Below are 144,179 nucleotides of genomic sequence, written 5' to 3' on the forward strand. Positions count from 1 at the left end.
GGTGAACGTGATGGTGGTGAACGTGATGATGGTGAACGTGATGGTGGTGAACGTGATGGTGAACATGATGATGGTGAACATGATGGTGAACGTGATGGTGGTGAACGTGATGGTGGTGAACGTGATGGTGGTGAACGTGATGGTGGTGAACGTGATGGTGGTGAACGTGATGGTGGTGAACGTGATGGTGGTGAACGTGATGATGGTGAACGTGATGATGGTGAACGTGATGGTGGTGAACGTGATGGTGGTGATGATGGTGAACGTGATGGTGGTGAACGTGATGATGGTGAACGTGATGGTGGTGAACGTGATGGTGGTGAACGTGATGATGGTGAACGTGATGGTGGTGAACGTGATGGTGGTGAACGTGATGGTGGTGAACGTGATGGTGGTGAACATGATGGTGGTGAACGTGATGGTGGTGAACGTGATGGTGGTGAACGTGATGATGGTGAACGTGATGGTGGTGAACGTGATGGTGGTGAACGTGATGATGGTGAACATGATGGTGGTGAACATGATGATGGTGAACGTGATGGTGGTGAACGTGATGGTGGTGAACGTGATGATGGTGAACGTGATGGTGGTGATGGTGGTGAACGTGATGGTGGTGAACGTGATGATGGTGAACGTGATGGTGGTGAACGTGATGGTGGTGAACGTGATGATGGTGAACGTGATGGTGGTGAACGTGATGATGGTGAACGTGATGGTGGTGAACGTGATGGTGGTGAACGTGATGGTGGTGAACGTGATGATGGTGAACGTGATGGTGGTGAACGTGATGGTGGTGAACGTGATGATGGCGAACGTGATGATGGCGAACGTGATGATGGCGAACGTGATGATGGCGAACGTGATGGTGGCGAACGTGATGATGGTGAACGTGATGGTGAACGTGATGGTGGTGAACGTGATGGTGGTGAACGTGATGGTGGTGAACGTGATGATGGTGAACGTGATGATGGTGAACATGATGGTGGTGAACGTGATGGTGAACGTGATGGTGAACATGATGGTGAACGTGATGGTGGTGAACATGATGGTGAACATGATGGTGAACGTGATGGTGGTGAACGTGATGATGGTGAACGTGATGGTGGTGAACGTGATGGTGGTGAACGTGATGGTGGTGAACGTGATGGTGGTGAACGTGATGGTGGTGAACATGATGGTGGTGAACGTGATGGTGGTGAACGTGATGATGGTGAACGTGATGATGGTGAACGTGATGGTGGTGAACGTGATGATGGTGAACGTGATGATGGTGAACGTGATGGTGGTGAACGTGATGATGGTGAACATGATGGTGAACGTGATGATGGTGAACGTGATGATGGTGAACATGATGGTGGTGAACGTGATGGTGGTGAACATGATGGTGAACGTGATGGTGGTGAACGTGATGATGGTGAACGTGATGATGGTGAACATGATGGTGGTGAACGTGATGGTGGTGAACGTGATGGTGGTGAACGTGATGATGGTGAACGTGATGGTGGTGAACGTGATGGTGGTGAACGTGATGGTGGTGAACGTGATGGTGGTGAACATGATGGTGGTGAACGTGATGGTGAACATGATGATGGACGTGATGGTGAACGTGATGGTGGTGAACGTGATGGTGGTGAACGTGATGGTGGTGAACGTGATGGTGGTGAACGTGATGGTGAACGTGATGGTGGTGAACGTGATGGTGGTGAACGTGATGGTGAACATGATGGTGGTGAACATGATGGTGAACATGATGGTGGTGAACGTGATGGTGGTGAACATGATGGTGGTGAACATGATGGTGAACGTGATGGTGGTGAACGTGATGGTGGTGAACGTGATGATGGTGAACGTGATGGTGGTGAACGTGATGGTGGTGAACGTGATGGTGGTGAACGTGATGGTGGTGAACGTGATGGTGAACGTGATGATGGTGAACGTGATGGTGGTGAACGTGATGGTGGTGAACGTGATGGTGGTGAACGTGATGGTGGTGAACGTGATGGTGGTGAACGTGATGGTGGTGAACGTGATGGTGGTGAACATGATGATGGTGAACGTGATGGTGAACGTGATGGTGGTGAACATGATGGTGGTGAACATGATGGTGGTGAACATGATGGTGGTGAACGTGATGATGGTGAACGTGATGGTGGTGAACATGATGGTGGTGAACGTGATGGTGGTGAACATGATGGTGAACGTGGTGGTGAACGTGATGGTGGTGAACGTGATGGTGAACGTGATGGTGGTGAACATGATGGTGAACATGATGGTGGTGAACGTGATGATGGTGAACGTGATGATGGTGAACGTGATGGTGGTGAACATGATGGTGAACGTGATGGTGGTGAACGTGATGATGGTGAACATGATGGTGAACGTGATGGTGGTGAACGTGATGGTGGTGAACGTGATGGTGAACGTGATGGTGGTGAACGTGATGGTGGTGAACGTGATGGTGGTGAACATGATGGTGGTGAACGTGATGGTGAACGTGATGATGGTGAACGTGATGGTGGTGAACGTGATGGTGGTGAACGTGATGATGGTGAACGTGATGATGGTGAACGTGATGATGGTGAACGTGATGATGGTGAACGTGATGGTGGTGAACGTGATGGTGGTGAACGTGATGATGGTGAACATGATGATGGTGAACGTGATGGTGGTGAACGTGATGGTGGTGAACGTGATGGTGGTGAACGTGATGGTGGTGAACGTGATGGTGGTGAACGTGATGGTGGTGAACGTGATGGTGGTGAACGTGATGATGATGGTGAACGTGATGGTGGTGAACGTGATGGTGGTGAACGATGATGGTGAACATGATGGTGGTGAACGTGATGATGGTGAACATGATGGTGGTGAACGTGATGGTGGTGAACATGATGGTGGTGAACATGATGGTGAACGTGATGGTGGTGAACGTGATGGTGGTGAACGTGATGGTGGTGAACGTGATGGTGGTGAACGTGATGGTGGTGAACGTGATGGTGAACGGATGGTGGTGAACGGATGGTGGTGAACGTGATGATGGTGAACGTGATGGTGGTGAACGTGATGGTGGTGAACGGATGGTGAACGGATGGTGGTGAACGTGATGGTGGTGAACATGATGGTGGTGAACATGATGGTGGTGAACATGATGGTGAACGTGATGGTGGTGAACGTGATGGTGGTGAACGTGATGGTGAACGTGATGATGGTGAACATGATGGTGAACGTGATGGTGGTGAACGTGATGATGGTGAACGTGATGGTGGTGAACGTGATGATGGTGAACATGATGGTGGTGAACGTGATGGTGGTGAACGTGATGGTGGTGAACGTGATGGTGGTGAACATGATGGTGGTGAACGTGATGGTGGTGAACGTGATGATGGTGAACATGATGGTGGTGAACATGATGGTGGTGAACGTGATGGTGGTGAACGTGATGATGGTGAACGTGATGATGGTGAACGTGATGGTGGTGAACGTGATGATGGTGAACGTGATGGTGGTGAACGTGATGGTGGTGAACGGATGGTGGTGAACGATGGTGGTGAACGTGATGGTGGCGAACATGATGATGGCGAACATGATGATGGTGAACATGATGATGGTGAACATGATGGTGGTGAACGTGATGGTGAACATGATGATGGTGAACATGATGGTGGTGAACGTGATGATGGTGAACATGATGGTGGTGAACGTGATGGTGGTGAACATGATGATGGTGAACATGATGGTGGTGAACGTGATGGTGAACGTGATGGTGGTGAACGTGATGGTGAACATGATGATGGTGAACGTGATGGTGGTGAACGTGATGGTGAACGTGATGATGGTGAACGTGATGGTGGTGAACGTGATGGTGGTGAACGTGATGGTGGTGAACGTGATGGTGGTGAACGTGATGGTGGTGAACGTGATGGTGGTGAACGTGATGATGGTGAACGTGATGGTGGTGAACGTGATGGTGAACGTGATGGTGGTGAACATGATGGTGGTGAACGTGATGGTGGTGAACGTGATGGTGGTGAACGTGATGGTGGTGAACGTGATGATGGTGAACGTGATGGTGGTGAACGTGATGGTGGTGAACGTGATGGTGGTGAACGTGATGGTGGTGAACGTGATGGTGGTGAACGTGATGGTGGTGAACGTGATGGTGGTGAACGTGATGATGGTGAACATGATGGTGGTGAACGTGATGATGGTGAACATGATGGTGGTGAACGTGATGGTGAACGTGATGGTGGTGAACATGATGATGGTGAACATGATGGTGGTGAACATGGTGGTGAACGTGATGATGGTGAACGTGATGATGGTGAACGTGATGGTGGTGAACGTGATGGTGGTGAACGTGATGATGGTGAACGTGATGATGGTGAACATGATGGTGAACGTGATGGTGGTGAACATGATGGTGGTGAACATGATGGTGGTGAACATGATGATGGTGAACGTGATGGTGGTGAACGTGATGATGGTGAACATGATGATGGTGAACATGATGGTGAACGTGATGGTGGTGAACGTGATGATGGTGAACATGATGGTGGTGAACGTGATGGTGGTGAACGTGATGATGGTGAACGTGATGATGGTGAACGTGATGGTGGTGAACGTGATGATGGTGAACGTGATGGTGGTGAACGTGATGGTGGTGAACGTGATGGTGGTGAACGTGATGGTGGTGAACGTGATGATGGTGAACGTGATGATGGTGAACGTGATGGTGGTGAACGTGATGGTGGTGAACGTGATGGTGGTGAACGTGATGGTGAACATGATGGTGAACATGATGGTGGTGAACATGGTGGTGAACGTGATGATGGTGAACGTGATGGTGGTGAACGGATGGTGGTGAACGGATGGTGGTGAACGTGATGGTGAACGTGATGGTGGTGAACGTGATGGTGGTGAACGTGATGGTGGTGAACGTGATGATGGTGAACGTGATGGTGGTGAACATGATGGTGGTGAACGTGATGGTGGTGAACGTGATGGTGAACGTGATGATGGTGAACGTGATGGTGGTGAACGTGATGATGGTGAACGTGATGGTGGTGAACGTGATGGTGGTGAACGTGATGGTGGTGAACGTGATGGTGGTGAACGTGATGATGGTGAACATGATGGTGAACATGATGGTGGTGAACGTGATGGTGGTGAACGTGATGGTGGTGAACGTGATGGTGGTGAACGTGATGGTGGTGAACGTGATGGTGGTGAACGTGATGATGGTGAACGTGATGATGGTGAACGTGATGGTGGTGAACGTGATGGTGGTGAACGTGATGGTGAACATGATGGTGGTGAACGTGATGGTGGTGAACGTGATGATGGTGAACGTGATGGTGGTGAACGTGATGGTGAACGTGATGATGGTGAACGTGATGGTGGTGAACGTGATGGTGGTGAACGTGATGGTGGTGAACGTGATGGTGGTGAACGTGATGGTGGTGAACGTGATGATGGTGAACGTGGTGGTGAACGTGATGGTGGTGAACGTGATGGTGGTGAATGATGATGGTGAACGTGATGGTGGTGAACGTGATGGTGGTGAACGTGATGGTGGTGAACGTGATGGTGGTGAACGTGATGATGGTGAACGTGATGGTGGTGAACGTGATGATGGTGAACGTGATGGTGGTGAACGTGATGGTGGTGAACGTGATGGTGGTGATGGTGTGATGGTGGTGAACGTGATGGTGGTGAACATGATGGTGAACGTGATGGTGGTGAACGTGATGATGGTGAACGTGATGATGGTGAACGTGATGGTGGTGAACGTGATGGTGGTGAACGTGATGATGGTGAACGTGATGGTGGTGAACGTGATGGTGGTGAACGTGATGATGGTGAACGTGATGGTGGTGAACGTGATGGTGAACGTGATGGTGGTGAACGTGATGGTGAACATGATGGTGGTGAACGTGATGGTGGTGAACATGATGGTGAACATGATGGTGGTGAACGTGATGGTGGTGAACGTGATGGTGGTGAACGTGATGATGGTGAACATGATGATGGTGAACGTGATGGTGAACATGATGATGGTGAACATGATGGTGGTGAACATGATGGTGGTGAACGTGATGATGGTGAACGGATGGTGAACGGATGGTGGTGAACGGATGATGGTGAACGTGATGGTGGTGAACGTGATGATGGTGAACGTGATGGTGGTGAACGTGATGGTGGTGAACGTGATGGTGGTGAACGTGATGATGGTGAACGTGATGATGGTGAACGTGATGGTGGTGAACGTGATGATGGTGAACGTGATGATGGTGAACGTGATGGTGGTGAACGTGATGGTGGTGAACGTGATGGTGGTGAACGTGATGATGGTGAACGTGATGGTGGTGAACGTGATGATGGTGAACGTGATGATGGTGAACGTGATGATGGTGAACGTGATGGTGGTGAACGTGATGGTGAACGTGATGATGGTGAACATGATGGTGGTGAACGTGATGGTGAACGTGATGGTGAACGTGATGATGGTGAACATGATGGTGGTGAACGTGATGGTGAACGTGATGATGGTGAACATGATGGTGGTGAACATGATGGTGGTGAACGTGATGGTGAACATGATGGTGGTGAACATGATGATGGTGAACATGATGATGGTGAACATGATGGTGGTGAACGTGATGGTGGTGAACGTGATGGTGGTGAACGTGATGATGGTGAACGTGATGGTGGTGAACGTGATGGTGGTGAACATGATGGTGAACGTGATGGTGGTGAACGTGATGGTGGTGAACGTGATGGTGAACGTGATGGTGGTGAACGTGATGGTGGTGAACGTGATGGTGGTGAACATGATGATGGTGAACGTGATGGTGGTGAACGTGATGGTGAACGTGATGGTGGTGAACGTGATGATGGTGAACGTGACGGTGGAGACCGTGATGGTGGTGAACGTGATGGTGGTGAACGTGATGATGGTGAACGTGATGGTGGTGAACGTGATGGTGGTGAACGTGATGATGGTGAACGTGATGGTGGTGAACGTGATGATGGTGAACGTGATGGTGAACATGATGATGGTGAACATGATGATGGTGAACATGATGGTGGTGAACATGATGGTGGTGAACGTGATGATGGTGAACGTGATGGTGGTGAACGTGATGGTGAACATGATGGTGGTGAACATGATGATGGTGAACATGATGGTGAACGTGATGGTGGTGAACGTGATGGTGAACGTGATGATGGTGAACGTGATGGTGGTGAACATGATGATGGTGAACATGATGATGGTGAACATGATGGTGGTGAACATGATGGTGGTGAACATGATGATGGTGAACGTGATGGTGAACGTGATGATGGTGAACATGATGATGGTGAACGTGATGGTGGTGAACGTGATGGTGGTGAACGTGATGGTGAACGTGATGGTGGTGAACATGATGGTGAACGTGATGGTGGTGAACGTGATGATGGTGAACATGATGGTGGTGAACATGATGGTGGTGAACGTGATGATGGTGAACATGATGGTGGTGAACGTGATGGTGAACGTGATGGTGGTGAACATGATGATGGTGGTGAACATGATGGTGGTGAACGTGATGGTGGTGAACGTGATGGTGGTGAACGTGATGGTGGTGAACGTGATGATGGTGAACGTGATGGTGGTGAACGGATGGTGGTGAACGTGATGGTGGTGAACGTGATGATGGTGAACGTGATGGTGGTGAACGTGATGGTGGTGAACGTGATGGTGGTGAACGTGATGATGGTGAACATGATGGTGGTGAACATGATGATGGTGAACATGATGGTGGTGAACGTGATGGTGAACGTGATGGTGAACGTGATGGTGGTGAACGTGATGGTGAACGTGATGATGGTGAACATGATGGTGGTGAACATGATGGTGAACATGATGGTGGTGAACGTGATGATGGTGAACATGATGGTGGTGAACGTGATGGTGAACGTGATGGTGGTGAACGTGATGGTGAACGTGATGATGGTGAACATGATGGTGGTGAACATGATGATGGTGAACATGATGATGGTGAACGTGATGATGGTGAACGTGATGATGGTGGTGAACGTGATGGTGAACGTGATGGTGGTGAACATGATGGTGGTGAACGTGATGGTGGTGAACGTGATGGTGGTGAACGTGATGATGGTGAACATGATGATGGTGAACGTGATGGTGAACGTGATGGTGGTGAACGTGATGGTGGTGAACGTGATGGTGGTGAACGTGATGGTGAACGTGATGGTGGTGAACATGGTGGTGAACATGATGGTGAACGTGATGATGGTGAACGTGATGGTGAACGTGATGGTGGTGAACATGATGGTGAACATGATGGTGGTGAACGTGATGGTGAACATGATGGTGAACGTGATGGTGGTGAACGTGATGATGGTGAACGTGATGGTGGTGAACGTGATGATGGTGAACGTGATGGTGGTGAACGTGATGGTGGTGAACGTGATGATGGTGAACGTGATGGTGGTGAACGTGATGATGGTGAACATGATGATGGTGAACGTGATGATGGTGAACGTGATGATGGTGAACGTGATGATGGTGAACGTGATGATGGTGAACGTGATGGTGGTGAACGTGATGATGGTGAACGTGATGATGGTGAACGTGATGGTGGTGAACGTGATGGTGAACGTGATGGTGAACGTGATGGTGAACGTGATGATGGTGAACGTGATGATGGTGAACGTGATGGTGGTGAACGTGATGGTGGTGAACGTGATGGTGGTGAACATGATGGTGGTGAACGTGATGGTGGTGAACGTGATGGTGGTGAACGTGATGGTGGTGAACGTGATGGTGGTGAACATGATGGTGGTGAACATGATGGTGAACGTGATGATGGTGAACGTGATGGTGAACGTGATGGTGAACGTGATGGTGAACGTGATGATGGTGAACGTGATGATGGTGAACGTGATGGTGGTGAACGTGATGGTGGTGAACGTGATGGTGGTGAACGTGATGGTGAACGTGAACGTGATGGTGGTGAACGTGATGGTGGTGAACGTGATGGTGGTGAACGTGATGGTGAACGTGATGGTGAACGTGATGATGGTGAACGTGATGATGGTGAACATGATGGTGGTGAACGTGATGATGGTGAACATGATGGTGGTGAACGTGATGATGGTGAACATGATGATGGTGAACATGATGGTGAACGTGATGATGGTGAACATGATGATGGTGAACATGATGGTGGTGAACATGATGATGGTGAACATGATGATGGTGAACATGATGATGGTGAACATGATGGTGAACGTGATGATGGTGAACATGATGATGGTGAACATGATGGTGAACGTGATGATGGTGAACGTGATGATGGTGAACATGATGGTGGTGAACGTGATGGTGGTGAACGTGGTGGTGAACGTGATGGTGAACGTGATGGTGGTGAACGTGATGGTGAACGTGATGGTGGTGAACATGATGGTGAACGTGGTGGTGAACGTGGTGGTGAACGTGATGGTGGTGAACGTGATGGTGGTGAACGTGATGGTGGTGAACGTGATGGTGAACGTGATGGTGGTGAACGTGATGGTGAACATGATGATGGTGAACATGATGATGGTGAACATGATGGTGAACGTGGTGGTGAACGTGATGGTGGTGAACGTGATGATGGTGAACATGATGGTGGTGAACATGATGGTGGTGAACGTGATGATGGTGAACATGATGGTGGTGAACGTGATGATGGTGAACGTGATGATGGTGAACATGATGATGGTGAACGTGATGGTGGTGAACGTGATGGTGACGGTGGTGATGGTGGTGAACGTGATGGTGGTGAACGTGATGATGGTGAACGTGATGGTGAACGTGATGATGGTGAACATGATGATGGTGAACGTGATGGTGGTGAACGTGATGATGGTGAACGTGATGGTGGTGAACGTGATGGTGGTGAACGTGATGGTGAACGGATGGATGGTGAACGATGATGGTGAACGTGATGGTGGTGAACGTGATGATGGTGAACGTGATGATGGTGAACGTGATGATGGTGAACATGATGGTGAACGTGATGGTGGTGAACGTGATGATGGTGAACGTGATGGTGAACGTGATGATGGTGAACGTGATGGTGAACGTGATGATGGTGAACGTGATGGTGGTGAACGTGATGGTGAACGTGATGGTGGTGAACGTGATGGTGGTGAACGTGATGGTGGTGAACGTGATGATGGTGAACGTGATGGTGGTGAACATGATGGTGAACGTGATGGTGAACATGATGATGGTGAACATGATGGTGGTGAACATGATGATGGTGAACGTGATGGTGAACGTGATGGTGAACGTGATGGTGGTGAACATGATGGTGGTGAACGTGATGGTGAACGTGATGATGGTGAACATGATGGTGGTGAACGTGATGGTGGTGAACGTGATGGTGGTGAACGTGATGGTGGTGAACGTGATGGTGAACGTGATGGTGAACGTGATGGTGAACGTGATGGTGAACGTGATGATGGTGAACATGATGGTGGTGAACGTGATGGTGAACGTGGTGGTGAACGTGATGGTGAACGTGATGGTGGTGAACGTGATGGTGGTGAACGTGATGGTGGTGAACGTGATGATGGTGAACGTGATGATGGTGAACATGATGATGGTGAACGTGATGATGGTGAACATGATGGTGAACGTGATGGTGAACATGATGGTGAACATGATGGTGAACATGATGATGGTGAACGTGATGGTGGTGAACATGATGGTGGTGAACGTGATGGTGAACGTGATGATGAACATGATGATGGTGAACATGATGGTGGTGAACGTGATGATGGTGAACGTGATGGTGGTGAACGTGATGGTGAACGTGATGGTGAACGTGATGGTGGCGAACATGATGATGGTGAACATGATGATGGTGAACATGATGGTGAACGTGATGGTGAACATGATGATGGTGAACATGATGGTGGTGAACGTGATGGTGGTGAACGTGATGATGGTGAACATGATGGTGGTGAACATGATGATGGTGAACATGATGGTGAACGTGATGGTGAACGTGATGGTGAACGTGATGGTGGCGAACATGATGGGATGATGGCGAACATGATGATGGTGAACATGATGGTGGTGAACATGATGGTGAACATGATGGTGGTGAACGTGATGGTGGTGAACGTGATGGTGGTGAACGTGATGGTGGTGAACGTGATGGTGGTGAACGTGATGGTGAACGTGATGGTGGTGAACGTGATGGTGGTGAACGGATGGTGGTGAACGTGATGGTGAACGATGGTGGTGAACGTGATGGTGGTGAACGTGATGGTGGTGAACGTGATGGTGGTGAACGTGATGGTGGTGAACGTGATGATGGTGAACGTGATGGTGAACGTGAACATGATGGTGAACGGATGATGGTGAACGGATGGTGGTGAACGTGATGATGGTGAACATGATGATGGTGAACGTGATGATGGTGAACGTGATGGTGGTGAACGTGATGATGGTGAACGTGATGGTGGTGAACGTGATGGTGAACGTGATGGTGGTGAACATGATGGTGGTGAGATGATGGTGAACATGATGATGGTGAACGTGATGATGGTGAACGTGATGGTGGTGAACATGATGGTGGTGAACGTGATGATGGTGAACGTGATGATGGTGAACATGATGGTGGTGAACATGATGGTGGTGAACGTGATGGTGAACGTGATGGTGAACATGATGGTGAACGTGATGGTGGTGAACATGATGATGGTGAACGTGATGGTGAACATGATTATGGTGAACGTGATTATGGTGAACATGATGATGGCGAACGTGATGGTGAACGTGATGGTGAACGTGATGGTGGCGAACATGATGATGGTGAACATGATGGTGGTGAACATGATGGTGAACATGATGGTGGTGAACATGATGATGGTGAACATGATGATGGTGAACGTGATGGTGAACGTGATGGTGAACGTGATGGTGAACGTGATGATGGTGAACATGATGATGGTGAACATGATGATGGTGAACGTGATGATGGTGAACGTGATGATGGTGAACGTGATGATGGTGAACGTGATGATGGTGAGGATGATGGTGAACGATGATGGTGAACGGATGATGGTGAACGTGATGATGGTGAACGTGATGGTGAACGTGATGATGGTGAACGTGATGATGGTGAACGTGATGATGGTGAACGTGATGGTGGTGAACGTGATGGTGGTGAACGTGATGGTGGTGAACGTGATGATGGTGAACGTGATGATGGTGAACGTGATGATGGTGAACGTGATGATGGTGAACGTGATGGTGATGGTGAACGTGATGGTGGTGAACGATGATGGTGAACGTGATGATGAACGTGATGGTGGTGAACGTGATGGTGGTGAACGGATGGTGGTGAACGGATGATGGTGAACGTGATGATGGTGAACGTGATGATGGTGAACGGATGGTGAACGTGATGATGGTGAACGGATGATGGTGAACATGATGGTGAACGTGATGGTGGTGAACGTGATGGTGGTGAACGTGATGATGGTGAACATGATGATGGTGAACATGATGGTGGTGAACGTGATGGTGGTGAACGTGATGGTGGTGAACATGATGATGGTGAACGTGATGGTGGTGAACGTGATGGTGGTGAACGTGATGGTGAACGTGATGATGGTGAACGTGATGGTGGTGAACATGATTATGGTGAACGTGATGGTGAACGTGATGGTGAACGTGATGGTGAACGTGATGGTGGTGAACGTGATGGTGAACATGATGGTGAACATGATGGTGGTGAACGTGATGATGGTGAACGTGATGATGGTGAACGTGATGGTGGTGAACGTGATGATGGTGAACGTGATGGTGAACGTGATGGTGAACGTGATGGTGGTGAACGTGATGGTGAACGTGATGGTGAACGTGATGATGGTGAACGTGATGATGGTGAACGTGATGATGGTGAACGTGATGATGGTGAACGTGATGATGGTGAACGTGATGATGGTGAACGTGATGGTGGTGAACGTGATGGTGGTGAACGTGATGATGGTGAACGTGATGATGGTGAACGTGATGATGGTGAACATGATGATGGTGAACGTGATGATGGTGAACGTGATGGTGGTGAACATGATGGTGGTGAACGTGATGATGGTGAACGTGATGGTGGTGAACGTGATGATGGTGAACGTGATGATGGTGAACGTGATGGTGGTGAACATGATGGTGAACGTGATGGTGGTGAACGTGATGGTGGTGAACATGATGGTGAACGTGATGGTGGTGAACGTGATGGTGGTGAACGTGATGGTGGTGAACGTGATGGTGGTGAACGTGATGGTGGTGAACGTGATGGTGGTGAACGTGATGATGGTGAACGTGATGGTGGTGAACGTGATGGTGGTGAACGTGATGATGGTGAACATGATGGTGAACATGAACGTGATGGTGGTGAACGTGATGGTGGTGAACGTGATGGTGGTGAACGTGATGGTGGTGAACGTGATGGTGGTGAACGTGATGATGGTGAACGTGATGATGGTGAACGTGATGATGGTGAACGTGATGGTGGTGAACGTGATGGTGAACGTGATGATGGTGAACGTGATGGTGGTGAACGTGATGGTGGTGAACATGATGATGGTGAACGTGATGATGGTGAACGTGATGATGGTGAACGTGATGGTGGTGAACGTGATGATGGTGAACGTGATGGTGGTGAACGTGATGGTGAACGTGATGGTGGTGAACGTGATGGTGGTGAACGTGATGATGGTGAACGTGATGGTGGTGAACATGATGGTGAACGTGATGGTGAACGTGATGATGGTGAACGTGATGATGGTGAACGTGATGATGGCGAACATGATGGCGACTCTTCAGCGCTGCAGAATAAACAAATGTGTTGTTGTTGTTGTTTGTGTCCAGACGACGAGCCCATCGTGGTCCCAAAGAGCGGCCGGTCCACCCGGGTCCCGATCTCCAGCGTTCTGATCTGATCCGGTTCTCCGGACCTCGCCGAACTCTTTCAGGACTTGTTGGGTTTCACGTTCTTGAGACTTTTTTATGATCCAACTTTACGGCGACTTGAGGGACGTTTTTATTTGGTTTTGTTGTAAATGTTCCGGAGAGACCCGACCGCCTCTGATCAATAAGTCGTCTCCGCCCGGCGGGTCCGGGTCAGCCGGAGGAACCGCTTCATGTTCTGATCACTAATAATTTCACCGGTCGTCCAGCTCACGATGAAGAGCAGAGACTCCTCGTCATCCTCATCTTTAACAAACATCTGTTTTTGATCTGCTTCACCGAGCGGAGCCTGAACGCATCTTTAGGGAAAACTCTGAATGTTGATATTACGTTTGTTAAGCTAAAATTATTTGAACAACATTTTTTCTTTTGTGAAATATTAAAGGGGAATTAACTTGTCGTCACGCGTGTGTTTGATCCTTGTGGAAATGTTTTATTAATATCATTATTATAATTATTATTATCAGGCTTATTGCCGGGAAACACAAGATAATCAAAGATAAAAGTATTGCAACATGTATATACATATACGTATATTATATATTCATATATATGTATATATATTTTAGTAGACCACCTAAAAGACCCGGACTCTTCACCGTGTCTGATCAGTCGTTTATTGAGATGATGACATCACCGTAACCTGCACAAGAAGCTCATTGGAGGGAAAGACCAGCCCCCCCCCCCCCTCCTCCTCATTGGGGGGTTCTCTGGTCTCAGAAGGAGAAACGAGGCCGTGCAGGAGGAGGTGCAGGAGCAGCGCTGTGGTTTCCTGAGGATGCGGAGGTGGTTTTGTGCCGGCTCCTGATTGGTCGGAGGACTCTGTGAAGCCTCGTGTTGCAGCGTCGGTTAGATTGACGCTCGGCTCGTCCTCTGAACCCAGACCGGGTCTTTGGGGGTCTTCGGGTCATCCCCCTTCCACGAGAGTCCCGAGGGGTTTTGTGGGGACCAGATCCAGAACCGCGAAGACCTGATCCGGACCTGGATGCTGATCGGGGGCTGTAGGCGCCTCATGAGGACCGGATGCTCTGGGGGGCTCCAGACCAGCTGCACCCGTCCCCGGGTCTCCAGGTGAGTCCCTCTTCTTTGTGGAGCGGCTCCCAGCATGCACCTGGGGAGGGAAGACGAGCGACACCTTCGACTCCAGGACACCTCAGGAAATAAAGATTAATATAAAACGAGATCAACTTTATAGCAACATTAAAGTGATGAACACCGATGAATATAAACTATAATATCTATATATATATGTATATATATATATTCTGCTTCATGCTACCTGCCTGTTGGTCTTCAGTGTGATGACGTCATCGTTGGTTTGTGGCCTCTAGTTCTTTTGGCCGTCGCCATCTTGTTTTGTTGTTCAACAGTGAACAGGAAGTGACCATATTAGGACTGAGGAGGAGGAACTTAGACGCCTTGTAGGGCTCTGCTGGACCTGTTGCTCACCTTGTAGCCCCGCCCTAAAGACTTCTATACAACCAGAGTCGCCGCCCCCTGGTGGTCAGGAGAGAGAATGCAGCTCTAAAACATGTGAATTACATAATTGTGTCCATAAAGTAACACAATCTGATTCTTTGAGTCTCTTCTTAAAGTAACATTATGCAACAATTGTACCTTAAAATAACAGCTTGAAAAAAATGGTGCCGCTATAATGACTTTTAATATGGTGATTTGCGCCTCCGCCATCGGGGGTCTGTGGGGTTAATAACTCCGCTATGTAGGTTTCTGGAGCCGCCCGCTCCGGGGCGGATGAACTTCGACCTGCTTTCTGGCAGTGATTACGCAATGTCATATAGTGCCAGTCCACGCTCGCAGCTACAGCATAAGGGCGAAGCAAGCGAAGTCTCTTGTAATGAATTACACGTTCCAATGTAAATTATGAATATGTAGCTTTTTGGTGTTGTCAACAATATTGTATTCGATCACACGTACTCCACATTCAAACATTTAGAAAACAACGTATATAGGCTGAAAACGCGATCGGTATTTCATCTAAACTAAATGTTGTCATTCTTCTGGTTATGTTAGCATTCATCTCCGATATCACAATGAATAAAACTATGCAGTCATATTTATGTAAAATCTTTGAATATTCTTACCTTATCGGTTGACATCATTTCTTGGTTTCTGACTTCGTCAGGTCATCAATACAAATGTATGCGAGGCTGCATCTATCGTAACTGGGTATTTACGACACTGAAGTAAACGTTAATCATAAATCATAAAGACATGCACCGCAGCCTCACCCCGGTTCGTATGGATGTGAATGAGTGTTGGTGGTGGGGGAGGGGCCGGAGGCGCTGATTGGCTGCCACGCTTCCGTCAGTCTGCTCCAGGGCAGCTGTGGCTCCTGATGTAGCTCCACCACCACTGGTATGACTGTGTGTGTGTATGACTACTGGACTCTGAACTGTAAAGCGACTTCGAGTGTCTAGAGAAGCGCTATATAAAATAAATGATTATTATTATTATTATTATTATTAAATACCTCCAAAACTGAAGGGGGCGCTAAAAGGGGAAAACTCCATTATGGGGCTTTAATATTTAAATATAAATAATTGATTCCTGTGTTTATCATCCAGATCAATAGTTATTGATATGATAATTGATAAGCGGTGACTTCCTGAGACTCTGATATCACAAAGATAATCGTGTTTCCTGTTCGTGGTACTTTCTACTCGTACTTCTAAACGTGATACTATAAAATACTTCATGAAGTACTGCATTCAAAATTCAAATGTTACTTCGTAGAAGTACTTAAGTATTATGAAGTAAAAGCATTTGTTATATTTTTGTAGAAAGTTAAAAGATAACTTTTTATTTCTGATAACTTTGTGTCCTCATAGTTTATTAGTGTCGTAGCATCTTGTTTGATCTCTAAATAAGAATAAATACACATTTATTGTATTTTTATACGTTTTCTAAATAACTCTTCTTGTAGAACTCTTCTTGTATTTTTTCACTTTGAATTAATTTAGATTTTATTCATTTAAATTGTATTAAAACAGTTTTTTAAAGATACAACTTTAACCATTAAAACAAACGCATTATTATTTTCTCTAAGAATTTAACCAGGTAAAAAGTAAATAAACATTTATCTCCACTGAATGTTTGTTTTTACCAGACGTGTGTGTGTGTGTGTGTGTGTATATACGTGTATGTGTGTGCTTTAGTGATGCTTGAGTCTTTTATTTCGGCGGTCTCCCCCCCAGGTGAAACATGGCCGCCTCCTGGCTCTTCTGGGTCCTGGCGGCCGCCATCTTGGTTTCCACGGCGCTCCTGGCTGCCGCCTGTCTGCACTGCCGCCGCAAAGGACCTCCGGGTGGGAACGCCGTCCGGCACCACGGGGGGAGGAGCTAAAGGAAACACATTTAACGTCTTGTTTCTGTTTCCTCCATCAGCCTCCATCAGGCAGGAAGACGAGGAGGAGGACTACATGCTGTGAGTGAGGAGGAGGAGGAGGAGGAGGAGGAGGAGGAGGAGGAGGATTAATGTTTTCTTGTTTCCTCCAATCAGATCCTCTCAGTTCAGAGTCGCTCTTCATCCATGTGAGTTTGAGAAGTTCTCCTTGAAGTATTCTATATATTTATATTTTATATATTTAAATATTATATATTTATATTTCATATATTTATATTTCATATATTTTATATATATTTGTATTTTATATACTTGTGTACAAAGAAAGTTAAAATGTTTATTGAATGATGCGTGAACAATAAGAGTATTAATGTCTTGGGGTTTGTTATTGTTGTGATGTCTTCTGTTGTTTACGTTGTTGTTGTTCTGTTTGTTTACCTCGTTCCTGTCTGTTGTTTTGCAGCCCTGACGAACGAGACTTCAATCCACCTGCTGCCGCCCTGGTGAGTCCCGTTGTGTCTGGACCAGCTATATTATTATTATTATAATATATATATATATATATAGTATATATATATTATATATTTTTATATATATGAATATATACATATATATATATATATAATCATCACATGCTATAACATCTCAAGGCGTTTCTGTGTTCAGCCCGGCTGGTTCTGGGTTCTTCATCCCTTCAGAAACGGGTCAGATTCTGTTTGTTTGTTTCCAGCATGTTGTTGTTGTTGTTATTGTCTTTTATTCTTAACTTGTAATGTTTGATCTCTGTCTCTCTCTGACTCCTCCCACAGAAAGTAATCAGAGTTATGAGAACCCAGCAGACGGTGAGATTCAAGGACATCACGTAAAGTACAGTTCTGAGACTTCACTGGTTTAGTGATTCAATTCGGCCAATATCACGATATCATAATCAATACTGTGACACGGGACCATCAAAGTGATGATGATGGTGGTGGTGATGATGATGAAGATGATGATGATGGTGACGTGGTCTTCCTCAGGTCCAGACTCCATGAACACAGACAGTGATGCAGAAGACCCCGGCTACATGTAGGTTCCTGTTTCCTGCTTCCCATGAGCCTCTGGGGTTTCCCTCCTCTGTGAGTGGTCAGGTCTGACGGTTTATTCTTCTGTGGTTTCTGCAGTATCGTGTTGCCCGAAGTAGAAACCGCTCAGACCAATCAGAGCCGAGCCTCCACGCCCAGTTCAGGTACCGTTGGAAAACAGAGCCACGACCTCAGAGTTAAAGTTCTTCTTCTGTAGTGTCTTTAATGTAGGAGTCACATATTACATCACTTCTACAGGACCAATAGTGATCACTAGATCGCTATAGCGATCGTTATATTGATCATCACATTGATCGTTACATTGATCGTAACATTGATCGTTACATTGATCGTTATATTGATCATTACATTGATCGTTACGTTGATCGTTACATTGATCGTTACGTTGATCGTTACGTTGATCGTTACGTTGATCGTTACATTGATCGTTACGTTGATCGTTACGTTGATCGTTACATTGATCGTTACGTTGATCGTTACGTTGATCGTTACATTGATCGTTACGTTGATCGTTACGTTGATCGTTACATTGATCGTTACGTTGATCGTTACGTTGATCGTTACATTGGTCGTTACGTTGATCGTTACGTTGATCGTTACATTGATCGTTACGTTGATCGTTACGTTGATCGTTACGTTGATCGTTACGTTGATCGTTACATTGATCGTTACGTTGATCGTTAAATTGATCTTTACATTGATCGTTACATTGATCGTTACGTTGATCGTTACATTGATCGTGACGTTGATCGTTACGTTGATCGTTACATTGATCGTTACGTTGATCGTTACATTGATCGTTATGTTCGTTACGTTGATCGTTACGTTGATCGTTACGTTGATCGTTACATTGATTGTTACATTGATCATTTCGTTGATCGTTACGTTGATCGTTACGTTGATCGTTACATTGATCGTTACATTGATCGTTACGTTGATCGTTACGTTGATCGTTACATTTATCGTTACATTGATCGTTACGTTGATCGTTACATTGATCGTTACGTTGATCATTATATTGATCGTTACGTTGATCATTACATTGATCGTTACATTGATCGTTACGTTGATCGTTACGTTGATCGTTACATTGATCGTTACAGATGTTCGACATGATTATGAAAACGTCCCAGAGATAGAAGGTGAGATTTAAAATGTTTGTTGTTGTTTATTCTTTGTGGGTTCTGTGATATAGTTCTGATTGATTGGCTGATTGATTGATTGGTCTCCATGGTAACCACGCCTCCTTCTCCTCAGTCTCAGATTATTTGAACGTGGAGACGCTGAACTGTCAAAGTGAGTCTGACACTCTTCTTCGGTGGTGTTTGACACGACGACCAGCTTCCTGTTCGAGACTTTCATCAATAATAAACTTTATTATTAAGATTATAAAATAATAAACTTTATTATCAAAGATTATAAGATGATAAACTTTATTAAGTTATATTGAAGATTATAAGATATTATGTGATGTAAATAAGTAGCACTTAGCTGTTGTTATTGTTTTTGTTGTTGTTGACCTGAACTCGTCCAGCAGGTTCAACTTCAGATCTGTCGGCCAGAAGTGATGAAGATGAAAGTGATGAAGATGAAGGGAACTACGTCAACGTCCACGATGGGAATCAGACACACGGACCTCAGTGAGCGCACTTAAAGGGCCAGTAGCGAGGTTTAGAAGAACAACTTAAAGGGCCAGTAGCGATGTTTAGAAGAACAACTTAAAGGGCCAGTAGCGATGTTTAGAAGAACAATTTAAAGGGCCAGTAGCGATGTTTAGAAGAACAACTTAAAGGGCCAGTGGTGCTGGCCGTGTTGGCTGGACGTCCATCGGGCTCAGACCATGTGGGGCAGACGCTCGGTCCAGAGCTGCTTCCTGTTGACCTGAATCAGGGATGCTGGTTGAGAGCTTCACCAGAGCTCGGAGGGGTAGTTAGCTTTCGGTTAGCTTTAGTTCACTCAGAAAATAAAGAATAAGGGGTTAGACCAGCGGTCCCCAAACTACGGCCCGCGGGCCGGATAGGGCCCGGCCCCCTGAACAATGCCTGAGACGCATTCTGATTTATTGATTTATTTTTAGTCTGGCCACAAAAATCCTCGACTAGCCGCCGTCAAATAGAACGGAATAACGGCGAAAAGGTTCGGTAAGATCCCGGAAAGGGTTTTAATATTTGGTTATGAGGCTTTCTGGAAAACAATACATGTTTACATTCAGGCACCTGTCACACTGTTTGTTACAAACCGACCCCGACCCCATCAGAGAAGGGAACAGTGATGTGGCCCTCACTGGAAAGAGTTAGGGGCCCCCTGGGTTAGACTGTTTAATCATGGTTGAATTCGTTGGGGTGTTAGATTAGGTGGGGATTAGATTAGGTGGGGATTAGATCAGGTGGAGATTAGATTTGGTGGGGAATAGATCAGGTGGAGATTAGATTTGGTGGGGATTAGATTAGGTGGGGATTAGATTAGGTGGGGATTAGATCAGGTGGAGATTAGATTTGGTGGGGATTAGATTAGGTGGGGATTAGATCAGGTGGGGATTAGATCAGGTGGAGATTAGATTAGGTGGGGATTAGATTAGGTGGGGATTAGATCAAGTGGAGATTAGATCAGGTGGGGATTAGATCAGGTGGAGATTAGATTAGGTGGGGATTAGATTAGGTGGGGATTAGATCAGGTGGGGATTAGATCAGGTGGAGATTAGATTAGGTGGGGATTAGATCAGGTGGGGATTAGATCAGGTGGGGATTAGATTAGGTGGAGATTAGATCAGGTGGAGATTAGATTAGGTGGGGATTAGATCAGGTGGAGATTAGATTAGGTGGGGATTAGATCAGGTGGGGATTAGATCAGGTGGGGATTAGATCAGGTGGGTCTGGATGTGGTTCTGGGTCCAGGCGGTGGCGTGGTTTAAATATCACTCCACAATGAGAAAAAATGAGGTGTTGAGTAGAATAAGCTTTATGTGGAGAACACAGCGTGCTCAACAACAACAACAACAACAACAACAACACAGAACCTCTGGGAGCAGAACGCTTTCAGGAACATCGGGTCGGGTTCCAGAGGTTCTCCTCACGTCCTCCGGGTCTCTGCTTTGCGGCTGAAGGTTTAAATCCGGACGCTCGGGTCCCAACTCGTCCATCCTCTTCTTGACACCACCTGCTCAGCCTCTTCTTGTCACCACCTGTTCAGCCTCTTCTTGACACCACCTGCTCAGCCTCTTCTTGACACCACCTGCTCAGCCTCTTCTTGTCACCACCTGCTCAGCCTCTTGTCACCACCTGCTCAGCCTCTTCTTGTCACCACCTGTTCAGCCTCTTCTTGACACCACCTGCTCAGCCTCTTCTTGTCACCACCTGCTCAGCCTCTTCTTGACACCACCTGCTCAGCCTCTTCTTGACACCACCTGCTCAGCCTCTTCTTGACACCACCTGCTCAGCCTCTTCTTGACACCACCTGTTCAGCCTCTTCTTGTCACCACCTGTTCAGCCTCTTCTTGACACCACCTGCTCAGCCTCTTCTTGACACCACCTGCTCAGCCTCTTCTTGTCACCACCTGCTCAGCCTCTTCTTGACACCACCTGCTCAGCCTCTTCTTGACACCACCTGCTCAGCCTCTTCTTGACACCACCTGCTCAGCCTCTTGACACCACCTGTTCAGCCTCTTCTTGACACCACCTGTTCAGCCTCTTCTTGACACCACCTGCTCAGCCTCTTCTTGACACCACCTGCTCAGCCTCTTCTTGTCACCACCTGTTCAGCCTCTTGACACCACCTGCTCAGCCTCTTCTTGACACCACCTGCTCAGCCTCTTCTTGTCACCACCTGCTCAGCCTCTTCTTGTCACCACCTGTTCAGCCTCTTCTTGACACCACCTGCTCAGCCTCTTCTTGACACCACCTGCTCAGCCTCTTCTTGACACCACCTGCTCAGCCTCTTCTTGACACCACCTGCTCAGCCTCTTCTTGACACCACCTGCTCAGCCTCTTCTTGTCACCACCTGTTCAGCCTCTTCTTGACACCACCTGCTCAGCCTCTTCTTGACACCACCTGCTCAGCCTCTTCTTGTCACCACCTGTTCAGCCTCTTCTTGACACCACCTGCTCAGCCTCTTGACACCACCTGCTCAGCCTCTTCTTGTCACCACCTGTTCAGCCTCTTCTTGACACCACCTGCTCAGCCTCTTCTTGTCACCACCTGTTCAGCCTCTTCTTGACACCACCTGCTCAGCCTCTTGACACCACCTGCTCAGCCTCTTCTTGACACCACCTGCTCAGCCTCTTCTTGACACCACCTGCTCAGCCTCTTCTTGTCACCACCTGCTCAGCCTCTTCTTGTCACCACCTGCTCAGCCTCTTCTTGTCACCACCTGCTCAGCCTCTTCTTGTCACCACCTGCTCAGCCTCTTCTTGTCACCACCTGCTCAGCCTCTTCTTGACACCACCTGCTCAGCCTCTTGACACCACCTGCTCAGCCTCTTCTTGACACCACCTGCTCAGCCTCTTCTTGACACCACCTGCTCAGCCTCTTCTTGACACCACCTGCTCAGCCTCTTGACACCACCTGCTCAGCCTCTTCTTGACACCACCTGCTCAGCCTCTTCTTGTCACCACCTGCTCAGCCTCTTCTTGACACCACCTGCTCAGCCTCTTGACACCACCTGCTCAGCCTCTTGACACCACCTGTTCAGCCTCTTCTTGACACCACCTGCTCAGCCTCTTCTTGACACCACCTGCTCAGCCTCTTATTGACACCACCTGCTCAGCCTCTTATTGACACCACCTGCTCAGCCTCTTCTTGACACCACCTGCTCAGCCTCTTCTTGTCACCACCTGCTCAGCCTCTTCTTGTCACCACCTGTTCAGCCTCTTCTTGACACCACCTGCTCAGCCTCTTCTTGACACCACCTGCTCAGCCTCTTCTTGACACCACCTGCTCAGCCTCTTCTTGTCACCACCTGTTCAGCCTCTTCTTGACACCACCTGCTCAGCCTCTTCTTGACACCACCTGCTCAGCCTCTTCTTGACACCACCTGCTCAGCCTCTTCTTGTCACCACCTGCTCAGCCTCTTCTTGTCACCACCTGCTCAGCCTCTTGACACCACCTGCTCAGCCTCTTCTTGACACCACCTGCTCAGCCTCTTGACACCACCTGCTCAGCCTCTTGACACCACCTGCTCAGCCTCTTCTTGTCACCACCTGCTCAGCCTCTTCTTGACACCACCTGCTCAGCCTCTTCTTGACACCACCTGCTCAGCCTCTTCTTGTCACCACCTGTTCAGCCTCTTCTTGACACCACCTGCTCAGCCTCTTCTTGTCACCACCTGCTCAGCCTCTTGACACCACCTGCTCAGCCTCTTCTTGTCACCACCTGCTCAGCCTCTTCTTGTCACCACCTGCTCAGCCTCTTCTTGACACCACCTGCTCAGCCTCTTCTTGTCACCACCTGCTCAGCCTCTTCTTGTCACCACCTGCTCAGCCTCTTGACACCACCTGTTCAGCCTCTTCTTGTCACCACCTGCTCAGCCTCTTCTTGTCACCACCTGCTCAGCCTCTTGACACCACCTGCTCAGCCTCTTCTTGTCACCACCTGCTCAGCCTCTTGTCACCACCTGCTCAGCCTCTTGACACCACCTGCTCAGCCTCTTCTTGTCACCACCTGCTCAGCCTCTTGTCACCACCTGCTCAGCCTCTTCCTGTCACCACCTGCTCAGCCTCTTGACACCACCTGCTCAGCCTCTTCTTGTCACCACCTGCTCAGCCTCTTCCTGTCACCACCTGCTCAGCCTCTTGTCACCACCTGCTCAGCCTCTTCTTGTCACCACCTGCTCAGCCTCTTCTTGTCACCACCTGTTCAGCCTCTTGTCACCACCTGCTCAGCCTCTTCTTGACACCACCTGCTCAGCCTCTTCTTGACACCACCTGCTCAGCCTCTTCTTGACACCACCTGCTCAGCCTCTTCTTGTCACCACCTGCTCAGCCTCTTCTTGTCACCACCTGCTCAGCCTCTTCCTGACACCACCTGCTCAGCCTCTTGACACCACCTGCTCGTCGGTTCTAGGTGTTTCTCGTAGCGACACCACCGAGTTCTCAGTCGCCATGCTAACATAAACGTAGCTAGCGGAGCTCTCTGGCTGAGGGAACGATACCGGTCTCTGATTGGCCGAATAGTCCAGTCGCGTGGAATAAGAAACGATGTCATTGGCCAGGGCGCATTTCTGTGCACCAAGATTCACGTTTCATCCTCCAATGAGAAGCCGTCCTTGCCGCAATGACCGTGAAATGTTTGCTCGCTGCCGCGCACACACATTGGGCCGGCGCCCGTAAAGGGGGCGGGGCTTCTCTCCGTGACGATGAGTGGCGATATGTTATATTTGGTCACATTTAACTTAAGTGGTTGTTGACAGGCTGACATTCTCCCACACACATTTAGCGCGTCAACACGGTATATTTCTTATTTAAATTATTTAGTATATGTTTTTTGACAGTATATATAATCTGTTTCTTCTTCTTTTTTTATTTTCATCTCAATTTTAAGAGGGGCGGCGCTCTAGCGCCCTCTATGGACGCACCGCCACAGGGTGGAAACCCCGTTTTTAAGGGGGGGGGGTCGTGTGTTCCAGGTGAGCCGCGTCACAACCGGAAGTATTTAAACTGTCAGTGCGGCAGAACCTCCGGACGATGAGAGTGAGATATAAAGATGGTTCCTCCCGTGAAACATCCCGGGTCTCCGTGTTCTTGTCCTAGACGAAGAGTCGTGACATTATTAATGTTTTTCTTTAAAAATTGGTTGTATAATTATTTTTTATTATTTGTATTCTTTGTAATTTTCCTCATGAATATTTCAAAGATGTTTGTAAAGAAACTGGAGATTCAGAGTGAGAACTGTTTTTATTTACACGTCATTAATCTTCCATCTGAGCACATTCATGACGATATAGTTGATGAAATTAAAAAACATGATTTACTTAATGACCATAAACATTTTCATATATCGTTCATCACTGATCATGTAAAAACTTGAAAATCATCATAAACAGTATTAAGAATTACTGACAATCAAAACCTGTTTATATTTTTATGATCCATAATGTTAACCTGATTTTGGAATTGTACATGCTTTATGTATTTGGGATTTTAAGATATTATATTTACACTTCACACTTGTTAAAGAGCAATTTTCCTCAGAATAAATAAAGTTTGATCTTGTCTTTAAAAAAATCACAATTAAAACAGTTCTTTACACAGAATGAAACGAGGAATCAACAGGGATAATATATCATAAAACATATATCATAACACAATATACCAGATTACTTCACACTTATCTTTAACATTATATGATCATGTCACACAGTTAACATTTATTTCTCTTTAGAAAAATATATTTCAGGTTTTACAGTAAAATGCATGAAAACAATGAAGAGAAAACATGTTTTGCATTATTAATTTGCAACATAAAGAAAAACATTTTAATTCATAAAAATATAATCAATAAGTCAGAATATGTTTTCAGACTGAGTGTAAAGTATTAATATCTTAAACTAAAACACATATAAAACATTTCTTTCGGCAGAATAAAACAAACAATCTCCAAATAAAACATTTTAAGAAAATGTAATCTATCATAAACAATATGCTGATCACCAGATGACTTCACAACTATCTTTAAAGTGTTTGATATTGTCATAAATCTGTTTCAATCATTTTGGTTCAACAACAGAGCCATAAAATATATTTTCTTAATGTTTTTCCAAAAATGTGTTTATGATTAAAAGCAATATTTCATGTGTTCATTTTAATCTAGTTAATATATATATAGTAATATACCTATCTGTGGTCCAGTTTGAGTCTTACATATATCAGTTCATGTTATAACTGCTGATTGTATTGATTACATCAATGAGATATTGACACACAGTGAAGTCAAAATAAACTCAAACATGTCTGAACATCACAGAGAAATATCAGTTTGACACATTTTCACATCAGCAGTTTGAGCTTCACCAGCTTCACCAACAATGAACCAGGGGAAGAGTTTCAGTGAAAGTGTCTGAGTGCTGATGCGAGTCGTGTCTTCAGGGTCGTAAGGACCCCTCCCCCCGTCGTCGTCCAGCTGGACTCTGGTCCTCTGGGGACTCTTCTTCACTGTGACAGTCTCACCAGATCCATTACTGTAGTTTTCATCGTAATGACGTAAACACCAGATTCCATCTTCTGGGGAAAGACTATTCTCTCCCTTCCTGTCAACGGACTCTTTAGCCACACCTCCATACCAGAGAGGATGGCCTCCCACCTCCCAGCTGTGTTTCCCTGAGCTGACGCCCTCAGATCCCAGAACATGAACATACTGAGTGAATCTCTCTGGATTGTGAGGAAGCTTCAGCCTCGTGTCTCCACGTCTCACACTGGTCAGATCATCAGACGGATGGAGAAGGGGGGTGCAGGGGTTGGGTCCAGAATGACGGGACTGAAGTGGACCTTGTCCCAGACTCTGAAGGACAGGTTGCCTCATGGATCAGCGCCCCTGAGCCCAGCTGTGGCTCTGGTCCGAGTGGCTTTAGACCGGCATCTCGTGTGTCTGCAGGTCTTCTTCAACAGCAGAGATGCTGCCTGACAGAGGACAGCTGCATCTCTCTTTCTGCTCCTCTTCCTCCCTCAGAGCTGCCAGCCTGGACTCCTCTTCCTCCTTCAGGAACCGGTGCAGCCGGTTGAACTCGGCTCTGATCCGCCTCTCTGTGGACAGCAGCTGCTTCTTGGAGTGCTGGATCACCTCCTCCACTTGTTTGTGTCCGTCTCTCTTGTCCTGCAGACTTCAAGTCAGACGCCAGCTGGTCCTTCAGGGCTCTGACTGCGTGTTCTAGAGGAAACACCTTGTGACTGGTGGAGAGGAAACTCACACACAGCTTCTGCTTAGTCTCGTCTCCATGTTCACACAGCACCTCCTCTTGCTCCGTCTCAGGCAGGCCCGGGGTGGGTAATCGGGAGAGTTCCCGGTGGGCCGCTTCACTTCTGGGCCGGTCGAGAATTGTATTTGTTGACATTTGTCACGTTCGTCCATCTTCTCCTAAAGTGGGCGACACACATTCCGCATTCTGACACCGCAGCCTCTGCATGGGTTGTACCATGCGAGGAAGTTCACCCCTCCCAAATAATAGAGTTGGTTCAGTCCATTATGGAACTCAACCAACTCAATTTGGGAGAGAACTTCACCCCTCCAAAATAGAGTTGGTTCGGTCCTTCGCGGTCTTTTCCAAAAAGTTTTCTCAGCTACCTATAGCTGGGCCGGCCCGACCGCAACGATACGCGTCAGGGAGGATGGACGGGAGGAAGAGGGCAGGAGGGGCTGGAAAAGCCAGGTTGAAAATAAGAAAGGCATTGGAGGAGGATGCTGCCAAATGTGCCAAGCTTACAGATTTATTTTCAAGAGGACAAACACAAGTGGCAACTGGTAAAGAGAGACAAAGGCCTAATGATTAGCAACATAACTATTCGGCTAACGTTGTAGCCTTGATTAATATCATTGTAGCGTTGTCAACCTATTCCCAAGCAAAATATTACATTGAATTAAAATATTAGCCTTTTTATATCACCCAAAATATGGCGATCCATAGACTTTGCAAATATTATGCAAATATTGGTATATAATATTGAAGTATGCAGTAATATGACTTAATTTTTCTTTGTAGCTTCGGAGCAGCAGATAAGAGTCTCCTGCTGAAAATGATGAGCCCGACATTTGCAATGAGGAGGCCATGACGACAGGGACAGGTAGAGAGGATAACAGAGGACACTATATGAATTAAAGTTATATATTCTAAGAAAGAGCAGTATATGACAGTACTTGGTGAACCAATATGCATTGTTTGCTTAGAAGTGGGTGTTGTAAATCACCACTATATAATACTCATGCAGAAAAATGATAATGACCATGACAATGACCATGATAATGACAATGACAATGACCATGACCATGACAATGACCATGACAATGACCATGACAATGACCATGACCATGACAATGACAATGACCATGACCATGACAATGACCACGACCATGACAATGATCATGACAATGACCATGACCATGACCATGACAATGACAATGACCATGACCGTGACAATGACCATGACCATGACAATGACCATGACCATGACCATGACAATGACCATGACGGCCCCCATGAGGTCTCACTCCAACAAATCTGGCCTACTGCCTCATCTGAGTCTGACACCCCTGCTACGCCCTTCTGCCTTTTCTAATGTTGTGCATATTTTTTGTTAACTTCTCAACTTAAGTGGATTATTATTGTTGTATTTAACCGTTACATTATTTGTTGGACCATGGTATTAATAAAAGAACTACAGGATAGTAAGAGCTGAACTGTTGCTTCATTTATCCAATTTCCACTACCATGAAAAAAGTGGGCTGGTCTTGAGTCTGAAATTCCCGGGCTGAAAAGTGGCCCCACTCCGGCCCTGGTCCAGAGCTGCCAACTCTCACGGTTTCGCCGTGTGACACACGCTTTTGCATGTTTTCACGCTCTCACGCCACACAACCAAGTTCTCACGGCAAAAGAAATTCTGATTTTGGGCCGAGGCGCGTTGGTTTCTTTTCAAACTCCGCGACGATAGATGGCGCTAAGGAGCGCATCTATAAACCTATTCGCTGCATAGACATCCTATTCACCCCAAAGAGTCCCTTAGTTAGCAACAGAAGAAGATTTTCAAACAGACACAACGAGCAGAGACTACGGTGTGTTAATGCAGGGCTCTCAAGTGTCACGCATTGAGCGGGACAGTCACGCATTTCGGTCTTACGTCACGCACTCCCGCCACACATCGTATTTCTCAAGCTGAAAAAACTCTCGGCTATTTAATGTTTTAATGTGCCGCAGCGCGCCAACATGAGCTGCCCTCACCGTGGAGGAATCAAGCGCTCCCCTGGAGTTCTGCTGTGAGGAGCCACTTATCAGCCAATCAAAAAAAAGAAATGGGCTACACAATAGCCAATCAGAAAAAAACCTGTATCTGTGTAAGATTTAATCCAGCAACCAATGAAAATAAAGCATCCTGGATAGATATGTCACTCTTGCCCATTTTCAAAACTTAAGAGCCCTGTTAATGACATGTGGTTCAATTAAGTTCTCACTCTCTTAAACTTTAAATCTTGAAATAATGTGTTGTGTTTGTGCGTGTGATTTTGTGTGGTGATGTAAAGTCAGCTGTCATAAGGAGCAGCAGGAGAACACCTTGTTAACCTCTTGGTAGACTGCATGCTCAACACATCAGAGCATTGTTTGTTACAGCTGCCCACATAGCATGTATCACTTTATTTGCAGGCCTAGGAAAAGGACCCTCAAAAAATTTCCAAACAGCACTTTGAACAAGTAAGATGTATTATAAAGAATTTAACATAAAGACAGGACATTTGTGCAATAGAATTAGGCATGTTTTTGTAAATGATAGTAGAGTTATGAAAAAACATTTTAATTATTTACGGTAGCAAAGATGTCTCGTAAAAGACCTTTGCCAGGCCAGAATGCAGGGTACAACATGGGTACAACATGGGTACAACGCCACATTAATTCAAATTTCCTGATATTTGAGCCATCAACGTGTGTGGCTGCGTGCGCGGCAAAATTTTGGTCACCCCCGACAAAATCTCACTCCAAGGTTTTTTGAAAAGTTGGCAGCTCTGCTGGTCTCAGGTGAAGCTTTATTCACCCGAGCAAACGAGTCAGCCAGTTCCTTCAGTGCAAAGTTCACAAAGAAACCTTTTGAGGATTTCCTTTTACAGATGGGGCAGTTTGTGTTTCCAGCTTGTTCCCAGAATCCTTCCAGGCAGCGGGAACAGAAGCTGTGGTTGCAGCTCAGACACACGATCTCTGAACGTCTCTGAACAAACGTGGCAGCTCAGGTAACTTTCAAAAAGAACTATTTTCTCAGCCATTTACTCCGATATGTGAATATCTATAAACAGAAAGACTAAATCTCAGAATATAATCCTTCTGCTTGGATGTTTCTCGTGTCATGGCGTCTTTCAGCAACATGGAATCAGCTTTAAGTTTCACTTCCTATTCTTTTACGTAAATAACTGACATGCCACGTTTATACCAGCAGGTGGTGCTATTTAGTTTATTATCGGATTTTACAGCAACTTCCCTCAAGAAGTGCCTGATAATTGTTACTAAAAAGTTTTATTAAAATATGAAGTTATGAATCTTAAACTGATGTAACGTTATCTGTGAATAAATAATAAACTCTGTGCTCGTTAGATCCTCCAAACCGAATAATATCTCATGTTTAACCGCTACGGAGACGTCAGAGCCAGCGGAGCATTTAGTTTAGTTTAGTGTAGTTTATTTCGATCAGCAATAATATACAAAATCAAAACAAACAAAAAAAATTCAACAGAAGAAGAAAGTGGCTGACCGAAAGGGTCAAGGCTGAAGCTATCAAGCTTATAAATGCCCTAACCTATGGTTTTAAAAAGTCCTGCCGAGATCAGGCTGCTCATATATATATACAGGCAGGCACGTGCACAGACATTTTGGGGGGCAGGTGCTCAAACCAAAAAAAAGGGCACCCAATGCCAAAAAATGAATTCTGACAGAGTTGAAGCATTAGCATCAATACACTGATGATCAGTGTTGGAAGTAACGCGTTACAAAGTAACGCGTTACTGTAATTCCACTACTTTTACCGGTAACGAGCATGTAACGAAGTATTTTTTAAAATCAACTAACGCAGTTACAGTTACTGAAATGTAAATGAGTTCGTTACTCGCGTTACTCTCTTTTGTGAAAAATGAACACTTGCAGACAAGAAGACAAGCTAGGCTACTTTAGCTGCTTCTGATCTGACATCGCAGGACCTTGGTGGCGCAATGATGGAACGTCTCGGACGTTATGGACTGATGACACGGAGACGGGACGACGTTATTATTCCTCCTTTATTGGGCATCCACCAACACAGACAGCTGCTCCTCTCAGCTCAGCAGCTCGAACGTCAACAACAACGGTTCCCGTCAACCACCCGTAACTTCCGTTTTACGACAGGTTAACCCCGCCTCCCCTCTACTCCGCCAATCACAGGCACGCCTCCCCTCTACTCCGCCAATCACAGGCCCGCCCCCTCGACCAGCAGGCACGGTGCCACACTGTGATTGACAGCCACTTCCAGTGTTGCCAGGTCCGCGGTTTTTGCCGCTGGTTGAATTTTGTGTCCGCTGGTTCGGGTAGACCTATTTTGCATGCAAATTACATGAATATCTTTAAATAAAAATCCATATTTTAAATGAAATAATATATTTATACCCAAATCCTACCAAACTGACTCCAGATCAGCACGTACACGCCTCACTAGCACCCCCCCCCCCTCAATTATATGCAGCACCTCAAGGCACCTTTGTTTTCTCTACTATACTGCAGGCCAATCACTTTTATGTCATTGGGCCTAATGTAAAAAACACTGTTAAATGACACAGTTATTTTGTATTAAGTTAAGTATTAAAAGGGACTTTTGTACAACTGCTTGATTTGAAGGCCTGTTGCCCTGTTGATTGCAATAAATAGGTCTTCAACATGTTTATTGTGTTTGACTGTTCAGTACTGTTCATTACATTAAAAAAGCAGACATAAAAGTAACTTAAAAGTTACTTTCCCGAGTAACTAATTACTTTTGATATACAGTAACTAGTAAAGTAATTCAATTACTTTTAAAAGAAGTAACTATAACTAATTACTAATTTTCAGTAACTTGCCCAACACTGCTGATGATGCAATACATCCTCTACCTGCGTCTCCTCTGGCAGCATCAGACAGCTAGCTTACATTTTCTTTATGAATAAAGATGAATTATTATATAGCAACAACAGTACAAGCGTTCTGATTGGCTAATGGGCGTCATGCCAGCCACGTATTGCCCTCCTGGTCTGTTGAATAGAACGGAATAAGAATTCTCTCTCTTTTCTCTTGAATTCTCTCTCCCTCTCTCTTCTCTCTATTCTCTAAACATAACTAGCGTCAGTAAACAGCTGGACGAGGCTTTGAAATCACGGAGTTGTTTGTTTATTTTATTAGGAAACGTCGGACCAGTTGTGACGTCATGTTTTCAGCAGCGCTAATGTTGTGGTTGTTTATCACAAAACAACGTCAGGGGACAAACACGTCATGACCTGTGTGTCTGATGCTGCGGGTCAGAGAAGGAGGAGCAGCCGTTTGGTGGCGCGAGGAGCACATTACATGACATTACATGTCATTTAGCAGACGCTTTTATCCAAAGCGACTTCCAATAAGTGCATTTCAACCTAGAGTATAAACCAAGAACAAGAACACAGGAAGCAACACTTTCTCAACTCAGTCGAACCACAAAAGCACCACAATAAGTGCCATCCCAGTGCCACTGAAGTGCAAATCTGTGTTTTAATCCAGATATAGTCGGAAAAGATGTGTTTTCAGTCTCAGGCGGAAGATGTAGAGACTTTCTGCAGCACTGCGCGGAGGAGGAAGTGGAGGAGGAGGAGGGAGGGGCGCGGCGGGGGGGGGGGCACGTGAGCTCGTGAGCGCCGCGGAGCATGTCGGGGCGAAGTTCTCAGATAAATGCCCCGGCGGATATTAAAACACATTTGGGGGGACTTGATGACAGAAAGAGTAACTTTTATTCTAAAATACTGATGAATAAAAAAAGTGGGCTCTAGCAAAAAGGGCCCTTTACTCATCCAGGGCAAAGGGGCTGGTGCTTGAGCACCACTAGGGCTCTATCTGTGCACGTGCCTATATATATATATATATATATATATATATATGGATCAGGCTGCTCTCTCTCTCTCTCTATATATATATATGGATCAGGCTGCTCTCTCTATATATATATATGGATCAGGCTGCTCTCTCTCTCTCTATATATATATATATATATGTATGGATCAGGCTGCTCTCTCTCTCTATATATATATATATGGATCAGGCTGCTCTCTCTCTCTCTATATATATATATATATATTAGTGCTGTGAAAAATAACGCGTTAACTCAGTTAATTCAATTACAGGTTTAACTAGTTTTTTTTTTTTAAACGAATGCGCAGAATGAGCTTCCAATCCGTCTGTTGTTGGTCGTCGGGACGAAAAGAAAGTCACTTGCAAAATGAGCTTCCAATCCACCACTTCAATCTGAACTCTGTCCGCTCTCATGCAGACGGTCTGTTCATCGGTAATGATCCTTCCGCAGGTTCACCTCCGGAAACCTTGTTACGACTTTTACTTCCTGTAGATCAGGGTCTCAACACGTCGATCGCGACCTGCCAGTCGATCGCGGCGTAGTGTCGGTAGATCGCATGACATTAAAGAGATTGGCCCGCCCCCTGACATGTTCTCTAGAGCACGTCTTTGTTCTTTTATTAAAATATATATATATATATATATATGGATCCGGCTGCTGTCGGCGGCCACACAGCGCTGACCGCCCGGCGCTCCGGAGCTCACTGAGCAGCAGAACCTCAGATCTACGGCGCAGATCTTTATGAGGCTGAATCATAACAAACCGACCACAGATTTGATTTGTAAACTACTAACTTCTCGCCTGAAAACATCCTAACATTACATTCCGTGACTCCAACAGTAGTATTTATAAAAAGTCATCTGTCAGTAGTTTATTCTCTCCTCCGCTACTGTTTCCGGTTGCTGGTGAAATGCATTCTGGGATATCGGCTGGCCAGAGTACGCACAAGTCTCCTCTGATGCATTCTGGGTAAAGTGGGAGGATCAAGTCACATCCGGGCATTTTGACCGTGCTTTGCGAGAAGCGAACTTTGAATGTGAACATGTACCCAGACTGAGACTGATGACGAGACACGAGGCACGAGGACACGAGGAGAGGAAAGTACACACAAGTACAGAGAAGTACACAAGGAGAGGAAAGTACACACAAGGACAGAAGTACACAAGGAGAGGAAAGTACACACAAGTACAGAGAAGTACACAAGGAGAGGAAAGTACACACAAGGACAGAGAAGTACACAAGGAGAGGAAAGTACACACAAGGACAGAGAAGTACACAAGTAGAGGAAAGTACACACAAGTACAGAGAAGTACACAAGGAGAGGAAAGTACACACAAGGACAGAGAAGTACACAAGGAGAGGAAAGTACACACAAGGACAGAGAAGTACACAAGTAGAGGAAAGTACACACAAGTACAGAGAAGTACACAAGGAGAGGAAAGTACACACAAGTACAGAGAAGTACACAAGGAGAGGAAAGTACACACAAGTACAGAGAAGTACACAAGTAGAGGAAAGTACACACAAGGACAGAGAAGTACACGAGGAGAGGAAAGTACACACAAGGACAGAGAAGTACACGAGTAGAGGAAAGTACACACAAGTACAGAGAAGTACACAAGGAGAGGAAAGTACACACAAGTACAGAGAAGTACACAAGGAGAGGAAAGTACACACAAGTACAGAGAAGTACACAAGTAGAGGAAAGTACGCACAAGTACAGATAAGTACACAAGGAGAGGAAAGTACGCACAAGTACAGAGAAGTACACAAGTAGAGGAAAGTACACACAAGTACAGAGAAGTACACAAGGAGAGGAAAGTACACACAAGTACAGAGAAGTACACAAGGAGAGGAAAGTACACACAAGTACAGAGAAGTACACAAGGAGAGGAAAGTACACACAAGTACAGAGAAGTACACAAGGAGAGGAAAGTACACACAAGGACAGAGAAGTACACAAGTAGAGGAAAGTACAGAGAAGTCCACAAGGAGAGGAAAGTACAGAGAAGTACACAAGGAGAGGAAAGTACACACAAGTACAGAGAAGTACACAAGGAGAGGAAAGTACACACAAGTACAGAGAAGTACACAAGTAGAGGAAAGTACACACAAGTACAGAGAAGTACACAAGTACAGAGAAGTACACAAGGAGAGGAAAGTACACACAAGTACAGAGAAGTACACAAGGAGAGGAAAGTACACACAAGTACAGAGAAGTACACAAGGAGAGGAAAGTACACACAAGTACAGAGAAGTACACAAGGAGAGGAAAGTACACAAGTACAGAGAAGTACACAAGGAGAGGAAAGTACACAAGTACAGAGAAGTACACAAGGAGGAAAGTACACACAAGTACAGAGAAGTACACAAGGAGAGGAAAGTACACACAAGGACAGAGAAGTACACAAGGAGAGGAAAGTACACACAAGGACAGAGAAGTACACAAGGAGAGGAAAGTACACACAAGGACAGAGAAGTACACAAGGAGAGGAAAGTACACACAAGGACAGAGAAGTACACAAGGAGAGGAAAGTACACACAAGAGGAAAGTACACACAGAGAAGTACACAAGGAGAGGAAAGTACACACAAGGACAGAGAAGTACACAAGGAGAGGAAAGTACACACAAGTACAGAGAAGTACACAAGGAGAGGAAAGTACACAAGGAGAGGAAAGTACACAAGTACAGAGAAGTACACAAGGAGAGGAAAGTACACACAAGTACAGAGAAGTACACAAGGAGAGGAAAGTACACACAAGTACAGAGAAGTACACAAGGAGAGGAAAGTACACACAAAGACAGAGAAGTACACAAGTAGAGGAAAGTACACAAGTACAGAGAAGTACACAAGGAGAGGAAAGTACACAAGTACAGAGAAGTACACAAGGAGAGGAAAGTACACACAAGTACAGAGAAGTACACAGGGAGAGGAAAGTACACACAAGTACAGAGAAGTACACAAGGAGAGGAAAGTACACACAAGTACAGAGAAGTACACAAGTAGAGGAAAGTACACACAAGTACAGAGAAGTACACAAGGAGAGGAAAGTACACACAAGTACAGAGAAGTACACAAGGAGAGGAAAGTACACAAGTACAGAGAAGTACACAAGGAGAGGAAAGTACACAAGTACAGAGAAGTACACAAGGAGAGGAAAGTACACACAAGTACAGAGAAGTACACAAGGAGAGGAAAGTACACACAAGTACAGAGAAGTACACAAGAGAGAAGTACACACAAGTACACAAGGAAAGTACAGAGAAGTACACAAGTAGAGGAAAGTACACAAGTACAGAGAAGTACACAAGGTAGAGGAAAGTACACACAAGTACAGAGAAGTACACAAGGAGAGGAAAGTACACACAAGTACAGAGAAGTACACAAGGAGAGGAAAGTACACACAAGTACAGAGAAGTACACAAGGAGAGGAAAGTACACACAAGTACAGAGAAGTACACAAAGACACAAGGACAGAGAAGTACACAAGGAGAGGAAAGTACACACAAGTACAGAGAAGTACACAAGGAGAGGAAAGTACACAAGTACAGAGAAGTACACAAGGAGAGGAAAGTACACACAAGTACAGAGAAGTACACAAGTAGAGGAAAGTACACACAAGTACAGAGAAGTACACAAGGAGAGGAAAGTACACACAAGTACAGAGAAGTACACAAGGAGAGGAAAGTACGCACAAGTACAGAGAAGTACACAAGAACAGAGAAGTACACAAGGAGAGAGAAGTACACAAGGAGAGGAAAGTACACACAAGTACAGAGAAGTACACAAGTACAGAGAAGTACACACAAGTACACAAGGAGAGGAAAGTACACAAGTACAGAGAAGTACACAAGGAGAGGAAAGTACGCACAAGTACAGAGAAGTACAAGAGAGAAAGTACACAAGTACAGAGAAGTACACAAGGAGAGGAAAGTACACACAAGTACAGAGAAGTACACAAGGAGAGGAAAGTACACACAAGTACAGAGAAGTACACAAGGAGAGGAAAGTACACACAAGTACAGAGAAGTCCACAAGGAGAGGAAAGTACACACAAGTACAGAGAAGTACACAAGGAGAGGAAAGTACACACAAGTACAGAGAAGTACACAAGAGAGGAAAGTACACACAAGGAAGTACACAAGAGAGGAAAGTACACAAGTACAGAGAAGTACACAAGGAGAGGAAAGTACACAAGTACAGAGAAATACACAAGTAGAGGAAAGTACACACAAGTACAGAGAGGTACACAAGGAGAGGAAAGTACACAAGTACAGAGAAGTACACAAGTACAGGAGGAAGTACACAAGTACAGAGAAGTACACAAGGAGAGGAAAGTACACAAGTACAGAGAAGTACACAAGTAGAGGAAAGTACACACAAGTACAGAGAAGTACACAAGTACAGAGAAGTACACAAGTAGAGGAAAGTACACAAGGAGAGGAAAGTACACAAGTACAGAGAAGTACACAAGGAGAGGAAAGTACGCACAAGTACAGAGAAGTACACAAGAACAGAGAAGTACACAAGGAGAGGAAAGTACACACAAGTACACAAGTAGAGGAAAGTACACAGAGTACACAGAGAAGTACGCACAAGTACAGAGAAGTACACAAGAACAGAGAAGTACACAAGGAGAGAGAAGTACACAAGGAGAGGAAAGTACACAAGGAGAGGAAAGTACGCACAAGTACAGAGAAGTACACAAGGAGAGAGAAGTACACAAGGAGAGGAAAGTACACAAGGAGAGGAAAGTACGCACAAGTACAGAGAAGTACACAAGTACAGAGAAGTACACAAATAGAGGAAAGTACACAAGGAGAGGAAAGTACACAAGTAGAGGAAAGTACACAAGTACAGAGAAGTACACAAGGAGAGGAAAGTACACAAGTACAGAGAAGTACACAAGGAGAGGAAAGTACACAAGGAGAGAAAAGTACGCACAAGTACAGAGAAGTACACAAGGAGAGGAAAGTACGCACAAGTACAGAGAAGTACAAAGGAAAGTACACACAAGTACAGAGAAGTACACAAGTACAGAGAAGTACACAAGTAGAGGAAAGTACACAAGGAGAGGAAAGTACGCACAAGTACAGAGAAGTACACAAGGAGAGAAGTACACAAGTACAGAGAAGTACACAAGTAGAGGAAAGTACACAAGTACACAAGTAGAGGAAAGTACACAAGGAGAGGAAAGTACACAAGTACAGAGAAGTACACAAGGAGAGGAAAGTACACAAGTACAGAGAAGTACACAAGGAGAGGAAAGTACACAAGTACAGAGAAGTACACAAGTAGAGGAAAGTACACAAGTACAGAGAAGTACACAAGTAGAGGAAAGTACACAAGTACAGAGAAGTACACAAGGAGAGGAAAGTACACAAGTACAGAGAAGTACACAAGTAGAGGAAAGTACACAAGTACAGAGAAGTACACAAGTAGAGGAAAGTACACAGAGAAGTACACAAGTAGAGGAAAGTACACAAGTACAGAGAAGTACAGAGAAGTACACAAGTAGAGGAAAGTACACAAGTACAGAGAAGTACACAAGTAGAGGAAAGTACGCACAAGTACGCTGATTGAGAAACGCCGTCCGTCTATATAATATTAAAGGGCCGGTAGCGATGTGTAGAATAACCACTCACTTAAAGGGCCGGTAGCGATGTGTAGAATAACCACTCACTTAAAGGGCCAGTAGCGATGTGTAGAATAACCACTCACTTAAAGGGCCAGTAGCGATGTGTAGAATAACCACTCACTTAAAGGGCCGGTAGCGATGTGTAGAATAACCACTCACTTAAAGGGCCGGTAGCGATGTGTAGAATAACCACTCACTTAAAGGGCCGGTAGCGATGTGTAGAATAACCACTCACTTAAAAGGCCGGTAGCGATGTGTAGAATAACCACTCACTTAAAGGGCCGGTAGCGATGTGTAGAATAACCACTCACTTAAAAGGCCGGTAGCGATGTGTAGAATAACCACTCACTTAAAGGGCCGGTAGCGATGTGTAGAATAACCACTCACTTAAAGGGCCGGTAGCGATGTGTAGAATAACCACTCACTTAAAGGGCCGGTAGCGATGTGTAGAATAACCACTCACTTAAAGAGCCGGCCGATATGTAGAATAACCACTCACTTAAAGGGCCGGTAGCGATGTGTAGAATAACCACTCACTTAAAGGGCCGGTAGCGATGTGTAGAATAACCACTCACTTAAAGGGCCGGTAGCGATGTGTAGAATAACCACTCACTTAAAGGGCCAGTAGCGATGTGTAGAATAACCACTCACTTAAAAGGCCGGTAGCGATGTGTAGAATAACCACTCACTTAAAGGGCCGGTAGCGATGTGTAGAATAACCACTCACTTAAAGGGCCGGTAGCGATGTGTAGAATAACCACTCACTTAAAGGGCCGATGGCGATGTGTAGAATAACCACTCACTTAAAGGGCCGGTAGCGATGTGTAGAATAACCACTCACTTAAAGGGCCGGTAGCGATGTGTAGAATAACCACTCACTTAAAGGGCCGGTAGCGATGTGTAGAATAACCACTCACTTAAAGGGCCGGTAGCGATGTATAGAATAACCACTCACTTAAAGGGCGGTAGCGATGTGTAGAATAACCACTCACTTAAAGGGCCGGTAGCGATGTGTAGAATAACCACTCACTTAAAGGCCGTAGCGATGTAGAATAACCACTCACTTAAAGGGCGGTAGCGATGTGTAGAATAACCACTCACTTAAAGGGCCGGTAGCGATGTGTAGAATAACCACTCACTTAAAGGGCCGGTAGCGATGTGTAGAATAACCACTCACTTAAAGGGCCGGTAGCGATGTGTAGAATAACCACTCACTTAAAAGGCCGGTAGCGATGTGTAGAATAACCACTCACTTAAAGGGCCGGTAGCGATGTGTAGAATAACCACTCACTTAAAAGGCCGGTAGCGATGTGTAGAATAACCACTCACTTAAAGGGCCGGTAGCGATGTGTAGAATAACCACAGTGCCCTGAGCGGTTTTGGTTCAGTGGTTTTATTAATGAACTGGTTCCGTCTGCAAAAGGACAAAAAGAGAAATCTTTCCTGTCCAGAAAACGTTCTATTTACATTTAAAACGTGGCGATGCGTTTGCTTCCTGTGGGGAATGTTACAACTGCTTCGGGTTATCGTTTACTCGTGGTTTATTTCAGTAAAGGGGGTGGAGCCAGATAGGGGGGGGGGGGTTCAGTTGGCAGACGGGTGGAAGGACAGCTGCTGGGTCGGGTGAGCCTGGACCTGAAGAGCTGCAACACATTAAATATTCTTTATGAATCTTATTCAGAGAAATAACTTTATGATTTACAACTTGGTAGGAAATGGTCGCGTTTCATAGAAATGTAAAAGTTTAATGTTACAGAAAAAAGATTCTGTCATAAACACATAGTATTTCTTGAAAAGCCATAGGATGGTAAGGTAGTACTTCTTAGTACAAATATACAAATACCACAAACTAATCTTTCATTGCTTTCAAGTCAAATTCATTTAAATAATCCTGACTGTAGTTGTGCTGTCTGCCTGTAGAGGGCAGTGTGTCCAGGGGGTCCTGTACCTTGTGGGTGTCCGATGTAGAAGTGCTGCGGCGCCCCCTGCTGGGGGCCGTGTTGGGGGTTGGCGCCAGCCCCCTGCTGGGGGGAGACGTAGTGCAGCATGACGGGCGGCAGGCCGTGACCCCCAGAGTGATGCGGACCAGAGAGACCGCCGGCAACGTGGGCCTGCAACGCAATCACACCTGTACTGCCAGGACCACAGATACTACAAGTACCACATATACTACAAGTACCACAGATACTACAAGTACCACATATACTACAAGTACAAGGACCACATATACTACAAGTACCACATGTACTACAAGGACCACATATACTACAAGTACCACATATACTACAAGTACAACATATACTACAAGTACAAGTACCACATATACTACAAGTACCACAGATACTACAAGTACAAGTACCACATATACTACAAGTACCACATATACTACAAGTACAAGTACCACATATACTACAAGTACCACACATACTACAAGTACCACATATATTACAAGTACCACAGATACTACAAGTACAAGTACCACATATACTACAAGTACAAGTATCACATATACTACAAGTACCACAGATACTACAAGTATCACAAGTACCACATATACTACAAGTACAAGTACCACATATAAATAATAAATAAAAAAAATACACACTTTTATTAATCCCCAAGGGGAAATTAGTTCTCTGCATTTAACCCATCCTTAGTTATTAAGGAGCAGTGGGCTGCGGTGAAGCGCCCGGGAAGCAACTGGGGGTTCAGTGCCTTGCTCAAGGACACTTCCACTTGCAGCTAATGGGGAGAGCGGGGATCGAACCCACGACCTTGCGGTTGAGGGACGGCCCTCTTACCCCACTGAGCTACAGCCGCTACAAGTACCACATATACTACAAGTACCACATATACTACAAGTACAAGTACCACATATACTACAAGTACCACATATACTACAAGTACAAGTACCACATATACTACAAGTACCACAGATACTACAAGTACCACATATACAACAAGTACAAGTACCACATATACTACAAGTACCACATATACTACAAGTACCACAAGTACAACAAGTACCACAGACAGCAGTACTTGTGGTACTTGTACTGCAGAATTTGATGTATTTACAGAATCTAAAATGTTTCTTTGAGAGATTTTAAAAGACGTCACATTTGTAACATGCCGCCGCGATGCGTTCGAGGACCGTGGGAAAGGGCCCTACCTGCGTGAGCTGGCTGATGGAGGGGAAGCCGTGGGCCAGAGGCTGGTGCCCCGGGAGGCCGTAGCCCTGCATGCTGTAGGAGGCCTGGGGGGCGCTGTGGCCCGGCGGTAGGCCGGGCGGCGCCGGGTTCTGCAGACCTCCAGAGTGGAACATGGACTGAGGCTGAGGCCCTGCCGGGCCGGGCTGAGGGGCGACACGAGACCGGGTCACCGAGGAGGCTCTGGGCCGGAGCCAGAACCACACGGGGAGCTAACGGGTACCTGGTTGTGTCCCGGACTGGGAGCCGAGTGCTGGGGGGGCGGCTGGTTCCCAGTGGGGGTGCTGGAGGGCTGAGGGTGGTGCAGCGCCCCCGAGTGGTGGGAGAAGGACTGGGCTGAAGGGGGAACCGTATCGGGTCAGAACCTCTAGAGCCACATCTCTGCAGCTCTGTTAAATGTTCACTTCTGATAATAAAGTTTTATTTCATCTGATGTTTACTGGAACTTTGTATGAAACTATATTTATTTATTATATAATAGAGTAGAAATGTAGGTGATGCAAAGTTTTAATTATTATCTTATATAAGAGTTTCACTTCTTTTTAATATTTTGTATACTCTCATGTCTTCAGACCTCAAGTCAGTTTCAAATGTCATATTATTAAATTTGACATATATATATGTAAAAAATATAATATTTTTTTTAAATTTATATATATAAATATACAGGACTGTCTCAGAAAATTAGAATATTGTGATAAAGTTCTTTATTTTCTGTAATGCGATTAAAAAAACAAAAATGTCATGCATTCTGGATTCATTACAAATCAACTGAAATATTGCAAGCCTTTTATTCTTTTAATATTGCTGATTATGGCTTACAGCTTAAGAAAACTCTAAAATCCTATCTCATAACATTTTAATATTTCCTCAGACTAAGTTAAAAAAAAGATTTATAACAGCTGAGTGTTTGTCAAGGCTCAGGAAACCCTTGCAGGTGTTTCGAGTTAATTAGACAATTCAAGTGATTTGTTTAATACCCTACTAGTATACTTTTTCATGATATTCTAATATTTAGAGATAGGATATTTGAGTTTTCTTAAGCTGTAAGCCATAATCAGCAATATTAAAAGAATAAAAGGCTTGCAATATTTCAGTTGATATGTAATGAATCCAGAATGCATGACATTTTTGTTTTTTTAATTGCATTACAGAAAATAAAGAACTTCATCACAATATTCTAATTTTCTGAGACAGTCCTGTATATATTTAGAACATATCTATCATTAAATTCTTTTTTGAAAATATATAAATGTATTTTTCTAAATATATATATATTATCTATATATATATAAAATATATGTATATACATATATATATAAAATATATTTATACATATGAATATATGTAACAAAAATACATATATTTAAAGAATATATATTACAAAATATATATATTTTTAATATCTATATATTAGGATTTTTTTATAAATAGATGTTTTTAATATATATTTTTTAAATAAATATATATTTTTTAAATATCTCTATAAAAATATCTATATGTTCATATAAGGGCTGTCAATCGATTAAAAAAAATTAACTAATTAATCTCACATTTTGAAATTCATTAATCGCGACGAAAAGTTTTTTTCTCTTCTTTTTAAAAACAAAACTTCACACAGAGCTGTGTTTTCAAAGAGGCTCCTACCTATAAAGTGCCAGCGAGGTATTTAATATTGTGGATGATAAATTGTTTCTTCAGTGAAACATCCAGATTAGTAAAAAAAAAAGAAGTATATTGAGACCCCATTGGTCCTGTCATCTTTAACACTGAACAGCAGAACCAGTGGCCTTGGTGACTGACTGACATTCACATATGTCACGTTAACCCTCTGGAGGCTGGGGGCATGTTCTCCATTTTACAAAAAAATGTAAATTCACCTTTTAAAGGCGTTTTCATGTGACACACCCCCACGTGTTCTACATCAAACATTCCAGATGTCCTGGTGCCGTGTTCTCTGCTCTCTGACTGACAGGCTGCTAATGAGCCTCACCTGTGAGGTGGGAGGTCCTTTGTGATTTACTGGTTGTTTTTTTCGCAAAATGTTGACAGACAAACGGATTGACAAATCACGGTGAAGGTTTCGTGTGACGAGTTCTTTCCGCGCCGCGTCCCCCGACACGTCGCCCCTCCGTTCCTCTGTGTATCAGAGGGGGAGACGGGAGGAAGGAGGAGCAGGAGGAAACCCGACTGATTCATCCACGAGTTTAAACTGATTTCTGCTCCTTATTTTCGTGGAGAAATAATTGTTTTAAAAGCGGAAACAGTGTTAAACCGTACTGCCGCGGTTTGACACTCAGGGGAGTGAAAAAACTTCAACGAACACCGGAAGTAAACAAAGTTGCGTTAATTGCGTTAAAATATTTAGTGCGTAAACGCGGCCAAATTAATCGCATAGATTAACGCATTAACGCTGACAGCCCTAGTTTATATATATATATATATATATATATTTGTTTAAATATATATATATTTAAATATATATGTTTTTTAAATATTTAATTTTTACTTTAGAAATATGTCACCATTAACTTTAGAAGCTTTAATATTGTCTTTTTTTAACGGATTAAAATGTGTTTCCTTGAAGGAGGAAGAATGGTCGTGCTTACCATATATGGCCTGTTGTTGGCCCTCAGCCTGGCCGGGGTACTGGGGGCCCGGAGGACCCATCTGCTGGGGGGGGGCACCGGAGGTCAGCATCCTGGCTCCCCCCTGGAGCATCGAGTACACGGGCTGGAGAAGGAGTCAGAGAAGTGTACTAAATATACATATATAATCAACCAGAGGAGTTGCCCCCTGGTGGTCAGGAGAGAGAATGGAGCTTTAACTCATGAAGCACGATTGATGGTTAAGATGCATCTGAACACGGTACCTGTCCGTGGAAGTGGGTGGGCAGGGCCTGGATCATCTGACCGTACTGCAGGTAGGACTGGGGGTACGGCGAGGCCACCAGGGGGGGTCCCGCCGCCGAGGCTGCAGCTGAGATCATGGAGGAGGCCTGAGAGGCGTGGTGCTCCGGACGCTGGCCCACCACCGGGCCTGAACACAGCACCCTCTCATTAGCTGTGTGATCAGCTGCTGTGTGTGTGTGTGTGTGTGTGTGTGTGTGTGTACCTTTGGCTCTGGGGAATTTTCCCTGGTTGACAGTCGACATCGTGTACTGATACATCTGAGGAGCCTGAAGAGTGACAACAGGTACAAATGTAAATATAAAATATTCTGTATATATTATAATATATAAATAATAATATAATAATGATTATAATATATTATATATATTCTTTATATATAATTATATAATATATAAATAACAATCATATAATATAATTATAATATAATATTATGTACATATATAATTATATATATATATATATTCTCTAAAGTTCTAGGGGACCCTGACCTGCATCTGGTGGCCCTGCAGGTGGAGCGGGGAGACGTAGGACAGGTAGTGTCCAGGTGGGTTGCTGTAGATGGCTCCGCCTCCTGGTTGCCCTGGATGAGCCAGGACCAATGAGGGGCTGGGGGGCGTCGGCCGTGGAGGAGTGGGCGTCGGCGGAGGCTTCTGTCAACACAGTTATATAAAGACGTGACTCTGCATGAAAGGTCAAAGGTTAAAGGTCAAAGGTCAAAGAAAGGAACCTGGATGATGTTCACTTTGATGGGGAGGAATTCTTTCGCATTTGGATTCAACGTGGAGTTTTTCACTTGCCTGGAAGAACAACAGAACAACAAAAACACATCAACAACGACAACGGAGCAACATCCATGTTTATGAAGACCAAAGTCACTACCCAGCATGCCCCTGGGTCACTACTCACGCTGTCGCTGCAGCCTCGGGCCGCTCGCCGTCTTCGCCGCCGGGGCTCGGCCCGGACCGCTGACCCTCCGGCCCGAAGGACCCTGGGGCCGTGAAGGTCGGGCCGACCTCCGCCACTTGCTGCAGGTCTTGGGCAGAGGAGGTGCCGGGTTTGGGCGGCGGCGCGGGGGAGGAGGAGGAAGAGGAGGAGGCGGAGCTGAGCGGAGGAGGGTCTGCAGAGGCCGGGCTCGCTGACGGAGAGGAGGTGGGCTGCAGCTGAGAGGCGGGAAGAGGTGGAGACGTGTTCAATACAGCATTTAAACGGGTGACCTCTGACCCCTCTGACCCCACCGGCTCACCCTGAACTCCTTGCCGAACTTGCGCAGCTCCTCCAGCTGGTTCCTCTGCTGCACCGTGGGAGCTGCAGACCGAGAGCTCAGAGTTAGAAGCAGCGGCGAACGGCCGGGCGCCACTAACGGAGTTTCCTGGTTACCTTTGCAGGGCTTCCCCTCAGACAGACCTTCGGTCCGCTCCTTCGCCGCCGTGCTCAGGATCTCGTTCACTGGGAGGAAACGTCACAGGATAATTTGGTTTTATTAATCCTTTTCTTGTCCATTTTTAGTTTTACATTTATATTTCATATTAGTAATATAATATGTTATTAATATATATATTTCATATATTATAATTATATTTATTTATTAATATGTGTGTTTATGAATATATGTGTATTTATTAATATAATATGTGTATTTATTTATATATGTCTATTTATGGATATATGTGTATTTATTAATATAATGTGTGTATTTATTCATATATGTGTATTTATTAATATAATATGTGTATTTATTAGGGCTGTGAAACGATTAAAATTTTTAATCAGGTTAATCACAGGTTTCTGTGGATTAATCATGATTAATCACATATATACGTTAACAGGGCTCTCAAGACAGGCAAGAGCTCCGAGAAGAGTTGTGGACGGGGGGGGGGGGGGGGTACAAATGACTTTTTTTCGTCCCGATGTGCGCGCACACGCCGGCATCCGAGCTCTGCGGCGCGCGAGACGGAGCTCTGAGTCGTGTTAACGCGACACAAGAGACAGAATGACACGCTGCTGGAGAGACGACCAACAACAGACGGACTGGAAGCTCATTCTGCGCATGCGTTAAATGCGTAAAAAAACAAAAACGAATTAAACCTGTAATTTAATTAACGCGTTGTTTTTCACAGCACTAGTATTTATTAATATAATATGTGTATTTATTTATATAATATGTTTATTTATTAATATATAATGTGTATTTCCTATGCTAGTCTAGTAGTTTTATAATATTTACCTTCGCATTGAAAATGCCGGAAGGTTATGTTTTGATCGCCGTGTATTTATTTATTTATTTGTATGCGTGTTATTCGCAAAACTCAATAAGTATTGAACCGAATCGCATGAAATTTGGTGGGATGATTGTTTATTATCCGGGGACCAGTTGATTAGATTTTGGGATCGATCGGGTCAAAGGTCAAGGTCAAAGGTCATGAACAGGTCAAAATCTTTCGCAGAACTCAAAAAGGATTGAACCGAATCGCATGAAATTTGGTGGGATGATTGTTTATTATCCGGGGACCAGTTGATTAGATTTTGGGATCGATTGGGTCAAAGGGCAAGGTCAAAGGTCATGAACAGGTCAAATCTTCTTGAATCACATGGAATTTGGTGGGATGATTGGTTATTATCCGGGGACCATTTGATTAGATTTTGGGATCAATCGGGTCAAAGGTCAAGGTCATGGAAAGGTCAAAATCGTTTTTTTACCATAGCACGATACATTTTTGTCCAATTGGCATGCAACTAATGCCAAAATGTTCATAATTCAATGCCCAATCTTGTGATATGCGAAGGTATGCGCTCTACCGAGTGCCCATTCTAGTTAATGATGTTTTATTCACATTCTTTTGTTATTCTTGTTGAATAATAATTAATTCTGAAATATATTTTCTCTTATTTCTTCTCAAACAACTCGACTGGTTGTTGTTGTTGTTATTGTTGTTGTCGTACCATCGATGGGGAAGAGGGGCGTCAGCCCGGAGGATTTGGAGCCGGTGGCCACGGCAACGGACGAGGAGTCCAAGAACACGGGCCCGCCCACAGGAAGTAGGTCCAGGGGGGCATCGGCTTTAGGAGCCCGAGAGACTGGAGGAGGAGGGGTTAATAAGTAATCAATACAAGTACCTGATCAATACTAGCATCTTATCAATACTGGTACCTGATCAATACTAGCACCTTATAAATACTAGTACATGATGATCAATAATGGTGCTAGTATTGATCAGGGTATTGATCAGGTACTTGTATTGATCAGGGTATTGATCAGGTACTAGTATTGATCAGGGTATTGATCAGGCACTAGTATTGATCCGGTCTAGAGGGCCTACCTGTGGAGGAGGTCTGGGTGTTGGGGGTCCTCAGGGTCCTGCTGCTCTGCAGTCTCTGGGTTTTGGGGGAAGTTCTGGACGTGACTGAGACACAAACAACAATAACATGTTATGAGTGTGATCAATACATCGATTGATAGATTAAGTTACGGTTCGTAAAAGTTTTGACGGCAATAAAAAAATAGTTGGAAAAGAAAAAAGAGAAACTGACTGAACATTAAAACATTGAAGACGACTTCCTGTGGAAGAAAAACACGTTTTACGCGTTCAAGTTTCTCATGAGAAACGTCAATTAAAATAAAACATCAACAACTTCTCCTCCGTACCTCCGTTGACGGCCGAGCGCGGTGCGGCGCCGTCGGCGGCGTGGAGCGAGCGCGGCGGGCTGCTGCGCTCAGAGCCCGGCGCCGCGTGACGAGAGAACGGCGGCGGCGGCGTGCGACCCGACGCTCCGGTTCTGCCCGACAGCCCGATCTCTCTCGCCCGCTGAGGGAGAGGGATGTACTTCCCCTCCCTGGAGGAGGAGGAGGAGGAGGAGGAGGGGGAGGAGTAAAGAATAAAGCAGCGTGTCTCGTTAGCCAGCAGCAGCACCAGGAGGTCGTGAGGCCTCCTCTGGACCAGGACTCGCCTGCTGCTCGTGGCCCCGGGCCCGGCCCGCTCCTCCCGGACCACCGAGCTGTACTTGTCCTCCTCGCTGCGCCCCTCGTCGTTCTCCAGGGAGACCCTGCGGCGGTACTGCAGGCTGCCCTCGATCTCATTGGCCAGCCGGGCGGCGCGCGCCTCGCGCTGCCGGAACACCTCGGAGGTCCCCTTCTCCAGAGGCATGCTGGGAAAAAATACCGTCGGGACTTTGTGAATGAAAATAAGAAGAAAAGTAAAAGCTGAACTTTATATCTAAAGAACTTTAGGACTTAAGAACTATAAAATATGAATAACTTCAATGTGAGTAGAACTCCTTCAGGGGCAGAAGTAGTTTTAACGGGACCACGGAGGAAGACTGGGAGCCCTTTAAGACCGTGATTATGTGGAGGTCACAGGGGTCAGAGGTCAGCTAGAGGTCAGAGGTCAGCTGACCAGAGGGACTCACGTGTACATGGAGAGGCTGGCGTCGTATGTGGACTTCACGCCGTACGTCTCCTCGTTGAACTTGAACATCTCGTTAGCGTCCCAACCGTTGGACTGGAGGCGAGAGGCAGGCGTGAAGGACGGGTGTGTGTGTGTGTCTGTGTGTGTCTGTGTGTGTCTCTGTGTGTGTGTCTGTGTCTGTGTGTGTGTGTGTGTGTCTGTGTGTGTCTGTGTCTCTGTGTGTGTGTCTGTGTCTCTGTGTGTGTGTGTCTGTGTGTGTCTGTGTGTGTCTGTGTGTGTCTCTGTGTGTGTGTCTGTGTCTCTGTGTGTCTGTGTCTGTGTGTGTGTGTGTCTGTGTGTGTCTGTGTGTGTCTCTTTGTGTGTCTGTGTCTGTGTCTCTGTGTGTGTGTGTCTGTGTCTCTGTGTGTGTGTCTATGTGCGTGTGTGTGTCTGTGTGTCTGTGTGTGTCTATGTGTGTGTGTGTCTCTGTGTGTCTGTGTGTGTCTGTGTCTCTGTGTGTGTGTGTGTGTCTGTGTGTGTGTGTCTGTGTGTGTGTGTGTCTATGTGTGTCTGTGTGTGTGTGTGTGTGTGTGTGTGTCTGTGTCTCTGTGTGTGTCTCTGTGTGTGTGTGTGTGTGTGTGTGTGTGTGTGTGTGTCTCTGTGTGTGTCTATGTCTGTGTGTTTGTGTGTGTGTGTCTCTGTCTCTCTGTGTGTGTGTCTCTGTGTGTCTGTGTGTGTCTGTCTCTGTGTGTGTGTGTGTGTGTGTCTGTGTCTCTGTGTGTGTGTGTGTGTGTGTCTCTGTGTGTGTGTGTGTGTGTGTGTCTGTGTCTCTGTGTGTGTGTGTCTGTGTCTCTGTGTGTGTGTGTGTGTGTCTCTTTGTCTCTGTGTGTGTGTCTGTGTGTGTGTGTGTGTGTGTGTCTGTGTCTCTGTGTGTGTCTCTGTGTGTCTGTGTGTGTGTCTGTGTCTCTGTGTGTGTGTGTCTGTGTGTGTGTCTCTATGTGTGTGCGTGTGTGTGTCTGTGTCTCTGTGTGTGTGTCTCTGTGTGTGTCTCTGTGTGTGTGTGTGTGTGTCTCTGTGTGTGTGTGTCTGTGTGTCGCTGTGTGTGTGTGTCTGTGTCTCTGTGTGTGTGTCTCTGTGTGTGTGTGTGTGTGTGTGTGTGTGTCTCTGTGTGTGTGTGTGTCTGTGTGTGTCTGTGTGTGTGTGTGTGTCTGTGTCTCTGTGTGTGTGTCTCTGTGTGTGTGTGTCTCTGTCTGTGTGTCTCTGTGTGTTTTCAAGATTCAAGATTCAAGATGTTTTATTTGTCACATACACACACAGGGTGTGCAGTGAAATGAAAGTGGCAATGCTCAGCAGGAATGTGCAAGGGCAACAAGTACACACTATTTACAAATAAAAAACAACACAATATTTACAGTAAGTGTGTGTGTGTGTGTGTGTGTGTGTCTCTGTGTGCGTGTGTCTGTGTCTCTGTGTGTGTGTCTCTGTGTGTCTCACCGTGTCCGCCTCCAGCTCAAAGTTCTCTCCGTTCCCGTTCCCGTCCCACCTCTGGAGAACTTTCTCTCGGTTTTCTCCGTTCACGCGTGACGAGCTGATGGACGTGTCCGTGAACGTGTCTGAACGGGAACGTGATTATTGATTATTGATTCATGAATACACGGTTATTGACAGATTCAGCTTTCTTTCCTCAATATTTTATTCTACGCGTCTCATTTAAAATCTCCTCAGCGACGTCATGAACTATGACGTCATGATGACGTCATAGTTTAATCATGGCGTCATCGTTCATCATGACGTCGTGATGAATTTGACGTTGTGATTAATTCACGGTATGAAGCTCCCTGTATGTTCCTGTAGAGTATTTATCTCTTGTATAACTAGGATGCGATGAGGTGATCACTACTGATCAATACTGTTATTGACGTATTGAGATCATTTGGAGGTTCTCGTCACCTCTGACGGCGAAGTTCAGGTCCACGTCGCGGCACGTCATGGTGACCAGGTCACCGGGGCTGAAGATCATCATGTCGGTGATGTCCTCAATCTTGGGAGGAGAGGACTGGCCTCCTTCCTCCTCCTCCTCTCCTCCTCCATCGCTCTGTTTGTGCACAGCGTCCACAGCCAGCTCACACTGGCAGCGGACACAAGAGGAACCGGATCAATACTCCAGCTGAGTTCTGGTCAGGAGGTTTTGGTGCTTTTTTATTTACCTGAGAGCTCAAAGTCTTGAAGATTCCTTCGTACGCGGCTCCGTTCTTCACCCTCACGTCACAGGTGGAGCCCTGAAGGAACATGATGCGGTTCTCATGGTGCGTTCAGGCTCTGCTCAGTGAACATGAGTACTGAAGGAACATGATAAGGTTCTCATGGTGCGTTCAGGCTCCGCTCAGTGAACATGAGTACTGAAGGAACATGATAAGGTTCTCATGGTGCGTTCAGGCTCTGCTCAGTGAACATGAGTACTGAAGGAACATGATAAGGTTCTCATGGTGCGTTCAGGCTCCGCTCAGTGAACATGAGTACTGAAGGAACATGATAAGGTTCTCATGGTGCATTCAGGCTCTGCTCAGTGAACATGAGTACTGAAGGAACATGATAAGGTTCTCATGGTGCGTTCAGGCTCCGCTCAGTGAACATGAGTACTGAAGGTACATGATAAGGTTCTCATGGTGCATTCAGGCTCTGCTCAGTGAACATGAGGACTGAAGGTACATGATAAGGTTCTCATGGTGCGTTCAGGCTCTGCTCAGTGAACACGAGTACTGAAGGTACATGATAAGGTTCTCATGGTGCGTTCAGGCTCTGCTCAGTGAACATGAGGACTGAACTCGGTAAAATTCAAGCATGTCTTAAAGACATAAAAACATGGATGACCTGCAACTTCTTATTGTTAAACTCAGACAAAACCGAAGTAATTTTAATCGGCCCTGAGCACCTCAGAGATCAATTATCTGGTGATGTGGATTCTGTAGACGGCATTGCCCTGGCATCCAACACCACTGTAAAGAATCTTGGCGTTATCTTTGATCGGGACTTGTCCTTTAACTCCACGTAAAGCACATCTCAAGGACTGCATTCTTTCATCTACGTAATATTTCAAAAATCAGGCACATCTTGTCTCAAAAAGATGCAAAAAAATTGGTTCACGCGTTCGTTACTTCGAGACTGGATTACTGCAACTCCTTATTATCAGGCTGCTCTATAAGTCTCTTAGGTCAACTCCTTATTATCAGGCTGCTCTATAAGTCTCTTAGGTCAACTCCTTATTATCAGGCTGCTCTATAAGTCTCTATAGTCAACTCCTTATTATCAGGCTGCTCTATAAGTCTCTTAGATCAACTCCTTATTATCAGGCTGCTCTATAAGTCTCTATAGTCAACTCCTTATTATCAGGCTGCTCTATAAGTCTCTATAGTCAACTCCTTATTATCAGGCTGCTCTATGAGTCTCTTAGGTCAACTCCTTATTATCAGGCTGCTCTATAAGTCTCTATAGTCAACTCCTTATTATCAGGCTGCTCTATAAGTCTCTATAGTCAACTCCTTATTATCAGGCTGCTCTATAAGTCTCTTAGGTCAACTCCTTATTATCAGGCTGCTCTATAAGTCTCTATAGTCAACTCCTTATTATCAGGCTGCTCTATAAGTCTCTTAGATCAACTCCTTATTATCAGGCTGCTCTATAAGTCTCTATAGTCAACTCCTTATTATCAGGCTGCTCTATAAGTCTCTATAGTCAACTCCTTATTATCAGGCTGCTCTATAAGTCTCTATAGTCAACTCCTTATTATCAGGCTGCTCTATAAGTCTCTATAGTCAACTCCTTTTTATCAGGCTGCTCTATAAGTCTCTTAGGTCCCTCCAGTTGATCCAGAATGCTGCAGCTCGTGTTCTCACTAAACTAAGAAAAGAGATCACATCACTCCTGCACTAGCTGCTCTGCACTGGCTCCCAGTAAAATCAAGAATCACTTTTAAAATTCTTCTCTTAACGTACAAAGCCTTGATTGGTGATGCACCATCATATCTTAAGGAGCTTGTAGTACCATATTGCCCCACTAGAGAGCTACGCTCACTAAATGCGGGACTACTTGTAGTTCCTAGAGTCTTAAAAAGTAGAATGGGAGCCAGAGCCTTTTGTTATCAAGCTCCTCTTTTATGGAACCAGCTTCCACCTTCAGTCCGGGAGGCAGACACAGTCACCTCGTTTAAGAGTAGACTTAAGACCTTCCTCTTTGACAGAGCTTATAGTTAGGGCTGAATCAGGTTCACCTGGTCCAGCTCCTTGATATGCTGCTATAGGCTTATAGCTGCCGGGGGACGTTTAGGATACACTGAGCTCCTATCTCCTCTTTTTTCCTCTCCTTAAGGATGAATTTTCATCTCTCAATCACACGTTACTAACTCTGCTTTCTCCCGGGAGTCCTTGTGACTTCACGTCTCATGGGGTCATCGGACCCTATGAGACGGCATAGATCCTATCTGCTGATGGATCATCGAGGTCTGGGTCGTGGAATTCCTGCTCCTGACTACGCCACTGTCCTGTTGAGACTCCGCCCACTGTTGAGACTCCGCCCACTCCTCCTCCCCACCGCCATCTGCCTGATGGATCGTGGAGGTCTCCATCGTGGAATATGCCTACTATGAACTATTCATACACTCTGTCATATTCATTGAATGTATTTTAACTCTAAATCTGTCCTTCTGGTCACATGACATCTATTGTTCTGTCCATCCTGGAGAGGGATCCTCCTCTGTTCTCTCCTGAAGGTTTCTTCCCTTTTTTTTCCCCTGAAGGGTTATTTGGGAGTTTTTCCTGGTCCAATGTGAGGTTTTGGGGCAGGGATGTCTATGTGTACAGATTGTAAAGCACTCCGAGACTAATTTGTAATTTGTGAAATTGGGCTATACAAATAAACTGAATTGAAGGTACATGATGCGGTTCTCATGGTGCGTTCAGGCTCCGCTCAGTGAACATGAGTACTGAAGGTACATGATGCGGTTCTCATGGTGCGTTCAGGCTCCGCTCAGTGAACATGAGTACTGAAGGTACATGATGCGGTTCTCATGGTGCGTTCAGGCTCGGCTCAGTGAACATGAGTACCGAAGGAACATGATGCGGTTCTCATGGTGCGTTCAGGCTCCGCTCAGTGAACATGAGTACTGAAGGTACATGATAAGGTTCTCATGGTGCGTTCAGGCTCTGCTCAGTGAACATGAGTACTGAAGGTACATGATAAGGTTCTCATGGTGCGTTCAGGCTCCGCTCAGTGAACATGAGTACTGAAGGAACATGATAAGGTTCTCATGGTGCGTTCAGGCTCCGCTCAGTGAACATGAGTACTGAAGGAACATGATAAGGTTCTCATGGTGCGTTCAGGCTCTACTCAGTGAACATGAGTACTGGCTGAAGGTAAATGTGTCTGATGATGCGTTCATGTAATCTAGTAAAATGTAGTGTTGGTGATGAGCCAGATATTAAATATTACTCACCACGACGGCAGTGAGGAAGTGGAGCATTCGGGCATTGTTGTAGACGCCTTCAAACACCTGCAGGGACACGGGAGAATGTTGTTGTTGTTGATTTAAGGAAAATAAATGTTTTCTAAACTTCCTTCAATAACAACAACCCTGAGACGAGGTCTGTGGAGGGCAAACGCTTGATTATTGACTTAAGATTAAATATGTTTGTAAATTATTTAATTTTGTTTTGTTGCTTTAAGCAAATCAAGAATCTCAGAATAGTAAAAGTAGTACAAATTATGATAATTAATTTAAATGATTTTATGCAACAAGAGGAAACTTGACTTCACGTCTATCTTGTTGTTCTTGAAAAATCTATTAAAACTTTAAGAACTTAGATATTCTTAACATATAATTGACGAGCTAATTATATTTTGTTGCCCATGGCCCCGCCCCCCTTAGCTTTGGGCTCAGCCATGAGTGTATACACGGCCTGGCCCCGCCCCCAGGACACCCCGTAGCTTCGGGCTAAGCCCTGAGTGTATACACGGCCTGGCCCCGCCCCTGGCCCCGCCCCTGCTAACACCAGGGTTATCTTTTCACAATATTTAACCTCAGTCACTACTTACTATGCTGCTTAAAGGGGAGCTCTGTGACGGCGGTTTCATTGTGTTCCTCGTCCTGTAGAAGAAAAAACAACCGTTAGCGAACAGAAACCGACGTAAAACAATAAAACGACTCACACAGCTAGCCAGCTAGCTCAAGCTAACGTGAGCTAGCTCGGCGCGGACGTCGTTTTTTTTCTCCAGCGACGGAGACACGAAACGAACCGCCGAGGAAACACGACGCCGGCGTCACATTATAAACCCCGCCGCCGGGAACAAAGCCCGAGTGCTCGGGTCCTACTTTTTAGTCATGTGCATCCCTGGAGCTCCCGTCTCGTCGTTCCAGCGAAAAGTCACGCACGGGTTTGACAGGCCGAGCGCGACACACCGCCGGAGAAACAACAAAACACGGCGGCGGGGGCGCTCGATTCGCTCAAACGCTCTGGGGATGCGAGAGCACGTGATTCGCGTCGACTCGGGCGGGGCAGGCTGCTGCTGAGCGATTTAAATATGCAACGCATCAAAGTGTATTCTACTTGAAAATACGAATACTTGTGTTTGAAATAAGCCGTGTTATAAGTACTGTAAGTACTCACGAGGTGTGAATGTCTACGTACAAGAACAAGGAGGTAGGAACAGCCGGGCTACGCCGAGACGATGTAACGAACGGACTCCTCGTATATCCCGCCCATTGACCTAATCTAAAACCTCATTGGATAGATCCTTCTGCCAATCTCCTTCGACCTTTCGTTTGATTGGTTTACACTTCACGTCCGTCACCCTCCGCAGGGCTCTCCTCACAGAGGTCACGTCCGAACAGTTTGGGATTTAGAGATTACGAAATAAAATCATTATCTAAAAAAGATTAAATTCAGTTATGTAAAGATACGTTTTATCCACATAATTAGTAATACAATGAGATTTTTAAAAGGCTATTTTTTATTTAAATACACCCCCCCCCCCCAAAAGATATAAACGTGAAATATATGTGAAAATATACACAGACACAATTAACACAACATAGTGCATCAAGTTCGTAGTTTTAACAAATAACCAATCAGCATGAATTACAATGTTTGGTCTTGGAATCATCATATGCATATTTGAGTATATTTGTTTTTATTTGCATTTAAAAGTTTATAATTTAATTTGTTTTTAAACATTTAACGGATCAAATCTCAAATCATGAGAATTATCAAGAACTCTGCCGATTCACTCGACATGCTCATCCTTAGTTTCTTTTGTTTATGCTGTTAATGTACTTCATTATTTATGTATAGAAGCCGCCGTGCAGCTGACGGTTTGATTGGTTTTCTTCAAACTGGTGGATAAAATTTAAAAAACATCGACGTGAGCTTTAAAATAAAAATGTTGATGAAACTGTGATAAGTTTACAGGAGAACCGTAAACTTCCCTACGGCCTTTAAACTATAAAGAGCTAATGTAGTTTTTTCCGTTATCATAGATCAAATATATCAAACTAAAAACACCGTAACTACTTCTAATTGTCAGGTTTTATCTATTTGTTTTATTCATCGAATCAAGATCTCTGTTGTTATTCATTTTATTGGTCGAAGATGTTGTTGTTTTTCTTCATCTCATTGTGTGTGTGTTGTGTGTGTTGTGGGTTGTGTGTGTCGTGTGTGATTGTCGTGACCCAACAATACTACAATACTGTATATTCTTCTCCCTCTAGGCACCAAACTATCTCACATTAAACATTTATCTTTTCATCCGTTAGAATAATTACAGTGAAGAAGAAGAAGAAGAAGAAGAAGAAGACAGCCACGGCATGTCGCACTAGATTTATATTGTCATTAAATCAACGTAGTACCTCAAACTCACCACACGAGGCAGGACGCCACGGTGCCAGCAAACAGAAGGCACAAAGAGTTCTGAACTGAGGGGACCTGAACACGAGGGGGCGTGGCTATGGGCCTGGGGGCGGGGCGTTTAGACTAACGCATGAGCAAAGAAAAGCTGAAGACGAAGATGACGTCACAGAAAAGGCACGAGTGGAACAGTAATTGTGTCTTCATTGACATTTTCTGCTCATTTTAATGTTTTATTATTATTAAAAAATGTAACCATTGAACAGAGGAGAGGAGAAGACAGCGTGAAGAGAGAGCGGGAGAGAGAGCGAGAGAGCCGGAGAACCAGCAAATATATATGTATTTATATACATATATACACACATACACATGTATATTTATGTGTATATATATACACATATGTGTATATATGCACATACATATATATAAACACACATATATACATATATAATAAATAAATGTATACATATAAACACACATTTACATATTTCCGTATATACATAATTTATATATATGTATACATATATAAATATATATACATATATTTTTAAATTATATATATACATATATATCTTTTAATCCCAGAAATAAAAAATTAAACATAATGGATTAAAGAGTCTGAACAAGTGACATCAGCATAACAAATAAGTCTTAAACACTATTAATACTATTATTTCCATACATAATTATTGTTATCAGCATCATGAATAATTTATCTTTAGCGTCAGAGAACCTTCTAAAGTCTAAACGTATTTTAAATGAACACCAACGTAAACGTATGTTCAGTATTTATACCTGGACTTTGAATGCAACACGTCTGTTTGCTCTTCCAATCAGCTTGTTGATCAATAACCTGATCGATCTGCTGTGACGAGCTGTTGCAGGACGACGGAAGCCCCGCGGGGCCACAGAGCGTCTGACCTGTGGTTGTGATGATAAACGTGTTGTAATACTCGTCTTGGCCACAAGGGGCAGCCGTGCAGCGCCACCGTTACACAACTCCTGCTCCACTCATTCAGGTCATTGTTGAACTCAAATGTCTCAATTTTACATAAATTGTAGAAAAGCAAAAAATATTCACATTTTAAAGCGTAAACAACCTTAAAAATAAGTCAACAAAATAAAAATTACTTTAGAGAAAAATGAAAATATATTATATTTCAATCAGTGTTTAGATCAGAGGTTCAGTTACATTACGATGCGTTCAGGCTCTGCTCAGTGAACATGAGTACTGACTGAAGGTAGATGATGTTATCATGGTGCGTTCAGGCTCTGCTCAGTGAACATCAGTACTGACTGAAGATATATGATAACGTTCTCATGATGCATTCAGGCTCTGCTCAGTGAACATCAGTATTGAAGGTAAATGATAACATTCTCGTGGTGCGTTCAGGCTCTGCTCAGTAAACATGAGGACTCGTGGTGCGTTCAGGCTCTGCTCAGTGACCATGAGGACTCGCGGTGCGTTCAGGCTCTGCTCAGTGACCATGAGGACTCGTGGTGCGTTCAGGCTCTGTTCAGTGACCATGAGGACTCGTGGTGCATTCAGGCTCTGCTCAGTGATCACGAGGACTCGTGGTGCATTCAGGCTCTGCTCAGTGACCATGAGGACTCGTGGTGCATTCAGGCTCTGCTCAGTGACCACGAGGACTCGTGGTGCGTTCAGGCTCGGCTCAGTGACCACGGGGACTCGTGGTGCGTTCAGGCTCTGCTCAGTGACCATGAGGACTCGTGGTGCGTTCAGGCTCTGCTCAGTGACCATGAGGACTCGTGGTGCGTTCAGGCTCTGCTCAGTGATCATGAGGACTCGTGGTGCGTTCAGGCTCTGCTCAGTGACCATGAGGACTCGTGGTGCGTTCAGGCTCTGCTCAGTGACCATGAGGACTCGTGGTGCGTTCAGGCTCTGCTCAGTGATCATGAGGACTCGTGGTGCGTTCAGGCTCTGCTCAGTGACAATGAGGACTCGTGGTGCGTTAAGGCTCGGCTCAGTGACCATGGGGACTCGTGGTGCGTTCAGGCTCTGCTCAGTGACCACGAGGACTCGTGGTGCGTTCAGGCTCTGCTCAGTGACCATGAGGACTCGTGGTGCGTTCAGGCTCTGCTCAGTGACCATGAGGACTCGTGATGCGTTCAGGCTCTGCTCAGTGCCCATGAGGACTCGTGGTGCGTTCAGGCTCTGCTCAGTGACCATGGGGACTGGAGGCTGATGTTTAAGCTCTTTAATAACTTCATTAACACCAAGAACAACTATAAAAAATAATATCTTTTATTGAATTGTGTGTCTGAAAGTAACAACTATAGATTATATATGTTTGATGTTTAAAGTGACTTCAGAGGTTGAAATGATTTCTGGGACAACGGTGAAAAATAAAAAGACCAGTTGCTACGACAACAAGAATAAACAAAAACACACAAAACAAAAAGAACATAAAAGAGTAAAAAATAAAATAATTCGATTTTTTCATCTAATCTGAAAACCGTGACTTCTGCGACTCGTTGAGTAAGAATCTCTAAATAACCCGTGTTGTTGTTGTTGTTGTTGTTGTTGTGTGGCCCCTCTGGGCCTCCGTAGACGCTGAGCATCAGGAGCTGATCCCACTAAATATATTAAAGACACATGTACCGCTAGTTAGTGTAGTGAAGCTTCTCTCTCCCTCGGTTAGTGTTAGTACTCCTCCTCCTCCTCCCTCTTCCTCCTGCTCTTCCTCCTCCTCCTGCTCTTCCTCCTCCTCCTGCTCTTCCTCCTCCTCGCTAACAAAATAAAAATACTGGTTATGAATGGCTATGATGTCGCCGCCTCCTCCGATCTCACGTCCGCTCACACACACTGGAACACAAACACACACTCCTCCTGCTCCTCTTCCTCCTCCTCTTCATCAGAAGAAGGAGTACTGGTTGTCGACGGCTCTTGGCGCCCTCGCTCCTTCCCTCTCGTCTCCCTCCACAGCTTCTAGTTGGCGTAGAGGAGTGTCCTCCCAGTCGTCACCACCTCCTCCACCTCCTTCTACGCCTCCTGCTCCTCCTCCCGGTGGCGGCGTCGGAGGCGACGGCATCATCACCGTGGCCCCGCCTCCTCCCCCTCCCGCCTCCTCCTCCTCTCCTCGCTCCTGGGGAGGAGACGGGGGCGGCGGGCGGCCCGGAGGCAGCGGGGGGGGCGGAGGAGCAGGAGGACTACGGGGTCTGCTGGTCAAGTCTGCAGGGGCAGGAAACCAGAGAGGGGGGGGGGGAATAGAGGAAGGAGGAAATAAGGCCAAAGGTGGAGTGAAGGAGTGAAGTGAGGAGGAGAGAAAGTGAGCGACGGTTAAGAGTCTGTGGTGATGAAGTCCATGGTAGTCATGGAGATGGTCCACGACAGAGAGAGAGAGACTCACAGTGGGGCTCTCTCTCTCTCTCTCTGAGTCGGTCTCACTTACACACAGTCAGAGATGGGGGTTGATGGAGAGTCGGGATGGCGCGTGGTGATGACATCACAGACTGTGGGCCGGCTGCCTGCCCTGTCCCGGCCTGCAAGGTCAACGGACACAACAGAGGTCAGAGGTCAGAGGTCACATTCTGAGTCTGAAGCGGTCGCGTGAACCTCGGGCTCCGTTACAAATGTTACGGCCATCGCCATCTTGTTTTTTTGCAACCAGCGAACAGGAAGTGACGCCATCTCGACGGAGGAGGAGCCACAGAGGGATCTGCACTCCAATTGGCCTTCGGCATCGTCCGTCTCAAGGACCGCTGCTCATCGGTCAGAGGCTTTTATTGTGAAAGGTCAGGGGCTTTTATTGAGAACTGAAGGGACTTCCTGCTGCTCTTCTTCGTGTGTTTCCTACCTGGCTGGCGGACGGCGGTGGCGCCCACGAAGCTGATGAGCGTGACGTCGGAGGCGCCGCCGGACTCCAGCGGGATGGGATGAACCCGGAAGTGCTCCAGCATGTCGAAGATGGACTGGAACCAGAGGTGCTGCACACGGCACTGACCGTCCTCATTCAGGGACAGACGCAGATGCTGGGGACACAACGCTTACTGAGAGGCTTCTAACCAGAGTCGCCCCCTGGTGGTCAGGAGAGAGAATGCAGCTTTAACACATGAAGCATATTAGGGCTGCAACAACGAATCGATAAAATCGATAAAAATCGATTATTAAAACAGTTGGCAACGAATTTCATTATCGATTTGTTGTGTCGCGCGATTATTACGGCGCTCAATAAGTCGCGGAGTATAAACAAAGTTGAGTTGAGCGCAGAGCGGCGCAGGAGAAACAAGAGCGAGGGAGAGACGGAACGCTGCGTTGTGAGAGCCAATCAGCGCTGAGCTGCTCCTCTGTTGATGAATCTAATTGGCTGCTGCTGCTCACGTGGCGCTGGATGCGGAAGTCATTCACGTCGTCGGAGACATTCACGGAGCTAAGTGCGCCTCCGGGTGACGTCATGACCCCAGACACCAGGGCGCTACATGTCACCACGTGTGGCATTTCCACAAGAGTAGAACGTAGACAACGTGGTTATTTATTCCGTGGTGGAAAATATTTTTCCACGGAGAAAGGCAACGGAGATAAGCCACGCCCCCTCACCGACACGTATGACGCGTTTAACCCATAAATAGCCAACTCAGGAGAGTAAACCGCTGTCAGTCTGTGTATGACAGGGTTCATCACCATGGTGACCAGTGAACAGGTTCATCACCATGGTGACCAGTGAACAGGTTCATCACCATGGTGACCAGTGAACAGGTTCATCACCATGGTGACCAGTGGACAGGTTCATCACCATGGTGACCAGTGGGTCTCCAGGACCTTTCCATGACTTTAAACCACATTTCCATGATTAAACATTTTGTGAAAACTGTCTATACGTGACAAAGTGAGAAGATGTAGTATTTAAACTAACAATGAGAATTCCAAAGCATACCGTATATATACCGTGTAAATTAAAATTGGAATAAAAGACATTTGCATTACTTTTCCAAATATTTTGGGATTTTATTTTTTTCAATTACTTTTCTAGGCCTGCTAATAGCCATTTAAAAATTCCATGACTTTTCCAGGTTTTCCATGACCGTACGGACCCTGTTTTGAATAAAGGGTTAAAATTACATTTTTTAATTTTTTTAATCCGATTAATCCAAAAAATAATCAACCGATTAATCGATTATCAAAATAATCGTTAGTTGCAGCCCTAAAGTATAGACTTCTATACAACCAGAGGAGTCGCCCCCTGGTGGTCAGGAGAGAGAATGCAGCTTTAACACATGAAGCATAGACTTCTATACAACCAGAGGAGTCGCCCCCTGGTGGTCAGGAGAGAGAATGCAGCTTTAACACATGAAGCATAGACTTCTATACAACCAGAGGAGTCGCCCCCTGGTGGTCAGGAGAGAGAATGCAGCTTTAACACATGAAGCATAGACTTCTATACAACCAGAGGAGTCGCCCCCTGGTGGTCAGGAGAGAATGCAGCTTTAACACATGAAGCATAGACTTCTATACAACCAGAGGAGTCGCCCCCTGGTGGTCAGGAGAGATAATGCAGCTCTAACACATGAAGCATAGACTTCTATACAACCAGAGGAGCCCCCTGGTGGTCAGCAATGTAACCACGACGGGTTAATTAAAGCCGTCTTGACTCACCTTGGCCTTGCCCTGGAAGTTGAAGGTGAGGACGTACTCGCCGCGCCGCGTCTCGCTCTGGCGAACCAGGAACACGCCGTGGCTCGCCGGGCCGCCGGCCAACACCAGCTGCGCGGCTTTAAGGCGCGACAGGGTGCCGTGGAACCACTGGCACTCGCTGAGCGGGTGCTCCACGGCCTCCGCAGGGGTCACCTCCGAGAACAGGAAGGAGCCTGGGAGCAGGAGGACGGTAACGTGGCGCTTTAAGGACGTACATGTCTGGTCATGTGACTTTGTGAACAACCAATCAGTGTTTAGACGTTAGCAACACCGCTAACGGAGAACCAGGAGGTTCACTTCAGTTACATGGTGATGCGTTCAGGCTCTGCTCAGTGAACATGAGGACTGGAGGTAGATGATAACATCCTCATGATGCGTTCAGGCTCTGCTCAGTGAACATGAGGACTGAATAATGTGGGCTACGTAGACAACTGGAAGACTTTCTGGGGAAAACCTGATCTGATGAGGAGAGACGGCATTCATCCCACGTTGGACGGAGCGCGTCTCATTTCTGCGAATATGACCAAGTTGATCACCGGACTTAATCCATGACAACCCAGGGTTCAGATCAGGAACCGGGAGCAGAGTTGTAGTTTAACACCCTTCTCTGCTCTTCCATTCGAGCAGTTACCCACCCATGACTTTAGAGTAGAGACTGTGTCTGTCCCACGGCCACTTCAATTAAATAAATCAAAAGTAAGCAGAAGGAGTCGGACACAATAACCTGATACAAGTTAACACCATTATTTCAGCAGTGCAACAAAATAGGTCTATTAAATGTGGTCTCCTAAATATTCGATCTCTGTCATCTAAAGCTGTGTTACTGAATGATTTAATATCAGATAATCACATTGATTTATGTTGCCTAACTGAAACCTGGCTGAGCCATGAAGAATATGTCTGCCTGAATGAATCGACTCCTCCAAGTCATATTAATACTCACATTCCTCGAGGCACGGTCGAGGAGGTGGAGTAGCAGCCATCTTTGAATCGAGCCTATTAATTAATCCTCAACCAAAATTACACTACACCTCATTTGAAAGCCTTGTTCTTAGTCTTTCACATCCAACCTGGAAAACACTACAGCCAATTCGATTTGTGATTCTGTACCGCCACCAGGTCCATATTCAGAGTTTATATCTGAATTCTCAGAATTTATATCAAGTTTGGTTCTTAAAACCGATAAAGTTATTATTGTTGGAGATTTTAATATCCATGTGGATGTTGATAATGATTGCCTTAGTGCTGCATTCATCTCCTTGTTGGACTCGATTGGCTTCTGTCAGAGTACAGAAACCCACTCACAGCTTTGGCCACACGCTTGATCTTGTTCTTACTTATGGCGTTGACATTGAGCATTTGAACGTCTTCCCACAGAATCCTCTTCTGTCAGACCACAACCTCATAACTTTTGAATTTATACTACCAGAGTGTACTCCGTTAGTCAAAAGTTTCTACACCAGATGTCTAACTGACAGTGCTGTAACTAAATTTAAAGAAGCGATTCCTTCTGTATTTGATTCGATACCACGTCTCAATATAACAGAGGACTCCTGGTCTAACTTTAGTCCGTCCCAGATTGATCATCTTGTTGACAGTGCCATAGGCTCTCTGAGAATGACACTGGACTCGATAGCCCCTCTGAAGAAGAAGACAGTGAGGAAGAGGAGGTTTGCTCCTGGTATAACCCTCAGACCCGCAAACTGAAGCAAGCGTCACGAAAGCTTGAGCATATGGCGTTCAACTAATCTCGAAGAATCCCGCTTAGTTTGGCGAGATAGTCTTAAAACATATAAGAAGGCCCTCCGTAATGCCAGAGCAGCCTATTACTCATCAGTAATAGAAAAAATAAAACAACCCCAGGTTTCTCTTCAGCACTGTAGCCAGGCTGACAGAGAGTCACAGCTCTGTGGAGCCGAGCATTCCTATAAACCTCAGTGGTAATGACTTTATGAACTTCTTTAATGAAAAGATTTTAACTATTAGGGACAAGATTAATATTCTCTTGCCCATAACCTGTGCCAATCTGTCCTCAAGTGGAATGGCCTTGGAAACCGCTGTATGCCCTGGTGTATATTTGGAGGGCTTTTCTCCCATCAACCGTGACCAATTATCTTCAACGGTTTCTACTTCGAACACGTCTACCTGTCTCTTGGACCCCATCCCGACGAGGCTGCTTAAAGACGTTTTGCCTTTAATTGGCGGCTCTCTATTAGATATTATCAATGTGTCTCTGCTAACAGGCCACGTACCACACTCCTTCAAGGTGGCTGTTATTAAACCTCTCCTGAAGAAGCCCACTCTGGATCCAGAGGTGTTGGCTAACTACAGACCGATCTCTAACCTCCCCTTCCTCTCCAAGATCCTTGAGAAAGTGGTCGCAAATCAGTTGTGCGACTTTCTACATCATAATAGTTTATTTGAGAAATTTCAATCAGGATTTAGAAAACACCACAGCACCGGCACTGGTGAAAATTACAAATGACCTCTTAATGGCAGCAGATAAAGGACTCCTCTCTGTCCTGGTCTTGTTAGACCTTAGTGCTGCATTCGACACCATTGACCATGACATCCTGTTACAGAGACTGGAGCAGTCGATTGGCATTTCAGGCACGGCACTACTTTGGTTTAAATCCTATTTATCAGATCGATCTCAGTTTGTATTTGTAAACGATGACGCCTCGATAACCACCAACGTTAATCACGGAGTTCCACAAGGTTCTGTGCTTGGACCAATTTTATTTACCTTATACATGCTTCCTTTGGGCAATATTATCAGGAAACACTCCATAAACTTTCATTGTTATGCAGATGATACTCAACTATATTTATCGATAAAACCAGAGGAGAGCAACCAACTCGGTAAAATTCAAGCATGTCTTAAAGACATAAAAACATGGATGACCTGCAATTTCTTGATGTTAAACTCAGACAAAACCGAAGTAATTTTAATCGGCCCTGAGCACCTCAGAGATCAATTATCTGGTGATGTGGATTCTGTAGACGGCATTGCCCTGGCATCCAACACCACTGTAAAGAATCTTGGCGTTATCTTTGATCGGGACTTGTCCTTTAACTCCCACGTAAAGCAAATCTCAAGGACTGCATTCTTTCATCTACGTAATATTTCAAAAATCAGGCACATCTTGTCTCAAAAAGATGCAGAAAAATTGGTTCACGCGTTCGTTACTTCGAGACTGGATTACTGCAACTCCTTATTAGCAGGCTGCTCTAATAAATCTCTTAGGTCCCTCCAGTTGATCCAGAATGCTGCAGCTCGTGTTCTCACTAAAACTAAGAAAAGAGATCACATCACTCCTGCACTAGCTGCTCTGCACTGGCTCCCAGTAAAATCAAGAATCACTTTTAAAATTCTTCTCTTAACGTACAAAGCCTTGATTGGTGATGCTCCATCATATCTTAAGGAGCTTGTAGTACCATATTGCCCCACTAGAGAGCTGCCTCACTAAATGCGGGACTACTTGTAGTTCCTAGAGTCTTAAAAAGTAGAATGGGAGCCAGAGCCTTTAGTTATCAAGCTCCTCTTCTATGGAACCAGCTTCCAATTTCAGTCCGGGAGGCAGACACAGTCACCTCGTTTAAGAGTAGACTGAAGACCTTCCTCTTTGACAGAGCTTATAGTTAGGGCTGAATCAGGTTTGCCCTGGTCCAGCCCCTTGATATGCTGCTATAGGCTTATAGCTGCCGGGGACGTTAGGATGCACTGAGTACCTATCTCCTCTTTTTCTCTCCTTAAGGATGAATTTTCATCTCTCAATCACACGTTACTAACTCTGCTTTCTCCCGAGTCCTTTTGACTTCACGTCTCATGGGGTCATCGGACCCTATGAGACGGCATAGATCCTATCTGCCTGATGGATCATTGAGGTCTGGGTCGTGGAATTCCTGCTCCTGACTACGCCACTGTCCTGTTGAGACTCCGCCTACTGTTGAGACTCCCCTCCTCCTCCCACCGCCATCTGCCTGATGGATCGTGGAGGTCTCCATCGTGGAATATGCCTACTATGAACTATTCATCCACTCTGTCATATTCATTGAATGTATTTTAACTCTAAATCTGTCCTTCTGTACACATTACATCTATTGCATCTGTCCATCCTGGAGAGGGATCCTCCTCTGTTGCTCTCCTCCAGGTTTCTTCCTTTTTCCCCTGAAGGGTTATTTGGGAGTTTTTCCTGGTCCGATGTGAGGTTTTGGGGCAGGGATGTCTATGTGTACAGATTGTAAAGCACTCCGAGACAAATTTGTAATTTGTGAAATTGGGCTATACAAATAAACTGAATTGAATTGAATTGAAGGTGAATGATAACGTCCTCATGATGCGTTCAGGCTCTGCTCAGTGAACATGAGGACTGAAGGTAGATGATAACATCCTCATGATGCGTTCAGGCTCTGCTCAGTGAACATGAGGACTGGAGGTAGATGATAACATCCTCATGATGCGTTCAGGCTCTGCTCAGTGAACATGAGGACTGGAGGTAGATGATAGCGTCCTCATGATGCGTTCAGGCTCTGCTCAGTGAACATGAGGACTGAAGGTGAATGATAACATCCTCATGATGCATTCAGGCTCTGCTCAGTGAACATGAGGACTGGAGGTAGATGATAACATCCTCATGATGCATTCAGGCTCTGCTCAGTGAACATGAGGACTGAAGGTGATAACGTCCTCATGATGCGTTCAGGCTCTGCTCAGTGAACATGAGGACTGGAGGTAGATGATAACATCCTCATGATGCGTTCAGGCTCTGCTCAGTGAACATGAGGACTGGAGGTAGATGATAACATCCTCATGATGCGTTCAGGCTCTGCTCAGTGAACATGAGGACTGAAGGTGAATGATAACGTCCTCATGATGCGTTCAGGCTCTGCTCAGTGAACATGAGGACTGGAGGTAGATGATAACATCCTCATGATGCGTTCAGGCTCTGCTCAGTGAACATGAGGACTGGAGGTAGATGATAACATCCTCATAATGCGTTCAGGCTCTGCTCAGTGAACATGAGGACTGGAGGTAGATGATAACATCCTCATGATGCGTTCAGGCTCTGCTCAGTGAACATGAGGACTGGAGGTAGATGATAACATCCTCATGATGCGTTCAGGCTCTGCTCAGTGAACATGAGGACTGGAGGTAGATGATAACATCCTCATGATGCGTTCAGGCTCTGCTCAGTGAACATGAGGACTGGAGGTAGATGATAGCGTCCTCATGATGCGTTCAGGCTCTGCTCAGTGAACATGAGGACTGGAGGTAGATGATAACATCCTCATGATGCATTCAGGCTCTGCTCAGTGAACATGAGGACTGGAGGTAGATGATAACATCCTCATGATGCGTTCAGGCTCTGCTCAGTGAACATGAGGACTGGAGGTGAATGATAACGTCCTCATGATGCGTTCAGGCTCTGCTCAGTGAACATGAGGACTGGAGGTAGATGATAACATCCTCATGATGCGTTCAGGCTCTGCTCAGTGAACATGAGGACTGGAGGTAGATGATAGCGTCCTCATGATGCGTTCAGGCTCTGCTCAGTGAACATGAGGACTGAAGGTGAATGATAACGTCCTCATGATGCGTTCAGGCTCTGCTCAGTGAACATGAGGACTGGAGGTAGATGATAACATCCTCATAATGCGTTCAGGCTCTGCTCAGTGAACATGAGGACTGGAGGTGAATGATAACGTCCTCATGATGCGTTCAGGCTCTGCTCAGTGAACATGAGGACTGGAGGTAGATGATAACATCCTCATGATGCGTTCAGGCTCTGCTCAGTGAACATGAGGACTGGAGGTAGATGATAACATCCTCATAATGCGTTCAGGCTCTGCTCAGTGAACATGAGGACTGGAGGTGAATGATAACGTCCTCATGATGCGTTCAGGCTCTGCTCAGTGAACATGAGGACTGGAGGTAGATGATAGCGTCCTCATGATGCGTTCAGGCTCTGCTCAGTGAATATGAGGACTGAAGGTAGATGATAACATCCTCATGATGCGTTCAGGCTCTGCTCAGTGAACATGAGGACTGAAGGTGAATGATAACGTCCTCATGATGCGTTCAGGCTCTGCTCAGTGAACATGAGGACTGGAGGTAGATGATAACATCCTCATGATGCGTTCAGGCTCTGCTCAGTGAACATGCGGACTGGAGGTAGATGATAACATCCTCATGATGCGTTCAGGCTCTGCTCAGTGAACATGAGGACTGGAGGTAGATGATAACATCCTCATAATGCGTTCAGGCTCTGCTCAGTGAACATGAGGACTGGAGGTAGATGATAGCGTCCTCATGATGCGTTCAGGCTCTGCTCAGTGAACATGAGGACTGGAGGTAGATGATAGCGTCCTCATGATGCGTTCAGGCTCTGCTCAGTGAACATGAGGACTGGAGGTAGATGATAACATCCTCATGATGCGTTCAGGCTCTGCTCAGTGAACATGAGGACTGGAGGTAGATGATAACATCCTCATGATGCGTTCAGGCTCTGCTCAGTGAATATGAGGACTGAAGGTAGATGATAACATCCTCATAATGCGTTCAGGCTCTGCTCAGTGAACATGAGGACTGGAGGTAGATGATAACATCCTCATGATGCGTTCAGGCTCTGCTCAGTGAATATGAGGACTGAAGGTAGATGATAACATCCTCATAATGCGTTCAGGCTCTGCTCAGTGAACATGAGGACTGGAGGTAGATGATAACATCCTCATGATGCGTTCAGGCTCTGCTCAGTGAACATGAGGACTGAAGGTGAATGATAACGTCCTCATGATGTAAGTATTTACACGTGTTTAAGTATTAGCGGTTACGTTTGTCTTTGCTCTTTTACTTCAACGAGACCCAAACCTCCAGGTGAAGTAAACTCACCTGTTGCGTCCGGCGTCTCAGCGAAAGGTGTGCTGACTCCGCCCCCGCCGAGAACCCGTCCGTCTGGTTCGTCGAGAGGGGCTCGAGGTGGCAGCTCTGGTGGGAGAGGATCCATCAGAGGGGAGGAGCCTCCGATGCCTCCGTAACACACTGAGACAACAACAACAGAGGTATGAGGTACTTGTACACAGTCTGTGTACTACTACAGGAGAAGTACTTCATACTGTAGACCCAGAAGGATCCATATCAGTTCAAGTGAACGTTTTATTTCTTTTATTTTCACCTCTTCATCTCTGACCGAGCTGAAGCTGATATTTACTTGAACTCTGAATCATATTTTCTTTTCTTAAATGTCTTTCTGTTTATTGTTTACTGCAACACGTTGACGGACTGTTGGTGTGTTTGTGTTGTTCTGAAGGAACACAACAACAACAACAGACGAAGAGGTGAAGATATCTTATTCCACGTGAGCTCATTGGATCCTTTGAGTCTCCAGCTGAGCGTCACTGTGGGCGGAGCTTAGGGTACCTTGAGAGAGGCGGTCCACCATGTCCGGCATCCCGCTGAGGTCCAGAGGCCCCAGAGGCCCTTCAGGGCCCTCCTGCTCACTGCGGGGCAGAGGGAGGGCGGGCGGTCGGTTGTTCGCTCAGTTGGTCGGTCGGTTGGTCGGTTGGTCTGTCGGTTGGTTGGTCTGTCGGTCGGTCTGTCAGTTGGTTGGTCTGTCGGTCGGTCGGTTGGTCTGTCGGTCTGTCGGTCGGTCTGTCGGTTGGTTGGTCTGACAGTTGGTTGGTCTGTCGGTTGGTCTGTTGGTTGGTCTGTCGGTTGGTTGGTCTGTTGGTTGGTCTGTTGGTTGGTCTGTTGGTTGGTCTGTTGGTTGGTCTGTCGGTTGGTCTGTTGGTTGGTCTGTTGGTTGGTCTGTCGGTTGATCTGTTGGTTGGTTGGTCTGTCGGTTGGTCTGTTGGTTGGTCTGTCGGTCTGTCAGTCAGTTGGTCTGTCGGTCGGTCTGTCGGTTGGTTGGTCTGACAGTTGGTTGGTCTGACAGTTGGTTGGTCTGTCGGTTGGTCTGTTGGTTGGTCTGTCGGTTGATCTGTTGGTTGGTTGGTCTGTCGGTTGGTCTGTTGGTTGGTCTGTTGGTTGGTATGTTGGTTGGTCTGTTGGTTGGTCTGTTGGTTGGTCAGTTGGTCTGTCGGTTGGTCTGTCGGTTGGTCTGTTGGTTGGTATGTTGGTTGGTCTGTCGGTTGGTCTGTCGGATGGTCTGTTGGTCTGTCAGTTGTTACCTGAGACAGATGCCGTTCCTGATGTCGCTCAGCCAGGCTCTCATCTGAACGGCGTCACGCGTCTCGATCACGTACTGCACCGACCCTTCCAGCTGAGGAAGAGAAGAGCAAGAGAAGAGGAAAAGAAGAGGAAGAGAAGAGGAAGCTTCAGATTGGATGCTGGACTTCCTGCCATTTAACTTCTTTTTACCCACAATTCCTCCTGCTTCTGCTTTTCCCTCTGAGCTGACGGACTGTTTGAAGCACTCATACTCGTGTTTACATTTGTTTATCAAACTTTATTGACAGCATGTAATCAGCACGATGACGCAACACGGGACGCACCTGCAGCAGGAAGGTGTTCTCCTTGTCCGGGACCTCCAGCGCCGTGGTGCTCCTCACGTCCCCCATGGAGCAGCACGGCACGCTGAGGCGGGGCTTCGACGCCTGAGGAGACCCCGGGAGGAGATGAGAGATAAGAGAGATAAAAGAGAGAGATAAGAGAGATAAGAGAGATATAAGAGAGAGATATCAGAGAGAGATAAGAGAGATAAGAGAGAGATAAGAGATATAAGAGAGATAAGAGAGATAAGAGAGATGAGAGAGATATGAGAGATATGAGAGATAAGAGAGAGATATGAGAGAGAGATAAGAGAGAGATAAGAGAGATAAGAGAGATATGAGAGATATGAGAGATAAGAGAGAGATATGAGAGATAAGAGAGATAAGAGAGATATCAGAGAGAGATAAGAGAGATAAAAGAGAGAGATAAGAGAGATATATAGAGAGATAAGAGAGATATGAGAGATATCAGAGAGAGATAAGAGAGATAAAAGAGAGAGATAAGAGATATAAGAGAGATAAAAGAGAGAGATAAGAGAGATATAAGAGAGATAAGAGAGATATAAGAGAGAGATAAGAGAGATAAAAGAGAGAGATAAGAGAGAGATATCAGAGAGAGATAAGAGATATAAGAGAGATAAAAGAGAGAGATAAGAGAGATAAGAGAGATAAGAGATAAGAGATATAAGAGAGATAAAAGAGAGATAAGAGAGATATAAGAGAGATAAGAGAGATAAGAGAGAGATATCAGAGAGAGATAAGAGAGATAAGAGAGAAGAGATAAGAGAGAGATATGAGAGATAAGAGAGAGATAAGAGAGATAAGAGAGATAAGATGGAGATAAGAGAGATAAGAGAGAGATAAGAGAGATAAGAGAGAGATAAGAGAGAAGAGAGATAAGAGAGATAAGAGAGAGATAAGAGAGAGAGAGATAAGAGAGAGATATGAGAGATAAGAGAGAGATAAGAGAGATAAGAGAGAGAGATAAGAGAGAGATAGAGATAAGAGATAAGAGAGATATAAGAGAGATAAGAGAGATAAGAGAGATAAGAGAGAGATATGAGAGATAAGAGAGAGAGATAAGAGAGAGATATGAGAGAGATAAGAAAGATAAAAGAGAGAGATAAGAGAGATAAGAGAGAGATAAGATGGAGATAAGAGAGATAAGAGAGAGATAAGATGGAGATAAGAGAGAGATAAGAGATTAAAGATATTAGAGATATTAAAGATATTAGAGATGTTAGAGATGTTAGAGATATTAAAGATGTTAGAGATGTTAGAGATATTAGAGATATTAAAGATATTAGAGATATTAAAGATGTTAGAGATATTAGAGATGTTAAAGATATTAGAGATATTAAAGATATTAGAGATGTTAGAGATATTAGAGATGTTAGAGATATTAAAGATATTAGAGATATTAAAGATATTAGAGATATTAGAGATGTTAGAGATATTAAAGATATTAGAGATGTTAAAGATATTAGAGATATTAGAGATGTTAGAGATATTAAATATATAAGAGATGTTAGAGATGAACCACGGCCTCTGAAGGAAGTGACGTACTTTGGGTGGGATGAAGAACTCCAGGTAGTACTCCTCCCCTCGCTCGCCCCCCTCCCGGTCTCTCTCTCGGAGCACCAGGCGACACTTGTGCCAGCGGCCTCCTCTCCAGGGCGCGGCGCCCCCGCAGGCCAGCGGCTGCAGCGCGCCGCCCGCCGAGGAGGCCGAGTTGTTGTCGGCGTGGTGCAGCAGGCCGAAGGAGAAGCCGGAGAAGCCGTGGCTGCCGGCGGCGAAACTGGTGGGCGACGCCACGCCGCTTCCTCACCAGCCGGCCCGCCTTCCTCGGGGGTCCGGCGGCGGCGGCGGCGGCGCTGCTGGGCGGCAGCGTGGCGGCGGAGTGGGGGCCGGTCAGCGTGAGCGTGGGCGGCGGCGAGCGCGACAGCCTGAGCTTCTCCAGGCGGAGGCTCCACTTCTCCTTCTCGCCGCCCTCGCCGTTGCTCCGCCGCCGGTCCCTCGCCGCCTCCGACAGAGACAGGGAGGCGGCGCTGCTGGAGGAGGAGGGCGGCAGCGAGGAGGAGGAGGAGTGGGGCAGGGAGAGCGGCATGGACAGGGACACGGGCATGGAGGAGGCGGGCGCGGCGCCCACGCTGTAGCTGTAGCTGGAGGGCAGCGCGCTCTGCGCCGCGTCGCTGGACGCGCTGCGCCAGTGCAGGATGCCGCGCACGCTGCCGCGCACGCTGCGCCCCACGCTGCGCAGAGAGAAGCGCTTCTTCAGCTTGTTCTTGGCGTTGGGCGCGCCGCCGCCTCTGGCGCCCGGCGGCGAGGCCGGCGCGCTCTCGGAGGCGTAGGAGGGGTCGTCCGCCTCCCGCTCTTCCGGCTCCGCGTCTTCCCCGACGGACGCCGCGCCCAACCAGCTGTCCTCCTCCTCCTCCACGGGGGCTTCTCCGTTGCCGGGGGCGACGGCGGCGCCCCTCTCCTCGCGGCGCCCGTTGTTCCCTCCCACCGAGGAGCAGCAGGACGACGAGGACGACGGCGGCGGGATGTGGCCCTGGGCGTAGGCGTCTTGGAACCGGTCCCCGCAGCGGCTCTCCAGCACCAGTCGAGCCGGCGGCCGCGCGGCGTCGGTCGGGGGGCGCGGGAGGGCGGCGCCGCCGGACGCCGACAGGGGCGAGACCGCCTCCTCTTCCAGGGAGGCGGCGTCCGACCGGGGAGCCCAGCTCGCCATGTCGTCCATCGCGGAGGCGCAGCTCGGCGGGAGCGCCCCCTCCAGCTCGCTCTGGAAGTGGCGGACGAAGCGGTCGGTGAAGCGCCGGCAGAAGGCGGCGGCCGAGTCCGGCGAGTAGTGCGGGTTCTCCAGGAGGAACGCCCGGTAGTGGCGCGCGAAGTCGCCGGCCGCCACGCGGGCGTGGAGCTCGCAGAACTCCGTCCAGCTCAGGCACGGCGAGGGGGACGGCGTGGGCGTGTCCGACAGGGGGGGCGGGCTCACCAGGGGGGGCAGAGGGGGGGGGGCGGGGGGACAGGGGCAGCATGGAGGGAGACGGAAGGGAGGGGGAGGGGGAGGGAGGTAAAGGGGAGGAGCTAGCCACCCGCGGGCTGGGCGGGGTCAACAGAGAGCCGTTCATCCCGATCAGATCACTTCAGAGAGGGGGGGGCTCAGCCCATCAGGGGAACCAGACTTGAAATGAACCAGCAGAAGAAGAAGAGCTCCGCTTCACTTCAGGGCCTCAGGCAGCTGGAGGTCGGAGGTCGTTCACCAGCAGCCGCATCCTGGGGAGGAGAAACTTTATTTACACCAACGGGAACAACAAGAGACACACTTCCTGTACACAGCAGCTGTGTACAAGTACACGTCTTATGTGTACTACCACATCTACACGCAGAACTGAGGGGCTCTGCTGCATTCTGATCATAATACTTTTACTTTAGAAGGATTTTAGTATTTTCACAGCAGGATTAGTATTTATTCATTTACCTCTTTATGAAACATTAAATATCATGTGAGCATCGACAGAATTATAAATATGAGGTGATATTATTGTGAGTGGTATTAGTAATTATACTGTAACAGAGTATTTTAACAGTATAATTATTTTTACTGTAAAGAATCTCTTCCGTGTGGCATTAGTACTTTAAGAGTATCTTCAATAATAATAGGACTTTGAATTCATAGAGCTCAACCAGTGAAGTACTTGTACTATAAGAGTATTTGTACACTGTAGTACTTGTACTATAAGAGTATTTGTACACTGTAGTACTTGTACTATGACCGTGTATTTGTACACTGTGGTACTTGTACCATAAGAGTATTTGTACACTGTGGTACTTGTACTATGACCGTGTATTTGTACACTGTGGTACTTATACTATAAGAGTATTTGTACACTGTGGTACTTGTACTATGACCGTGTATTTGTACACTGTGGTACTTGTACTATAAGAGTATTTGTACACTGTGGTACTTGTACTATGACCGTGTATTTGTACACTGTGGTACTTGTACTATGACCGTGTATTTGTACACTGTGGTACTTGTACTATGACCGTGTATTTGTACACTGTGGTACTTGTACTATAAGAGTATTTGTACACTGTGGTACCTGTACTATAAGAGTATTTGTACACTGTGGTACTTGTACTATAAGAGTATTTGTACACTGTGGTACTTGTACTATGACCGTGTATTTGTACACTGTGGTACTTATACTATAAGAGTATTTGTACACTGTAGTACTTGTACTATGACCGTGTATTTGTACACTGTGGTACTTGTACTATAAGAGTATTTGTACACTGTGGTACTTGTACTATGACCGTGTATTTGTACACTGTGGTACTTGTACTATAAGAGTATTTGTACACTGTGGTACTTGTACTATGACCGTGTATTTGTACACTGTGGTACTTGTACTATGACCGTGTATTTGTACACTGTGGTACTTGTACTATGACCGTATTTGTACACTGTGGTACTTGTACTATGACCGTATTTGTACACTGTGGTACTTGTACTATGACCGTGTATTTGTACACTGTGGTACTTGTACTATGACCGTGTATTTGTACACTGTGGTACTTGTACTATGACCGTGTATTTGTACACTGTGGTACTTGTACTATGACCGTGTATTTGTACACTGTGGTACTTGTACTATAAGAGTATTTGTACACTGTGGTACTTGTACTATGACCGTGTATTTGTACACTGTGGTACTTGTACTATAACCGTGTATTTGTACACTGTGGTACTTGTACTATGACCGTGTATTTGTACACTGTGGTACTTGTACTATGACCGTATTTGTACACTGTGGTACTTGTACTATGACCGTGTATTTGTACACTGTGGTACTTGTACTATGACCGTATTTGTACACTGTGGTACTTGTACTATGACCGTGTATTTGTACACTGTGGTACTTGTACTATGACCGTGTATTTGTACACTGTGGTACTTGTACTATAACCGTGTATTTGTACACTGTGGTACTTGTACTATGACCGTGTATTTGTACACTGTGGTACTTGTACTATAAGAGTATTTGTACACTGTGGTACTTGTACTATGACCGTGTATTTGTACACTGTGGTACTTGTACTATAAGAGTATTTGTACACTGTGGTACTTGTACTATAAGAGTATTTGTACACTGTGGTACTTGTACTATGACCGTATTTGTACACTGTGGTACTTGTACTATAACCGTGTATTTGTACACTGTGGTACTTGTACTATGACCGTGTATTTGTACACTGTGGTACTTGTACTATGACCGTGTATTTGTACACTGTGGTACTTGTACTATGACCGTATTTGTACACTGTGGTACTTGTACTATGACCCGTATTTGTACACTGTGGTACTTGTACTATAACCGTGTATTTGTACACTGTGGTACTTGTACTATGACCGTGTATTTGTACACTGTGGTACTTGTACTATAAGAGTATTTGTACACTGTGGTACTTGTACTATAAGAGTATTTGTACACTGTGGTACTTGTACTATGACCGTGTATTTGTACACTGTGGTACTTGTACTATGACCGTGTATTTGTACACTGTGGTACTTGTACTATGACCGTGTATTTGTACACTGTGGTACTTGTACTATAACCGTATTTGTACACTGTGGTACTTGTACTATGACCGTGTATTTGTACACTGTGGTACTTGTACTATGACCGTGTATTTGTACACTGTGGTACTTGTACTATGACCGTGTATTTGTACACTGTGGTACTTGTACTATAAGAGTATTTGTACACTGTGGTACTTGTACTATGACCGTATTTGTACACTGTGGTACTTGTACTATGACCGTGTATTTGTACACTGTGGTACTTGTACTATGACCGGTATTTGTACACTGTGGTACTTGTACTATAACCGTGTATTTGTACACTGTGGTACTTGTACTATGACCGTGTATTTGTACACTGTGGTACTTGTACTATGACCGTGTATTTGTACACTGTGGTACTTGTACTATGACCGTGTATTTGTACACTGTGGTACTTATACTATAAGAGTATTTGTACACTGTGGTACTTATACTATAAGAGTATTTGTACACTGTAGTACTTGTACTATGACAGTGTATTTGTACACTGTGGTACTTGTACTATAAGCGTATTTGTACACTGTAGTACTTGTACTATGACCGTGTATTTGTACACTGTGGTACTTGTACTATGACCGTGTATTTGTACACTGTGGTACTTGTACTATGACCGTGTATTTGTACAGTGTACTTGTACTATGACCGTATTTGTACACTGTGGTACTTGTACTATGACCGTGTATTTGTACACTGTGGTACTTGTACTATAAGAGTATTTGTACACTGTGGTACTTGTACTATGACCGTATTTGTACACTGTGGTACTTGTACTATGACCGTATTTGTACACTGTGGTACTTGTACTATAACCGTGTATTTGTACACTGTGGTACTTGTACTATGACCGTATTTGTACACTGTGGTACTTGTACTATGACCGTGTATTTGTACACTGTGGTACTTGTACTATGACCGTGTATTTGTACACTGTGGTACTTGTACTATGACCGTATTTGTACACTGTGGTACTTGTACTATGACCGTATTTGTACACTGTGGTACTTGTACTATGACCGTGTATTTGTACACTGTGGTACTTGTACTATAACCGTGTATTTGTACACTGTGGTACTTGTACTATGACCGTGTATTTGTACACTGTGGTACTTGTACTATAAGAGTATTTGTACACTGTGGTACTTGTACTATGACCGTGTATTTGTACACTGTGGTACTTGTACTATAAGAGTATTTGTACACTGTGGTACTTGTACTATAAGAGTATTTGTACACTGTGGTACTTGTACTATGACCGTGTATTTGTACACTGTGGTACTTGTACTATGACCGTGTATTTGTACACTGTGGTACTTGTACTATGACCGTATTTGTACACTGTGGTACTTGTACTATGACCGTGTATTTGTACACTGTGGTACTTGTACTATGACCGTGTATTTGTACACTGTGGTACTTGTACTATGACCGTGTATTTGTACACTGTGGTACTTGTACTATGACCGTGTATTTGTACACTGTGGTACTTGTACTATAAGAGTATTTGTACACTGTGGTACTTGTACTATGACCGTGTATTTGTACACTGTGGTACTTGTACTATGACCGTGTATTTGTACACTGTGGTACTTGTACTATGACCGTGTATTTGTACACTGTGGTACTTGTACTATAAGAGTATTTGTACACTGTGGTACTTGTACTATGACCGTGTATTTGTACACTGTGGTACTTGTACTATGACCATGTATTTGTACACTGTGGTATTTGTACTATGACCGAGTATTTGTACACTGTGGTACTTGTACTATAAGAGTATTTGTACACTGTGGTACTTGTACTATGACCGTATTTGTACACTGTGGTACTTGTACTATAACCGTGTATTTGTACACTGTGGTACTTGTACTATGACCGTATTTGTACACTGTGGTACTTGTACTATAAGAGTATTTGTACACTGTGGTACTTGTACTATGACCGTGTATTTGTACACTGTGGTACTTGTACTATAACCGTATTTGTACACTGTGGTACTTGTACTATGACCGTGTATTTGTACACTGTGGTACTTGTACTATGACCGTGTATTTGTACACTGTGGTACTTGTACTATAACCGTGTATTTGTACACTGTGGTACTTGTACTATGACCGTGTATTTGTACACTGTGGTACTTGTACTATGACCGTATTTGTACACTGTGGTACTTGTACTATAACCGGGTATTTGTACACTGTGGTACTTGTACTATAAGAGTATTTGTACACTGTGGTACTTGTACTATGACCGTGTATTTGTACACTGTGGTACTTGTACTATAAGAGTATTTGTACACTGTGGTACTTGTACTATGACCGTGTATTTGTACACTGTGGTACTTGTACTATAAGAGTATTTGTACACTGTGGTACTTGTACTATGACCGTGTATTTGTACACTGTGGTACTTGTACTATAAGAGTATTTGTACACTGTGGTACTTGTACTATAGCCGTGTATTTGTACACTGTGGTACTTGTACTATGACCGTGTATTTGTACACTGTGGTACTTGTACTATAACCGTATTTGTACACTGTGGTACTTGTACTATGACCGTGTATTTGTACACTGTGGTACTTGTACTATGACCGTATTTGTACACTGTGGTACTTGTACTATAAGAGTATTTGTACACTGTGGTACTTGTACTATGACCGTGTATTTGTACACTGTGGTACTTGTACTATGACCGTGTATTTGTACACTGTGGTACTTGTACTATAACCGTGTATTTGTACACTGTGGTACTTGTACTATGACCGTATTTGTACACTGTGGTACTTGTACTATGACCGTGTATTTGTACACTGTGGTACTTGTACTATAAGAGTATTTGTACACTGTGGTACTTGTACTATGACCGTATTTGTACACTGTGGTACTTGTACTATAACCGTGTATTTGTACACTGTGGTACTTGTACTATAACCGTGTATTGTACACTGTGGTACTTGTACTATGACCGTGTATTTGTACACTGTGGTACTTGTACTATGACCGTGTATTTGTACACTGTGGTACTTGTACTATGACCGTGTATTTGTACACTGTGGTACTTGTACTATGACCGTGTATTTGTACACTGTGGTACTTGTACTATAACTGTGTATTTGTACACTGTGGTACTTGTACTATAACCGTGTATTTGTACACTGTGGTACTTGTACTATAACCGTGTATTTGTACACTGTGGTACTAGTACTATAACCGTATTTGTACACTGTGGTACTTGTACTATAAGTATTTGTACACTGTGGTACTTGTACTATGACCGTGTATTTGTACACTGTGGTACTTGTACTATAAGAGTATTTGTACACTGTGGTACTTGTACTATGACTGTGTATTTGTACACTGTGGTACTTGTACTATAAGAGTATTTGTACACTGTGGTACCTGTACTATAAGAGTATTTGTACACTGTGGTACTTGTACTATGACCGTGTATTTGTACACTGTGGTACTTGTACTATAAGAGTATTTGTACACTGTGGTACTTGTACTATAACCGTGTATTTGTACACTGTGGTACTTGTACTATAACCGTGTATTTGTACACTGTGGTACTTGTACTATGACCGTGTATTTGTACACTGTGGTACTTGTACTATAACCGTGTATTTGTACACTGTGGTACTTGTACTATAACCGTGTATTGTACACTGTGGTACTTGTACTATGACCGTGTATTTGTACACTGTGGTACTTGTACTATGACCGTGTATTTGTACACTGTGGTACTTGTACTATGACCGTGTATTTGTACACTGTGGTACTTGTACTATGACCGTGTATTTGTACGCTGTGGTACTTGTACTATAACCGTGTATTTGTACACTGTGGTACTTGTACTATAAGAGTATTTGTACACTGTGGTACTTGTACTATGACCGTGTATTTGTACACTGTGGTACTTGTACTATGACCGTGTATTTGTACACTGTGGTACTTGTACTATAACCGTATTTGTACACTGTGGTACTTGTACTATAACCGTGTATTTGTACACTGTGGTACTTGTACTATGACCGTGTATTTGTACACTGTGGTACTTGTACTATGACCGTGTATTTGTACACTGTGGTACTTGTACTATGACCGTGTATTTGTACACTGTGGTACTTGTACTATGACCGTGTATTTGTACGCTGTGGTACTTGTACTATAACCGTGTATTTGTACGCTGTGGTACTTGTACTATAACCGTGTATTTGTACACTGTGGTACTAGTACTATAACCGTGTATTTGTACACTGTGGTACTTGTACTATAAGAGTATTTGTACACTGTGGTACTAGTACTATAACCGTGTATTTGTACACTGTGGTACTTGTACTATAAGAGTATTTGTACACTGTGGTACTTGTACTATGACCGTGTATTTGTACACTGTGGTACTTGTACTATAACCGTGTATTTGTACACTGTGGTACTTGTACTATGACCGTGTATTTGAACAGTGTGGTACTTGTACTATGACCGTGTATTTGTACACTGTGGTACTTGTACTATGACTGTGTATTTGTACACTGTGGTACTTGTACTATGACCGTATTTGTACACTGTGGTACTTGTACTATGACCGTGTATTTGTACACTGTGGTACTTGTACTATGACCGTGTATTTGTACACTGTGGTACTTGTACTATAAGAGTATTTGTACACTGTGGTACTTGTACTATGACCATGTATTTGTACACTGTGGTATTTGTACTATGACTGTGTATTTGTACACTGTGGTACTTGTACTATGACTGTGTATTTGTACACTGTGGTACTTGTACTATAAGAGTATTTGTACACTGTGGTACTTGTACTATAAGAGTATTTGTACACTGTGGTACTTGTACTATGACCGTGTATTTGTACACTGTGGTACTTGTACTATAACCGTGTATTTGTACACTGTGGTACTTGTACTATAACCGTGTATTTGTACACTGTGGTACTTGTACTATGACCGTATTTGTACACTGTGGTACTTGTACTATGACCGTGTATTTGTACACTGTGGTACTTGTACTATGACCGTGTATTTGTACACTGTGGTACTTGTACTATAACCGTATTTGTACACTGTGGTACTTGTACTATGACCGTATTTGTACACTGTGGTACTTGTACTATGACCGTGTATTTGTACACTGTGGTACTTGTACTATAACCGTGTATTTGTACACTGTGGTACTTGTACTATAAGAGTATTTGTACACTGTGGTACTTGTACTATAACCATGTATTTGTACACTGTGGTACTTGTACTATGACCGTGTATTTGTACACTGTGGTACTTGTACTATAACCGTGTATTTGTACAATGTGGTACTTGTACTATGACCGTGTATTTGTACACTGTGGTACTTGTACTATAACCGTGTATTTGTACACTGTGGTACTTGTACTATAACCGTGTATTTGTACACTGTGGTACTTGTACTATAACCGTGTATTTGTACACTGTGGTACTTGTACTATGACCGTGTATTTGTACACTGTGGTACTTGTACTATAAGAGTATTTGTACACTGTGGTACTTGTACTATAAGAGTATTTGTACACTGTGGTACTTGTACTATAACCGTGTATTTGTACACTGTGGTACTTGTACTATAAGAGTATTTGTACACTGTGGTACTTGTACTATAACCGTGTATTTGTACACTGTGGTACTTGTACTATGACCGTGTATTTGTACACTGTGGTACTTGTACTATAAGAGTATTTGTACACTGTGGTACTTGTACTATGACCGTGTATTTGTACACTGTGGTACTTGTACTATGACCGTGTATTTGTACACTGTGGTACTTGTACTATAAGAGTATTTGTACACTGTGGTACTTGTACTATAACCATGTATTTGTACACTGTGGTACTTGTACTATGACCGTGTATTTGTACACTGTGGTACTTGTACTATGACCCTGTATTTGTACACTGTGGTACTTGTACTATGACCGTGTATTTGTACACTGTGGTACTTGTACTATGACAGTATTTGTCCACTGTGGTACTTGTACTATAAGAGTATTTGTACACTGTGGTACTTGTACTATAAGAGTATTTGTACACTGTGGTACTTGTACTATGACCGTGTATTTGTACACTGTGGTACTTGTACTATAAGAGTATTTGTACACTGTGGTACTTGTACTATGACCGTATTTGTACACTGTGGTACTTGTACTATGACCGTGTATTTGTACACTGTGGTACTTGTACTATGACCGTGTATTTGTACACTGTGGTACTTGTACTATGACCGTGTATTTGTACACTGTGGTACTTGTACTATGACCGTATTTGTACACTGTGGTACTTGTACTATAAGAGTATTTGTACACTGTGGTACTTGTACTATGACCGTGTATTTGTACACTGTGGTACTTGTACTATGACCGTGTATTTGTACACTGTGGTACTTGTACTATAACTGTATTTGTACACTGTGGTACTTGTACTATAAGAGTATTTGTACACTGTGGTACTTGTACTATGACCGTGTATTTGTACACTGTGGTACTTGTACTATAAGAGTATTTGTACACTGTGGTACTTGTACTATGACCGTGTATTTGTACACTGTGGTACTTGTACTATGACCGTATTTGTACACTGTGGTACTTGTACTATAACCGTATTTGTACACTGTGGTACTTGTACTATAACCGTGTATTTGTACACTGTGGTACTTGTACTATAACCGTGTATTTGTACACTGTGGTACTTGTACTATAACCGTGTATTTGTACACTGTGGTACTTGTACTATGACCGTGTATTTGTACACTGTGGTACTTGTACTATAACCGTGTATTTGTACACTGTGGTACTTGTACTATGACCGTGTATTTGTACACTGTGGTACTTGTACTATGACCGTGTATTTGTACACTGTGGTACTTGTACTATAAGAGTATTTGTACACTGTGGTACTTGTACTATGACCGTGTATTTGTACACTGTGGTACTTGTACTATAACCGTGTATTTGTACACTGTGGTACTTGTACTATAACCGTGTATTTGTACACTGTGGTACTTGTACTATGACCGTATTTGTACACTGTGGTACTTGTACTATGACCGTGTATTTGTACACTGTGGTACTTGTACTATGACCGTGTATTTGTACACTGTGGTACTTGTACTATGACCGTATTTGTACACTGTGGTACTTGTACTATAACCGTGTATTTGTACACTGTGGTACTTGTACTATAACCGTATTTGTACACTGTGGTACTTGTACTATAACCGTGTATTTGTACACTGTGGTACTTGTACTATAACCGTGTATTTGTACACTGTGGTACTTGTACTATAAGAGTATTTGTACACTGTGGTACTTGTACTATGACCGTGTATTTGTACACTGTGGTACTTGTACTATGACCGTATTTGTACACTGTGGTACTTGTACTATGACTGTATTTGTACACTGTGGTACTTGTACTATAAGAGTATTTGTACACTGTGGTACTTGTACTATAAGAGTATTTGTACACTGTGGTACTTGTACTATGACCGTGTATTTGTACACTGTGGTACTTGTACTATAACCGTGTATTTGTACACTGTGGTACTTGTACTATAACCGTGTATTTGTACACTGTGGTACTTGTACTATAACCGTGTATTTGTACACTGTGGTACTTGTACTATGACCGTGTATTTGTACACTGTGGTACTTGTACTATAACCGTGTATTTGTACACTGTGGTACTTGTACTATAACCGTGTATTTGTACACTGTGGTACTTGTACTATGACCGTGTATTTGTACACTGTGGTACTTGTACTATGACCGTGTATTTGTACACTGTGGTACTTGTACTATGACCGTGTATTTGTACACTGTGGTACTTGTACTATGACCGTGTATTTGTACACTGTGGTACTTGTACTATAACCGTATTTGTACACGTATTTGTACACTGTGGTACTTGTACTATGACCGTGTATTTGTACACTGTGGTACTTGTACTATGACCGTGTATTTGTACACTGTGGTACTTGTACTATAACCGTGTATTTGTACACTGTGGTACTTGTACTATAACCGTATTTGTACACTGTGGTACTTGTACTATGACCGTGTATTTGTACACTGTGGTACTTGTACTATGACCGTGTATTTGTACACTGTGGTACTTGTACTATGACCGTGTATTTGTACACTGTGGTACTTGTACTATGACCGTATTTGTACACTGTGGTACTTGTACTATAACCGTGTATTTGTACACTGTGGTACTTGTACTATAACCGTGTATTTGTACACTGTGGTACTAGTACTATAACCGTGTATTTGTACACTGTGGTACTTGTACTATAAGAGTATTTGTACACTGTGGTACTAGTACTATAACCGTGTATTTGTACACTGTGGTACTTGTACTATAACCGTGTATTTGTACACTGTGGTACTTGTACTATGACCGTGTATTTGTACACTGTGGTACTTGTACTATAACCGTGTATTTGTACACTGTGGTACTTGTACTATGACCGTGTATTTGAACAGTGTGGTACTTGTACTATGACCGTGTATTTGTACACTGTGGTACTTGTACTATGACTGTGTATTTGTACACTGTGGTACTTGTACTATGACCGTGTATTTGTACACTGTGGTACTTGTACTATGACCGTGTATTTGTACACTGTGGTACTTGTACTATGACCGTGTATTTGTACACTGTGGTACTTGTACTATAAGAGTATTTGTACACTGTGGTACTTGTACTATGACCATGTATTTGTACACTGTGGTATTTGTACTATGACTGTGTATTTGTACACTGTGGTACTTGTACTATGACTGTGTATTTGTACACTGTGGTACTTGTACTATAAGAGTATTTGTACACTGTGGTACTTGTACTATAAGAGTATTTGTACACTGTGGTACTTGTACTATGACCGTGTATTTGTACACTGTGGTACTTGTACTATAACCGTGTATTTGTACACTGTGGTACTTGTACTATAACCGTGTATTTGTACACTGTGGTACTTGTACTATGACCGTGTATTTGTACACTGTGGTACTTGTACTATGACCGTGTATTTGTACACTGTGGTACTTGTACTATAACCGTGTATTTGTACACTGTGGTACTTGTACTATAACCGTGTATTTGTACACTGTGGTACTTGTACTATGACCGTGTATTTGTACACTGTGGTACTTGTACTATAACCGTGTATTTGTACACTGTGGTACTTGTACTATAACCGTGTATTTGTACACTGTGGTACTTGTACTATAACCGAGTATTTGTACACTGTGGTACTTGTACTATAACCGTGTATTTGTACACTGTGGTACTTGTACTATGACCGTGTATTTGTACACTGTGGTACTTGTACTATAACCGTATTTGTACACTGTGGTACTTGTACTATGACCGTGTATTTGTACACTGTGGTACTTGTACTATAACCGTGTATTTGTACACTGTGGTACTTGTACTATAACCGTGTATTTGTACACTGTGGTACTTGTACTATAACCGTGTATTTGTACACTGTGGTACTTGTACTATGACCGTGTATTTGTACACTGTGGTACTTGTACTATAAGAGTATTTGTACACTGTGGTACTTGTACTATAAGAGTATTTGTACACTGTGGTACTTGTACTATAAGAGTATTTGTACACTGTGGTACTTGTACTATAAGAGTATTTGTACACTGTGGTACTTGTACTATAACAGTATTTGTACACTGTGGTACTTGTACTATGACCGTGTATTTGTACACTGTGGTACTTGTACTATAAGAGTATTTGTACACTGTGGTACTTGTACTATGACCGTGTATTTGTACACTGTGGTACTTGTACTATGACCGTGTATTTGTACACTGTGGTACTTGTACTATAAGAGTATTTGTACACTGTGGTACTTGTACTATAAGAGTATTTGTACACTGTGGTACTTGTACTATGACCGTGTATTTGTACACTGTGGTACTTGTACTATGACCGTGTATTTGTACACTGTGGTACTTGTACTATGACCGTGTATTTGTACACTGTGGTACTTGTACTATGACTGTATTTGTACACTGTGGTACTTGTACTATAAGAGTATTTGTACACTGTGGTACTTGTACTATAAGAGTATTTGTACACTGTGGTACTTGTACTATGACCGTGTATTTGTACACTGTGGTACTTGTACTATAAGAGTATTTGTACACTGTGGTACTTGTACTATGACCGTGTATTTGAACAGTGTGGTACTTGTACTATGACCGTGTATTTGTACACTGTGGTACTTGTACTATGACTGTGTATTTGTACACTGTGGTACTTGTACTATGACCGTGTATTTGTACACTGTGGTACTTGTACTATGACCGTGTATTTGTACACTGTGGTACTTGTACTATAAGAGTATTTGTACACTGTGGTACTTGTACTATGACCGTGTATTTGTACACTGTGGTACTTGTACTATGACTGTGTATTTGTACACTGTGGTACTTGTACTATAAGAGTATTTGTACACTGTGGTACTTGTACTATAAGAGTATTTGTACACTGTGGTACTTGTACTATGACCGTGTATTTGTACACTGGGGCACTTGTACTATAAGAGTATTTGTACACTGTGGTACTTGTACTATGACTGTGTATTTGTACACTGTGGTACTTGTACTATGACCGTGTATTTGTACACTGTGGTACTTGTACTATAACCGTGTATTTGTACACTGTGGTACTTGTACTATAACCGTGTATTTGTACACTGTGGTACTTGTACTATAACCGTGTATTTGTACACTGATGTACTTGTACTATAACCATGTATTTGTACACTGATGTACTTGTACTATAACCATGTATTTGTACACTGATGTACTTGTACTATAACCGTGTATTTGTACACTGTGGTACTTGTACTATGACCGTGTATTTGTACACTGTGGTACTTGTACTATAACCGTGTATTTGTACACTGTGGTACTTGTACTATAACCGTGTATTTGTACACTGTGGTACTTGTACTATAACCGTGTATTTGTACACTGTGGTACTTGTACTATGACCGTGTATTTGTACACTGTGGTACTTGTACTATAAGAGTATTTGTACACTGTGGTACTTGTACTATAAGAGTATTTGTACACTGTGGTACTTGTACTATGACCGTATTTGTACACTGTGGTACTTGTACTATAAGAGTATTTGTACACTGTGGTACTTGTACTATAAGAGTATTTGTACACTGTGGTACTTGTACTATAAGAGTATTTGTACACTGTGGTACTTGTACTATGACCGTGTATTTGTACACTGTGGTACTTGTACTATAACCGTGTATTTGTACACTGTGGTACTTGTACTATGACCGTGTATTTGTACACTGTGGTACTTGTACTATAACCGTGTATTTGTACACTGTGGTACTTGTACTATAACCGTGTATTTGTACACTGTGGTACTTGTACTATGACCGTGTATTTGAACAGTGTGGTACTTGTACTATGACCGTGTATTTGAACAGTGTGGTACTTGTACTATGACCGTGTATTTGTACTGTGGTACTTGTACTATGACTGTGTATTTGTACACTGTGGTACTTGTACTATGACCGTGTATTTGTACTGTGGTACTTGTACTATGACCGTGTATTTGTACACTGTGGTACTTGTACTATGACCGTGTATTTGTACACTGTGGTACTTGTACTATGACCGTGTATTTGTACACTGTGGTACTTGTACTATGACCGTGTATTTGTACACTGTGGTACTTGTACTATAAGAGTATTTGTACACTGTGGTACTTGTACTATGACCGTGTATTTGTACACTGTGGTACTTGTACTATGACTGTATATTTGTACACTGTGGTACTTGTACTATGACTGTGTATTTGTACACTGTGGTACTTGTACTATAAGAGTATTTGTACACTGTGGTACTTGTACTATAACGTATTTGTACACTGTGGTACTTGTACTATGACTGTATTTGTACACTGTGGTACTTGTACTATGACCGTATTTCTACACTGTGGTACTTGTACTATGACCGTGTATTTGTACACTGTGGTACTTGTACTATAACCGTGTATTTGTACACTGTGGTACTTGTACTATAACCGTATTTGTACACTGTGGTACTTGTACTATAACCGTATTTGTACACTGTGGTACTTGTACTATGACCGTGTATTTGTACACTGTGGTACTTGTACTATAACCGTGTATTTGTACACTGTGGTACTTGTACTATAACCGTATTTGTACACTGTGGTACTTGTACTATGACCGTGTATTTGTACACTGTGGTACTTGTACTATAACCGTGTATTTGTACACTGTGGTACTTGTACTATGACCGTGTATTTGTACACTGTGGTACTTGTACTATGACCGTGTATTTGTACACTGTGGTACTTGTACTATGACCGTATTTGTACACTGTGGTACTTGTACTATGACCGTGTATTTGTACACTGTGGTACTTGTACTATAACCGTGTATTTGTACACTGTGGTACTTGTACTATAAGAGTATTTGTACACTGTGGTACTTGTACTATGACCGTGTATTTGTACACTGTGGTACTTGTACTATGACCGTGTATTTGTACACTGTGGTACTTGTACTATAACCGTGTATTTGTACACTGTGGTACTTGTACTATAACCGTGTATTGTACACTGTGGTACTTGTACTATGACCGTGTATTTGTACACTGTGGTACTTGTACTATGACCGTGTATTTGTACACTGTGGTACTTGTACTATGACCGTATTTGTACACTGTGGTACTTGTACTATGACCGTGTATTTGTACACTGTGGTACTTGTACTATGACCGTGTATTTGTACACTGTGGTACTTGTACTATAACCGTGTATTTGTACACTGTGGTACTTGTACTATAACCGTGTATTTGTACACTGTGGTACTTGTACTATAAGAGTATTTGTACACTGTGGTACTTGTACTATGACCGTATTTGTACACTGTGGTACTTGTACTATGACCGTATTTGTACACTGTGGTACTTGTACTATGACCGTATTTGTACACGGTGGTACTTGTACTATAACCGTGTATTTGTACACTGTGGTACTTGTACTATAACCGTGTATTTGTACACTGTGGTACTTGTACTATGACCGTGTATTTGTACACTGTGGTACTTGTACTATAAGAGTATTTGTACACTGTGGTACTTGTACTATGACCGTGTATTTGTACACTGTGGTACTTGTACTATAAGAGTATTTGTACACTGTGGTACTTGTACTATAAGAGTATTTGTACACTGTGGTACTTGTACTATAAGAGTATTTGTACACTGTGGTACTTGTACTATGACCGTATTTGTACACTGTGGTACTTGTACTATAACCGTATTTGTACACTGTGGTACTTGTACTATGACCGTGTATTTGTACACTGTGGTACTTGTACTATAACCGTGTATTTGTACACTGTGGTACTTGTACTATAACCGTGTATTTGTACACTGTGGTACTTGTACTATAAGAGTATTTGTACACTGTGGTACTTGTACTATGACCGTGTATTTGTACACTGTGGTACTTGTACTATAAGAGTATTTGTACACTGTGGTACTTGTACTATAAGAGTATTTGTACACTGTGGTACTTGTACTATGACCGTGTATTTGTACACTGTGGTACTTGTACTATAAGAGTATTTGTACACTGTGGTACTTGTACTATGACCGTGTATTTGTACACTGTGGTACTTGTACTATAAGAGTATTTGTACACTGTGGTACTTGTACTATGACCGTGTATTTGTACACTGTGGTACTTGTACTATAAGCGTGTATTTGTACACTGTGGTACTTGTACTATAAGAGTATTTGTACACTGTGGTACTTGTACTATGACCGTGTATTTGTACACTGTGGTACTTGTACTATAACCGTGTATTTGTACACTGTGGTACTTGTACTATAAGAGTATTTGTACACTGTAGTACTTGTACTATGACCGTGTATTTGTACACTGTGGTACTTGTACTATAAGAGTATTTGTACACTGTGGTACTTGTACTATGACCGTGTATTTGTACACTGTGGTACTTGTACTATGACCGTGTATTTGTACACTGTGGTACTTGTACTATAACCGTGTATTTGTACACTGTGGTACTTGTACTATGACCGTATTTGTACACTGTGGTACTTGTACTATAACCGTATTTGTACACTGTGGTACTTGTACTATAACCGTATTTGTACACTGTGGTACTTGTACTATGACCGTGTATTTGTACACTGTGGTACTTGTACTATGACTGTGTATTTGTACACTGTGGTACTTGTACTATGACCGTGTATTTGTACACTGTGGTACTTGTACTATGACCGTGTATTTGTACACTGTGGTACTTGTACTATAACCGTGTATTTGTACACTGTGGTACTTGTACTATGACCGTGTATTTGTACACTGTGGTACTTGTACTATGACCGTGTATTTGTACACTGTGGTACTTGTACTATAAGAGTATTTGTACACTGTGGTACTTGTACTATGACTGTGTATTTGTACACTGTGGTACTTGTACTATAAGAGTATTTGTACTGTGGTACTTGTACTATAAGAGTATTTGTACACTGTGGTACTTGTACTATAAGAGTATTTGTACACTGTGGTACTTGTACTATAAGAGTATTTGTACACTGTGGTACTTGTACTATGACCGTGTATTTGTACACTGTGGTACTTGTACTATAAGAGTATTTGTACACTGTGGTACTTGTACTATAACCGTGTATTTGTACACTGTGGTACTTGTACTATAAGAGTATTTGTACACTGTGGTACTTGTACTATGACCGTGTATTTGTACACTGTGGTACTTGTACTATAACCGTATTTGTACACTGTGGTACTTGTACTATGACCGTATTTGTACACTGTGGTACTTGTACTATAACCGTGTATTTGTACACTGTGGTACTTGTACTATGACCGTATTTGTACACTGTGGTACTTGTACTATAACCGTGTATTTGTACACTGTGGTACTTGTACTATGACCGTATTTGTACACTGTGGTACTTGTACTATAAGAGTATTTGTACACTGTGGTACTTGTACTATGACCGTGTATTTGTACACTGTGGTACTTGTACTATAAGAGTATTTGTACACTGTGGTACTTGTACTATGACCGTGTATTTGTACACTGTGGTACTTGTACTATAAGAGTATTTGTACACTGTGGTACTTGTACTATGACTGTATTTGTACACTGTGGTACTTGTACTATAAGAGTATTTGTACACTGTGGTACCTGTACTATAAGAGTATTTGTACACTGTGGTACTTGTACTATGACCGTGTATTTGTACACTGTGGTACTTGTACTATAACCGTATTTGTACACTGTGGTACTTGTACTATGACCGTGTATTTGTACACTGTGGTACTTGTACTATGACCGTGTATTTGTACACTGTGGTACTTGTACTATAAGAGTATTTGTACACTGTGGTACTTGTACTATGACCGTGTATTTGTACACTGTGGTACTTGTACTATGACCGTGTATTTGTACACTGTGGTACTTGTACTATAACCGTATTTGTACACTGTGGTACTTGTACTATGACCGTGTATTTGTACACTGTGGTACTTGTACTATAACCGTGTATTTGTACACTGTGGTACTTGTACTATAACCGTATTGTACACTGTGGTACTTGTACTATGACCGTATTTGTACACTGTGGTACTTGTACTATGACCGTGTATTTGTACACTGTGGTACTTGTACTATGACCGTATTTGTACACTGTGGTACTTGTACTATGACCGTGTATTTGTACACTGTGGTACTTGTACTATAACCGTATTTGTACACTGTGGTACTTGTACTATAACCGTGTATTTGTACACTGTGGTACTAGTACTATAACCGTGTATTTGTACACTGTGGTACTTGTACTATAAGAGTATTTGTACACTGTGGTACTTGTACTATGACTGTGTATTTGTACACTGTGGTACTTGTACTATAAGAGTATTTGTACACTGTGGTACCTGTACTATAAGAGTATTTGTACACTGTGGTACTTGTACTATGACCGTATTTGTACACTGTGGTACTTGTACTATAACCGGTATTTGTACACTGTGGTACTTGTACTATGACCGTGTATTTGTACACTGTGGTACTTGTACTATGACCGTATTTGAACAGTGTGGTACTTGTACTATGACCGTATTTGTACACTGTGGTACTTGTACTATGACCATGTATTTGTACACTGTGGTATTTGTACTATGACTGTGTATTTGTACACTGTGGTACTTGTACTATGACTGTGTATTTGTACACTGTGGTACTTGTACTATAAGAGTATTTGTACACTGTGGTACTTGTACTATAAGAGTATTTGTACACTGTGGTACTTGTACTATGACTGTGTATTTGTACACTGTGGTACTTGTACTATGACCGTGTATTTGTACACTGTGGTACTTGTACTATAACCGTGTATTTGTACACTGTGGTACTTGTACTATAACCGTGTATTTGTACACTGTGGTACTTGTACTATGACCGTGTATTTGTACACTGTGGTATTTGTACTATGACTGTGTATTTGTACACTGTGGTACTTGTACTATGACTGTGTATTTGTACACTGTGGTACTTGTACTATAAGAGTATTTGTACACTGTGGTACTTGTACTATAAGAGTATTTGTACACTGTGGTACTTGTACTATGACTGTATTTGTACACTGTGGTACTTGTACTATGACCGTGTATTTGTACACTGTGGTACTTGTACTATAACCGTGTATTTGTACACTGTGGTACTTGTACTATAACCGTATTTGTACACTGTGGTACTTGTACTATAACCGTGTATTTGTACACTGTGGTACTTGTACTATGACCGTATTTGTACACTGTGGTACTTGTACTATAACCGTATTTGTACACTGTGGTACTTGTACTATAACCGTATTGTACACTGTAGTACTTGTACTATGACAGTGTATTTGTACACTGTGGTACTTGTACTATAAGCGTATTTGTACACTGTAGTACTTGTACTATGACCGTGTATTTGTACACTGTGGTACTTGTACTATGACCGTGTATTTGTACACTGTGGTACTTGTACTATGACCGTGTATTTGTACACTGTGGTACTTGTACTATGACCGTGTATTTGCACTGTGGTACTTGTACTATAACCGTGTATTTGTACACTGTGGTACTTGTACTATAAGAGTATTTGTACACTGTGGTACTTGTACTATGACCGTGTATTTGTACACTGTGGTACTTGTACTATGACCGTATTTGTACACTGTGGTACTTGTACTATAACCGTGTATTTGTACACTGTGGTACTTGTACTATAACCGTATTGTACACTGTGGTACTTGTACTATGACCGTGTATTTGTACACTGTGGTACTTGTACTATGACCGTGTATTTGTACACTGTGGTACTTGTACTATGACCGTATTTGTACACTGTGGTACTTGTACTATGACCGTGTATTTGTACGCTGTGGTACTTGTACTATAACCGTGTATTGTACACGCTGGTACTTGTACTATAACCGTGTATTTGTACACTGTGGTACTAGTACTATAACCGTGTATTTGTACACTGTGGTACTTGTACTATAAGAGTATTTGTACACTGTGGTACTTGTACTATGACCGTGTATTTGTACACTGTGGTACTTGTACTATAAGAGTATTTGTACACTGTGGTACCTGTACTATAAGAGTATTTGTACACTGTGGTACTTGTACTATGACCGTGTATTTGTACACTGTGGTACTTGTACTATAACCGTGTATTTGTACACTGTGGTACTTGTACTATGACCGTGTATTTGAACAGTGTGGTACTTGTACTATGACCGTGTATTTGTACACTGTGGTACTTGTACTATGACTGTGTATTTGTACACTGTGGTACTTGTACTATGACCGTGTATTTGTACACTGTGGTACTTGTACTATGACTGTGTATTTGTACACTGTGGTACTTGTACTATAAGAGTATTTGTACACTGTGGTACTTGTACTATGACCGTGTATTTGTACACTGTGGTACTTGTACTATGACTGTGTATTTGTACACTGTGGTACTTGTACTATGACTGTGTATTTGTACACTGTGGTACTTGTACTATAAGAGTATTTGTACACTGTGGTACTTGTACTATAACCGTGTATTTGTACACTGTGGTACTTGTACTATGACCGGTATTTGTACACTGTGGTACTTGTACTATAAGAGTATTTGTACACTGTGGTACTTGTACTATAAGAGTATTTGTACACTGTGGTACTTGTACTATGACCGTATTTGTACACTGTGGTACTTGTACTATAAGAGTATTTGTACACTGTGGTACTTGTACTATAAGAGTATTTGTACACTGTGGTACTTGTACTATAAGAGTATTTGTACACTGTGGTACTTGTACTATGACCGTGTATTTGTACACTGTGGTACTTGTACTATAACCGTGTATTTGTACAATGTGGTACTTGTACTATGACCGTGTATTTGTACACTGTGGTACTTGTACTATAACCGTGTATTTGTACACGGTGGTACTTGTACTATAACCGTGTATTTGTACACGGTGGTACTTGTACTATAACCGTGTATTTGTACACTGTGGTACTTGTACTATGACTGTATTTGTACACTGTGGTACTTGTACTATAAGAGTATTTGTACACTGTGGTACTTGTACTATAAGAGTATTTGTACACTGTGGTACTTGTACTATGACCGTGTATTTGTACACTGTGGTACTTGTACTATAAGAGTATTTGTACACTGTGGTACTTGTACTATGACCGTGTATTTGTACACTGTGGTACTTGTACTATAAGAGTATTTGTACACTGTGGTACTTGTACTATGACTGTGTATTTGTACACTGTGGTACTTGTACTATAAGAGTATTTGTACACTGTGGTACCTGTACTATAAGAGTATTTGTACACTGTGGTACTTGTACTATGACCGTGTATTTGTACACTGTGGTACTTGTACTATAACCGTATTTGTACACTGTGGTACTTGTACTATGACCGTGTATTTGTACACTGTGGTACTTGTACTATGACCGTGTATTTGTACACTGTGGTACTTGTACTATAAGAGTATTTGTACACTGTGGTACTTGTACTATGACCGTGTATTTGTACACTGTGGTACTTGTACTATGACCGTGTATTTGTACACTGTGGTACTTGTACTATAACCGTGTATTTGTACACTGTGGTACTTGTACTATGACCGTATTTGTACACTGTGGTACTTGTACTATGACCGTGTATTTGTACACTGTGGTACTTGTACTATAAGAGTATTTGTACACTGTGGTACTTGTACTATGACCGTATTTGTACACTGTGGTACTTGTACTATAACCGTGTATTTGTACACTGTGGTACTTGTACTATAACCGTGTATTGTACACTGTGGTACTTGTACTATGACCGTGTATTTGTACACTGTGGTACTTGTACTATGACCGTGTATTTGTACACTGTGGTACTTGTACTATGACCGTGTATTTGTACACTGTGGTACTTGTACTATGACCGTGTATTTGTACACTGTGGTACTTGTACTATAACTGTGTATTTGTACGCTGTGGTACTTGTACTATAACCGTGTATTTGTACGCTGTGGTACTTGTACTATAACCGTGTATTTGTACACTGTGGTACTAGTACTATAACCGTGTATTTGTACACTGTGGTACTTGTACTATAAGAGTATTTGTACACTGTGGTACTTGTACTATGACCGTGTATTTGTACACTGTGGTACTTGTACTATAAGAGTATTTGTACACTGTGGTACTTGTACTATGACTGTGTATTTGTACACTGTGGTACTTGTACTATAAGAGTATTTGTACACTGTGGTACCTGTACTATAAGAGTATTTGTACACTGTGGTACTTGTACTATGACCGTGTATTTGTACACTGTGGTACTTGTACTATAACCGTGTATTTGTACACTGTGGTACTTGTACTATAACCATGTATTTGTACACTGTGGTACTTGTACTATAACCGTGTATTTGTACACTGTGGTACTTGTACTATGACCGTGTATTTGTACACTGTGGTACTTGTACTATAACCGTGTATTTGTACACTGTGGTACTTGTACTATAACCGTGTATTGTACACTGTGGTACTTGTACTATGACCGTGTATTTGTACACTGTGGTACTTGTACTATGACCGTGTATTTGTACACTGTGGTACTTGTACTATGACCGTGTATTTGTACACTGTGGTACTTGTACTATGACCGTGTATTTGTACGCTGTGGTACTTGTACTATAACCGTGTATTTGTACACTGTGGTACTTGTACTATAAGAGTATTTGTACACTGTGGTACTTGTACTATGACCGTGTATTTGTACACTGTGGTACTTGTACTATGACCGTGTATTTGTACACTGTGGTACTTGTACTATAACCGTGTATTTGTACACTGTGGTACTTGTACTATAACCGTGTATTTGTACACTGTGGTACTTGTACTATGACCGTGTATTTGTACACTGTGGTACTTGTACTATGACCGTGTATTTGTACACTGTGGTACTTGTACTATGACCGTGTATTTGTACACTGTGGTACTTGTACTATGACCGTGTATTTGTACGCTGTGGTACTTGTCATATAACCGTGTATTTGTACGCTGTGGTACTTGTACTATAACCGTGTATTTGTACACTGTGGTACTAGTACTATAACCGTGTATTTGTACACTGTGGTACTTGTACTATAAGAGTATTTGTACACTGTGGTACTAGTACTATAACCGTGTATTTGTACACTGTGGTACTTGTACTATAAGAGTATTTGTACGCTGTGGTACTTGTACTATGACCGTGTATTTGTACACTGTGGTACTTGTACTATAACCGTGTATTTGTACACTGTGGTACTTGTACTATGACCGTGTATTTGAACAGTGTGGTACTTGTACTATGACCGTGTATTTGTACACTGTGGTACTTGTACTATGACTGTGTATTTGTACACTGTGGTACTTGTACTATGACCGTGTATTTGTACACTGTGGTACTTGTACTATGACCGTGTATTTGTACACTGTGGTACTTGTACTATGACCGTATTTGTACACTGTGGTACTTGTACTATAAGAGTATTTTTACACTGTGGTACTTGTACTATGACCATGTATTTGTACACTGTGGTATTTGTACTATGACTGTGTATTTGTACACTGTGGTACTTGTACTATGACTGTGTATTTGTACACTGTGGTACTTGTACTATAAGAGTATTTGTACACTGTGGTACTTGTACTATAAGAGTATTTGTACACTGTGGTACTTGTACTATGACCGTGTATTTGTACACTGTGGTACTTGTACTATAACCGTGTATTTGTACACTGTGGTACTTGTACTATAACCGTGTATTTGTACACTGTGGTACTTGTACTATGACCGTGTATTTGTACACTGTGGTACTTGTACTATGACCGTGTATTTGTACACTGTGGTACTTGTACTACAACCGTGTATTTGTACACTGTGGTACTTGTACTATAACCGTGTATTTGTACACTGTGGTACTTGTACTATGACCGTGTATTTGTACACGGTGGTACTAGTACTATAACCGTGTATTTGTACACTGTGGTACTTGTACTATAACCATGTATTTGTACACTGTGGTACTTGTACTATAAGAGTATTTGTACACTGTGGTACTTGTACTATAACCATGTATTTGTACACTGTGGTACTTGTACTATGACCGTGTATTTGTACACTGTGGTACTTGTACTATAACCGTGTATTTGTACAATGTGGTACTTGTACTATGACCGTGTATTTGTACACTGTGGTACTTGTACTATAACCGTGTATTTGTACACGGTGGTACTTGTACTATAACCGTGTATTTGTACACGGTGGTACTTGTACTATAACCGTGTATTTGTACACTGTGGTACTTGTACTATGACCGTGTATTTGTACACTGTGGTACTTGTACTATAAGAGTATTTGTACACTGTGGTACTTGTACTATAAGAGTATTTGTACACTGTGGTACTTGTACTATAAGAGTATTTGTACACTGTGGTACTTGTACTATAAGAGTATTTGTATACTGTGGTACTTGTACTATAACCGTGTATTTGTACACTGTGGTACTTGTACTATGACCGTGTATTTGTACACTGTGGTACTTGTACTATAAGAGTATTTGTACACTGTGGTACTTGTACTATGACCGTGTATTTGTACACTGTGGTACTTGTACTATGACCGTGTATTTGTACACTGTGGTACTTGTACTATAAGAGTATTTGTACACTGTGGTACTTGTACTATAAGAGTATTTGTACACTGTGGTACTTGTACTATGACCGTGTATTTGTACACTGTGGTACTTGTACTATGACCGTGTATTTGTACACTGTGGTACTTGTACTATGACCGTGTATTTGTACACTGTGGTACTTGTACTATGACTGTATTTGTACACTGTGGTACTTGTACTATAAGAGTATTTGTACACTGTGGTACTTGTACTATAAGAGTATTTGTACACTGTGGTACTTGTACTTTGACCGTGTATTTGTACACTGTGGTACTTGTACTATAAGAGTATTTGTACACTGTGGTACTTGTACTATGACCGTGTATTTGAACAGTGTGGTACTTGTACTATGACCGTGTATTTGTACACTGTGGTACTTGTACTATGACTGTATTTGTACACTGTGGTACTTGTACTATGACCGTGTATTTGTACACTGTGGTACTTGTACTATGACCGTATTTGTACACTGTGGTACTTGTACTATAAGAGTATTTGTACACTGTGGTACTTGTACTATGACCGTGTATTTGTACACTGTGGTACTTGTACTATGACTGTGTATTTGTACACTGTGGTACTTGTACTATAAGAGTATTTGTACACTGTGGTACTTGTACTATAAGAGTATTTCTACACTGTGGTACTTGTACTATGACCGTGTATTTGTACACTGGGGCACTTGTACTATAAGAGTATTTGTACACTGTGGTACTTGTACTATGACTGTGTATTTGTACACTGTGGTACTTGTACTATGACCGTGTATTTGTACACTGTGGTACTTGTACTATAACCGTATTTGTACACTGTGGTACTTGTACTATAACCGTGTATTTGTACACTGTGGTACTTGTACTATAACCGTGTATTTGTACACTGATGTACTTGTACTATAACCATGTATTTGTACACTGATGTACTTGTACTATAACCATGTATTTGTACACTGATGTACTTGTACTATAACCGTGTATTTGTACACTGTGGTACTTGTACTATGACCGTGTATTTGTACACTGTGGTACTTGTACTATGACCGTGTATTTGTACACTGTGGTACTTGTACTATAAGAGTATTTGTACACTGTGGTACTTGTACTATGACCGTGTATTTGTACACTGTGGTACTTGTACTATAACCGTGTATTTGTACACTGTGGTACTTGTACTATAACCGTGTATTGTACACTGTGGTACTTGTACTATGACCGTATTTGTACACTGTGGTACTTGTACTATGACCGTGTATTTGTACACTGTGGTACTTGTACTATGACCGTGTATTTGTACACTGTGGTACTTGTACTATGACCGTGTATTTGTACACTGTGGTACTTGTACTATAACTGTGTATTTGTACGCTGTGGTACTTGTACTATAACCGTGTATTTGTACGCTGTGGTACTTGTACTATAACCGTGTATTTGTACACTGTGGTACTAGTACTATAACCGTGTATTTGTACACTGTGGTACTTGTACTATAAGAGTATTTGTACACTGTGGTACTTGTACTATGACCGTGTATTTGTACACTGTGGTACTTGTACTATAAGAGTATTTGTACACTGTGGTACTTGTACTATGACTGTGTATTTGTACACTGTGGTACTTGTACTATAAGAGTATTTGTACACTGTGGTACCTGTACTATAAGAGTATTTGTACACTGTGGTACTTGTACTATGACCGTGTATTTGTACACTGTGGTACTTGTACTATAACCGTGTATTTGTACACTGTGGTACTTGTACTATAACCGTGTATTTGTACACTGTGGTACTTGTACTATAACCGTGTATTTGTACACTGTGGTACTTGTACTATGACCGTGTATTTGTACACTGTGGTACTTGTACTATAACCGTGTATTTGTACACTGTGGTACTTGTACTATAACCGTGTATTGTACACTGTGGTACTTGTACTATGACCGTGTATTTGTACACTGTGGTACTTGTACTATGACCGTGTATTTGTACACTGTGGTACTTGTACTATGACCGTGTATTTGTACACTGTGGTACTTGTACTATGACCGTGTATTTGTACGCTGTGGTACTTGTACTATAACCGTGTATTTGTACACTGTGGTACTTGTACTATAAGTATTTGTACACTGTGGTACTTGTACTATGACCGTGTATTTGTACACTGTGGTACTTGTACTATGACCGTGTATTTGTACACTGTGGTACTTGTACTATAACCGTGTATTTGTACACTGTGGTACTTGTACTATAACCGTATTTGTACACTGTGGTACTTGTACTATGACCGTGTATTTGTACACTGTGGTACTTGTACTATGACCGTGTATTTGTACACTGTGGTACTTGTACTATGACCGTGTATTTGTACACTGTGGTACTTGTACTATGACCGTGTATTTGTACGCTGTGGTACTTGTCATATAACCGTGTATTTGTACGCTGTGGTACTTGTACTATAACCGTGTATTTGTACACTGTGGTACTAGTACTATAACCGTGTATTTGTACACTGTGGTACTTGTACTATAAGAGTATTTGTACACTGTGGTACTAGTACTATAACCGTGTATTTGTACACTGTGGTACTTGTACTATAAGAGTATTTGTACGCTGTGGTACTTGTACTATGACCGTGTATTTGTACACTGTGGTACTTGTACTATAACCGTATTTGTACACTGTGGTACTTGTACTATGACCGTGTATTTGAACAGTGTGGTACTTGTACTATGACCGTGTATTTGTACACTGTGGTACTTGTACTATGACTGTGTATTTGTACACTGTGGTACTTGTACTATGACCGTGTATTTGTACACTGTGGTACTTGTACTATGACCGTGTATTTGTACACTGTGGTACTTGTACTATGACCGTGTATTTGTACACTGTGGTACTTGTACTATAAGAGTATTTTTACACTGTGGTACTTGTACTATGACCATGTATTTGTACACTGTGGTATTTGTACTATGACTGTGTATTTGTACACTGTGGTACTTGTACTATGACTGTGTATTTGTACACTGTGGTACTTGTACTATAAGAGTATTTGTACACTGTGGTACTTGTACTATAAGAGTATTTGTACACTGTGGTACTTGTACTATGACCGTGTATTTGTACACTGTGGTACTTGTACTATAACCGTGTATTTGTACACTGTGGTACTTGTACTATAACCGTGTATTTGTACACTGTGGTACTTGTACTATGACCGTGTATTTGTACACTGTGGTACTTGTACTATGACCGTGTATTTGTACACTGTGGTACTTGTACTACAACCGTGTATTTGTACACTGTGGTACTTGTACTATAACCGTGTATTTGTACACTGTGGTACTTGTACTATGACCGTGTATTCGTACACGGTGGTACTAGTACTATAACCGTGTATTTGTACACTGTGGTACTTGTACTATAACCATGTATTTGTACACTGTGGTACTTGTACTATAAGAGTATTTGTACACTGTGGTACTTGTACTATAACCATGTATTTGTACACTGTGGTACTTGTACTATGACCGTGTATTTGTACACTGTGGTACTTGTACTATAACCGTGTATTTGTACAATGTGGTACTTGTACTATGACCGTGTATTTGTACACTGTGGTACTTGTACTATAACCGTGTATTTGTACACGGTGGTACTTGTACTATAACCGTGTATTTGTACACGGTGGTACTTGTACTATAACCGTGTATTTGTACACTGTGGTACTTGTACTATGACCGTGTATTTGTACACTGTGGTACTTGTACTATAAGAGTATTTGTACACTGTGGTACTTGTACTATAAGAGTATTTGTACACTGTGGTACTTGTACTATAAGAGTATTTGTACACTGTGGTACTTGTACTATAAGAGTATTTGTATACTGTGGTACTTGTACTATAACCGTGTATTTGTACACTGTGGTACTTGTACTATGACCGTGTATTTGTACACTGTGGTACTTGTACTATAAGAGTATTTGTACACTGTGGTACTTGTACTATGACCGTGTATTTGTACACTGTGGTACTTGTACTATGACCGGTATATGTACACTGTGGTACTTGTACTATAAGAGTATTTGTACACTGTGGTACTTGTACTATAAGAGTATTTGTACACTGTGGTACTTGTACTATGACCGTGTATTTGTACACTGTGGTACTTGTACTATGACCGTGTATTTGTACACTGTGGTACTTGTACTATGACCGTGTATTTGTACACTGTGGTACTTGTACTATGACTGTATTTGTACACTGTGGTACTTGTACTATAAGAGTATTTGTACACTGTGGTACTTGTACTATAAGAGTATTTGTACACTGTGGTACTTGTACTTTGACCGTGTATTTGTACACTGTGGTACTTGTACTATAAGAGTATTTGTACACTGTGGTACTTGTACTATGACCGTGTATTTGAACAGTGTGGTACTTGTACTATGACCGTGTATTTGTACACTGTGGTACTTGTACTATGACTGTGTATTTGTACACTGTGGTACTTGTACTATGACCGTGTATTTGTACACTGTGGTACTTGTACTATGACCGTGTATTTGTACACTGTGGTACTTGTACTATAAGAGTATTTGTACACTGTGGTACTTGTACTATGACCGTGTATTTGTACACTGTGGTACTTGTACTATGACTGTGTATTTGTACACTGTGGTACTTGTACTATAAGAGTATTTGTACACTGTGGTACTTGTACTATAAGAGTATTTCTACACTGTGGTACTTGTACTATGACCGTGTATTTGTACACTGGGGCACTTGTACTATAAGAGTATTTGTACACTGTGGTACTTGTACTATGACTGTGTATTTGTACACTGTGGTACTTGTACTATGACCGTGTATTTGTACACTGTGGTACTTGTACTATAACCGTGTATTTGTACACTGTGGTACTTGTACTATAACCGTGTATTTGTACACTGTGGTACTTGTACTATAACCGTGTATTTGTACACTGATGTACTTGTACTATAACCATGTATTTGTACACTGATGTACTTGTACTATAACCATGTATTTGTACACTGATGTACTTGTACTATAACCGTGTATTTGTACACTGTGGTACTTGTACTATGACCGTGTATTTGTACACTGTGGTACTTGTACTATAACCGTGTATTTGTACACGGTGGTACTTGTACTATAACCGTGTATTTGTACACGGTGGTACTTGTACTATAACCGTGTATTTGTACACTGTGGTACTTGTACTATGACCGTGTATTTGTACACTGTGGTACTTGTACTATAAGAGTATTTGTACACTGTGGTACTTGTACTATAAGAGTATTTGTACACTGTGGTACTTGTACTATGACCGTATTTGTACACTGTGGTACTTGTACTATAAGAGTATTTGTACACTGTGGTACTTGTACTATAAGAGTATTTGTACACTGTGGTACTTGTACTATAAGAGTATTTGTACACTGTGGTACTTGTACTATGACCGTGTATTTGTACACTGTGGTACTTGTACTATAACCGTGTATTTGTACAATGTGGTACTTGTACTATGACCGTGTATTTGTACACTGTGGTACTTGTACTATAACCGTGTATTTGTACACTGTGGTACTTGTACTATAACCGTGTATTTGTACACTGTGGTACTTGTACTATGACCGTGTATTTGAACAGTGTGGTACTTGTACTATGACCGTGTATTTGAACAGTGTGGTACTTGTACTATGACCGTGTATTTGTACTGTGGTACTTGTACTATGACTGTGTATTTGTACACTGTGGTACTTGTACTATGACCGTGTATTTGTACTGTGGTACTTGTACTATGACTGTGTATTTGTACACTGTGGTACTTGTACTATGACCGTGTATTTGTACACTGTGGTACTTGTACTATGACCGTGTATTTGTACACTGTGGTACTTGTACTATGACCGTGTATTTGTACACTGTGGTACTTGTACTATAAGAGTATTTTTACACTGTGGTACTTGTACTATGACCGTGTATTTGTACACTGTGGTATTTGTACTATGACTGTGTATTTGTACACTGTGGTACTTGTACTATGACTGTGTATTTGTACACTGTGGTACTTGTACTATAAGAGTATTTGTACACTGTGGTACTTGTACTATAAGAGTATTTGTACACTGTGGTACTTGTACTATGACTGTGTATTTGTACACTGTGGTACTTGTACTATGACCGTGTATTTGTACACTGTGGTACTTGTACTATGACCGTGTATTTGTACACTGTGGTACTTGTACTATAACCGTGTATTTGTACACTGTGGTACTTGTACTATAACCGTGTATTTGTACACTGTGGTACTTGTACTATAACCGTGTATTTGTACACTGTGGTACTTGTACTATGACCGTGTATTTGTACACTGTGGTACTTGTACTATAACCGTGTATTTGTACACTGTGGTACTTGTACTATAACCGTGTATTGTACACTGTGGTACTTGTACTATGACCGTGTATTTGTACACTGTGGTACTTGTACTATAACCGTGTATTTGTACACTGTGGTACTTGTACTATGACCGTGTATTTGTACACTGTGGTACTTGTACTATGACCGTGTATTTGTACACTGTGGTACTTGTACTATGACCGTGTATTTGTACACTGTAGTACTTGTACTATGACCGTGTATTTGTACGCTGTGGTACTTGTACTATAACCGTGTATTTGTACACTGTGGTACTTGTACTATAAGAGTATTTGTACACTGTGGTACTTGTACTATGACCGTGTATTTGTACACTGTGGTACTTGTACTATGACCGTGTATTTGTACACTGTGGTACTTGTACTATAACCGTGTATTTGTACACTGTGGTACTTGTACTATAACCGTGTATTGTACACTGTGGTACTTGTACTATGACCGTGTATTTGTACACTGTGGTACTTGTACTATGACCGTGTATTTGTACACTGTGGTACTTGTACTATGACCGTGTATTTGTACACTGTGGTACTTGTACTATGACCGTGTATTTGTACGCTGTGGTACTTGTACTATAACCGTGTATTTGTACGCTGTGGTACTTGTACTATAACCGTGTATTTGTACACTGTGGTACTAGTACTATAACCGTGTATTTGTACACTGTGGTACTTGTACTATAAGAGTATTTGTACACTGTGGTACTTGTACTATGACCGTATTTGTACACTGTGGTACTTGTACTATGACTGTATTTGTACACTGTGGTACTTGTACTATGACTGTGTATTTGTACACTGTGGTACTTGTACTATAAGAGTATTTGTACACTGTGGTACTTGTACTATAACCGTGTATTTGTACGTACTTGTACTATGACTGTGTATTTGTACACTGTGGTACTTGTACTATAAGAGTATTTGTACACTGTGGTACTTGTACTATAACAGTATTTGTACACTGTGGTACTTGTACTATGACCGTGTATTTGTACACTGTGGTACTTGTACTATAAGAGTATTTGTACACTGTGGTACTTGTACTATGACCGTGTATTTGTACACTGTGGTACTTGTACTATAAGAGTATTTGTACACTGTGGTACTTGTACTATAAGAGTATTTGTACACTGTGGTACTTGTACTATAAGAGTATTTGTACACTGTGGTACTTGTACTATGACCGTGTATTTGTACACTGTGGTACTTGTACTATAACCGTGTATTTGTACAATGTGGTACTTGTACTATGACCGTGTATTTGTACACTGTGGTACTTGTACTATAACCGTGTATTTGTACACGGTGGTACTTGTACTATAACCGTGTATTTGTACACGGTGGTACTTGTACTATAACCGTGTATTTGTACACTGTGGTACTTGTACTATGACCGTGTATTTGTACACTGTGGTACTTGTACTATAAGAGTATTTGTACACTGTGGTACTTGTACTATAAGAGTATTTGTACACTGTGGTACTTGTACTATGACCGTGTATTTGTACACTGTGGTACTTGTACTATAAGAGTATTTGTACACTGTGGTACTTGTACTATGACCGTGTATTTGTACACTGTGGTACTTGTACTATAAGAGTATTTGTACACTGTGGTACTTGTACTATGACTGTGTATTTGTACACTGTGGTACTTGTACTATAAGAGTATTTGTACACTGTGGTACCTGTACTATAAGAGTATTTGTACACTGTGGTACTTGTACTATGACCGTGTTTGTACACTGTGGTACTTGTACTATAACCGTGTATTTGTACACTGTGGTACTTGTACTATGACCGTATTTGTACACTGTGGTACTTGTACTATGACCGTGTATTTGTACACTGTGGTACTTGTACTATAAGAGTATTTGTACACTGTGGTACTTGTACTATGACCGTGTATTTGTACACTGTGGTACTTGTACTATGACCGTGTATTTGTACACTGTGGTACTTGTACTATAACCGTATTTGTACACTGTGGTACTTGTACTATGACCGTGTATTTGTACACTGTGGTACTTGTACTATAACCGTATTTGTACACTGTGGTACTTGTACTATAACCGTATTGTACCCTGTGGTACTTGTACTATGACCGTGTATTTGTACACTGTGGTACTTGTACTATGACTGCGTATTTGTACACTGTGGTACTTGTACTATGACCGTATTTGTACACTGTGGTACTTGTACTATGACCGTGTATTTGTGCGCTGTGGTACTTGTACTATAACCGTGTATTTGTACGCTGTGGTACTTGTACTATAACCGTGTATTTGTACACTGTGGTACTAGTACTATAACCGTGTATTTGTACACTGTGGTACTTGTACTATAAGAGTATTTGTACACTGTGGTACTTGTACTATGACTGTGTATTTGTACACTGTGGTACTTGTACTATAAGAGTATTTGTACACTGTGGTACCTGTACTATAAGAGTATTTGTACACTGTGGTACTTGTACTATGACCGTGTATTTGTACACTGTGGTACTTGTACTATAACCGTGTATTTGTACACTGTGGTACTTGTACTATGACCGTGTATTTGTACACTGTGGTACTTGTACTATAAGAGTATTTGTACACTGTGGTACTTGTACTATGACCGTGTATTTGTACACTGTGGTACTTGTACTATGACTGTGTATTTGTACACTGTGGTACTTGTACTATGACTGTGTATTTGTACACTGTGGTACTTGTACTATAAGAGTATTTGTACACTGTGGTACTTGTACTATAACCGTGTATTTGTACACTGTGGTACTTGTACTATGACCGTGTATTTGTACACTGTGGTACTTGTACTATAAGAGTATTTGTACACTGTGGTACTTGTACTATGACCGTGTATTTGTACACTGTGGTACTTGTACTATAAGAGTATTTGTACACTGTGGTACTTGTACTATAAGAGTATTTGTACACTGTGGTACTTGTACTATAAGAGTATTTGTACACTGTGGTACTTGTACTATGACCGTGTATTTGTACACTGTGGTACTTGTACTATAACCGTGTATTTGTACAATGTGGTACTTGTACTATGACCGTGTATTTGTACACTGTGGTACTTGTACTATAACCGTGTATTTGTACACGGTGGTACTTGTACTATAACCGTGTATTTGTACACGGTGGTACTTGTACTATAAGAGTATTTGTACACTGTGGTACTTGTACTATGACTGTGTATTTGTACACTGTGGTACTTGTACTATAAGAGTATTTGTACACTGTGGTACTTGTACTATAAGAGTATTTGTACACTGTGGTACTTGTACTATGACCGTGTATTTGTACACTGTGGTACTTGTACTATAAGAGTATTTGTACACTGTGGTACTTGTACTATGACCGTATTTGTACACTGTGGTACTTGTACTATAAGAGTATTTGTACACTGTGGTACTTGTACTATGACTGTGTATTTGTACACTGTGGTACTTGTACTATAAGAGTATTTGTACACTGTGGTACCTGTACTATAAGAGTATTTGTACACTGTGGTACTTGTACTATGACCGTGTATTTGTACACTGTGGTACTTGTACTATAACCGTGTATTTGTACACTGTGGTACTTGTACTATGACCGTATTTGTACACTGTGGTACTTGTACTATGACCGTGTATTTGTACACTGTGGTACTTGTACTATAAGAGTATTTGTACACTGTGGTACTTGTACTATGACCGTGTATTTGTACACTGTGGTACTTGTACTATGACCGTGTATTTGTACACTGTGGTACTTGTACTATAACCGTGTATTTGTACACTGTGGTACTTGTACTATGACCGTGTATTTGTACACTGTGGTACTTGTACTATAACCGTGTATTTGTACACTGTGGTACTTGTACTATAACCGTGTATTTGTACACTGTGGTACTTGTACTATGACCGTGTATTTGTACACTGTGGTACTTGTACTATGACCGTGTATTTGTACACTGTGGTACTTGTACTATGACCGTGTATTTGTACACTGTGGTACTTGTACTATGACCGTGTATTTGTACGCTGTGGTACTTGTACTATAACCGTGTATTTGTACGCTGTGGTACTTGTACTATAACCGTGTATTTGTACACTGTGGTACTAGTACTATAACCGTGTATTTGTACACTGTGGTACTTGTACTATAAGAGTATTTGTACACTGTGGTACTTGTACTATGACTGTGTATTTGTACACTGTGGTACTTGTACTATAAGAGTATTTGTACACTGTGGTACCTGTACTATAAGAGTATTTGTACACTGTGGTACTTGTACTATGACCGTGTATTTGTACACTGTGGTACTTGTACTATAACCGTGTATTTGTACACTGTGGTACTTGTACTATGACCGTGTATTTGTACACTGTGGTACTTGTACTATGACCGTGTATTTGAACAGTGTGGTACTTGTACTATGACCGTGTATTTGTACACTGTGGTACTTGTACTATGACCATGTATTTGTACACTGTGGTATTTGTACTATGACTGTGTATTTGTACACTGTGGTACTTGTACTATGACTGTGTATTTGTACACTGTGGTACTTGTACTATAAGAGTATTTGTACACTGTGGTACTTGTACTATAAGAGTATTTGTACACTGTGGTACTTGTACTATGACTGTGTATTTGTACACTGTGGTACTTGTACTATGACCGTGTATTTGTACACTGTGGTACTTGTACTATAACCGTGTATTTGTACACTGTGGTACTTGTACTATGACCGTGTATTTGTACACTGTGGTACTTGTACTATGACCGTGTATTTGTACACTGTGGTACTTGTACTATAAGAGTATTTGTACACTGTGGTACTTGTACTATAACCATGTATTTGTACACTGTGGTACTTGTACTATGACCGTGTATTTGTACACTGTGGTACTTGTACTATGACCGTGTATTTGTACACTGTGGTACTTGTACTATAACCGTGTATTTGTACACGGTGGTACTTGTACTATAACCGTGTATTTGTACACTGTGGTACTTGTACTATAACCGTGTATTGTACACTGTGGTACTTGTACTATGACCGTGTATTTGTACACTGTGGTACTTGTACTATGACCGTGTATTTGTACACTGTGGTACTTGTACTATGACCGTGTATTTGTACACTGTGGTACTTGTACTATAAGAGTATTTGTACACTGTGGTACTTGTACTATAACCATGTATTTGTACACTGTGGTACTTGTACTATAACCGTGTATTTGTACACTGTGGTACTTGTACTATGACCGTGTATTTGTACACTGTGGTACTTGTACTATAAGAGTATTTGTACACTGTGGTACTTGTACTATGACCGTGTATTTGTACACTGTGGTACTTGTACTATGACCGTGTATTTGTACACTGTGGTACTTGTACTATGACCGTGTATTTGTACACTGTGGTACTTGTACTATGACCGTGTATTTGTACACTGTGGTACTTGTACTATGACCGTGTATTTGTACACGGTGGTACTTGTACTATGACCGTGTATTTGTACACTGTGGTACTTGTACTATGACCGTGTATTTGTACACTGTGGTACTTGTACTATAACCGTGTATTTGTACACTGTGGTACTTGTACTATGACCGTGTATTTGTACTATAACCGTGTATTTGTACACTGTGGTACTTGTACTATGACCGTGTATTTGTACAGTGTGGTACTTGTACTATGACCGTGTATTTGTACACTGTGGTACTTGTACTATGACCGTGTATTTGTACACTGTGGTACTTGTACTATGACCGTGTATTTGTACACTGTGGTACTTGTACTATGACCGTGTATTTGTACACTGTGGTATTTGTACTATAACCGTGTATTTGTACACTGTGGTACTTGTACTATGACCGTGTATTTGTACACTGTGGTACTTGTACTATAACCGTGTATTTGTACACTGTGGTACTTGTACTATAACCGTGTATTTGTACACTGTGGTACTTGTACTATGACCGTGTATTTGTACACTGTGGTACTTGTACTATAACCGTGTATTTGTACACTGTGGTACTTGTACTATGACCGTGTATTTGTACACTGTGGTACTTGTACTATGACCGTGTATTTGTACACTGTGGTACTTGTACTATGACCGTGTATATGTACACTGTGGTACTTGTACTATGACCGTGTATTTGTACACTGTGGTACTTGTACTATGACCGTGTATTTGTACACTGTGGTACTTGTACTATGACCGTGTATTTGTACACTGTGGTACTTGTACTATGACCGTGTATTTGTACACTGTGGTATTTGTACTATAACCGTGTATTTGTACACTGTGGTACTTGTACTATGACCGTGTATTTGTACACTGTGGTACTTGTACTATAACCGTGTATTTGTACACTGTGGTACTTGTACTATAACCGTGTATTTGTACACTGTGGTACTTGTACTATGACCGTGTATTTGTACACTGTGGTACTTGTACTATAACCGTGTATTTGTACACTGTGGTACTTGTACTATGACCGTGTATTTGTACACTGTGGTACTTGTACTATGACCGTGTATTTGTACACTGTGGTACTTGTACTATGACCGTGTATATGTACACTGTAGTACTTGTACTATGACCGTGTATATGTACACTGTGGTACTTGTACTATGACCGTGTATTTGTACACTGTGGTACTTGTACTATGACCGTGTATTTGTACACTGTGGTACTTGTACTATGACCGTGTATTTGTACACTGTGGTACTTGTACTATAACCGTGTATTTGTACACTGTGGTACTTGTACTATAACCGTGTATTGTACACTGTGGTACTTGTACTATGACCGTGTATTTGTACACTGTGGTACTTGTACTATGACCGTGTATTTGTACACTGTGGTACTTGTACTATGACCGTGTATTTGTACACTGTGGTACTTGTACTATGACCGTGTATTTGTACACTGTGGTACTTGTACTATGACCGTGTATTTGTACACTGTGGTACTGCAGTAATACTACAGGAGCATCTCTAGAAGTGTAAATATCACGTTCTCACATGAAGGCGCTCATTCGGCTGCTTTAAAGACGTGTAACGTTCATGAACACACACACGGTGGTGATTTAGAGCCGTGCTTCTGTGCCGTTGGAACCGTGAAACAACATCAACAACAACAAGGTTCTTCGCGAGCTAAGCTAGCCGTTAGCCTGTTAGCTTAGCTATTAATAAACCAGCTAGCTAGTGTTGCGCGTGTTTTCGCTACCTGCACATCACAGTCCGGGATTTCCCTCCGCGTCTCTGGTGCTGGAACGTGGCTCACACTTCTTCGTCCTTCCGGTCTACATAACCGAGCAATGATTGTTCGTGAAAAAAGGTTGTTGTTGTTGCTATATGTGAATATTGCTATTCGCCTTGCCTTGGACAACGTTTCTTCTCGCTCGCTGCCTCGGAGTCTCGCGATAGTTCGCTCGTGCACCCGTTGACAGCTGCCGTTAAAAAAAAGAGAGAAGATGAAAAAAAAATACTGGAGGAGCAAGAGGATGAGGAGGAGAGACTGAGAATACTCTGTAGTACTAATACCACTGAGAATACTCTGTAGTACTAGTACCACTGAGAATACTCTGTAGTACTAGTACCACTGAGAATACTCTGTAGTACTAGTACCACACTGAGAATACTCTGTAGTACTAGTACCACACTGAGAATACTCTGTAGTACTAATACCACTGAGAATACTCTGTAGTACTAGTACCACACTGAGAATACTCTGTAGTACTAGTACCACTGAGAATACTCTGTAGTACTAATACCACTGAGAATACTCTGTAGTACTAGTACCACTGAGAATACTCTGTAGTACTAATACCACTGAGAATACTCTGTAGTACTAATACCACTGAGAATACTCTGTAGTACTAGTACCACACAGAATACTCTGTAGTACTAGTACCACACTGAGAATACTCTGTAGTACTAGTACCACTGAGAATACTCTGTAGTACTAGTACCACTGAGAATACTCTGTACTAATACCACTGAGAATACTCTGTAGTACTAGTACCACTGAGAATACTCTGTAGTACTAATACCACTGAGAATACTCTGTAGTACTAGTACCACTGAGAATACTCTGTAGTACTAATACCACTGAGAATACTCTGTAGTACTAGTACCACTGAGAATACTCTGTAGTACTAGTACCACTGAGAATACTCTGTAGTACTAGTACCACACTGAGAATACTCTGTAGTACTAGTACCACACTGAGAATACTCTGTAGTACTAGTACCACTGAGAATACTCTGTAGTACTAATACCACTGAGAATACTCTGTAGTACTAGTACCACACTGAGAATACTCTGTAGTACTAGTACCACTGAGAATACTCTGTAGTACTAGTACCACTGAGAATACTCTGTAGTACTAATACCACTGAGAATACTCTGTAGTACTAATACCACTGAGAATACTCTGTAGTACTAGTACCACTGAGAATACTCTGTAGTACTAGTACCACTGAGAATACTCTGTAGTACTAGTACCACTGAGAATACTCTGTAGTACTAATACCACTGAGAATACTCTGTAGTACTAATACCACTGAGAATACTCTGTAGTACTAGTACCACTGAGAATACTCTGTAGTACTAATACCACTGAGAATACTCTGTAGTACTAATACCACTGAGAATACTCTGTAGTACTAATACCACTGAGAATACTCTGTAGTACTAATACCACTGAGAATACTCTGTAGTACTAATACCACTGAGAATACTCTGTAGTACTAATACCACTGAGAATACTCTGTAGTACTAGTACCACACTGAGAATACTCTGTAGTACTAGTACCACACTGAGAATACTCTGTAGTACTAGTACCACTGAGAATACTCTGTAGTACTAGTACCACTGAGAATACTCTGTAGTACTAGTACCACTGAGAATACTCTGTAGTACTAATACCACTGAGAATACTCTGTAGTACTAGTACCACTGAGAATACTCTGTAGTACTAGTACCACTGAGAATACCTGTGTACTAGTACCACTGAGAATACCTGTGGTACTAATACCACTGAGAATACCTGCAGTACTAGTACCACACTGAGAATACTCTGTGGTACTAGTACCACACTGAGAATACTCTGTAGCACTAGTACCACTGAGAATACCTGTAGTACTAGTACCACTGAGAATACTCTGTAGTACTAGTACCACTGAGAATACTCTGTAGTACTAGTGCCACTGAGAATACTCTGTAGTACTAGTACCACTGAGAATACCTGTAGTACTAATACCACTGAGAATACCTGTAGTACTAATACCACTGAGAATGCTCTGTAGTACTAGTACCACTGAGAATACTCTGTAGTACTAGTACCACACTGAGAATACTCTGTAGTACTAGTACCACACTGAGAATACTATGTAGTACTAGTACCACACTGAGAATACTCTGTAGTACTAATACCACTGAGAATACTCTGTAGTACTAGTACCACACTGAGAATACTCTGTAGTACTAATACCACTGAGAATACTCTGTAGTACTAGTACCACTGAGAATACTCTGTAGTACTAGTACCACACTGAGAATACTCTGTAGTACTAGTACCACTGAGAATACTCTGTAGTACTAGTACCACTGAGAATACTCTGTAGTACTAATACCACTGAGAATACGCTGTAGTACTAGTACCACACTGAGAATACTATGTAGTACTAGTACCACACTGAGAATACTCTGTAGTACTAGTACCAGAGAATACTCTGTAGTACTAGTACCACTGAGAATACTCTGTAGTACTAGTACCACACTGAGAATACTATGTAGTACTAGTACCACACTGAGAATACTCTGTAGTACTAGTACCACACTGGGAATACTCTGTAGTACTAGTACCACTGAGAATACTCTGTAGTACTAGTACCACTGAGAATACTCTGTAGTACTAATACCACTGAGAATACTCTGTAGTACTAATACCACTGAGAATACTCTGTAGTACTAGTACCACACTGAGAATACTCTGTAGTACTAGTACCACTGAGAATACTCTGTAGTACTAGTACCACTGAGAATACTCTGTAGTACTAATACCACTGAGAATACTCTGTAGTACTAATACCACTGAGAATACTCTGTAGTACTAGTACCACACTGAGAATACTATGTAGTACTAGTACCACTGAGAATACTCTGTAGTACTAATACCACTGAGAATGCTCTGTAGTACTAGTACCACTGAGAATACCTGTAGTACTAGTACCACACTGAGAATACTATGTAGTACTAGTACCACACTGAGAATACTCTGTAGTACTAATACCACTGAGAATACTCTGTAGTACTAGTACCACACTGAGAATACTCTGTAGTACTAGTACCACTGAGAATACTCTGTAGTACTAGTACCACTGAGAATACTCTGTAGTACTAGTACCACTGAGAATACTCTGTAGTACTAGTACCACACTGAGAATACTATGTAGTACTAGTACCACACTGAGAATACTCTGTAGTACTAGTACCACTGAGAATACTCTGTAGTACTAGTACCACACTGAGAATACTCTGTAGTACTAGTACCACTGAGAATACTCTGTAGTACTAGTACCACACTGAGAATACTCTGTAGTACTAGTACCACTGAGAATACTCTGTAGTACTAATACCACTGAGAATACTCTGTAGTACTAGTACCACTGAGAATACTCTATAGTACTAATACCACTGAGAATACTCTGTAGTACTAGTACCACTGAGAATACTCTGTAGTACTAGTACCACTGAATAAGTAACACAAAGAACACAAAGCTGCATTTAAAGTACTTTCAAAACATTTAATGACAATTATATTACGACATGAACGTGTTTCTATAAAAGCCTTCACACTCAGACGTAGTATTAATCATAGTATTGATCATAGTATTAATCATAGTATTGATCATAGTATTAATCATAGTATTGATCATAGCATTGTTCATCGTATTAATCATAGTATTAATCATAGCATTAATCATAGTATTGATCATAGCATTGATCATCATATTGATCATAGCATTGATCATAGCATTAATCATAGTATTGATCACCAGGATAGAGCCCGGCTCTAGCGCCATGAGGTGAAACTGTTTTTTACTCTGGAGGGGGAGGAGCCCAGTGGCCCCGCCCCCCGTGACGCGGATAGCCCCGCCCCCCCGTGACGTGGATGGCCCCTCTGCAGATCAGAGTGAACCAGTAGAGCTGCAGGGGCCACAGCAGGGAGGCCCCCAGGGTGCACTGCCACGGGGCCACCAGGGGGAGCCGGTACACGGGGACGGATGCGTACCTGAGGGGACAAGTACACAAGTACACAAGTACACACACGCCCTCAGAGTAATGCAGTAGAGGTACAACAAAGTACTAGAGTACACAGACTGAAGTACTACCTGCTGTAGATGAAGTACTAGAGTACACAGACTGAAGTACTACCTGCTGTAGATGAAGTACTAGAGTACACAGACTGAAGTACTACCTGCTGTAGATGAAGTACTAGAGTACACAGACTGAAGTACTACCTGCTGTAGATGAAGTACAGGTACGGGAAGAGGAGAACACGACAGAAGAAGAAGGTGAAGAGGAGGAGGAGACCGTTGAGCCTGTGGAGGAGAGTGTGCTGCTTCTGGAACTGAGGAGGAGGAGGACGAGGACGAGGATTTATTAGATATTATTATTATAATAATCTAATATATTAATGATATATAATATTGTATATTAATAATTAAAATTATAATAAATTAATACATTATGCTATATAAAATTATACATTATTAATAATAATTCACCTGAATCAAAACTTTAGACAAACAGACACAAGGAGTGCTGAGCTCAGCAAGAAATAACAACGCCTGGAAGAAATCTCCTCTACCCCTCCTCCACAGCTGGGGGGGGGGACAAAAACATAACATTAGTATGATTGTATTAGGATTAGCTAGGCATACCTAATAAACTGGACACTACGTGTCTATTTAATAACATTATTATGAATAATAATAATATAATATATATATAATAGTATTAATATAAATGTTAATACTAACGACAGTAAGGAGTATTAATAACAGGACCCACCAGCGAGGCCGGGCAGCAGAAGGCCACCATGAACACGTGGTGCAGCACCAGCAGCTTCTCCCGCCGCAGGAACCCGCCCACCGAGGCCACGCCCCCCTGGGCCTCGTGACCTTTGACCTGCAGCTTGTGCCAGTAGCACAGGAACATGGCGTAGATATCGAAGGCGAAGTACGGCGCGGCGAACAGGATGTATCTGTCGGTCAGCCAATGTCTGAGCAGGAAATAGAGCAGAGTTGGTTCTGCTGCCCCCTGTGGACTAAAGTGGTAGTGTTGGTTCTGTTGCCCCCTGTGGACTAAAGTGGTAGTGTTGGTTCTGTTGCCCCCTGTGGACTAAAGTGGTAGTGTTGGTTCTGCTGCCCCCTGTGGTCTAAAGTGGTAGTGTTGGTTCTGGTGCCCCCTGTGGACTAAAGTGGTAGTGTTGGTTCTGGTGCCCCCTGTGGACTAAAGTGGTAGTGTTGGTTCTGCTGCCCCCTGTGGACAAAAGTGGTAGTGTTGGTTCTGCTGCCCCCTGTGGACTAAAGTGGTAGTGTTGGTTCTGCTGCCCCCTGTGGACTAAAGTGGTAGTGTTGGTTCTGGTGCCCCCTGTGGACTAAAGTGGTAGTGTTGGTTCTGCTGCCCCCTGTGGACTAAAGTGGTAGTGTTGGTTCTGATGCCCCCTGTGGTCTAAAGTGGTCGTGTTGGTTCTGGTGCCCCCTGTGGTCTAAAGTGGTAGTGTTGGTTCTGGTGCCCCCTGTGGACTAAAGTGGTAGTGTTGGTTCTGGTGCCCCCTGTGGACTAAAGTGGTAGTGTTGGTTCTGCTGCCCCCCTGTGGTCTAAAGTGGTAGTGTTGGTTCTGCTGCCTTCTGTGGACTAAAGTGGTGGTGGTGGTTCTGCTGCCCCCCTGTGGTCTAAAGTGGTAGTGTTGGTTCTGCTGCCCCCTGTGGACTAAAGTGGTAGTGTTGGTTCTGGTGCCCCCTGTGGACTAAAGTGGTAGTGTTGGTTCTGGTGCCCCTGTGGACCAAAGTGGTAGTGTTGGTTCTGGCCCCTGTGGACCAAAGTGGTAGTGTTGGTTCTGGTGCCCCCTGTGGACTAAAGTGGTAGTGTTGGTTCTGGCCCCCTGTGGACTAAAGTGGTAGTGTTGGTTCTGGTGCCCCCTGTGGACTAAAGTGGTAGTGTTGGTTCTGGTGCCCCCTGTGGACTAAAGTGGTAGTGTTGGTTCTGCTGCCCCTGTGGACTAAAGTGGTAGTGTTGGTTCTGGCCCCTGTGGACTAAAGTGGTAGTGTTGGTTCTGGTGCCCCTGTGGACCAAAGTGGTAGTGTTGGTTCTGCTGCCCCTGTGGACCAAAGTGGTAGTGTTGGTTCTGGTGCCCCTGTGGACTAAAGTGGTAGTGTTGGTTCTGATGCCCCTGTGGACCAAAGTGGTAGTGTTGGTTCTGGTGCCCCTGTGGACCAAAGTGGTAGTGTTGGTTATGCTGCCCCTGTGGACTAAAGTGGTAGTGTTGGTTCTGGTGCCCCTGTGGACCAAAGTGGTAGTGTTGGTTCTGATGCCCCTGTGGACTAAAGTGGTAGTGTTGGTTCTGGTGCCCCTGTGGACCAAAGTGGTAGTGTTGGTTCTGGTGCCCCTGTGGACCAAAGTGGTAGTGTTGGTTCTGCTGCCCCTGTGGACCAAAGTGGTAGTGTTGGTTCTGCTGCCCCTGTGGACTAAAGTGGTAGTGTTGGTTCTGCTGCCCCTGTGGACCAACGTGGTAGTGTTGGTTCTGCTGCCCCTGTGGACCAAAGTGGTAGTGTTGGTTCTGCTGCCCCTGTGGACCAAAGTGGTAGTGTTGGTTCTGCTGCTCCCTGTGGACTAACGTGGTAGTGTTGGATCTGTCGGCTCTTGTGCACTAAAGTGGTAGTGTTGGTTCTGGTGCCCCTGTGGACCAAAGTGGTAGTGTTGGTTCTGATGCCCCTGTGGACTAAAGTGGTAGTGTTGGTTCTGTCGCCCCTGTGGACCAAAGTGGTAGTGTTGGTTCTGATGCCCCTGTGGACTAAAGTGGTAGTGTTGGTTCTGTCGCCCCCTGTGGACTAAAGTGGTAGTGTTGGTTCTGTCGCCGCCTGTGGACTAAAGTGGTAGTGTTGGTTCTGTCGCCCCCTGTGGACTAAAGTGGTAGTGTTGGTTCTGGTGCCCCCTGTGGTCTAAAGTGGTAGTGTTGGTTCTGCTGCCCCCTGTGGACTAAAGTGGTAGTGTTAGTTCTGATGCCCCCTGTGGACTAAAGTGGTAGTGTTGGTTCTGTCGCCCCCTGTGGACTAAAGTGGTAGTGTTGGTTCTGTCGCCGCCTGTGGACTAAAGTGGTAGTGTTGGTTCTGGTGCCCCCTGTGGACTAAAGTGGTAGTGGTGGTTCTGGCGCCCCCTGTGGACTAAAGTGGTAGTGTTGGTTCTGCTGTCCCCTGTGGACTAAAGTAGTAGTGTTGGTTCTGGTGCCCCCTGTGGACTAAAGTGGTAGTGTTGGTTCTGGCCCCCCTGTGGACTAAAGTGGTAGTGTTGGTTCTGGTGCCCCCTGTGGACTAAAGTGGTAGTGTTGGTTCTGCTGCCCCCTGTGGTCTAAAGTGGTAGTGTTGGTTCTGGCCCCCCTGTGGACTAAAGTGGTAGTGTTGGTTCTGCTGCCCCCTGTGGTCTAAAGCGGTAGTGTTGGTTCTGGCCCCCCTGTGGTCTAAAGTGGTAGTGTTGGTTCTGGTGCCCCCTGTGGACTAAAGCGGTAGTGTTGGTTCTGTCGCCACCTGTGGACTAAAGTGGTAGTGTTGGTTCTGTCGCCACCTGTGGACTAAAGTGGTAGTGTTGGTTCTGGTGCCCCCTGTGGTCTAAAGTGGTAGTGTTGGTTCTGGCGCCCCCTGTGGTCTAAAGTGGTAGTGTTGGTTCTGGTGCCCCCTGTGGTCTAAAGTGGTAGTGTTGGTTCTGGTGCCCCCTGTGGTCTAAAGTGGTAGTGTTGGTTCTGCTGCCCCCTGTGGACTAAAGTGGTAGTGTTGGTTCTGGTGCCCCCTGTGGACTAAAGTGGTAGTGTTGGTTCTGGTGCCCCTGTGGTCTAAAGTGGTAGTGTTGGTTCTGCTGCCCCCTGTGGACTAAAGTGGTAGTGTTGGTTCTGGTGCCCCTGTGGTCCAAAGTGGTAGTGTTGGTTCTGGTGCCCCCTGTGGTCTAAAGTGGTAGTGTTGGTTCTGGTGCCCCCTGTGGACTAAAGTGGTAGTGTTGGTTCTGGTGCCCCCTGTGGTCTAAAGTGGTAGTGTTGGTTCTGGTGCCCCCTGTGGACTAAAGTGGTAGTGTTGGTTCTGGTGCCCCCTGTTGACTAAAGTGGTAGTGTTGGTTCTGCTGCCCCCTGTGGACTAAAGTGGTAGTGGTGGTTCTGGTGCCCCCTGTGGACTAAAGTGGTAGTGTTGGTTCTGGTGTCCCCTGTGGTCTAAAGTGGTAGTGTTGGTTCTGATGCCCCCTGTGGTCTAAAGTGGTAGTGTTGGTTATGCTGCCCCCTGTGGTCTAAAGTGGTAGTGTTGGTTCTGGTGCCCCCTGTGGACTAAAGTGGTAGTGTTGGTTCTGCTGCCCCCTGTGGTCTAAAGTGGTAGTGTCTCTGTTTCCTAAAGTTACAGGTCGAGTTGTTTTTGTTTTATGATCCCAGAATGCATTGCTGCACAAGTCTGTGGCATCATTTGATAACCAAATGCAGCTGAGAGGAAGATCCACTTTGACTGGGAAATAAGACACACTCATACACACACACCTGTCCTCCATGACGTCTCTACAGGAAGAAGCGATCACTAGACCAGCTGAAGAGGCCAAGACGGCCTGAAGGGACGAGACGAGCCTGAGGAAGAACAGTCATCTTCATCATCATGCTCCTCCTCATCATGTTCATCATCCTCCTCCTAATTAATTTATATTTTATAAATATTCATTAAAACACTGACTTTAAATCAGGAATATGAACAACGTATTACAGAGGGTGTGTATGTATGTCTCTGTGTGTGTATGTCTGTTGGTCTGTGTGTGTATGTCTGTGTGTATGTCTGTGTGTGTCTCTGTGTGTATGTCTGTGTGTGTATGTCTCTGTGTGTGTCTGTGTGTATGTCTGTGTGTGTATGTGTGTGTACCTGGTGGACACCATGACTGCGTCGCCCTCGCTCCATCCCATAATATGTTTCAGACTCCGTTTGGATAAAAAGAAAAGTCCTGGAAAGAAGACGGAGCCGACAGCCATGAGGGTCAACATGGTGAGAGAGAGAGAGAGAGAGAGAGAGAGAGAGAGAGAGGGAGGAAGAGGGAGGGAGAGAGAGGAAGGGAGGGAGGGTGAGGAAGAGGGAGGGAGGGAGGGTGAGGAACGCTCAGTATTTCAGGTACATTCACTAGTTATTTGTATAAATATAATTAAAGTTGAGCGGTATATTTATTTAAATAACTTTATTTATTAAATAGATAAGTTTCTTTTCATCACCGATATAATTATTAATTTGAAAGTTTATATTTTATTCCGTTGAATAATTTCTATTAAAATAAAAATCCAAAAATCTAAAATCAGATCCGTATTTAAATCTAATTTAAATATTTCACCGACTCCTCAGCCGAATAAAGAGCCGTGATGTGATCCAGTGTCCGTTTATTCATCATCATCCACTTCTAAACATTGTTTAAGAAATTCAAGTATTTGTTGGGAACAAAAAGTCAAAAAACGAACAAAAACTTTTTAGTTTGTTGCTAAACGACAAAAAACTTCAGATTTAGAATAAAAACATCAAGTTTCTTTTCATAGAAGAAAAACAAGTCTAGACATGATCGACCCGTTTGTCAACAGCTGATCCCAGACCAGCAAGGTCACCTCAGTCAACTAGAGGTCATCTAAAGGTCACACAGAGGGCATCTAAGTCACCTAGAGATCATCTAAAGGTCACCTAGAGATCATCTAAAGGTCACCTAGCGGTCATCTAAAGGTCACCTAGAGGTAATGTGAAGGTCATCACAGTCACCTAGAGGTCATCTTAGTCACCTAGAGGTCATCTAAAGGTCCCAGAGTTCACCTAAAGGTAAACTAGGTGATCTAAAGGTCCCAGAGGTTACCTCAGTCATCTAAGGGTGACCTAGAGGTCATAGTGGTCACCTAGAGGTCACCAGTTTAAACACTGCTCCTCACCTGAAGGATTTCTACTCAACAGAAAGTCAAAAGGAGAAGTTTGATTCATTGTTCCCTAAAATTTCAAAAAGTGAACTTTATATATTTAGTTAATAATTTATTATTTAAGAGAAACTTTGAAAGTTAAATGAATCTTCAGTTTTGGTTTCAACTGAAGATTCATTTAACTTATTGTTTTTATCTAGAATAAAAAAATAAAAAATTTAGTATTGAGTTTGGCTCTTCACGTTTATATAAATAAATATATAAATATATATATATTTATATAAATGTATACATATAAATATATTTCCAGTAGCATATTGATCTTCCGGTTGGTTAAAGACGAGAAGATCAAAGTTTTACTTTGAAATCCTCTGAACTTTATTTTGTTAAATAAGAGAGATGAACATTAATGAGAATTAAGACTTTAACTTTAGTCCTTTGTGTGTTTTAGGGAACAATCACCAAAGAGTTTCCTCAGCACCACAAACAACCACTTCCTAAAGAAGAACTACCACGAGACCACATCCAACCAGACCCCCAGGGGGACTCAGGCCCCCCCAGGAGGACTCAGGCCCCCCCAGGGGGACTCAGGCACCCCCAAGACTCATAGACCCCCCCCCCCAGGAGGCCTAGGGGACCCATCCGGATCCATAACCTTCTTCATGTGGCTCAGTACAGTTCGGGGTCCATACAGGACGGAGCACCTGAGCCAGAAACTACAACAGGAAGTCCTAAAAACACCAAACTAAAGGAGAGGCAGCAGCATGGACCAACCGTTCTTCAGAGCTGGTGGGCGGGGCCAAGGGGGCAGGGTCAGAAGAATCTGGAGGAATGGTGTTTAGGGGGGGGGGGGGGGGCAGGCATCACTTCTTCTTTCTCTCCGGAGGAAACTAAAAACAAACAAACTCTTCAACAAACACTCAATAAATTAAGAAACAATAACAAAATTAAAACCGCCGTCACTTCCCGTTTGTCCGTCTGGGAGGCGGGAAAATAAAACACGTTGAAATGGGATCAGAACGTTATCTTAAGAACTCGTTAGTACAGATGGAGCCGGGGCACCTGGGTAATTATTTAGAGACACTATTTACAAAAAAGACTCAAAACAGGAACGATGGCCGTCTGGATTAAAGTAGGAACGCACGAGAAAAAAACAAGTCCAGAACATTTTGGGATTTTTTTCGAAGTAGAAAACAATATTTAAATTAAAATTGTTAATAGAAAATGTCTGAAAATTTTAAATTAAAATTGACAAAAATATAAATTCCTGAAAATTTGAATTTCTGAAAAATAAAAATTTCTGAATTTTTTTAATTTGTTGGAAAAATTTAAATTTAAAAACAAAAAAAATTTGACTTGCCAAATAAATGTGTACTAGAAAAAACCCTCAAAAGAACGAGAAGAATGATTCTTCAGGTCGATGTTTGTAAACGTGTCAAGGCTTCGTTGTGATCCGGTCTCAACCCTCAAAAGGCCGAATACGCCTGTCAGGAATTTCAAAATAAAAGGTTTGGTTCAAAGATGTGGATGACCTCCTGTTCCTCTTCGGGGGGATGTGTTCAAATGCAGCTGAAATAAGAGATCCCCGTGGCGTTTCCCGTTTAAATTAAACGGCTGGAATGACAATTAAATAAAATCAACCGAGCAACAATCCTAAAACAATTAAAAGCATTATTATTATTTAACGTCTCACATCGAGGACCGACTTCCTTTCTCTCCGCAGCATTTGACTTCATGTTGTTTATTCAGCAGTGGGAACAAAACGCCGATCAGCTGTTTGGGTCCTTTAGAAAAGAAAAGCGGTCGAACTAAACGAGAAGGAGCTCGGGGGTCGAGGAGAAGGAGGAGCTCGGGAGTCGAGGAGGAGCTCGGGGGTCGAGGAGAAGGAGGAGCTCAGGGGTCGAGGAGGAGCTCGGGGGTCGAGGAGAAGGAGGAGCTCGGGGGTCGAGGAGGAGCTCGGGGGTCGAGGAGAAGGAGGAGCTCGGGGGTCGAGGAGGAGCTCGGGGGTCGAGGAGAAGGAGGAGCTCGGGGGTCGAGGAGGAGCTCGGGGGTTGAGGAGAAGGAGGAGCTCGGGCGGCTTTCATCTCGCCAGGTGAACCAAAATAAATAAAAATGACCCAAACTCTTCGGTATTACTCCTCCTCATGAGGAAGAGGAGGAGCGTTCATCTCTCCTCCTTCCTGGACACCTTGGAGGAATGCCATGCAGTGGACCTGAGGACACAAGAAGACACCGTGAGAGGGCGTGTAGACCCTGGTGGTCGGGAAGAGAACTGCAGTCTGAATGAACCCATATATATAAAAAACAATTATAAATACAAAAACATGTAATTAGATATAATATATTAAACTATTTGATATATAACATAATATAATATATAATTAGATATAATATAAATATATATATATATATTTACACAAAATTAAATATAACATAATACAAAAATATATAATTAGATATAATAAATAAAAAGAAATGTATAGAAAATTATAATATATATAACATAATATCCATAAATATACAGATAACATATTTAATTATATGAATATATATATAAAGAAATATATACATGTTATATATAACATAAATAAATAAAATATGAACACAAAAATATATACTATATAACATATGCTATACAGGACTGTCTCAGAAAATTAGAATATTGTGATGAAGTTCTTTATTTTCTGTAATGCAATTCAAAAAACAAAAATGTCATGCATTCTGGATTCATTACAAATCAACTGAAATATTGCAAGCCTTTTATTCTTTTAATATTGCTGATTATGGTTTACAGCTTAAGAAAACTCAAATATCCTATCTCTAAATATTAGAATATCATGAAAAAGTATACTAGTAGGGTATTAAACAAATCACTTGAATTGTCTAATTAACTCGAAACACCTGCAAGGGTTTCCTGAGCCTTGACAAACACTCAGCTGTTATAAATCTTTTTTTTTACTTGGTCTGAGGAAATATTAAAATTTTATGAGATAGGATTTTAGAGTTTTCTTAAGCTGTAAGCCATAATCAGCAATAGTAAAAGAATAAAAGGCTTGCAATATTTCAGTTGATTTGTAATGAATCCAGAATGCATGACATTTTTGTTTTTTTAATTGCATTACAGAAAATAAAGAACTTTATCACAATATTCTAATTTTCTGAGACAGTCCTGTATATAACATAATATAACTACATACTCCACAGCGTGACAAGCTTTTCTTGCGGTACGACCGAACAAACGACCGTGAAACAAAAGAAGTGTAAAAAACTCAAGCGAGTAAAACCAGGAGAATGAAATGGACGATGCTCCCGTTACCTGATGAAGGTCTTGAACGCAGCGCTCTGGGGGTTGATGCACAGCGGCACCCGCTTGCCCTGCTGGTGCTCCGTGATGAAGCGGTGGATCAGCTCTGCAGACGGGACACCAGGTCAGACCAGGACACGGGACTCCCCTGCAGCAGGAAGTGACTACCCTGCAGCAGGAAGCGACTCCCGTGCAGCAGGAAGCGACTCCCCTGCAGCAGGAAGTGACTCACCTTTGCCCTGCCACACCGACAGCAGGCTGTTCTCGTAGCTGTGGCTGAACGGGACCTCGGCCACCGGCTCAAAGTCGCGGGTGTAGACGCGGCCGCTGGGCACCGAGTAGCAGCACTGGCACATGCAGGTGTGGTAGCGCAGCCGGCCCTCGTCCAGGTACGGGTGGGACAGGGCGTCGCTGCCGGAGATACGCTTCGCCTATCAGGGAAACACTCGCTGTTGTTGTGGTTGTTGTTGTTTAGACACAACATCAACAATGTGCGGCGCCTGAACTCACCGGGTCAAAGACCAGCATCCGGCAGAGCAGGTGCACGGCCTCGTGCGTGGCGCCGTCGGACAGCATGTAGAGCACGGACAGCGACGGCTGAGACACGAGACACATCAAGGCTTTAGTGAGACGCTCACTCCACATCATTATCCTCAGAGTTCTCATCTCTCCCACGGGCCATGAACGCGTCATGAGTGACGACCGCTTCAGAAAGAACGGAGCTTTAAACTGATTGTTTATCTAAGTGCTCCTCAGTGGACCCATGTGGACTTAGTGGCCCCCGTACCGGTTTGTGGGGCCCCCTCAGGATGTGGGCTCTGGCCCCCTCGCAGGCCGACGAGAGGGCCGACAGGGGGGGGGTCCCCAGCAGGTCTGTGATCAGGTCCAGCTGGGGACAGGAAGTGAGATAAAGACGGTTATTTATACTCTTTATATCTCCTAAACTTCAACATGATGGGATCAATTATTATATCAGTGCGTTTCATCTATGATTTATTATTTAGCGACATCAATTTTCCATAGATTTTTTTTAAAACACAATTAAAAAAAAAAAATTATAAAAAGAAATAAATACATTAAAATAGATGAGATTTTTTTTATTAATTACAAAAAAAGTAATATTTTAAATAATGAATTATACTTTCAAAGTATTATTATTGGAAGTATTATTTAAATTACTTTTTATGCATTTAATTTTTAAAAATCTCAAATCTATTTTAATGTATTTTTTCCTAATTACATTTTTTTTCAGCCAGATGCAAATGACAAATCAATAAAAACTCAATCTCTTATTCCGTATCATTTTAATCGAGTGTTTATAAATAAAACACACTAGAACAAAGTAGAACTTTGTTTTAAGCCCCTCCCCTCCACGGATGGGGGCGTGGCCTCACCTGCTGAATGGGGCTCTGCGCCTGGAACAGGATGCGCCTCCCCAGCAGCTCAGCGAAGATGCAGCCGACCGACCAGACGTCGATGGCCGAGCCGTAGTGCCGGCAGCCCATCAGAACCTCCGGCGCCCGGTAGTACTGGGTCACCACCTCCTGGGTCATGTGACGCGTCGGGTCGGGCTCCTCCACACGCGCCAAGCCAAAGTCACAGATCTGGTAAGAAGAGTCACATGACTTCCTGAACCCGGGAGAGTGTTCCCTCGGGTAGAACCGGGAGAGGGTTCCCTCGGGTAGAACCGGGAGAGGGTTCCCTCGGGTAGAACCGGGAGAGGGTTCCCTCGGGTAGAACCGGGAGAGGGTTCCCTCAGGTAGAACCAGGAGAGGGTTCCCTCAGGTAGAACCAGGAGAGGGTTCCCTCAGGTAGAACCAGGAGAGGGTTCCCTCAGGTAGAACCAGGAGAGGGTTCCCTCAGGTAGAACCAGGAGAGGGTTCCTCAGGTAGAACCAGGAGAGGGTTCCCTCAGGTAGAACCAGGAGAGGGTTCCCTCAGGTAGAACCAGGAGAGGGTTCCCTCAGGTAGAACCAGGAGAGGGTTCCCTTAGGTAGAACCAGGAGAGGGTTCCCTCAGGTAGAACCCAGCTCACCTTCAGCAGACAGTTGCTGTTGACCAGCAGGTTGCCAGGTTTGATGTCTCGGTGCAGGATCCCAGCAGAGTGAAGATACTTCAGGCCTGAAGACATCAAATAATGTGACAATATGGACCTCATACAGTTTATATATATGTATATATTAGGGCTGTGAAACGAGAAAAAAATTTAATCAGGTTAATCACAGGTTTCTGTGGATTAATCATGATTAATCACATATATACATTTATACACAGGGGTGCACATAACTTGCTAACCAGTGCGCGCGCCGGCATCGGAGCTCTGCCCGAGCCGAGAGAAGAGTTGTTGACGGGGGGGGGGGGGCGGGGTTGCAAGTGACTTTTTCCGTCCCGATGTGCGCGCACACGCCGGCATCCGAGCTCTGCGGCGCGCGAGACGGAGCTCTGAGTCGTGTTAACGCGACACAAGAGACAGAATGACACGCTGCTGGAGAGACGACCAACAACAGACGGACTGGAAGCTCATTCTGCGCATGCGTTAAATGCGGTAAAAAAATTTAACTAATTAATCCTGTAATTTAATTAACTGAGTTACCGCGTTATTTTTCACAGCACTAGTATATATATATATTAGGGCTGTCAATCGATTAAAAAAAAGTAACTAATTAATCGCACATTTTGAAAATCATTAATCGCGATTAAAAGTTTTTTTTTCTTCTAAAGACTAAATCTTCTAAATAAACGACTCATCCCTTCAGACAGCGTGTATTTCAGACACTTGTTTAATTGTATTCTTTTTTAAAGACTAAACTTCACACAGAGCTGTGTTTTCAAAGAGGCTCCTACCTACAAAGTGCCAGCGAGGTATTTAATATCGTGGATGATAAATTGTTTCTTCAGTGAAACATCAGATTAGTAAACAAGGTGTATTAGAGACCCCATTGGTCCTGTCATCTTTAACATTAAACAACAGCAGAACCAGTGGCCTTGATAAACTGACAATATGTCACGTTAACCCTCTGGAGGCTGGGCTCATTTACTCCATTTTACAAAAACATGTAAATTCACCTTTTAAAGTCTTTTGCATGTGACACATCCCAGTGCTTCCCCACCATTCTATCAGGGTGAGGCCCCGCCCCCCTGTCATGTTCTCTATCGCGCCAGATTACATCAGAAGTAATGTACGGTTCTTTCCTTAGAGACGTCTTTGTTCTTTATTAAACTAAACGTCTGTTGTTGGTCGTCTCTCCAGCAGAAGTAATGTACGGTTCTTTCCTTAGAGACGTCTTTGTTCTTTATTAAACTAAACGTCTGTTGTTGGTCGTCTCTCCAGCAGAAGTAATGTACGGTTCTTTCCTTAGAGACGTCTTTGTTCTTTATTAAACTAAACGTCTGTTGTTGGTCGTCTCTCCAGCAGAAGTAATGTACGGTTCTTTCCTTAGAGACGTCTTTGTTCTTTATTAAACTAAACGCCTGTTGCTGGGCGCTCTCCAGCAGAAGTAATGTACGGTTCTTTCCTTCAAGACGTCTTTGTTCTTTATTAAACTAAACGTCTGTTGTTGGTCGTCTCTCCAGCAGAAGTAATGTACGATTCTTTCCTTAGAGACGTCTTTGTTCTTTATTAAACTAACCATCTGTTGTTGGTCGTCTCTACATCAGAAGTAATGTACGGTTCTTTCCTTAGAGACGTCTTTGTTCCTTATTAAACTAAACGTCTGTTGTTGGTCGTCTCTCCAGCAGAAGTAATGTACGGTTCTTTCCTTCAAGACGTCTTTGTTCTTTATTAAACTAAACGTCTGTTGTTGGTCGTCTCTCCAGCAGAAGTAATGTACGGTTCTTTCCTTAGAGACGTCTTTGTTCTTTATTAAACTAACCATCTGTTGTTGGTCGTCTCTACATCAGAAGTAATGTACGGTTCTTTCCTTAGAGACGTCTTTGTTCTTTATTAAACTAAACGTCTGTTGTTTGTCGTCTCTCCAGCAGAAGTAATGTACGGTTCTTTCCTTAGAGACGTCTTTGTTCTTTATTAAACTAAACGTCTGTTGTTGGTCGTCTCTCCAGCAGAAGTAATGTACGGTTCTTTCCTTAGAGACGTCTTTGTTCCTTATTAAACTAAACGTCTGTTGTTGGTCGTCTCTACATCAGAAGTAATGTACGGTTCTTTCCTTCAAGACGTCTTTGTTCTTTATTAAACTAAACGTCTGTTGTTGGTCGTCTCCAGCAGAAGTAATGTACGGTTCTTTCCTTAGAGATGTCTTTGTTCTTTATTAAACTAAACGTCTGTTGTTGGTCGTCTCTACATCAGAAGTAATGTACGGTTCTTTCCTTCAAGACGTCTTTGTTCTTTATTAAACTAAACGTCTGTTGTTGGTCGTCTCTCCAGCAGAAGTAATGTACGGTTCTTTCCTTAGAGATGTCTTTGTTCTTTATTAAACTAAACGTCTGTTGTTGGTCGCCTCCATCAGAAGTAATGTACGGTTCTTTCCTTCAAGACGCCTTTGTTCTTTATTAAACTAAACGCCTGTTGTTGGTCGACTCTCCAGCAGAAGTAATGTACGGTTCTTTCCTTAGAGACGTCTTTGTTCTTTATTAAACTAAACGTCTGTTGTTGGTCGTCTCTGCAGCAGAAGTAATGTACGGTTCTTTCCTTAGAGACGTCTTTGTTCTTTATTAAACTAAACGTCTGTTGTTGGTCGCCTCCAGCAGAAGTAATGTATGGTTCTTTCCTTAGAGACGTCTTTGTTCTTGTATTAAACTAAACGTCTGTTGTTGGTCGTCTCTCCAGCAGAAGTAATGTATGGTTCTTTCCTTAGAGACGTCTTTGTTCTTTATTAAACTAAACGTCTGTTGTTGGTCGTCTCTCCAGCAGAAGTAATGTACGGTTCTTTCCTTAGAGACGTCTTTGTTCTTTATTAAACTAACCATCTGTTGTTGGTCGTCTCTACAGCAGCATGTCATTCTGTCTCTAGTGTCGGTCACTCTTCTCGGCTCTCCGTCTCGCCGCAGAGCTCCATGCCGGCGTGTCTGCGTGCGCATCGAGCGGAGCAACAACAACGACAAAGTCCCCTGCACCTTCCGCCCCGCGTCACCGACACGTCGCCCTCTGCTTCTCTGTGAATATGGAGGAGCAGACGGGAGGAAGGAGGCGGACTGCCGCGGTTTGACACTCAGGGGAGTGCAACAACTTCAACGACACCGGAAGTAAACAAAGTTGCGTTAAAATATTTTAGTGCGTTAATCGCGGCCAAATTAATCGCATAGATTAACGCGTTAACGCTGACAGCCCTAATATATATATATATATAAATAAATAAATAGTGGTGGCCTCACCTCGGAGGATCTGGTAGAGGAAGACCTTGATGTGGTCGGTGGTGAGCGGCTGAGGAGACACGATCACCTTGTGGAGGTCACTCTGCATCAGCTCCGTGATCACGTAGCTGCAGCGCGGTTAAGGGAAATGAAACTACACAAGGACGGCGCTCCGCCCACACGATGACGGACTCCGCCCACACGATGACGGAGCTCCGCCCACACGAGGTTCATATGTGACTATGAAAGGATGCATCTCCTCGAAGCAGTCAATCTGTGGAGGCTGCAGGATGTCCAGCGCCGACAGAACCTGAGGGACAGTAACAACAGTCAGTCTCTCTTTGGTCCCGTGGACCACAAACGCCTCGTGCCCCCCCCTCCCATCCTTACGTTGTCGTGTTTGAAGAAGCACAGCATCCGCAGCTCTCTGAAGACCCTCTTACAGGAGACCAGGTTCTGGAAGACGTTGGGCATCTTCTTCAAAGCCACTTTGCGACCGTCTCGTGGATCCGTGACGGACCTGAACCAGAACCAGAATCCGTCAGACTGTCTCGAGGCATCGATACCAGACATTTGCTGGTTCCTTCTTTCACACGATAAGTAACTGAATGTTTGCTCAGGCCATCGATTGATGACGTAATCAATAAGTCGAGGAAACAAACGGAGCTCTTCTGTTTCATTGGCCGATGAAACACAGATTCACCGATTAAATAAACTCAAAGGTTTCAAACTAAATAAGTATAATGAGTGTTCATGCCGAAGTCTCCGCAGAACACGTAAGATGCCTTCAGGGGCGATTGTAACTGTCTGAACCCTCCTGAACAGCGTGATGGAGGTTGATGTTTCTTTACCAGACGACGCCGAAGGCTCCGTATCCGATGGGCCGGTCGGGCTCCATCTCGGCCGGACTCGGCACCTCGCTGGCCGGGTTGCTGTAGGGCTGAGGCACCGCGGCCCCTCCGCCGGTGCTGCCCCCCATGGCCGCGGGGTGGCGGGGTGTCCCGGCTGGGGCGTTGGGTCCAGTGAGGCACGGGGTGGCGCTGAGGCCCGTGGAGGGAGCGCCGCAGGAGGAGTTCACACAGAAATACTTGTGGCCCAGCTCGGGGCCCGGGAACAGGTCTCCACAGGCGGTCTGCCGGCCCGCGCCGTGGAAGGCCATCCCTCCGCTCGCCGGAGCCCAGAAGCAGCGCCGCTCGGCCGGCTAGGCGGCGAGGAAACACAGCGCCGCGCTCGGCATGACCCCGTTGACTCCTGAGGAACAAAGGCACTCGGTCTGTTCTTCCTGCGAGAACTCGAAAACTTAAAATAAAAAGAGCCGAGAGCTCAGACACAGAATCAATATATTTATTTAATTATGTTAAATGATAAACTGAATATTTGGGATTGTTACTTAGGCGAACCTGTGATGGCGAGTTAATTGATTGTCAACTTAAGTAGATACCAACAAATAATATGATTGATTGATAACACATTGAAGTATTGATCACAGAAACGTCAGAATAGAAACACGATGACGGTGTGCTCGTTATCATCTTATTTATTTTTTTAAAGGTAAAAACTGCTAATAATGATGGAAATAATGACTCAGAATTAATTATAAGAATACAAAAATGATGTGCAGCAAAAGGTGATTTAATAAAATAAATGGATAAGATTAGATAATCCTTTATTAGTCCCATAGAGGGGAAATGTATTAAGAGCAAGACTATTGATTATTCTGTGAAATATAAAATAATAGTAAATATATATATGAATACACACATACGATAAAAGACTTAATCTCACATTAATACAATTTATTTAAAAAATATTCTTACCTGGGGGATTAGTAAAGCTGCTTCGTTAGTTTATCTTAGCAGGATCCCAGCTAAACGAAGTTATTACCCCAAAATATTAACAATAAATAAATAAAAAACCTTGGAAAGCGAAGCTGCAGATTAATCCTCGCGAACAACCGCAGGTAAACAAACGTTGTTGGTTTCTCTGAATGTTTTAAATGACGGATAAATAGAATAAACCCAGCTAGCTGCGGTGCTAACCAGCTGCTGGTGCTAACGGGTTGACTAGCTTCACTCACTAGTTTAACCAGCTGGTTAACGGTGACCTACATATTTCAAACACAACATGTATCATTATATTTTGATTCCTAAACGAACAAACAGAATTCCGGTTAAATTAAAGAAAACAAGGGGCGGAAAAGTGATCTTAAAAAAAGGCCGTAAAACCAGGGAGTTGGCTGCGGGGCTAGCGGCGCTGCTTCCCGGCTACAGGACCCGCGAGCCGCCGGCTAGCTTCGGGCTGCTAGCTAGCCGGCCATCGCGGCGGGAATCCGGCGAACGAGCGGCACGCGGAGACGTTAGCCTCGGTGACCGGAGGAAGGAGGCTCATCCGGGGGAAGGAGACGCGTCCGGGCGGCCTGCTGCAGGTCCGGGTCCGTTTTAAAGCCTCTTCGGTCGGGTTCACGGCGGCTAGCTGGCTAGCGGGTCCGGGAGGAGGAGCTGGAGGAGCCGGTGGGGGAGGGGCTGTAAACACTGTGGAGGTACAAGTACCTCTACTGAAGTACAAGTACCTCTACTGAAGTACAAGTACCTCATTACTACACTGGAGTACAAGTACCTCATTTAGATTGTTGTTAGTTTTTTAATACAGTAGTAACGAGGCGCATCAAGTACAATCAATATGCACAAAGTACACAAAGTACACAAAGCAACTTCTTCAGGAAATACAAATCAGCATCCAGAGACAGCGAGGACCATGAGACCACATGAAGACCATATGGAGACCACATGAAGACCATATGGAGACCACATGAAGACCACGAGACCATATGGAGACCACATGAAGACCATGAGACCATATGGAGACCACATGAAGACCACAAGACCATATGGAGACCACATGAAGACCACGAGACCATATGGAGACCACAAGACCATATGGAGACCACATGAGGACCATATGGAGACCACATGAAGACCACGAGACCATATGGAGACCACATGAAGACCACAAGACCATATGGAGACCACATGAAGACCATGAGACCATATGGAGACCACATGAAGACCACAAGACCATATGGAGACCACATGAAGACCACGAGACCATATGGAGACCACAAGACCATATGGAGACCACATGAGGACCATATGGAGACCACATGAAGACCACGAGACCACATGAAGACCACGAGACCATATGGAGACCACATGAAGACCACAAGACCATATGGAGACCACATGAGGACCATTTGGAGACCACATGAAGACCACAAGACCATATGGAGACCACATGAAGAACATGAGACCACATGGAGACCATATGGAGACCACAAGACCATATGAAGACCATGAGACCATATGGACACCACATGAAGACCACAAGACCATATGGAGACCACATGAAGACCATATGGAGACCACATGAAGACCAAGAGACCATATGGAGACCACATGGAGACCATAAGACCATATGGAGACCACATGAAGACCATGAGACCATATGGAGACCACATGAAGACCACAAGATCATATGGAGACCACATGAAGACCATATGGAGACTACATGAAGACCACGAGACCATATGGAGACCATATGGAGACCACATGAAGACCATAAGACCACATGAAGAGCACATCAAGACCATATGAACCTATGGAGACCAGATGAGGACCATATGAAGACCATATGCAGGGGTGCACATAACTTTTTCAGTGAGTTACTCAGGTGAGTACCGGGAGATGGTGTTTGGTACTCACTCCATATGTAGCGTCAGCTTTTGTGACATCCACCTACGGGGGGGGGGGGGGGGGTGTAGAGATGATCAATATCAGATCGGTCAAGTAGGCTAAGGCGCGAAGTAACACAAGTGGCATTACGCATTGTTGATTATTTTCGCCCATGCGTACCTGCGTACCAGTTATGTGCACCCCTGACCATATGTACCTATGAGGACCATATGAACCTATGAAGACCATATGAAGACCATATGGACCTATGAAGACCATGTGAAGACCATATGAACCTATGACGACCATATGAAGACCATATGGACCTATGAAGACCATATAACCTATGAAGACCATGTGAAGACCATATGAACCTATGAAGACCATGTGAAGACCATATGGACCTATGAAGACCATGTTGACCTATGAAGACCATATGGACCTATGAAGACCATGTGAAGACCATATGAACCTATGAAGACCATATGAACCTATGAAGACCATATGAAGACCATATGGACCTATGAAGACCATGTGAAGACCATATGGACCTATGAAGACCATGTGAAGACCATATGGACCTATGAAGACCATGTGAAGACCAGATGAACCTATGAAGACCATGTGAAGACCATATGAACCTATGAAGACCATATGAACCTATGAAGACCATATGAAGACCATATGGACCTATGAAGACCATGTGAAGACTATATGGACCTATGAAGACCATGTGAAGACCATATGGACCTATGAAGACCATATGGACCTATGAGGACCATATGAAGACCATGTGAAGACCATATGGACCTATGAGGACCAGATGAACCTAGGAAGACCATATGAAGAAGGGGGGGGGGGGTACACAAACGGCTGTCAGTTTTCCTCCCCCAGCAATATAAAAGTCTCTGTACATGGGGGGGGGGGGGGGGGGGTCTCGGTTCCCTCTGGATAACCTTTATAAACACGACACCGTGGAATATAAATGATCTAAAAACACTTTACAAAATCATGACGTTTAAAAACCACAAGGTGACGAGGACCCGCTGGACCACGAGACCACGAGACCATAGGACCACTGGACCACTAGACCACTAGACCATAGGACCACTGGACCACTGGACCACTAGGACCACTAGACCATAGGACCACTGGACCACTAGACCATAGGACCACTGGACCACAGGACCACTGGACCACTGGACCACTAGACCATAGGACCACTGGACCACTAGAGTCTAGACCATTGGACTCAAACACACGGAGCTCTCTGAGGTTTCCTCGTTGTCTCTTCCCCTTCTCCGGCTCCTCGGATCCAGTTTGCACCCTGTGTGTCTGTGTGTGTCTGTGTGTGTCTGTCTGTGTGTGTGTGTGTGTGTCTGTCTGTGTGTGTGTGTCTGTCTGTGTCTGTCTGTGTGTGTGTGTGTGTGTGTGTGTGTGTCTGTGTCTGTGTGTGTGTCTGTGTGTCTGTCTGTGTCTGTGTGTGTCTGTGTGTGTGTCTGTCTGTGTGTGTGTGTGTCTGTGTGTGTGTGTGTCTGTGTGTGTCTGTGTGTGTGTCTGTGTGTGTGTGTCTGTGTGTGTCTGTCTGTGTCTGTGTGTGTCTGTGTGTGTCTGTGTGTCTGTCTGTGTGTGTGTGTCTGTGTCTGTCTGTGTCTGTGTGTGTCTGTCTGTGTGTCTGTGTGTCTGTCTGTGTCTGTCTGTGTCTGTCTGTGTGTCTGTGTGTGTGTGTCTGTGTGTCTGTGTGTCTGTGTGTGTCTGTCTGTGTCTGTGTGTGTCTGTCTGTGTCTGTCTGTGTCTGTGTGTGTCTGTCTGTGTCTGTGTGTGTCTGTCTGTGTCTGTGTCTGTCTGTGTCTGTGTGTCTGTGTGTGTCTGTCTGTGTCTGTGTGTGTGTCTGTCTGTGTCTGTGTGTCTGTGTGTGTGTGTCTGTGTCTGTGTGTGTGTGTCTGTGTGTGTCTGTCTGTGTCTGTGTGTGTGTGTCTGTGTCTGTGTGTCTGTGTCTGTGTGTGTGTGTGTGTGTGTGTGTGTCTGTGTGTGTGTCTGTGTGTGTGTGTGTGTGTGTTCCCTGCTGACGGAGGTGAAGGAGGCTTCTCTCAGTCCGTGGTCTGGAGGTGAAGACAAAGAGTCAGACACAAAGAGGTCTTCATGAGCAACATGTTCAGACTAAAGACTCACATGGCTGGATGATGTCATCGCCCCCCAGCGTGCTCGCTGTGGGCCGGGGGCCCGATGCCGGAGCAGTCCGCTGCCAGCAGTCCCACCGCGCTGGCGCTGGACACGGCGCCGGCCTCGGGGTCCGGGCCCGTCTCGCCCTGCTGGGCGTGGGTGCCCATGTGACCCTGCAGCTGCGTGGCCGTTTTGCACTGCACGCCGCACAGCTGGCAGAGCAGCACGCCGCCAGCCCCCGCCCCGCCGAAGCCCCCCCGAGCCCCCCCGCTCTCCTTCCACTCCTGGCCGTGGTGCTTCTGAGCGTGGACCCTCAGGTATGTGAGCGTGGTGAAGCCTGGAAACAAAAAACACCACCACTTTAGTCCACAGGGGGCGCCAGAACCAACACTACCACTTTAGACCACAGGGGGGCCAGAACCAACACTACCACTTTAGTCCACAGGGGGCAGAACCAACACTACCACTTTAGTCCACAGGGGCCAGAACCAACACTACCACTTTAGTCCACAGGGGGCGCCAGAACCAACACTACCACTTTAGTCCACAGGGGGCGCCAGAACCAACACTACCACTTTAGTCCACAGGGGAGCCAGAACCAACACTACCACTTTAGTCCACAGGGGAGCCAGAACCAACACTACCACTTTAGTCCACAGAGGGCAGCAGAACCAACACTACCACTTTAGTCCACAGGGGGCAGCAGAACCAACACTACCACTTTAATTCAATTCAATTCAGTTTATTTGTATAGCCCAATTTCACAAATTACAAATTTGTCTCGTGCTTTTTTTACAATCTGTACATCATCATCCTCCTGCCCACAGGGACCAGGAAAACCAACACTACCACTTTAGTCCACAGGGGCACCAGAACCAACACTACCACTTTAGTCCACAGGGGCAGCAGAACCAACACTACCACTTTAGTCCACAGGGGCACCAGAACCAACACTACCACTTTAGTCCACAGGGGCAGCAGAACCAACACTACCACTTTAGTCCACAGGGGCAGCAGAACAAACACTACCACTTTAACCACAGGGGCACCAGAACCAACACTACCACTTTAGTCCACAGGGGCACCAGAACCAACACTACCACTTTAGTCCACAGGGGCAGCAGAACCAACACTACCACTCTAGTCCACAGGGGGCAGCAGAACCAACACTACCACTTTAGTCCACAGGGGGCAGCAGAACCAACACTACCACTTTAGTCCACAGGGGCACCAGAACCAACACTACCACTTTAGTCCACAGGGGGCACCAGAACCAACACTACCACTTTAGTCCACAGGGGGCGCCAGAACCAACACTACCACTTTAGTCCACAGGGGGCACCAGAACCAACACTACCACTTTAGTCCACAGGGGGCGCCAGAACCAACACTACCACTTTAGTCCACAGGGGGCACCAGAACCAACACTACCACTTTAGTCCACAGGGGAGCCAGAACCAACACTACCACTTTAGTCCACAGGGGGGCGCCAGAACCAACACTACCACTTTAGTCCACAGGGGCACCAGAACCAACACTACCACTTTAGTCCACAGGGGGCACCAGAACCAACACTACCACTTTAGTCCACAGGGGGCAGCAGAACCAACACTACCACTTTAGTCCACAGGGGGCACCAGAACCAACACTACCACTTTAGTCCACAGGGGGCAGCAGAACCAACACTACCACTTTAGTCCACAGGGGTCGCCAGAACCAACACTACCACTTTAGTCCACAGGGGGCATCATAACCAACACTACCACTTTAGTCCACAGGGGCACCAGAACCAACACTACCACTTTAGTCCACAGGGGCAGCAGAACCAACACTACCACTTTAGTCCACAGGGGCACCAGAACCAACACTACCACTTTAGACCACAGGGGGCAGAACCAACACTACCACTTTAGTCCACAGGGGGCAGAACCAACACTACCACTTTAGTCCACAGAGGGCATCAGAACCACCACTACCACTTTAGTCCACAGGGGGCACCAGAACCAACACTACCACTTTAGTCCACAGGGGGCAGAACCAACACTACCACTTTAGTCCACAGGGGGCAGCAGAACCAACACTACCACTTTAGTCCACAGGGGGGCAGCAGAACCAACACTACCACTTTAGTCCACAGGGGCACCAGAACCAACACTACCACTTTAGTCCACAGGGGGCAGCAGAACCAACACTACCACTTTAGACCACAGGGGGCAGAACCAACACTACCACTTTAGTCCACAGGGGCACCAGAACCAACACTACCACTTTAGTCCACAGGGCGCACCAGAACTAACACTACCACTTTAGTCCACAGGGGGCAGCAGAACCAACACTACCACTTTAGTCCACAGGGGGCAGCAGAACCAACACTACCACTTTAGTCCACAGGGGGCACCAGAACCAACACTACCACTTTAGTCCACAGGGGGCCAGAACCAACACTACCACTTTAGTCCACAGGGGGCACCAGAACCAACACTACCACTTTAGTCCACAGGGGGCGCCAGAACCAACACTACCACTTTAGTCCACAGGGGGGCCAGAACCAACACTACCACTTTAGACCACAGGGGGCACCAGAACCGATGACCGAATAGAGCAGAAGACATGTTATTCAGGAGGAAGCTCTGGTCGTCCCTTTACAATAAAAGCCTTACTGCGGTTGCAGAGGTGGCAGGCGTGGTGCTGCGCCTGGTTGTGGACCCTCATGTGGTCGGTGATGTAGGCGGCCGACAGCAGCTTCCCACAGATGTGACACGGTACCTTCTCCTCATGGCGGATCAGGTGAGCGCGGAGACGATCCCGCGTGGCGAACGCCGACGTGCACGTCTGTGGAGGAACACATTTAACATCTGACCAATGGGAAGCCTCCAGAATCTGCCCGACAACACATGAGAGATTAATTCCTCGACATGGAAGATTAAGATATGAACATCTCGTCATGCAAAACGAAACACAGATTAACAAATATGCAACGCCCGGATTTACAAGATTTAAGTAGAACATTTATGAAAAGAAACCCACAGCAAAAAATTGTATGAGAAAAAACCTTTGAGATTAAAAAGTAATTGATTTAATTTAATTTTTAAAAAAATCATAAGAATTTTTCTTTTTTTTAAGAATCTTGTAAAATCTGAGTTATTTCTTGTTCCATTAGCCTCTTCCACGCTCATTTTGTATTTGTACCCACAACGGCCACCGAGAGATAATTTAATCAAATAAATAACCTAAAATAATTAGTTTTGACGATAGTGATTTATTTATTTACAACAACGCAGCTTCTTGTTGTCCTGCTTGAAGTGAACCTTTCATTCAGAACACCACCATCTTCATCATCACCACCATCATCTTCATCATGTGCTCTATGATTCAATCCCCTCTCGGCTGAACTCCAGTAAACAGACGTTACCGTGCACTTGAAGGGTCTCTCTGTGGAGTGCACCTGTCGGACGTGACTGCTGAGGTGGTCCGGCCTGAAAACACACGTGAACACGTTATTAACACGTTATCAAAACAAGTTATTAACATGTTATTAACACGTAATCAACACGTTATTAACACATTATTAACATGTTATCAAAACAAGTTATTAACACGTTATTAACACCAGTTATTAACACCAGTTATTAACACCAGTTATTAGTTATTAACACCAGTTATTATTACAATCAAGACTCTCATGTCGCGGTGAAGAAAGTTGAAAAGATGAAATTAGGACGTCATTGGTCAAAGAAACTGGAAGCTTGGATTCAAACAGGAAGTTTGTGACGATTTTCACAATAAAAGTCCATCGATCACACGCAACATATACAAATACAGGACGATCTCGTCTACCAGTTGAGATGCATTGAAGGTCCATCAGCGGACGCGGCGTACCGAGAGAAGGCCTTGGCGCAGTGCGGACACACGTAGGGTTTCTCCACGCCGCCCTGGTGCGAGCGCACGTGGTAGCTCATGCGGTCCTTCCTCTTGAAGCGCTGCTGGCACACGGGGCAGCAGTACGGCTTCTCGTCAGAGTGCGACAGGCGGTGGCGGTTCAGGTGGTACACGTCCCGGAAGGCCTTCCCGCACGCCTCGCAGGCGTGGTTCTTCCTCACCGGGTGGGGGGGCGGGTTCTGTGGGGGGTGGAGACGTACGTATTGTTATTATTGATTGTTGTCCGAACCAAAACAACAAACTTTATTAGCTCTTTTCATGGTTGACAAAAGCCAGATCAGATCCTTCAGTTCCTGCCTTTCATAATAAAAGCCCCGTGACGTGAATAGAGAGCCCACCTGCTCCACGGAGCCCACCACCACCACCACCGCCGCCGCCTGGGTGGGCGGAGGCGCTGCGGCCGTGACGGCGTTACCCAGGGCGACGGACACGGAGCGCAGCTGGCCCTCCTGGTTGGCGTGCTGGGGGCGGGGCTCCGGGGCGGCAGGAGAAGGAGGAGGTGGCAGAGCGAGGTGGAGGAGAGACAGCGGGACGGTCTGCTTCTCCACCCGACCCCCTCGGCCTCCGTCCTCCTTCTCGCGGGCGGCGCGGTCCTTCATCTTGATGCCCGTGTGCACCGACTGGTGGCGCCGCAGGTTGTAGCTGTTCTTGAACTCCTTGTTGCAGGTGGAGCAGATGTGGGCGGGGCGGCCGGGCTTCACCTGCAGCTTGACTGGAGGAGAGACTCGTCAAAACACTTTCTTGTCAAAGTATATACATTTTTTATATATTAAATATAAGAATATATATACACTACCGTTCAAAAGTTTGGGATCACTTAGAAATTTCCTTATTTTTCAAAGAAAAGCATTGTTTTTTTCAATGAAGATAACATTAAATCAATCAGAAATACACTCTCTACATTGTTAATGTGGTAAATGACTATTCTAGGTGGAAACGTCTGGTTTCTAATGAAATATCTCCAGAGGTGTATAGAGGCCCATTTCCATCAACGATCACTCCAGTGTTCTGATGGTACATTGTGTTTGCTAATCGCCTTAGAAGACTAATGGATGATTAGAAAACCCTTGAAAACCCTTGTGCAATTATGTTAGCACAGCTGAAAACTGTTTTGCTGATGAGAGAAGCTATAAAACTGGCCTTCCTTTGAGCTAGTTGATTATCTGGAGCATCACATTTGTGGGTTCGATAAGACTCTCAAAATGGCCAGAAAAAAAGAACTTTCCTGTGAAACTCGCCAGTCTATTCTTGTTCTTAGAAATGAAGGCTATGCGAGAAATTGCAAAGAAACTGAAAATGTCCTCCAGCGGTGTGTACTACTCCCTTCAGAGAACAGCACAAACGGGCTCTAACCAGAGCAGAAAGAGAAGTGGGAGGCCCCGGTGCACAACTCAGCAAGAAGACAAGTACATTAGAGTCTCTAGTTTGAGAAATAGACGCCACAGGTCCTCAACTGGCAGCTTCTTTAAATGGTACCCGAAACGCCAGTGTCAACGCCGACAGTGAAGAGGCGACTCCGGGATGCTGGCCTTCTAGGCAGAGTGGCAAAGAAAAAGCCATATCTGAGACTGGCCAATCAAAAGAAAAGATTGGTATGGGCAAAAGAACACAGGCATTGGACAGAGGAAGATTGGAAAAGGTGTTCTGGACAGATGAATCCAAGTTTGAGGTGTTTGGATCACACAGAAGAACATTTGTGAGACGAGAACAGGTGAAAAGATGCTGGAAGAGTGCCTGACACCATCTGTCAAGCATGGTGGAGGTCATGTGATGGTCTGGGGCTGCTTTGGTGCTGGGAAAGTGGGAGATTTGTACCAGGTAAAAGGGATTTTAAATAAGGAAGGCTATCACTCCATTTTGCAACGCCATGCCATACCCTGTGGGCAGCGCTTGATTGGAGCCAATGTCCTCCTCCAACAGGACAATGACCCAAAGCACACCTCCACATTGTGAAGAACTATTGAGGGAAGAAGCAGGCAGCTTGCTGTCTGTAATGGAGTGGCCAGTCACCAGATCTCAACCATTGAGCTGTTGTGGGAGCAGCTTGACCGTATGGTCCTCAAGAAGTGCCCATCAAGCCAATCCAACTGGTGGAGGTGCTTCAGGAAGCGTGGGGTGACATTTCAACAGATTACCTCAACAAATTAACAGCTAGAATGCCAAAGGTCTGCAATGCTGGAATTGCTGCAAAAGGAGCATTCTTCGACGAAAGCAAAGTTTGAAGAAAAAAATTAATACTTCAAATACAAATCATTATTTCTAACCTTGTCAATGTCTTGACTATATTTTCTATACATTTTGCAACTCATTTGATAAATAAAAGTGTGAGTTTTCATGGAAAACACGAAATTGTCTGGGTGATCCCAAACTTTTGAACGGTAGTGTATGTTGAGCCCCACCAGGAAGCGGCTCCTCGCTCAGCGCGGCCGTGTCCACGGTGGACGGCGGCGTGACGACGTGATCGGCCGAAGGAGCCGAACCGGAGAGCAGATCGGACTGAAGGGGAGGAGCCTCCTGGGCCGGAGTCTGAGGGAGACACGGGTAGTATTACTACTACTTCTTCTACTACTACTACGACTACTGTATTCTACTAAAGAAACATGGACA

At 43.8% G+C, this 144,179-nt stretch overlaps 7 protein-coding genes, 1 long non-coding RNA gene and 2 pseudogenes across 19 annotated transcripts in view; 1 reads left to right on the top strand and 9 right to left on the bottom strand.

Moving 5' to 3' along the window:
• spns1 (SPNS lysolipid transporter 1, lysophospholipid) overlaps window positions 1-14,431 on the top strand; it is a 23,544-nt gene extending 9,113 nt beyond the window's left edge. For both annotated transcript variants that reach the window (XM_056407094.1, XM_056407095.1), the window contains exon 13: window positions 13,934-14,431. In XM_056407094.1, the coding sequence (XP_056263069.1) occupies window positions 13,934-14,004 (71 nt within the window). In that variant the 3' untranslated portion in view covers window positions 14,005-14,431. The remainder of the gene's footprint in view (window positions 1-13,933) is intronic.
• Window positions 14,432-14,630: 199 nt separating this feature from the next.
• Window positions 14,631-16,365, bottom strand: LOC130189006 (uncharacterized). 2 transcript variants are annotated; one of them, XR_008830690.1, is made up of 3 exons: window positions 16,135-16,365; window positions 15,312-15,529; window positions 14,631-15,184 (listed from the first exon to the last, which is right to left on the bottom strand). It is a non-coding gene; the product is annotated as an uncharacterized LOC130189006 (long non-coding RNA). The 2 variants fall into 2 exon arrangements; XR_008830689.1 differs by having other exon boundaries at window positions 14,631-15,529.
• An 8,089-nt stretch (window positions 16,366-24,454) lies between these two features.
• On the bottom strand, window positions 24,455-26,987 carry LOC130188441 (nuclear factor 7, brain-like; annotated as a pseudogene).
• Window positions 26,849-32,438, bottom strand: LOC130188442 (E3 ubiquitin-protein ligase TRIM35-like; annotated as a pseudogene).
• Window positions 32,439-40,272: 7,834 nt separating this feature from the next.
• Window positions 40,273-56,119, bottom strand: atxn2l (ataxin 2-like). Of its 5 annotated transcripts, XM_056406169.1 has the most exons (23): window positions 55,765-55,873; window positions 55,488-55,539; window positions 54,889-54,945; window positions 51,608-51,679; window positions 51,351-51,528; window positions 50,895-51,013; window positions 49,423-49,514; window positions 48,964-49,161; window positions 48,662-48,849; window positions 48,336-48,419; window positions 47,959-48,093; window positions 46,396-46,464; window positions 46,262-46,323; window positions 45,925-46,178; window positions 45,746-45,815; window positions 45,507-45,668; window positions 45,221-45,284; window positions 44,979-45,145; window positions 44,716-44,839; window positions 42,330-42,442; window positions 42,070-42,252; window positions 40,846-41,008; window positions 40,273-40,540 (listed from the first exon to the last, which is right to left on the bottom strand). In XM_056406169.1, the coding sequence occupies exons 1-23, from the start codon at window positions 55,779-55,781 to the stop codon at window positions 40,482-40,484; spliced, it is 2,682 nt and encodes an 893-aa protein (XP_056262144.1). In that variant the 5' UTR covers window positions 55,782-55,873; the 3' UTR covers window positions 40,273-40,481. The 5 variants fall into 5 exon arrangements, with proteins under 5 accessions (XP_056262144.1, XP_056262143.1, XP_056262141.1 ...); XM_056406168.1 differs by lacking the exon at window positions 55,765-55,873 and adding an exon at window positions 56,081-56,119 and having other exon boundaries at window positions 48,662-49,161; XM_056406166.1 differs by lacking the exon at window positions 55,765-55,873 and adding an exon at window positions 56,060-56,095 and having other exon boundaries at window positions 48,662-49,161.
• Window positions 56,120-59,499: 3,380 nt separating this feature from the next.
• On the bottom strand, window positions 59,500-113,350 carry sh2b1 (SH2B adaptor protein 1). The gene is given in 11 exon segments (XM_056406170.1): window positions 59,500-60,488; window positions 61,114-61,288; window positions 62,910-63,121; window positions 69,841-69,990; window positions 70,369-70,448; window positions 71,118-71,209; window positions 71,442-71,543; window positions 73,005-73,257; window positions 73,259-74,419; window positions 74,421-74,708; window positions 113,169-113,350. Coding segments are annotated over 10 exon segments (2,685 nt in total). The 5' UTR covers window positions 74,564-74,708; window positions 113,169-113,350; the 3' UTR covers window positions 59,500-60,171.
• Window positions 113,351-116,738: 3,388 nt separating this feature from the next.
• On the bottom strand, window positions 116,739-125,060 carry LOC130188665 (ceramide synthase-like). 2 transcript variants are annotated; one of them, XM_056407085.1, is made up of 7 exons: window positions 123,907-125,060; window positions 122,114-122,192; window positions 121,744-121,827; window positions 118,023-118,233; window positions 117,737-117,832; window positions 117,470-117,579; window positions 116,739-117,240 (listed from the first exon to the last, which is right to left on the bottom strand). In XM_056407085.1, exons 2-7 carry the CDS (start codon window positions 122,152-122,154, stop codon window positions 117,048-117,050), a joined length of 735 nt encoding a protein of 244 aa, XP_056263060.1. In that variant the 5' UTR covers window positions 122,155-122,192; window positions 123,907-125,060; the 3' UTR covers window positions 116,739-117,047. The 2 variants fall into 2 exon arrangements, with proteins under 2 accessions (XP_056263060.1, XP_056263059.1); XM_056407084.1 differs by lacking the exon at window positions 123,907-125,060 and having other exon boundaries at window positions 122,114-122,512.
• nlk1 (nemo-like kinase, type 1) lies at window positions 122,600-134,276 on the bottom strand. 2 transcript variants are annotated; one of them, XR_008830634.1, is made up of 13 exons: window positions 133,560-134,276; window positions 132,594-132,993; window positions 132,133-132,262; window positions 131,997-132,052; window positions 131,764-131,870; window positions 128,471-128,556; window positions 127,831-128,040; window positions 127,224-127,325; window positions 126,947-127,033; window positions 126,669-126,867; window positions 126,449-126,542; window positions 124,826-125,345; window positions 122,600-124,022 (listed from the first exon to the last, which is right to left on the bottom strand). XR_008830634.1 is itself a non-coding variant. In XM_056407074.1 (12 exons), exons 2-12 carry the CDS (start codon window positions 132,899-132,901, stop codon window positions 125,297-125,299), a joined length of 1,428 nt encoding a protein of 475 aa, XP_056263049.1. In that variant the 5' UTR covers window positions 132,902-132,993; window positions 133,560-134,276; the 3' UTR covers window positions 122,600-125,296. The 2 variants fall into 2 exon arrangements, 1 of the variants encoding a protein (XP_056263049.1); XM_056407074.1 differs by having other exon boundaries at window positions 122,600-125,345.
• A 92-nt stretch (window positions 134,277-134,368) lies between these two features.
• On the bottom strand, window positions 134,369-136,858 carry LOC130188663 (uncharacterized). 4 transcript variants are annotated; one of them, XM_056407079.1, is made up of 2 exons: window positions 136,598-136,858; window positions 134,369-136,564 (listed from the first exon to the last, which is right to left on the bottom strand). In XM_056407079.1, exon 2 carries the CDS (start codon window positions 135,386-135,388, stop codon window positions 134,417-134,419), a length of 972 nt encoding a protein of 323 aa, XP_056263054.1. In that variant the 5' UTR covers window positions 135,389-136,564; window positions 136,598-136,858; the 3' UTR covers window positions 134,369-134,416. The 4 variants fall into 4 exon arrangements, with proteins under 4 accessions (XP_056263054.1, XP_056263057.1, XP_056263056.1 ...); XM_056407082.1 differs by having other exon boundaries at window positions 134,369-135,874; window positions 135,962-136,858; XM_056407081.1 differs by having other exon boundaries at window positions 134,369-135,874; window positions 135,913-136,858.
• Window positions 136,859-137,468: 610 nt separating this feature from the next.
• The window catches only part of LOC130188661 (myc-associated zinc finger protein-like), a 7,425-nt gene continuing 714 nt past the window's right edge, over window positions 137,469-144,179 (bottom strand). The window contains exons 2-8 of the mRNA XM_056407076.1: window positions 143,972-144,098; window positions 141,911-142,284; window positions 141,513-141,751; window positions 141,046-141,109; window positions 140,294-140,465; window positions 137,643-137,970; window positions 137,469-137,572 (exon numbers count right to left, since the gene is read on the bottom strand). Coding sequence (XP_056263051.1) covers window positions 137,657-137,970; window positions 140,294-140,465; window positions 141,046-141,109; window positions 141,513-141,751; window positions 141,911-142,284; window positions 143,972-144,098 — 1,290 coding nt within the window. The 3' untranslated portion in view covers window positions 137,469-137,572; window positions 137,643-137,656. The remainder of the gene's footprint in view (window positions 137,573-137,642; window positions 137,971-140,293; window positions 140,466-141,045; window positions 141,110-141,512; window positions 141,752-141,910; window positions 142,285-143,971; window positions 144,099-144,179) is intronic.

Source organism: Pseudoliparis swirei, chromosome 23 (genome assembly GCF_029220125.1).
Source record: "Pseudoliparis swirei isolate HS2019 ecotype Mariana Trench chromosome 23, NWPU_hadal_v1, whole genome shotgun sequence".
NCBI classification, from domain to species: Eukaryota; Metazoa; Chordata; class Actinopteri; order Perciformes; family Liparidae; genus Pseudoliparis; species Pseudoliparis swirei.

Bases quoted from the DNA above. Each gene is read 5' to 3' on its own strand.
- atxn2l (XM_056406164.1), bottom strand. The intron at 45,669-45,745 runs GTTCCTTTCTTT...CTGTGTTGACAG, and splicing joins TCAAAGTGAACATCATCCAG to AAGCCTCCGCCGACGCCCAC. The intron at 45,285-45,506 runs GTCAGGGTCCCC...GTCACTCTTCAG, and splicing joins TGCAGGGCCACCAGATGCAG to GCTCCTCAGATGTATCAGTA.
- LOC130188665 (XM_056407084.1), bottom strand. From the start codon at position 122,232: ATGTTGACCCTCATGGCTGTCGGCTCCGTCTTCTTTCCAGGACTTTTC. The intron at 117,833-118,022 runs GTGGGTCCTGTT...CCCCCCCCCCAG, and splicing joins TCTGCTGCCCGGCCTCGCTG to CTGTGGAGGAGGGGTAGAGG. The intron at 117,580-117,736 runs GTGAATTATTAT...CCTCCTCCTCAG, and splicing joins TGTCTAAAGTTTTGATTCAG to TTCCAGAAGCAGCACACTCT.
- nlk1 (XM_056407074.1), bottom strand. From the start codon at position 132,901: ATGGCCTTCCACGGCGCGGGCCGGCAGACCGCCTGTGGAGACCTGTTC. The intron at 132,053-132,132 runs GTAAGGATGGGA...ACTGTCCCTCAG, and splicing joins GCTTCTTCAAACACGACAAC to GTTCTGTCGGCGCTGGACAT. The intron at 125,346-126,448 runs GTAACGGGAGCA...TTGTGTCCTCAG, and splicing joins GCGTTCAAGACCTTCATCAG to GTCCACTGCATGGCATTCCT.
- LOC130188663 (XM_056407079.1), bottom strand. From the start codon at position 135,388: ATGGTCTTGATGTGCTCTTCATGTGGTCTTATGGTCTTCATGTGGTCT.